Below are 144179 nucleotides of genomic sequence, written 5' to 3' on the forward strand. Positions count from 1 at the left end.
GACATTTCGTTAGCCAACAAACTGGCTCTTTTCTCTTAGGACTAGCCATACTTAAGCATGCTGTGGAAACCATGAAGACTGAAAGACATGCAATCGATAAGCTGTTAAGGCTTCATGGGTCATGCATGCTGAGAGCCTTAGTCGATGCAGAAACTATTCATTTACATGATTTCTTCTTTCACTTCAGCTTACTATTCATGCTACGAGCAGATATGCATATTCGATCACAATTGCTGATCGCTAGAGGAAATGCAGAATAGCTGCAACAGCTGGTGTACATTTTTTCTTTTACTGGGGAAAAAATCTGTTGGAGCTCAAACAGCTCTGTATAAAGCTTGGTTTTGTTATGTTTCAACTCTTGACTAGAGCCATGGACTTTGAACAGATGAATCCAGGGCCAGACTGGGTCATAAGTATAGGCCGGGAGTCGCACACTCATCCAGGCCACCCCATACACCCACGACAAATTTTCAACCCACTTACAACCCTATTTTTTCTTTCCAAAATTTCATCTATTATACACAGTATGGTCATCCCATAAAAACATAAACAAAAACCTAGAGGTAGTGAAGCAGTCCTACTTTATATCAGCTTACATGGGAAGCATTTAACAAACAGCAGAAGTGCAAAGCTGCCAGTAACTCTCTACATTTCACTCACAAAAGTGCATTAAATGCAGAAGAGAGGTAAACGCTTTCTTTTGACATTTTTCATGTACCTGTCACTTCTCGCTTTCAGGTCTAATGCTATAAACAGAACTGTCTCCACGTTGTCACCTCACTGTAATTTGTGAGCACAGAATCTAAATTTCTTTTAGTTAAAATTAAAGCATCACAGGTGTCATGTAATGGATACTGAGACGGATGCAAATGCAGTTAAAGCTTTATTAGAAGAGGGGCAGCCAGACAAATCCAATATGAAAGGCAAAAACGTGGTCGAAAAACAAGTGATGGGTCGGGTGATCGGCAAACAACATGACCTAGACTAAAAGAAGAATCGAGAAACGCGAGGCTAGAAACAGGAACAAAACCATGGAACAAAAACCAAGGATCTAAGGGTTGGTACGGTACAGAGACGCAATACTTCGCGTCTGAACAAAGACACACGAGGGGTTTAAATACTTAACTGGCCATGAGGGGAAATCCGTGACATTACGGCAATATTTTTTTGGTTGCGGTTGTTTTTTAGATTTAAAAATATTACAAATATCTTAACGTATATTTATTTTCTCTTAAATTACCTCTACCTGTCAACTCAGGTTGACCCTGAAGTGTGATCATTGCACAGAGCTAGTGCCAAGTTGACCTTACTGTGAAAAATGGGAGGAAAAAAATGTTTTTTTCCAACCTCACATATGGGCAGACATAATTTTCTAAATTGCCTAAATATCTGTTTAACTAACTACATCATGGCAATATCTATTTAGAAAAATCCTAATATTGAACATGATGTTGCCTTTTTAAAATACATTTAAAATAATAACTTTGGATATTTGTCTGCTAAATTACTTTGTATTAAAACTATACAGTAGATAATGCTTTCCTTTAGCATATTGTGAGTGATTATAGTAATAGTGCTAACGTTTGCTACTAGTGAAACTGTGGTTAATACTTGTTTAACTAAGTTAGCAAATACAAAGCTCCAGTATTTACAGATGACCTGCACTTGAAGGCCTGAACTGATTTCCTCTCCATCCTTGCTCTGTGCAGTGATGACTCTGTTCGAAACCGCTCGCCAGAGCTGAGGAAAATGGTAATATTGCAAGTCAAAACTAACAGGTTCATGATTTATTATCGATTTATTATGGAATGCCGAAGTCGGAAAGGATCACTTGAGGACATAGGACATGCACAAATATGTAATAAATAAATAAATAAATAAATAAATAAATAATAAAAACATCAGCACAGTGGGCTAAATCAGTTGTAAGGCCAGTGGCCAATCCGGGCCTGCCGTCATCTTTCTTCTTTTTTGAACAAACCATGTCATCATTTCCTTAATCAGAACAGCAAGGGTCGATAAAATGAAAAATCAATGAATGCCTGTGAAAACTCTCTTTAGCTCAGTAGCCTAGTATCTGGTCTGATTAGCTACCTTCAGATAAATCATATTATACTATATATGGCCACATTTGGTCCCCCCACTCCCATATGTTTATTGGCTCTAATACAGTATTCTTATTCTTTCATTTTTTGCTGGGTCCACAATTGGAGTCCACCACAGTCCACCAGAATAGTACGCCTTATTTAGGCCTTTCAGACACAAAATCAGTTTTATCACCCAAGTAAGTTCACTTACAAGGAATTTGACTTGGCATTTACATTATAACAAATACCTGCTAGATGGAGAACAGGACAGATAGCACTTTCCTTGGATCTTGGTTCTCACCTAGACTTAGCCTAGTCTCAACAAGACAGAACAAACATTTAAGATCTTTTGTACACTTTTCAGGCCATAAACTTTAGGATCTGCAATCTGAATAGTGCTCTCAAATGCACTAGTTTACAACAGAAAACCAACTTTCAAACACTGTACAACACAAAATGCGCTTTTTGATATAGTCGTTTGATCTCCAAGGTTTACAGAATCCCATCCTTAAAAGATGATGTTGTGTGTTTGCAGACTGCCTGTGGAAAAAGGTCTGTGGTTCACCATCTGCAACACAAAGACAGTAAGCAGTTCAATCCATTAATTTTCTGTACCACTTTTGGTACAGAATGGTCATGGGTAGTCTAGATTCTATCCCAGGGGACTTGGGGCATGAGGTGGGACACACCCTGGATGAGGTGCTAACCCATCACGGGCACAATCGTGCAAAAACTCACATTATGGTGGAAATGCCAATCCACCTATAATGCATGTCTTTGGACTGGGGTAGAGGACTGCATTGGGATTGGGGTCCCGTGAGACCCAACGCAAATCTCGTGTTTTATGTCTGTTATTCTGAATGTTTAGCATAGCCCTAACGTTTGTATAAAATTTTCACAATATCTCCAAGCTGTGACAGAATGTTTGCGGGTGTGGGCGGGAGTGGATAGAAACATTGCGGGAACGGGCAGTAATGGTCAGAAATTCAGCGGGAGCGGGCGGGAGTGGGATTAAGAAATCAGTCCCACGCAGGGCTCTAGACTGGGGGAGGAAACCGAAGTACCCGGAGGAAACCCCTGATGCACGAGGAGACCATGCAAACTCCACACACACAGGGTGGCATTGGGAATTAAACCTCCAACCCTGGAGGTGCGAGGCAAATGCACTAACCACTAAGCTACCGTGCAAGATTAGAAGTTTGGGAATTGGCAACAACAAACCAGATTATACATACGCATTGACAATATGGACATGCTATTTGCAATGCTAAGAAATAAAATAATTATCTACCTGGCCATTTGGATCCGTCATCCATTATTACAATTTGTAGTTCCTGCTTCGTTTTTATTGTTTCTTTCACTGGCAAGATGAACGTTTTCTCCCTACCATTTTTTTACACTGAACCTGCAGAATCTTTCACATTAGTCATCGAACTAGCATTTAACCAATTAATCAAAACTGCATTTAAGTGATATTAAATGGTATAAAATACTTTTATATCAAAAGCTGTCACTGAGTACTTTCTCTCTGTCTCGCCAGACTCCGCAGGCGGGGTCACATGGGGTCACAATCAAAGGCCACTCCTTTGAAAGAGAGGCCCCACTGTTGAACCGGATTAAGCCACGCCATGGTGTGTTTGGAAACACTGGCCGTAATTGTGTCCTGCAGGCATAGCAGGAGATCCTAGAGGTCATTTGGTCTTGGAATACTTTCTCTCTTTTGCCAGGTCAGGATTAGGGTTTGCCTACTTTAACCTAGTCACACAAGTGCTGTCTTTTTATCAAGGTTCTGTCCTTGTGATCACTTTAATTACTTTCTGTTTCATCTTGTTGTTGTTGTTGTTGTTGTTGTTGTACTACTGAAGCCTTATAAAAAAAGTCTTCTTATGAAGACTTTTCATTTAACTTCCTTTCTAATAAAATGGTTTTTATTTTTAGTGTCTATTCTTTTCTGACGGAGCTAGTAGAACTGGAGACTAACATTAACATTAACATTAAATACATATCGTAAACGTCTCTTTAGAGAAAACTTCACATGATATTTTTTGTATCTGTTTATTATTAATCCCTGAAGTACCTGGCCATTTATTATAGCAGCAATAGTGTAATAGAACAAGCTATAACAAAAGATCTCTTATTATTAAAGAAAACCGTGCCAAAACATTTTACCACCTTAAGATGGTACATATATCTGAATGTGTATGTATTTTGCGTTTGATTTATATTGTCTCAGTTTTTATATTTTTTATTGAAATGCTAACAACATGAATACACCCTAAACACAGTGTTCAATGTTGAGGTATTTTAACAACCAGCACAATATTGTCTCAATTATGCTCTTGTGTGTGATGTGCTACTGATTTAATCAATGCAAACAAACTATTTTGATTATTTCAACATAACCATTGAAGGTTTTTGGTATTATAAGGTATTATAGTCCCATGTATGCAGAACCAGAGGCATGTGACGAGTCGCCATCAGCCACGCTGCCACAGATAATGTAATAAGCATGCAGAAAGATGGATGTGTTTATAAATTAGGGCAAATGTAGTGAGCAGACACCTAGCGAGAGAGAGAGAGAGAGAGAGAGCATAAGTGGAAGGTGGAAGGGTTGAGGTGCTACATCAGACCCAGCTCTGATCTGATTAAGGTTTGATAATGTGGCAAAGCTTCACTCACTCACACTGTGCCCTAATGGCTTCCACAATTTTGTACACTGCTAACCCCATTACCTGAATTTGAACCCCTTATCTGCCAAAACGTATCACCAAACTCTACAACACGCGATTTTACTCGAAAAGGAAAGATCCTGTAGCTACATAATAAGATTTAGAATTTTGCCATTGGATAATTTTAAATAAGTGTCGTTTGCAGGATCTTTGTAAACTCATATTTATATTCAACAAAGTCCTAAAGCCTCCTTGAGTGTAACTGCATTATTCGGAATGAATGTATAATGTTTTTGAAATACAGCTACGAATAAGAGGAGCACTATTTCTTTTTGTTTTGTTTTGTTTTGTTTTTTGTTTGTTTTACAAAGCTTGCCAGAATGTTAGAATGTTTACATAGCTAAATATTTACGTGACTAAAAAGTCACGTGAGAGGGAGGTTTTTACTTACACGGTGGTGATTGGTTAGATATTGCCTTCATAATTGGTTGGATATTGCCTTCATAATTTTTCTATTTTGCGATCACAGAAACGAACGCAAAATCAAGCAAACGCCGCAATATTAAGAGGAACTTGCAATTTTTCAAAATTCATGCAGATTTACTGGAGATTTGGGCCAAGACGCGTCATGTGATGTCATCGCAACGTGCATTCATCCAAAGCCGTCTTAGATTTACATACATTGAACACGAGTACAGCTTAAAGGTCTCGTTTACCAGCAAACATCACTGTGAAAGATCGTGCACAACAATTGCAATTTCACCAATTCAAGTGAATTTTCTGCAGGGAAAAAAATGGGGGAAACGCTGCAAGCTGCATCGCAATTTTTTTAAAAAGCCGTAGCAAAATTAAGCATTTTTGGTCACAACAATCACAAAAAAAACCCTCCCAACAATTCAGTGATATCCTGTACGGACCGATTAGACATGAAGCTTGCAGGAAAAAGAAAGACCATCTTCATTAATGTTAACATGAAGATGCATTTACAGCTTTCATTAAATCATCCTTAGTAACTGAGTTTAAATTTAACTACTAGTTTGGTTATATTTTTGGGAACCATAACTAAATTAGTTAGAAAAAGTTGTGGGTAGGTAGAAACAAAAACAATAACTGTGTGAGCGGGATTTTAAAAAAAAACATGCACAATGCACATGCACAACATACTAACAAACAAAAAAACTCTACACCCCTTCCTCTTTAGGCCCCACCCACTTTAAATCTGAATACAGATACAGGTAGAGATAAAGTGGTGTTTCATTACACCCCTCCTTTTTTTTTTTTTTTTTGATAAATATACAAATAATTTCCAAGCTACATACAATTTACTTTCCTTGAAGAATAAAAACACAGCAAGAGTTGTAACCAATGTTGTCCGGCAAGTCCAAATTTAACCGCGCTGTTGGCAATAACGGGGTTGTTTTCCTCTAGTCTAGGCCCTACTAAGTGAAAGTGTCTCCATAATGGCGCTTAAAGGTGTGTGTAGATGGATCATAACACTCGTTTAGGGGAATTTAGCAGGCGTTTCAGCCCGTCTGGCCGTGGAAAGGCACCTCCGAGGGAAGTTAGGTAAACGTGTTAGTTTTGGCATCCATCATGGTGTTAGAAAGAAGTGCTGGTAGCCATTACGCGAGGCATCTTTATCTCTCTCTGTCTGGAGCCTGAGGCGTAATGCGTGAGGCTAATTTGCTTAGTGCATGCGGCATGTCCATTAGGGATGGAAAACTGTGACAAATCGCATGCCGGCTTCTTCTTCTGTCTCTCCATCAGGCGGCTGAGTGCTGAGAGCACGTGGAGAGAAAGTGAGAATGAGAGAGCGAGAGAGAGTGAGAGAGAGAGAGAGAGAGAGAGAGAGGGGAAGGAAGAGAACAGCAGGTTTCCTAGTCTGTCTACGTTCACTTCTAGAGTGAATAATAGGTGTAAATGAAGCCTGATGTGAGAGAGGTCAGCGTCCTGCTTCATTATTACATTACTGATGTTAGCTATACCTCTCCATTAACATACAGACACCATAATGACTGTCTAGGGAGGAAGCGAGGCCTCTTTGTTGTGTTTCCATCCTGAATGGACAAATGAAAGGAGATTTCTTCCTGGTCTAGTATCGAGTCTGATAATCATGGTCGAGTCCACTACCAAGATGATATGAATGAATAATGAATGAATGAAATGAAATTTCCTTGTTCACGAAGGTCTAGGTAGATGACTGGAACCATGGACTCTGAACATCTATGTTAACTTTTCTCTTTTTTTTTAAACATGCTGTGTTGCCAGCTCATTAGTCAGTAATCGAAATAATATAAAATAATGATAAAATGAAAAATATTAATAATGAACAATCACTGAAAGCCGGTGAAAACAGAAGCTTCTTTCAAAAACTTGATGAATGATGGTCAGGTGCCTTTCCTACATTTATCTGCTTTCTTACAATGGTTTCAAGTACTCGATTTGATCCCCTTTTGCTGGGTCCGCACTGGGTCAGACTTAAATCTGTTCAAATTCTTCATTCATGTGTACATGACATGTAATCAAAAATGTATGTAGGTGTTGAGAGTGGCACTTTTGTTGAAATGACTGTAACAAGAAATCTCAAGAATGTCAGTCTTGTCAGAGTGTAAGAACTAAATGTTTAATCATGTTAAATGATGACATTTGAAACAATGTTCTCCTTTGAAATGTTGTTTACATGCAACAGTACATCCCATCCACAATCTAACCTAGAGGTGTTTTCAAAAGAGTTTACATTTTTAATTGTAGCATGAGCCAAAGGAATGTGAATGGGAAAGTATGCAAAGTTGCGAATTGTAAAAGTAATAGGATTCAAAAGAGGACATGAAGTTTAAAATAACATATGTAACATGTTGAAATCTCAACTTCAAAAAAGTAATTCAATAATTAAAATAATAATTTAAAAAAATTCTTGTTTTGGGGTTTTTTTTTTAATGAGGCTATGGGTCAGACTATTTACAGATTATTGACAGATTAATAACTATCAATCAAGGAAAATTTATTATTTTTAATAAATACCAAAGCAAAAACGAATATTTGTAATAGATTCAGAGAATGTTTGTGCGACAATGTTGAATCATATCTTTACTGATCTACTCTCATTTGTTATCATGATTTATATCTGCCAGCACAGTCTATGAAAAACATTGTTGAGAGCCCTGAGACGTACCTCTCAAGTGACATTACAGACAGTGCACCCTAACCACCCAGGAAATTACAGCGCTTTCCTGAACTCAACCTCGTTTCGCTGCCGGCAACTCTGCTAGAGCTATTGAAATAAACAGACACAAGTGCAAATATCCTGCCTGTTGTTGCAGGAGATGAAGGTGCTTACGGCCGATATTAAAAGTGATACTAAACAGACGTGTGAAGATGTGAACACGCCCCTGAGGTGAATGGTTTCTCAGAATTGTCAACAGCTTCCTCGCTCTCACTATACTTTACCGAGAAACAGAGATGTGGCCAGTGATTTAAACTAGAGACACTAGTAGAAATGAGGTGTAAGGACATTCGGGTAAAGAGATTACGTCAAACTAAAGTACCTGAATGTAGAGCTTGTACAAACAGCGATATAACATTGTAGTTTCCTTTCTTTATGCCTATTGGAAAGGTTGGAATAGCTGTTTGGAGGAGGATCAAAATGTATATATATATATATATATATATATATATATATATATATATATACACACACACACACACATATATACACATATATATGTATACATACATATATATATATATATATGTGTGTGTGTGTGTATATATATATATATATATATATATATTATATATATATATATATATATATATATATATATATATACATACATACACACACACATATATATATGTATGTGTATATATATATAGAGAGAGAGAGAGAGAGAGAGAGAGACATTTTGATCCACCTCCAAACAACTATTCCAATCTCCTTTAATAGTCCTTAGGCAATACTGTATTATCATATTATGTTTCCCAAACAATACTTTTTTGGCACATTTTTGAAAGGAATAATCTAAGCTTATTTCACCACTTTTAAGTGGAAAAAAATAGGTTTTAAGTTGAATACTCTTTTCTATCTGACTTTTTTTTTCTTTTTTTCTTTTTTTTTTACATTTGAGGCCATTTTGTGAAATAGATAGATACCTGTAAAATAACAGCTTTAGGTTCCAGTGTACATTTTAAATCCAAATATAAATGTTAAATAGATTTTAGTTTTTTTTTTTTTTTTTGCTTTTCTTTTAATGGATTAAATTGTGAGGTAGTCCTTTTAACTGTGGGCATGTTTTCTTTTCAGAAGACCACACTGAATTAACAAAACCATTAGAATTATTGTATTAATTTGACATTTCAGAAAAGTGTGATAAAATAGATTATATACTGCACAGTGCTGTGCAAAAGTATTCAAGCCACTTTAAAGAAAAGGTCTTTAAAATATTCCTGCAAACCAATACGCTATGGAAGTACAGTTTTCATTATTTGTAAGCAGTGCTTTAAAAAAAAAAAAAAAAAAAAAATTAAAGGAATGAAAAATGCTGCCTGCATAAGTATTTGACCCCTTCAGGAAAGTACTTGGTAGAACCAGCTTTTGCTGCCACAACAGCTTTAACTCTATTGGGGTAAGTTCCTACCAACTCTGCATTGCACACTGTTTGGGAATTATTTTTGCCCATTTTTCCTGGCAGATTTGTTCCAGGTTCTCCAGGTTGTTTGGATGATGTTTGTTGACTGCAATTTCAAACAATGCCACAGATTCTCAATAAGATTCAGATCTAGATTTGGCCACTGTAAAACATTCACCTTTTTCTTTTTAGGTCACGCCTCCATTGCTTTGACCTAGTGTTTGGGACCACTTTTCTGCTGTAAGGTGAAGTTTCTCAGAAGCTTTAGTTTTTAAAGCAGCTTCTTTTGTGATATCCCCCTGTATTATCCTCCATTTGTTCTGCCTTCAATTTTGACAAGAAGCCCAGTCTTAGAACATGATGCTGCCACCACCATATTTCACTGTAGGGAGGGTGTTAATTGAAGTATGGCCTGCGTTACATTTGCGCACCACGTAGTGCTTTAAAACTTGCCCAAATACAAAATCTTGATCATGGTCTCATCACACACACACACAAAAACGACACAGGTGAATCCAATTATAAGTCAATTGTGTCCTCGTTTAGAAGATATCTTTCATCTGGAGCTTCCAGAACCTGGGAGTTTGAATATTTACACAAGTAGAATTTTTCACAAGTAGAATTTTTCGTTTTTGATTTTCTTTCAGTTTTTCTTTTACTTGCTGACTGATAAATAATTTTGACTTTGAAAACTCACTGGAAGCGACACACTGTGTGTGTATTAATCATTTGTAATTTAGACAGATCGATTTCAGGGGGAAGTCAATACTTTAGCAAGACACGGTATACAAATATATTATATCCTATCCTCCTTTTAGAATCGCTTCATTAATTGCGCACAATTAACCGTCAGTGTGCAATATCGAAGAAATCAAATGAAAAACATGAGGGTGTGCTGGATCAAGTGCTATTTTATAAGCTGCCAAATATTGAACATTAGCCATGTCGCATACATTTAATTGTTATTAATACATTTAAGTGCAGACTGTTTTTGGGGAAGTGAGTCACAAGTGCCTAAAGCTCAGTAAATGTAGTCTATCAGGATGAATCATGCAGGTCAAGGGGGCGAGAGGAGCCACAGTAGGCAAAGTGTATCAGGAACTGGCACAGGCACACAGAGAGAACAATGGTTTAAAAGGGTGAACATTGTTATCATGGTGCAGGCAGGTTGAGCTATTACTGAATGACTATAAGAGAGAGAGCCAGAGGCATTCTTATAGCAAAATTTGGAAAAATTTTGGATTTTATATATTACAGAACAAAAACAAAACAATAAAAACATCTAGTAAAGCTAACAAATGGATAGTGGGTTAAATTTTGCACCATGTACAGACATTACAATGTTTATCAACATAATATGACCTTGTTTCAAATTTTCATTTTAGATAAATAACCTTTTTAGTGCAATTTCGCAATTTAAATGCACATCACACACTCATGACAGTAATATTCACCTGAATTGAATTCAAATTCAACTAAACATTTAACTGAACGAGAGATAGAAGGAAACAGGAAGAGGAAAAAACATGGATCAGAGAAATGCAGAGTAAAAAAAAAACTGCACTGTGTCCTAAGTCCTTTTTTCCCCTGCAAATCTACTTCCTCGCTTTCACTTTCCTCTCAATCTGCCCTCACGTCACCTCCTCCTCCTCCTCCTTCCTTCTCCCGTCACCTCCTATCCATCATCCAGTCTCAAACACAGAGCCTCAATTTGCTAACTCCACCTCCCCTTTTCAAGCATTCTTAGCATACTAGTGCCGTCCAAAAGCACCACTCATTAGCGCCTTATAATATACATAATATCCTGCACTCACCAAAAAAGCCAAAATCCTTCTGAGCATCTCTTTTCTTTTTAAAGCCAGCATCAGGCTAGATGCCTGCCAAAATAGAGACATTAGCACATGAACGAGTGGCTCTAAAAAAAATAAAAAATTAAAAAAAAAGAGAAGGGGAAGCCTAAGCGTCTCTTTCAAAAGCATTGAGCAACATGGTGTTTATAAGATGTTAAACCGTAAAAGCTGAGTTCATAATACTTCTCAAACTATTTCTTTTATATACAGCATGGTGGAATACATTTGAAAGCGTGTCAGTGATCTTATCTGATGTTGCTCTCAATTGCGTCTTCAAGGGTGCATTGGGTTGCTTGTGTTTCTCGTGACTGCTGTGGCTTCACAGAAGAAGAATCTGTAGGATTTGGCCCTGTGTCAGAGCTGAGGAAACTGAGCTGACCTTTTTGTGGCTCTGAGGGGAAGAAAGAAGGTGACCAGGGTTCAGTTCCTTTTCAAAAAATGGAGAAAGGAGGGGTCAACCCTCCAGTTCTGATGGTCATGTGCTAACCATTTCCAAACAGAAGATATATGAGTAAAAAATGAGTACACGTCATGGAAATTTTTGGCTTTTTCACATATTTGGACCAGCAAACATTTGATCATCTTTGAAACAGTGCCTGCTAATGAAGTTGATATGTTTGAACAAAACCACAAGGAAAATTAGCTTTTTCAATCATTTATTCAACAGAAATAGCAATAGATGTGATATTCTTATGTGGAAAAAGTAAGTATACCCTTGGCCTCAGAAGCTAGTATTGCCCCCTTTATCAGAAGTAACTTCTTGTAGGTGTTTTGCATAATTGTCCACCAGGCTTGCTGGAATTTTTGACCACTGTTCCATGCAATATTCTTTCAATTGCAAGATGTTTGAGGGTTTTCTTGCATGTACTGCCCATTTCAAATCTCCTCACACTTCAATGGGATTCAAATCTGGGCTTTGACAAGGCCATTCCATAACCCCCCATTTCTTCTTTTTGAGCCATTCCTTGGTGGATTTGCTAGCATGCTTAGGATCATTATCCTGTTGAAATGTCCACTTTCGTTTCAACTTCAACTTTCCGACAGATAACCTCACATTATCTTCAAGCACTCTTTGATATGATGCAGAATTCATAGTTGAATCAATGAATGCAAGCTGTCCAGTCCCTGAGGCAGCAAAGCAACCCCAAACCATAACATTTCCACCACCGTGCTTCACAGTTGGTATGAGGTGCTTCTCCTGAAAAGCTTTCTTTGGCCAGCACCAAACATGTCTACTGTTACTGTGGCCAAACAACTCTTTGTCTGTCCAGAGCATATTATTCCAAAAGGCCTGGTCTTTGCCTATATGCACATTGGCAACCTGTAGTCTGAAGACTTTTTGCTGGCATGCTTCACATGCAGGTCAAATTTGTGCAATCTCTTTCTGATTGTAGACGTATGCACTTTGACACCAACAGTTGCAAGACTTACTAGCAGATCCTGTGATGAAATTTTGGGGTTCTTGGATACTTCTTTTTACATCAGATGGTCTGCTCTTGGGCTGAATTTGCTGGGACAGCCAGTCCTGGACAAATTGGCAGTCATTTGGAGATCTTTTTAAACCCCTTGCCAGACTGATAGGAATCCACAACCCTTTTTTTGAAGGCCTTAAAGAACTCTTTAAATATTGGCATGATGACACCACACACCGCAACAGCAAAGGGAACACAAGACACTAGATATGATACACCTGCACTCCCTAAGCAGGTTCTAATCACTGGCACCCAATCTTGAAAACCTGATTCTAATTTTATGGATTTGAAGGTGTGAAAAATGTAGGGGTGTACTTACTTTTTCCATATGACTGATCTGTTTTTTGCTCATTTAAATTTGATAGACTGTATCAACTTTACTAATAAACACTGTTTCAAAGAGGATCAAATGTTTGCTTGGCCAAATATGTCAAAAAAGCCAACAATTTCCATGGGGTGTACTTATTTTTTCACATGACTGTATATGTGTGTCTATTTATGAAATGTCAAGACCTGCACTAAGAGCAGCCATTACACGGAAACCCTACATTACCTCAAAGCAGCTCAATATCCTCCTCTAATGGCCATATACATAATTATCACAAAGACCATACTCAATGTTTAAGGTCCCTCCTTTTTAATGGTGATATCTAAGAATTCCTGCTTACATTACAAGTTTCTTGAGGCTGTTCCTTCCCCTTCCCTAAGGAAGAGCCAGTGGTGACCGAATTGGGTCAGTGGAATGTATCAGTGTGTTTACTCTTTACTGCATTAATGAGGAACAAATGATAAGAAATAAGAAATAGTAGGAGTGTAAAATATACAGTTTGGTTTGGTTGTTAATATATGAACATCATAAAATAATGCAATCTTTTTTTTGGTCACCCCCCCCCACTCAGTTTAGACTCAAATTAGGTCACCAGCATGTGTGCAGCTGGCAAAGTCTCTGAATCGCTGTATTAACTGGACACTTTAGCAAATCCCTGTGCCTCTTTGCTAAATAAGCTTATATATATGCTCAAGTGATTAATAGTGTGGAGGAAATAAAGATGTAAAGTGAAAGTTCATTGATGAACAAGGAAAAATTATGGTAATAATATATCTAAATCAGACTTACTGTCATGGATATGCTGGTATAGGCACTGGACTATGATTCCCATCAGCCACTGCACCTCACATCACATGGTCACATTATGTGATTGTTTGCACCTGATTCACATTTTGGTTTAAATAGCAACGGTATTTAAGTCATGTTTTGCAAAGCACTCATTGACTACATTTACATGGACAGCAATAATCTAATTATTGACTTTACTCTGAGTAAGACAATACTGTGATTAAGGTGTTTACATGAGTCGCTTTTAGAATACTCCTTTCGTGAACCTGTTTTACATGTTATAGAACATAGTTCGATTAACAGCACACGTCATTATTTCACCGTGCCACGCCGTCCGACGTTCCCTCCAGAATTTCACATATCAGCATACAATTCATTTTCATTATGGTACCGTATACAGTTTTGGGTGTTTTTATTTAAAATTTTTATGAACGCTTCAAGTGCGGTTAATTATTTGTCATGCTGTACGTGCAAACAGACGACTGCTTGAAACCATGGGCTGCGTCCCAAATCGCGTACTTACCTGCTATATACTAGCTGAGATACATGTATTCCATCTACTGCAGGCCTATAGTAGGCAAGTACGCGGTTTAGGACGCAGCCATGCTCTCTTGTTCGCTGTAAAATGTTGAGAACTGCCATGTGTGATCGTGTCCTGTCGCAAAATGCGGTGAAAACTCTCACACGACGTTAATAATGTGATTAAGGTGTTTACATGTCTGTAATATACATCAATAATGCAACTAAAACAGGAGTACTCCACATGTCTTAATTCGATTTGTGTTTACTTCGAGTATGAATTTAATTGGATTAAGGTAATTAAAAATGGCTGTTTACATGGTAATTTCTTAATCAGATTATTGTCTTAATCGGGTTAATATTGGATTATTATTGTCCATGTAAACACACTGACTGTCTCACAAATGTCTTGTTGTCGTTTCTATGTTTTGCCTTCCATAGTGATACCACACTTTGTTGAGGATAGTGTTCACTTAAAGTCTTGATAATGTCTTCTTTTGAGGATGGGAATCACAGTCCTGGCACTGGTCCATACTGGTAATATAAAAATATTCCAAATTTTGATATTGTTGTCCAGTGAAGATAAAAATCTCTTGAAATCCTGATGTTGTACTCTATTGAGGATGAGAATTTCTCTCACTCAGTACTGTACATTGCTGCAAGGATGCAACATTCAATCTGTAAAATCTTGCAAAAGTAGGCTATGAACTTTGTAAATGTCTGAAAGTAACTCTTATTTGTACCCCCAAGGAGGTAGCCCCCATGAGCGTTTAATAGCAGAACTGCCTACTTGTAGATTTGCGAATCCCATAGTACAGGTTTGCTGCAAGACAGCACACCCTCTGTCTGATTTGTCACTTAAATTAAAACAATTTAAATGTTATAATCACAAAGGAGATGATAAGTGGATGAGCAAACGTGCATAACCTAAATGCTGTACAAACAAACCAATGATTGCTCCCAGTTTGTTCACAAAGCCACTTGCTCCCAGTTCTCTTGCAACGAGTTGACCTGGCTGGTCAAGGTCCTTAACACACCTATTTTTAATTGTTTTTAGATGTACCTTTGTTCAACTGTGTTCAATACAACAGGTGCATTTCCCATCACACAGAAGAGCTAGTTCCAGCAACAATTCAAAACTAACTGCATCTTAAACACCACACAAAAACCCCTGAAACTAGCCCAAATAAGGTCACCGTCATGCACACGTATTTCTGAAGTATGGACATTATCCACTCCACAATCTTCCGTTCCTTTCCTAATCTTTTGCAATATATATATTACAATAGAAATGGTTTTGTACATCATAGACACATTTCTGCTCTTATACTTTGCCTTTGTTTGCAGAAATTTATTAAATTTTACAAATCTAATTAGATATTAGATTTCCTCCGGGTACACCAGTTTCCTCTCCCAGTCCAAAGACATGCTTTGTAGACTCACTGGAATTTCCAATGAGGTCCATGGTGTCCCCTACCTTGTGCCCCGAGTTCCCTGGGATAGGCTCCAGGCTCCCCTGCGACCCTATGTAAGATAAGTGGTATGGAAAAAGGATGGATGGATAGTACTTGTTGCAGTTCTGTTTGTGAACACTAGGTGCAACAATATCGCTATCATATTGCTGTATCATGGCTGACCCTGCACTCAAACCCCAGCTTCCTGACATGCTGTGGTACTGTATGTGAAGAAAAGAATTCCACTGTGCACATGTATATGTGATAAATATAGACTCATTATCATTACACTCGAAGTAAAGACAAATCAAATTAAGACATGTGGAGTATTCCAATTTTAGTCACATTATCGAAGTGCATTACAGACATGTACACACCTAATCACACTATTAAAGTCGAGGGGAAGTTTTCACCGCATTTTGCGACAGGACAAATATACACACGGCAGTGCTCAACCATTTGACGGCAAACAACCTGCATCCGAAACCACGTACTTACCTACTACATAGTAGGGGAAACACATGTAGGTAAGTACGCGGTTTCGGATGCAGCCCACGGCTTCAGGCAGTCATCTATTAGCACGTACAGCATGACAAATAATTAACTGCACTTGAAGCTTTCGTAAAATTAAAAATGAAACACCTGAAACTGTGTACGGTACCATAACGAAGACGAACTGTATGTCGATACATGAAATTCTGGAGGGAACGTCGGACAGCGTGGTGCGGGGAAGTAATGACGTGTGCCGTTAATCGATCTCTGTTCTATAACATGTAAAACAGGAACATGAAAGTAATATTCTAAAAGCGACTCATGTAAACACCTTAATCACAATATTGTCTTATTCAGAATAAGGTCAACAATTAGATTACTGCTGTCCATGTACATGTAGTCACTGTTCCCAGAATCCACCTCAACCCTGACCAGGATAAAACGATTTCAGGATAAAACAAATGAAATGCAAAAGTTGCACTTTTTTTTTTTTAACCCAGAAAATATGGTTAAACTTTTTTTTCCTCAGCTGTAAAATATATGCTGTAGTTTAAAAAAGAAACAAACAAACAAACAAAACTAATTCATATTTCCAGCTGTGTATAGCAATCGCGCGCCTTTTAGCCGCACGAGCGCGTCCGTATCTCCTATTGGTTTCCTTCCTGTTATCCTGGCAGCGCTCGGCTGATTGACACGCCCCCCCAGCCTGACTCCGCCCCCCGCTCCGCGCGCCTCTTCATTCCGCTCAGCAGCTGCAGCAGCCACAACTCGGACAGAAAGCGACCCAGAGCTTGCGCGCGCGTGTTTGTGCGTGCATGTGTGTGTGTGTGTGTGTGTGTGTGTGTGTATATATATATATATATACAGTATATGTGTGTGTGAGTGAAAGGAAGGGAAAATCAGGGATGCAGCGCGCTCCCTGAAGCGCGCAGCCTGAACATGGCACTTTCTCGGATTTACCCGTTCCTCATTTTCCTGCTGCTTTTCTTTTCCTGCTTGGGACCGGGCCGATGCGCGCGGAACTATCCTGATAATGAAGGTAAGGGACGCGCGCGCGTGTGAGGAGAGAGTTGGGAATAGTATGGAAATAGGGTTTCGTGCTTCCTAATTAACACGTGAGCGTGCAAATGTTTTTTTTAAGGGTCTTGCTAACATTTCCAAGAGTTTTCTTTGATTTATTTATTTAATTATTTGTTTATTTGGACTACAGGTTGTGTTGCAATGGAGGAAATGCGCATCTGGGGCAGATGTTCAAGTAGTTCTGATCTATTCTGCTATTGCAATGCCTTCTGTCCACACACACACACACACACACACACAGACTTAATGAAGTTCTTTTTTTAATGCAGTGTTATGATTTATGTTATGCATTATGACATTGCAAGCACATCAGGAGCACCATATAAAGAGTCAGAATGAATAATTATGATTGGTTAAAATGATGCCTGGATTAAACATGGAACTCTGATTTAAGACTCAGTTTTCAGTCTTGGAAAAATTCTGAGTGTTGCTACATGCTTCAATCATCTTAATCTATCAGCTAAATACTAAATGAGATTATTTTGTGGATGACAAAAAGAAAGAAAAAAAAACACGTCAAGAAGTTTTCCAGGTCCAAAATTCGGTCCTTTTGGAATTTTCTGGTTTTCAAGTACATTCGGATTTGCTTATCCAACCCGGTAATCTTGGGTCCACATGCTTCCTTCAATAACAACACCAAAACACACACACACACACACACACACACACACACACACACAGCTTTTTGTGGCTAGACAACGTCTGCAAACAATTTTACCCAAATGACGGGAGTTAAATGAGAGTAATGATGTAGATAAATGTTCCGAGTGTGTTCCTCAGCGCTTCCTGCCGGGCTCAGACAGCTCGGGGTTGACCTTTTCTCTTCAGATCGGTTCACTTTACTGGGAGAAGGCTGGCATTTGGGGACACAGAAACTTGACTCGCAGAACGACATGTGAAATTTACTGTATTTCTTTTCTTTCTTTCTTTCTTTCTTTGGATGGTTCTTTCTCAGAAGCTGAGAAGAGAGTGCTTGTTTTGTGACTTGTTAACTAAACGAAAAAATTTGCGACCATGTCTTATCCAAGGCAGTGTACGTGCAAACCATTTAAGTTCTACACAGCCGCTGTTTCTGTTACAAGCTTGTTCTGATATGTTTTTACTCAAAGATGTTAGCCTGTCAGGCATAACTATCATTTTTCTCTCTAATACCCTAGTACGAACCTTAGGAACAGCTCTTGTCGCCTTGTCTCTTTCATTCTGTTCCTCCAATCCTGTAAGGACTGAGGACGCCCTTCTGAACAGCAGAGGGCGCACACACAGCATCCGCTCCTTATCGTGTTCCACGATGAGATCTCTTTTTCAGCCTGGAACTCCCACCACACACTTTTCATATTCTGAATCCAATATTCATTTTTCTACCTCAGAAACATCTTACGTGCATAGCTCCACCCAAGCTCAGAGGTCCTGCGAAACCATTAGGTGAAGGACTACACACTGACTACTCACTCACATGGAAAAGAGAAAATGTTTCACCCCTTGGCTCTGTTGAGCGTCGAGTGAAGAAAACAGCCCTCAGCGTATCATGCCAGTCGTTTGTCTCGTGCAGCGTGGCAGCGGTTGGTTTTTACCTCCTGCTTTAAAGCAGATTAAGTTGAGCTTGATCCTGGTTGGTGGGTTTAATTCAGTTGAAAGGTTTTTGAACAGCAGGTTTTTTGTTTTTTTTGTTGTTGTTTTTTAAAGGTTTTAGGAGGACTTCTCCACACTAAATTTTTATGGAAAAAAAAAGAATAAAACAATATATCCGAATGTAAGTAATGAGTTAAATATACATCGCAGAGTAATACAATGAAAATGAGCATATGTTTGCACCTCAAGATTAAGATTGTTACCCATTAATCACAGAAAGATTAATATAAAGGTTGAAGTATAATAATTGTTTAAAATATGACATACATTTATGACATTAGTATTGGGGCAATATGACACAAATATGACATCACATCAAATGATATCACAATTATCACGATATTTGATGACATATAATCATGCTCTATTTAGTTTGTGAACGAAGTGCCATCAAAAAAAATAATTGAAATTAATTATATGAAATAAAAATATAGATTTCAGTGATATTTTTATTGAATTATTCCATTGTATTGAATTTAACATAAGTAGTTTTACTTGATAATAAATAAACGAATTGCAGAGAATTCACGCTCAGCATCTGGCTCTAGATATCAGTTTGACGCCCATTTTACTGATATAACTTCATTACTAAGAGTAATTGGATACAAAGGTTTACATGCCGATTGTTCTGTGCTTCCATTGGCCGGCCAGGTCTCACTAGCTCCAGTGTACGGGACTTAGCCGCGCTCAGAGCCACACAACTGGTCAGACACCATTGGTCGTCTTTTCTGGTAAGCACACACAACTCTGTTTGTCTGGCCTCCGTGTTTAAACCCTCCTCTGGAGAGAGACTGAAACCTTCTACATCTCGCACAAGTGGCAACGCATGCTATGGCATCACCAGTTCACTATCAATCCACGACTTTCACTTTATCAATGTCTGCTTCTAGGTCAAAGGTTAGTGTTTTGTTGGGTTTTTTTTTAAATACCTGCTCAAAATTCCTAAAAATCTGCAAGGTGGATGTCAGGGCGATGGAATGAGCCAGATTTTATTTTTTTTGCGTGTGACCTTAAACTTGGATTGTTTGCAGTCAGATCACCCCTGTTACTGGGATTACTTCTGGGATACGGCTTTCCAAATGATGTGGGATCATAAAAGTTGCGAATACCATTAACATACCCTTCTGGAGAAAAAAACCAAAGCAATAGAAACCATCATAATGGTTACCATCATAATGGTAAAAGAAACCATCATAATACCACCATAATGGTTTCTACTACAAATACCATTACAAACCATCAGTTAACCATTAAAACCATTACAGGTCCATAATGGTATCCACTACACAGAACATGCCACCAATAGAAGGTAACAAATAACCAGTAGAGACCCACAGGGACCATTACAGTTTCCATTAAAACTAATACAATTCCCATTATAACCATTAAAACTGTTACAAATTCTATGAGGATTTCTATTGTTTTTTTCTGGGTGGGGGGGTGGGGGGGGTATTGAAACTTATAGTAAATGTAAAAAAATAAAAATAAAATAAAATAATTAATTAATAAACAAAAAAAATTCCAGAGCAAAATAAAAAAATAAATACACAAACGTCCAATGCTAAGCTGTCGTTTAACCTCCCTGCTAGCATAACACAGCAATCACCTTGCGGTTAAACATATGAAGAGAAATGTGAGGACAGAAACAACAACACACAGCTGAAACATAATCATAAACTTTCACTTAGTCTGTATCAATGCTCTTACAGTAACTACCTAACTAGCTTGCTATATGCCACTATATTGTGCTAGCTACCTCGTTTATTTTAAGTTTCTAAGTAAGAAAAACCTGAGTCTGGGCAGCAGATTGTTAGCTAATGAATATTATAATGATTTCACTCTGAAGGGTGAAAGACATAATTTGAAGTGTCCATAAAGCAACACTTCCTTTAACCCACCGAAGGAAAAGTTTCCTCAAGTTAGCGAAAGTCTCTATCCTTGCTTCTAATGAGCAGCTAGCTCTCTGTTCCTCCTTATAACCCCCCTCTTCTTTTTTTCCCTGCTTTCTTTATGATTTTTTTTTTTTTTGCAAATAAGCACTTCTCCTATGCCGCTCAGCTAGAAAGATGCTCATTAGCAGGCTAGTCGACACAATAGCAGGCTAAAGATCTTAGCTCCACACGAGTGCCCCGCTCCCCTTTCTCTCTGTTAGGCCTCCAATCATGACCTTTTATTCGTCTTAATTGAATTCATCCGTCTGCTTGCCTGCCGTCCGTCGTCCTTCCTCATCTTCAGTTCCCGCTTCGAGTAAAGGCTTTGTGCTGTGTGCATTAGCGTGTTGGCACATTAGCGCAGCACAAAAAAAACAAACAGTAGGCTTGTTAACTGCAGCACTATGGATGAGCCCATTGGGCTAGGTCTTTCTTTCTGTCTGCCTTTTCAACTTTTTCTTTCTTTGATTCAATATCTAGTACGTACCATCTTCTTCATACTCCTGGCTTTCAGGGGTCAGGTGTATAGCATTAGCATGCAAGATATCCACTGAAATAAACAGATAATGTGTTCTAAATGGAGACAGATATGAATAGGAGGAGCACTATTTTTATTATTACTATTAATTTGTTAATTTTTGGAAGGCTACAGATATTTGGAGCACTAAACAGATAGTGTCATCGTGTTACACCCCTCCTATACACATATACATGACACGACGATCTGATATCGTGCGGTTTTCACTGAAAGCTCTTTTCCGAAATTTAACACACTGCAGTGGAAGAGGTGTATCGGAAGTATCCCCCAGCAAGTAATGCGCACTTCAACAGTAAAACCAGAGCTTGGGTCTATTTTACAACACTGTCGTTGGGTCAGTGGTCACTGATACTATAATGCACCGCAGGACACGTCATGGTTAGCACTTAAGCGGCATCAGAGCATGAGATTTTTTTTCCCATACCAACATATTATACGTCGAGAGAACGGAAAAGACAAAGAGACGGCGATCAGTCATTCTCAGATTCCGAGTCGTGTCATACCACCCGCTGTCACGGCTCGAGCTACGCTGTCAGCTGGTGACAGAATAGAGTGGCCTTGGGTGGGGAAGTGACAAGAGGAAAGTTGAAAAAGGCATGGTTGTGCATGCAGAAAGCCTCTAAAGTCAGTTTTGGAAGCTGACTGTGAACGGAACGTAAAAGTAAAGGCACACATTTATTCGTACTTGTAATGCTTCAATCCCAGGTGATACTATGTCACGTAAGCTGATTGTACGTTAACGTACAACGAGATGGATGTATTGTGGTTAGAAATATGTTTGCCTCGCAGCTTCGTCTTTTTGGGTTCGATTCCCACCTCCACCCTGTGTGCGCGGAGTTTGCATGTTCTCATCGGGGTTTCCTCTGGGTACTCTGGTTTCCTCCCCCAGTCCAAAGACATGTGGTGTTGGCCAATTGGAGTCTCCAAATTGTCCGTAGTGTGTGAACATATGTGCGAGTGTGTGTATGATTGTGCCCTGCAGTGGGTTAGCACCCTGTCCAGAGTGTCCCCTGGCTTGTGCCCTGAGTCCCCTGGGATAGGCTCCAGGCTCCCTGTGACCCTGTGTAGGATAAGTGGTACGGAAAATGGATGGATGGATGGATGATCAAAGCAAAGTGCGAAAACATCAGCATCTTCCTACCTGCTGAAACACCTCATGGTGTTTCTCTAAACAGTACCTTCCATCACAAGAGTGAGAATTGCTGACCGGAACGAAGGTATTCACGAGTGAAGCGAGCACTGAGCGGCGAGACACACTACGCTCTTCTTACGAGTTGAAGCGCAATTCAGAGCCCCCTTGCTCTCTCTATTAAAGATACCTTTGAAATGTTATCTTAAACCTTTTGAACTTGAACCCTGACCTCACCGATCGTTCGCCACATTGTCTTCTCTCTGGAATCGAACTAGACATCTCGATTTTCCTTCGTTCCCCTGTCGGTCTTCCTGGTGTCCAGGGACCTGAGAGTTCTATCAGTCACACGGTAAGTGTTACCATGGTACCAAGCTACTGTATGTCTGTTTTTCTCTTTGTTTGTTTGTTTTTTTTGGTGAAATATTTCATTACGCCTCTTCCTTCCTCTGCTCTTTTCTCACTCCAACCTCGTCTTTGTCCAAAACTCATGCCTCGCCATAGCAGTGAGTAATAAACGGAAGGAAACAAGGCAAAAATTGTTCTATTGAAGTAAAAGAAACATTTGTTGTTATTGACTAACGGCAGAAGCAGTCCCACTAACCGAATTAACTGGGTCAGTATCATGTGAGACGCAAACAGTTATTAGTGTCCGATACTGTAGGTAAGTGTTGTAATAGGAAAATAAATAAACAACGGAGTTGAATCATGGTATTGATATTTTCGTATTTTATTCCCACACTTTTTTCGCTCCTTTTTCCCCAAACTCAGCATAACAGCACACAGCTATATAATACGTAGCTAACGTTTTTTTGGTTGTTTGTTTTTTTGCTACATTAGCTTTCAGTAACGGTCTGAGCGTGTAACGGAGACATCGTCGGCCGTCTTTTCATGTGTTTCGATTCGTTGCCTGCTAATGCGCCATTGGCTGCTGTGTGACCCAGCATGGTCAGGGCTTGAATAGGCACAGTGGGTCCTGGCTCTGCTTAATGTATGTGTGGGAGTGCGATAGAGGGCACACACACACACACACATACACACACACACACACACACACGCACGCACACACACATACGCACACTACATGCTCTGCAGTTGCCAGGACAACGCTCTCACCCATGGCACTGTGTGGAGAGCAGAACAACAGCTCCGAGAAGCACTCACAGCTCTTATTCAGCTGTGTTAGTGTGTGTGTGTGTGTGTGTGTGTGTGTGTGTGTGTGAGAGAGAGAGAGAGAGAGAGAGTGAGAGAGAGAGTGAGAGAGAGAAAAAAGAGGGCGCACATGTTTCTGAGTGAGATTTTTAGGTAAAAGCTGCATGTGTCAAGCAGTGTGTGTGTATGTGTGTGTGTGTGTGTGTGTGTGTTTGCGTACAGGCGTTGCCTGTGTTTTAGTCAACATGTGTGTGCGAGCGCCAGAGTATGAGAGCGAGCTAGTGTGTTTTAGGCAAAAGAGAGAGAGACACACAAATAAAGAGAGAGAGTGAGAGAGAGAGAGAGAGTCTATTAGTAATGTAGCAAAAATGGCAAACAATATTTCACGTATTATTTACCTTAAATGTTATAAGGTTAGACCACACGGTCGAAACTGTCAGGTATGAAGATATAAACACACACACACACACACACACACACACACACAGCCGTCTGTCTAACCAGTACTGGTTTGACCACCAAAACCTAACGTGGGAGTTCTCTGTGGGAGTGTGGTTCTGATCAAGATAACACACAAACACACACACACACACACACACACAGAAATACACACACACACACACACACACACACACACACACAAGAACGCAACCGCCTTAATCCTGGCACTATTGATCCTCATCCCACACAAATGGAACACTATTATTAGAGAATGTTGTTCGAGAGACTGGCTGCTAAAAGTTTTGGCACCCTCTGCCTTTCAGCATCACACAACGGTCCCATTTGTGCAAGAGCCATTTCATTCAGTTTGTGAAACTTTTAGGAGTTATTTTCCTATCGAAATGAATTGAAACGCAATGATTTATGCCTCGCAGATCCATATTTCATCGAAAGGCGACTCACAGTTGAGCCAGGAATCCAAGCCAAGATGTGAGGGTCTTGCTCAAGTGTCGAACAGTGGTTACTCCCTACCTTACCATCAATATCCTGATGCAGTAACACACTGTGGAAGATTCAGATTTTGAATTTTTTATTATTATTCTTACAATACAATACAATACAACATACAATCTGAAGATTAAATCATAGACTAAAGTGCATGCTTACACAAATCCCTTTCAGATTATTAGTTCTGTTTATATTTTAAGTTTCTTCATGTCAAATACAAAAAGAGTTCAGGGTTGTCAGATTTACAGTTTACAATCCGGGCCTTGACATCAAGTTGACTAAAATTTCACAGTGTAAACAATTTCACACACACACACACACACACACACACACACACACACTCACAATCCACTCACCATCCATCTTTTATACCGCTTATCCTCTTCAGGGTCACGGGGGAACCTGGAGCCCAACCCAGGGAGCATGGGGCACAAGGCGGGGTACACCCTGGACAGGGTGCCAATCCATCGCAGGGCACAATCACATACACATTCACACACCCATTCATACACTACGGACACTTTGGAAATGCCAATCAGCCTACCATGCATGTCTTTGGACTGGGGGAGGAAACCGGAGTACCTGGAGGAAACCCCCGCAGCACGGGAAGAACATGCACACACACGCAGGGCCAGGGCGGGAATCGAACCCCCGACCCTGGAGGTGAACGTGCTAGCCACTAAGCCACCGTGCGCCCCACTTACATTGTTAATACATTAAAAAGAATAACGTATAAATATAAAAAGTTCCCAAAAGATATTTCAAAATTTCCATTTCCAGTTCCAAGCTTCGTTATAATCGTTATAATCAGAATCCGATCTCTGATATGTTTTCTCTGATATCCGATCCACCATTTTTTGCTGGTAAGTCTAATATCAATCTGTTCAAATGATATCTAAACTGACACAGGTTTATTTGTTTCCAAACCATTTTATTTTAAATAAATAAATAAATAAATAAATAAAAGTCAGATTTATTTTTCTTTTTACAAGTTTCACCCTTCCAAAAAAAAGACGAAGCAAACACAAAAGATGTGGAAATCTGTACAGCATTTCGCAGAATTTTTTTTTTTTGTGATTGTTGCTGCCAAAAATGCTCGATTTTGCTGCGTTATTTTTCAGAATTTGCGATGAGTTTTTGCAGGGTTTTTTTTTGGTGGAAAACTGGCGAAAATGTGCGACATTGCAGTCGCACGAAGTAGTTTCACACGGTCTTTCGCAGTGAGGTTTGTTGGTAAATGAGACCTTTTAGCTGTACTCACGGTCGGCGCACGTGAATGGAAGATAGCTTCGAATGAATGCACATTGTGATGATGTCATGTGACGCGTCTCGACCCGAATCTGCGGAAAATCTGCAGTAATTTTGAAAAATTTCCTTGATCTTGTGTTAATTTCTGCGACATGCTAGCTAACATTATTGAGCATGTTTAAGGATGGTTTATTAATTATGCTGTTTTATTCCACAGCGCTGTTGAATTATCAAATCTGATTGGTCAGAAGGTGTTGATTGATTAACATTATTCTTTTTCTTTTAGCTATATAACAGTAGCTTCTCCAGCAGTTCTATAGTAACAATGTAAGCAAGTTTTCCACCATGTGCAAGTCTTCAAAAATGGAAGACAAAGATCACATGGCTGGGGAAGGAATGGCTGTTTATAACTGTTCTAACATACTGTGTAAGCAATAACGAGAACTGTGTTGTTTCATGGAGGTTCCACAACATGAAATGTATAAAAATAAGTATGACATGTCGTTCTTGAATTAATTATCAAGTGTAATCAATTGTAAAGTGCTCTTATTGGAAAATAATCAGCAGATTGTCAACAGGTAGATTGCTATGAGTTTTTCATGGTGAGTTAGTATTTTTTTGGGGCACACTGTATTGGGTTTTCGGGCACAAAGTTAATCGAAGAATATTAGATAATTTAGTCCAATTTAAATTGCAGAGATGCACTACCTAAGTCCAGCTAAAAGTGTCTGAGATATCGATTTATCACCCCAATATGCTTGCTTTTCGTGTTGCTACGCTCTGTAGGGGTCTTATTCCAGTAAGACATCACACACACACACACTTACACACTTTCTTTTGCACTCCTTTGTCTTCATGTTCAGCTGTGCCTGCTGACTCTAATCGATATCTAAGCATGTTTGAAACCAGAGACCGGCAGGAAAAAAAACATCATGACTGTCTGAAAGCACGGCTGATCAACACGGCTACTCCAGACTCTCCGTACAGAAACACAGCAGCGTCTGTCAGTGCACTAACAGTTACAGTAATGAGTCTGCTGTAAAAACGGTCCTCCAGACAGACTGGAATGGAGACGGATCGTCTGCTGTGAAGGGTCAGGCCGCTCACGATCCGCTTTTCATTGGGCTTTGAGCTGCTGATGAGGGGTTCGGCAGGATTTTATTGAGTAATGGAGAAGAAGTGATCGGAGGACACGGAGATATGGAGCAGGTTAGAGTTACAAGGGCTGAGTGCTAGCCAGGGTCTTCTGGAGAAAGAGGAGAGGAGGGGGGGAAGGGATGATGAGAGAAAGAGACAAGGCCACAAGACGGAGAAGTGAGCGAGAGGGAGATAAAAGCTGAAATGGGAAGGCAGAGTGGGAGAGAGAGAGATGTGTAAGGGAAAAGGAAGCAGATTGAATGGCATATGGGGGAGAGAGAAAGAGAGAGAGAGATGGGGAAAGGGAAAGCTGGAATAAAACCGTAGTGGTTTTGAGAGATGAGTAAAGGGATGAAGAGAGAAAGATGAGAAAGCAAAGTAGAGAAAAGAAAGAAAGAGTGTGAGAAAGAGAGAGATGGGTGAAGTGCTCTCGAAAGAACGTGGAGGAAGTAAAGCAGAAAAGAAAGACAGACGGGAAATGGATGATGAGAGAAAGAGCAAGAGGCAAAGCGGAGAATAGAGAGAGACATAGAGAGAAAGCAAGAGAGAGTTTGGTAAAGGGATGATGAGAGAGTAAGAGAGACGAGGAATGAAGGCAGAGTGACGGGGACACAAAGCTGAAATGAAAAGGTAAAGTGGGAGAGAGAGTGAGAGATGTAAGAAAAAGGGAAACAGGTTGAAGGGAGAGAGAGAGGGGAAGGGATTGCTGGAATAAAACAGATGCGGCTGCAAGAGAGAGAGAGAATGGAAAGGGATGATGCAAGACAAGACGAGAAAGCAAAAGCAGAGATAGAGAGAAAGAGAGAGTGCAAAATAAAGAATGAAAAGAATGAAATGGGGAAGCTAGACAGAGTAAAAGAAAAAGATAGAAAGAGATGGAAAGTGGTATGTAGGTCAAAACAGATAAGCAGCATTGGAGAGAGACGTATAGAGAGACATTTACGGCAAATAGAAATCCATAGAGCGACAGGAAGGAGAGAAAGGGACTCTACAGTGAATTATAAAGAAAATGGGAAGAGAAAGAGAGAGTATTCCTTTCATCCCACCAGAATTTTCCCCACACATTTTCTTCATGCCAAAAAGAAAAGAGTGGATTTGCGATGAGAGGATAAAGAGTAAAAAAAGCCATTATAAAAAAAAGACAATCGGCAAGAATCAGGAAATGGATTTATTATTGATTCAACACATCTTTACACACACTGTCAGACAAAGTAAAAAACCCTGAAGTATTCATTCCTCGAAGATCTTTATTCCTTTCGCGATGGTGAATCTTCTTACTTGTTCTGCTCACTCAAACTGTGCATCGTATGGAAAATGGAGCTAAACTTTCCACCAGTATAACACATTAGAGTTGGTTTTGGTGCTTGGACCCCTAAATATAAAAAACATTGACAATAGATTGTGTTTTCCACCACTGTAACAAAATCTAAAAACTAAAAATCACAGACCCCCTGAATATGGTTCATGGACCACTGGGAGGTCCCTGGGAACATTTTAAGAATTGCTGGTTTAGACATGTGGCTAAGAAACACCCATGTGCAACATCCTGCTTCTTCCTTGTTTTTCTTTTAGAGATGACTCTACAGTCACGAACATAATCTTGAATCAGGCTTCTGGCTCTTTAGGAAAGTGGTACTCATCCATCCTCAGGAAAGGAGAGAGGACAGAATGAGTGGTGGTGGCTGAGATTGGTAGGACACCGAAACCCACTATAAAGAAAGGATCATCACTCTGGGAAACAGGATGGGGGCTGTCCAAGGGGGATGTTGACTAGCATTGCGCGTCGTTTATCAAACTGGATACGAACGGATTTGTTCGTAAAACCATTTAACCATTTTTATACAAGAAATGCAGTGTTCATTTACAGTAAATCAGTTTGTTTGGAAAATCGAGTCCTCCCGAGTTTGTGTATAGAGAAGTTGTTAAAGATAAAAATGGACTATCTGAAACCCCTTTACACCAAGGTAACACTTTTACCTATGGCTATGCAGTTTTCCACCAATTGGTTTGTTGATTATGCACATCTAAATGTATATGTATGTACGTGGTGCAATACCAAGGAAACAGCTTGTGAAACAATGCACCAAACCACGCTGATGCGCGGCAAAATATATGTTGTCATGACGAGATTGATATAATCATCTCTGTTTAAGCTGTTTCTGAGTTTCAATATCAAACTCTCACCATCTTCACCTTGTTGTTTACCTTGTTGTGAAAAATCAGAATAATGTCCTGTGGTAGCGACTCACATTTGAAATGAGGTGAAATGAGCCCCCACCCCCACCATCATCGTTGCGCTCTGAGAACAAGAGCTGGGATTTTCTTAACCTGAAAGTTCTGTACTGTTTCAAAATCATGCATTTGTTTACCTTCCGGGAGTCCAATCAATAGATCAGTGGTCTCGTTCCTGGAAGTCAGTGTTAACATAATGGAAGTGCATTAGGCCAAACTGCTGGGTAATTCTTCCGCTGCCATTAATACACAAACAAGTGGACGTGTTAAAAGTCTGGAAAGAAAAGCGCACTAATGAATCTGAGGCATATATTTATGACAGTTGTTCGAAAGACTTGGACACTGTAGGAAAAACAGCCATATTATTATTTTCACATGTCCGGACTTGATTCATCCTGATGCTCTACTTTTGCACCTGTGACTCGTGTAATGCTGTTGTAAAAGATTGACATTTTATGACCAAGTCTCACCGTTGCTTCAGTGAATAATCTCACCTTGATACTAGGTAGATGTGGACCTATGAACTGCTGCTGTAATCCTTTGCTCATTCCAGGACTCTCATTCAAAATCTGCTCATTCTTAGTACCGCTTGACAATTTTAAAAGAGTGATGATATAAAATCCCACTATCCTGGTATCACCCAGAGGAAGCGGGGGGTCCAGTTTGAGTCTCAAGCTTTCTTCCTCATGAGGTCTCGGGGTTTTTTTCCTTGCCACTGTCTCCTCTGGCTTATTCACTGTGGAGCTACATCTACATCTGGATTTCTGTAAAGCTGCTTTGGGACAATGTCTGTTGTTAACAGCGCTCTACAAAATTAAATGAAAATGAACTGAATTGAGTATTTCAGTACTGACTTTCAGACCTGGTGCGCCACTAATTCAAGGATTGTTGAAATTTACTTCCATTGTGAAATGTTTGGAGGAAAAATGGCCAGTTGGTCCTGGTCTTTTTATATATGAAAAACCGCAACAGCAATCTGGATGTATTTCAGGATTAATGGTGGCAATCAAAGCAAAATGCAGGAATATCAAGAGATGGTCTTCCTACTATACAAATAATTATGAATGACAGATCTTACTCAGTACAATGTTCTTGCCGATTGGCCACTATAGGGTCACTGAACTGCAATGAAAACAAACAAAAAAACATACTTACATACTTTTTCTGACATTGCCACCCTCTTTGATCCAAACTAGCTAATCTACGTCATTTCAAATCAACTAGCTAACATTGTAAAGAATGAGTCGCTTGAGTGTGTAAACAGAGAAGTATGCGTTTTTTCAAGGCCACTAGGTAAACACAAACATTGCTAAATAAAATGTTTCGTATGTTTCACCAATTGATTAATACATAGTAAGTTATTCATTTCAGTATTGGTAGTGACGAGTAGCAAGAAACATACTCGTACTCGGTATTAAAACATGGTACTGTGGTAGTATCCGTGAATCCGACTGTCTACTGTCTGATGTTTCTATGAGCATATATCCTGTCTGTAACTTATCACATTAGTGAAGCCCCAAAAGGGTTAACATAGATTAAGACAGATTCTACACTACACACACGTACACACATACTCATTCAGGAAGCATACTCTATCTCCAGCTGCTTCCAGCGCTTTTCATCACGCTCGACACAGAGGCAGCATGAACGCGTGTCTCGCCGGGTGAAGAATTGCAGGCGGTGCGGAGGAAACTATTTATGAAACATGAATCACCGTTCATTAATCTTTTACAAACACGCCGCTGTCGTTATAAATCAAACCGGGGCACCACACACACATGCACACGCTCTTTTGTGCGGCGGCATGTCGTAAATCAACATCTCAACTTGTTCTCTTTGTTTCCTCCGCTCTCAGGTTTTTTGTTTTTTTTTTGGTTCTAGTCTTTCCTCTGTTACTGTATGTTTATCTAAATGATGAGACACTCATTTCTTGTCTTCTGGATTAACCTCTTCAGACTTTCCTGAAAAACACATCGTCAGTTAAGTAGGCAAAGTAAGTGATATGGCTGATTAAAATATAGCTAGGGAAGTAAAAGTAACCTTATGCAGCAATGGTAAATGGTCTGCACTTATATAGTGCTTTTTTAATCTTAGCAGATCCAAAGCACTTTACACTGGTAGGCATTCACACACCAATGGTAGCAGAGCTGCTATGCAAGGTGATACCTTGGCACCGGGAGCAACTTGGGGTTCAGTGTCTTGCCCAAGGACACTTCAGCATGTGGAGTCGCGTGGGCCGGGAATTGAACCGCCAACCTTACAATTAGTGGACAATCCGCGCTACCACCTGAGCCACAGCTGCCCAGCATAAGCTCAAAATTCAACTGGAAATGAATTGGACCACACATCCATTCGTCTTTTATGTTAACTAATGTATGTATATTAATGCGGAGCTCGATTTCTAACCTGTTGATGTTTGTGGCTCACGAGCGTAGATTTTGTCAGGGCAGGACTACCTTACGTTTGATCCTTCGAGGAGAGCCTTACGTTTGCCCATTTTTCCTGCTTCCAACCCATCAACTTCGAGAACTGACTGTCCACTTGCTGCCTAATACTGTATATCCCACACCTTGACAGGTGCCATTGTAACAACATAATCAATGTTATTCACGTCACCTGTAAGTAGTTTTAATGTCATGGCTGTTAATGTGATTGTGACTTGTTCAGCAAGGAACCAAAGAACAGCAAAAATGTTGAAAATAATATCACATTATACTGTGATACATTCTGTTACTGTGATGTGATTAAAATGTAAACATCCAGATAGAAAACTCTACATCTACGTATACAGTGTATATCTACAAATCCACTCCGAAATCCTCCAAAAGTTAGCTTGACTCCTGCTAGCATGTCATACTCATTCACCCGAGTATGCTTTTGTCTGTTCTGGCATCTTAAGTGTGTGTTTGCGCGCACGTGAGCATGACTCGGCTGTGTTTTGAGCCCGATCTCGCTGCACCCGTCGACTCTGCTCAGGTCCTGAGTGTGGAAGGCAACATCTGCAGATGGGAGCTGATGAAAAATTGATGCCGCACAGTGCCAAGACCTTAATTACCCTGGAATGCAGAACAGACTGGGAAAACATAGTTCAGTGCCTCGGGACAAGGAATAGGGGAGTGTGACTGTGTTGAAAGAGGAGCCTTTTAGAACACTCAGAGTCTCTAATACACATCCTTATATACATTTCCTTACATGACCTCCACAACTGCTTCAGGTTCCCTTAATGCTTCTGGTGCTGAAATCTAGAGTGCGAGCCAGGGTTTGTTTTCACACACACACACACACACACACACACACACACACACACACACATACACATTTAGACGCTTTCGCAAATGCAGGTCGGTCCTCACGTGGTTTGTTATTGAATGACTCCCAGAGCAGCATTTTTTTCTTGGTGATTTTTCCCCAGGGGGAGTTAAATTGTTTACCAGGGAGTAATTGAGCACAAGGAAAAAAAAAAAAAAAAAAAAAGTGCATAAAATAAAATTGCAAATGTTGCCAGTGACATCAAATTAAATTGAATTATTAAACTAAATTGTTTCCTGTTTCTCTCGCTCTGTAGTTACATTACTGGACTCGATGTCTGCTCTGGGGGACCTTGGATGGGAGGCGTATCCAGCAGAAGGGGTGAGTAGCCACCAAACATCAATAGCTCATTACACGTTAACACCTTTTCACATGCTTTCATCTTTATCGAGCTGCCAGTTACCTTTCACTCACACGTATTGGCCATTTGATCAGGCAAAACATATTGTCTAGGTCAGTTTGTAGGTGTACGATTACCGATTGTGGCCCCTCTGTTGCTACACAATGTCACCGTTTAGTGCCCGATACACTTCTCCAATCCACACACATACTCTACTGCAAGCTAGTTAAAAATTAGCATTCTTCATCCAAGGAAGGCTGGTCATTGGGTTATAAGATGTTGAGCTGTTGACAGACATGAGCTTCCATGCTGTGCAATCTCAGTTCCAGAATCAACGATTTCAGCTGATCATCCACACAAGTGCATGTTCTCCCTGTACATCGGGGGTTTCCTCCCGGTACTCCTGATGATTGACATTTCCAAATTGTCCGTAGTGTGTGAATGGGTGTGCGATTGTGCCCTGTGATGGGTTGGCACCCCATCCAGGGGGTCCCACCGCCTTATGCCCGAGTCCCCTGGGATAGGCGCCAGGATCCTCACGACCCTGTGTAGAATAAGCAGTACAGAAAATGGATGGATGAATGGATGGTCTACTGGTAAAAATGAATAGTTGTATGACACCTAACACACACTGAAACTCCACATAAGTCAATGGGAGACAGTTCAATTAGTGAAAACTTTCATCACAAAACTAGTGATGTTTTATGCATTTGCATGCTATTCATGAAACCAGAAGTATACTGGATTATGTCCAAATTTCTTCCTTCCAATCGAAAATGTTTTGAATTTTTTTGTCCATGACTCATGATCACAATGAAAATGCAATACATGAACAGAATGAAGTCGAGGAGCTCCACCTGCTCATGAATATTTATGAGCAAGTCAAAAGCACACTGTGTACAGTACAAACCGTGTTCTGAAGTTTTGTACATGCCCATTGCATATGTCTGTGCCAGTCAAGGTCATGTAGGATTTCCACAGAGAGCTAGGGTTTAAATAGCTAACTTATATTTTCATATAAAGATAGCGATGGTTAGGATTTGTGGATTGGCCTGACGCAATTCCCTTCTTATTTGGCGAAGACGCTAAGATTAAAATTTCCTAGATCACAACATAATCCTTGTGTGTAAAAGAGAGAAAGACATGTAAGTGGAAGACAGGAGAGCTGCTTCGTTCTCTCTTTATACGATGCACCTGGCACGGGCTAAAAATAATCAAGTTGGCGAAAGTCAAACTGGGCTTTAAAGGAAATCAATCTTCAGGATTTCACAGCCGCCTGTTTTAATGATTTAACGGAGCAGCCAGAAGCTGGATCGGATCTCCGTACTTGTTTCACAAACAGACAAATACACAGCAATTTATTTACACCCCCGCCAAGGTTGGCCAGTATTAAACCTGGTTTTTCTACAGCATCAGGACCAATTTTTGGGACCAAAACTGGGCTTACATAATGCTGACATAATGCTGTACATGTTATCTAACTGGCCATTGTTTAGATGCAAATTTGATTCAGCCATCCATGTCCAAAAGAGCTGAGAGCTACAGTGACATTTAGCACACAGCATGGTTGAGTCAGATGGCTGTGGAAAAAAAAATCGTCAACATACAATGAGAGCATGGTAGAAGAGTAAGGAAGGATTTGTGGGTTTTAGTGATTATCATACCACTAGAAAGCACCCTCCATTTACATTAAGCAGATTAGCAGGCATGATAGTCTGGTGGAAATGGTATGGGTAATTTACTGGTAATTCTTTTGCATCTCTAACAGTACCTTTTACCTTGATTTCCTCTGTCAAGACTTTCAAAATCTGTCCAATTTCAACATGTTACCTGACTGATTCAGTTTAAATCTCGCAGGTTCCCAACCCTGGTCATGGAGAAACTCCTGTCCTGTACATTTTTGTGTATAATCCCTGCCCTAAAACACCCAGTTCAACTCAGAAATGACTGTTAATTAGTTGATTAGTTGAAGCATCTGTGTTGGTAGAAGGGGAAAACACTGATATGTGCAGGATGTGGGGTAATTCAGGACTTGGGTAGGGAACCTGTGGTCTAAAGCAAGGACAAATGCGTCATACAGTTTCATCATCTTGCTCTGAAATGTTTTTAAGCCTACCGGGAACATTACTAAGCCTCGTCCCAAATGCGGCTTGCTTTCACAGCTACCGGAACTGGTAACGTGCCAGAACATTAATGGGTAAAGCTGCATGTTTGAAAGGAGCTATAGTAAAAGGGCATACTGAACAAAGAAGTTTTAAAATTAGAATATTAATTTCTAAGTTTGTTGAAATGGCATCATTATTTGCCAGTGGTCAGAAAGGACCATGAACCAATGAAATTATTACTTGTTGCAAATGTGCTCATGCTTCCTCCGAGACATATGAAGACAGACAACTGCTGTTCATGCTACCTCACAGGGCAACAGAACACATTGTCCTGAGATGTGCTAACTGGTTTCTTCCATATACTTGGGCTCCAAGAGGACCATGATTGGTTGATGTTGCTTTGATTGACAGAGGATTGCCATCCCTTGCAACCAGAGAGCCCGGACAGTTTTGATGTCTTGGACTCCTAGATCTCCCAGTGATAGAGTGAACGCTTTTGTGCCCCGCAGGAGCCCATAAATAACAAATGATGATGGACAAGGTTTTGGGTCCCAGAAGCATAAACATGTTGTTGTTGTGCTACCGAGTGTGCTTCTCCCCAAGTCTCCAGCTGGTATCAATGTTTAGCCAAGATTGTACCGCACAGTGGTACAGAGGGTAGAGTTGCTGATTCACAGCTCCAGGGTCCTCAGTTTGATTCTGATCTGGGGTTACCTTCCATATGGTCTTCCTCAGGGTTCCTCCCACCATGCTGGTAGGTGTACTGGGTACTCTAAATTATCTGAGGATATGTGTGTGTGTGTGTGTCCATGGTGATCTGGAATGGATTAGTAGGGACCTAGTTTTCCTGGGATATGTGGATCCACCGTGAACCTTAGTGTTTACTAAGGATAAATGAATCAGAGTAGTTTCCTCCCTGAAGGGACCACTTGAAGAAGACACCACTTGCTGAGCTTTGGGACTCTCACTGTTGTCTCTTGGCTGGCATACATGGCGATGCTGACCTTTGACCTTAATTTCCCATGGTTGTTTGCTTAGCTCCACTGAATGTTTTCCTTAGCAACTCAAATGTGCGACATGACCCGGGCAGGCCAGAACCAATTCCCTCAGCCCCAGGCCAGATGTGCAGGCTTGGCTTTGGTTTGATGCTTAAAGTTCATTTCAGATGTGTGCGTGTGAGTGTGTGTGTGTCTAAAACCCAACAGGGACAGTTCACATCGGGCCGCCAGGAAACAGGTAAACCCAATCACGTGCTTTTCAAAGGGAGCCCCTCCTTTAAAAAAAAAACAGATGTTCTTTTGTGGACTTTAAGACAGTAATGATCTTAAACTACCAGATAATTACTGTTACAAAATTCTGTTAAGCTAGAGAACTGACATGTTTGCCCTTCTTCAAAGTTGCCAGGCAATGCCGAAAAATGACTGATGAGTGGAGGCTTTTTTTTATTCTCAAAGCGCCAAGGGCTGCAGGGAACCAGACACCCACGTTATCTTCCTGACAGCAGTGCTGCTTGAAAGTACCTAACCTTTACCTCCTGTCTAAACAGAATGCTTTTAACCTTGTGCATGTGCCATTGTGTATGTGGGCAATTGCTAGCCATTTTATGGTAATTGCATGTCGTTTATATGGTGACTCAGCTCACCATATGGCATGGCAGTTATTACGTGTTGTGTTTGATGTGTGTGTATGTGCCCCAGACACCCTGCTAAAAAACTTCAACCACTTTGTAAAATACTTTCAGCAACTCCCAGCAATAGCTTCCCAATGGAAATATAAAAGTTGAGTGCAGACTAACTTTTGAAAATAAATAAACAGGAACTCATAAGCCTGTCTTTTTCGTTGGATGATTATTTCTCCAAATGTCACAATCATTGCACCCTGGGGAAAGTGGCCTACTTTTTTTTTTTCACCCATAAAGTTATTCTGTAGCAACTTTGATTTGATCTGCAATGTCTGCCTGTGGACTGAAAAGTAACACACACACATGTCTCCGTTTAAACACAGGCTGTACTTGTAATTGACCCTTGTGTCTCAGTTGATATATTTTAACCATACTCCATTCGTAATCATGTCGTTATAGCCTGTAACATCATGACAGGTTCGAGGAATTGCCTCGCAAATCTCCGGCCCAAATGAACAAAGCAAGCATGGAAAATAGTTTTGCTTCAAGTTTTCTTTGGAAAGTTTCTTTTGATACATCGTGGGTGCGTTCAAACGGTTTCCCGTGGTAGAGCTCGGCAAACGCAGTCAAACCGGACCATGGCTGTAGCCTCATGTTATGGTCTGATATTAGACAGGAGAGCTAAAATCGAATATGTATCAATAGACTTTGTATTGGCTTTGTGCCATGTTTACACCATCATTATTCAACAGCTTGAAGAATAGCACTTGATCCAGCGCATTCTATTATTTTGCGTTTTATTTTTTCTCATTGTGCTTAACTCGGAATGTGCAATACAATATTTTTTGCCTTCATATACCTTGCTTTATATTCATTTGCAACCAAAAAAAAAACTTAAGCACACTAAATAGCTAGCTATGTTATCTAAAAGGAAACAAAGCTAGAGTACATGCAAAATTAAAATCACAAAGTTAGGTGTCTAGTATTTGTTTAGACTTAATTTATAAAAGTTTTTGTCCCTTCAACATGCGAAATGCTACGTATTGAATGCTGTGGTTCTCCTTTGGCTAGCTTCAGACAGGATGGGAAAAGCTTTAAAGACATTTCTTTAACGATACGGACATTTGAGAACCCTGAGATTTTTATGTTTCGGCCCAAAGCGTGATGTCTAACCAGACATCAGTTCATTTAACAGTAACTCAAATCACTCAAGCTCTTAACTGAGACGGCGGTTTCCGAAAGTATCTCAGTGGCAAAATGAGATCCATAAACCCTGGTTTCTGGGTTTTATTTGGCAAAAACGAAATCTTTTGGGCGGGGGATCAGACATTTGAGCGATTGTTACTGCCTGGTTTATTTTCTTTCTCTTTAAGAAATTGAGATGTTTTCTTACTCATGTGAGAAGTGTCCTCGGGTACAGAACCTCACACAAGTGAAAGCAGATGTAGACGAAGTTGCATAGAATAACCCACATATACTAACAACTTACACACATGCACACACTAATACCTTATATGATGAGATTATAATATGAAAATGCATTGAAAACTCATTAACATTCATGGACTGTTTGCTGGTCCCCATTAAAAACAGCTTATTTTCACAAAATGCTGATTTATTTTGGGTACTGAGCTTTGAAAGTATTTAGCTAGACAGATATTTCTGACATTTTGAGGACATCATGCTGCTCCCCATGAGGGGGAAAAAATGCTTGTTTCCACATAATGCAACGGTCATTTGAAAAGCTAACAGAGGCAAAAGTTTTCTTTTCGGTTTCTGAGGTTAAGCGAAGGTTTTGGTTTTTCCACACTAGTATTTAGCATACCCTTATAGCACACAAACATCTGGCCAACATCAGCACGATGTGTCCCAGTTACAGTATATCTCAACAATGTAACATGCAAATCATTGGCTAATTGGGAATGCATCACCACAGTATTGTTTTTTGTTCACAGTTAATGCAAGTTCCTGGCTAAAGGATAACACAAAGTTATTTAAGGGCATGAGAATGTAGTAGGTTATAAAGCTAACCCGAGATCAATCTACTTTATTGTTTGTTTGTTTTTTTTTAAATTACCAGTATGGAATAACTGTAACCTTAGGAAAGGTTTCTCAAGGGTTCTTTGGATGGTAATCGGTAGTAACAAGGTGTTGTACATGGATAGTTCCACCCGAGGGTGCTAGCTAAAGAAACCCTTAGAGTTCCAGATTTTTTTTTCCTGGAAAGTAAAAGTTAGCATGAGACTGAATTGTTAATGCAAACTCTTATTCCAAACACTACAAAAAAAACATGTACCACTTAACATTTAACATGTTTCCTGCCTCCCCTGCAGTGGGAGGAGATCAGCGTGATGGACGAGCGCAACACCCCCATGCGCTCGTACCAAGTGTGCAACGTGATGGAGGCTAACCAGAACAACTGGCTCCGCACTCGCCACATCGCCCGCCACGGCGCTCAGCGCATCTACATTGAGATCAAGTTCACGCTGCGTGACTGCAACAGCCTTCCCGGAGTCCCTGGAACTTGCAAAGAGACGTTCAACATGTACTACCATGAGTCCAACAATGACAACCTGTGGTTCATCAAGGAGAGCCAGTATGTCAAGATCGACACAATCGCCGCCGATGAGAGCTTCACGCAGACCGACGTTGGCGACCGCGTCATGAAGCTGAACACTGAGGTTCGGGATATCAGCAACCTGAGCAAAAAGGGCTTCTACTTGGCCTTTCAGGATGTTGGTGCATGCATCGCTCTTGTCTCATTGCGGGTTTTCTATAAGAAGTGCCCGGCCGCCGTGCACAACCTGGCGCATTTCCCTGATACAGTGACGGGGGGCGACTCGGCACTTGTTGAGGTGCGTGGATCGTGCGTTAACGACTCGGAGGAGTTTGAGTCACCGAAGATGTATTGTAGTGCAGATGGCGGGTGGCTGGTACCGATCGGGCGCTGTATCTGCAAGCCGGGCTTTGAGGAGGGCAAGGACTACTGCCAACGTGAGTATCTTACCATATATACCGTATTACAAGAAAATGTAGGCCATATTATAGAGCTGTGTTGAATGTTTAATAGGGTCCGTGGTTTGAATCCATATAATTTGATTAGCCAAGGCTATTGAAATGTTCTAGAGAAATATGTTATCTCTGGAAGAAATATGTTATCGCATGCAACTCACGAGAGAGCATTCTTTAACATCAAAAAGTCAACACACATTCAGTAAAGTAATTTATACCAAAGGAGAGTTGAACTGGTTCTGACTGGTCAGAAGATGTTGATTAATTTTCTATAACGATTAAATTTCATTGAATTTTCTATTGTATATGTAAGTCTAATGATGAACAGATTACAAGAATGTATAATCATTGATATGGTCAAGAATGGGTGGCATGGTGGCTTAATGGTTAGCACATTTGCCTTGCACCTCCAGGGTTGGGGTTTGAATCATGCCTCTGCCCTGCGTATACAGAGTTTGCTTGTTTTCCCTGTGCTGTGGGGGTTTCCTCCAGGTACCCCGGTTTCCTCCCCCAGTTCAAAAACATGCACTGTAGGTTGATTGACATCTCTAAATTGTGTGTGGTGCATGAATGTGTTCGCAGTTGTGCCTTGCGATGGGTTGGCACCCCGTCCAGGGTGTTCCCCGAGTTCCCTGGGATAGGCTGCAGGCTCCCTCACAACCCTGTGTAGGATAAGCTGTATGGAAAATGGATGGATTATCTGTCCATTTTGGATGGTCAATATTTCTGTAAGGAGAAGTTTATTTAACAGAAATGGAAGGAGTCTCCAAGTCATCGCTTTGTCTCAGTAAGCTTCCTGCCACATGAAAAGTCTTCAGGACGTTCAAGTTTCTCGGTAACATGGCAAGCAGTGAAGAAACACTATTTTGACTGTTACGACGCACCGATACATGTCTTCTTACGGAAAACGTTACCATATCAACGAGTAAATTATGGCTGAAATTAACAATTATTTGATAATCGATTAATCTGTCGATTATTTCTTCGATTCATCGATTAGTTGGATTAAAAGGCCAATTTTTATTTCCTGTATTTAAAAAAAGCAAAAAAACATGCTATTTCATATTCTGACCCACATGTTGTCCTTCAAACATTGTGCAAATTGAAGGCTATGAAAAAGGTATTAAATGTATCGATGTGGGTTATGCTACATATTGTGCAAAGGATTTTTTAAAAAATATTAACATTATATTTTGAAAACAAAAAACAACTGATTGTCCTCAAGCTTTAAAGCAGAAGTTAACTCACTATATTAAAAATGCTAAAGAAGAAAAACAAAAGCAGAAACTATGTGTTAACTGGTAAGAGGTTGAATGTAGTAGCACACACATTCACTCATTTGAACACAGTAACATGTTCCTTTATTCTGTAAATGTATGACACTTCTTACATTTATATACATTTATAACCCCATTACAGTTACTGCTCTCATAAAAACACAATTACTTTTGTCCATAAATATCGCTAAATATAGCATCAAACTACATATTTGATCAAAATGAATATTTTAGTCAGAGTTATTGCGCTTCCTTTCTATCGCGCACTGTTTGATAACGCGCATGCGTGGACTTGCGCTCATTCAGTGAAGTGTAACGGAAACTCGGTCACTGTCAGCATGAGTCTTTATGTAAAATGGAAATACTGGCGTGAATTTCTAACATTTACAGATAAGGATATAAACGTAAAAATGTCATTTCTGCACTTTAGAAAACATGTCTGGAACACATTAAACAGCACATGCATCTGTCGCAGCATCTGACACAACGAGCCACATTAATACACACGAGTTTGTTTGAAGCGCTTAATATAAACCGTTCTCACGTTTTGGACAACCTGGATCATGCCCTTTTCCCGCAGCAGCTCACTCTGTAAGCTAGATTGTATGTTTTTTCTTTGTTAAATAGCAACACGTCCTCCATACAAGTTCTTGTAAATGAGCTTTTAGTCTATTCAAAAGAGCTGTGGCATAAATGATCTCCCTAGACACTACCTTTGCAATACTTTGTGCCTCAGTGCCAGTGTTTCATTTCGCTGCATTATTTTGAGTCCCTGTAAATTTTGAGACGATATACGGCACGGGTCGGTTCTGGGTGCCTGTTCAACAGAGCAGAAGATCTTTATAAAAGTGCTTGGAAAATTGTGGTCCGATGTGAAATTGTTACATAGTGGTTACTGTGAGTGTGTGTGAATAGCTTAAGGCATTGGTGAGTCACGCCTATTCATCCTAAGCCGCTATTCCCGCTGGTTCGAGAGGACGTTATTGAGATGTAACTTTCTTCAAAGCCATTGCTCAGGGTTTTTTTCCCCCCACCCTGCCTGCAGATTCAGACGTCTAGTGGGTACATCCATGTGTCTGACTTCCCAGTTTCATTTCAAATGCAAATGCTGAACTAAATCCATCTGTTCTTACTCTGCCTCACATTTAGTCACCATTATTACACTTCACTGTGATGGACTGGCACCCTGTCCAGGGTGTATCCTGCCTTGTGCCCAATGCTCCCTGGGATAGGCTCCAGGTTCCCTGTGACCCTGAGAAGGAGTAAGCGGTAGAAGATGGATGGATGGATATTACACTTCATAGGTCTTTGATAGTAGTTTGTAATGAGTACAGGATCGTCCGGTGTAATCATACCTCTTTGTCTGGTTTGACTCATTTAAACAGATTTTGCAATTTGGATATATTTTGAGTACTTTTAAATGCCGGTACTCCTCCACAACGTATAGCAATTTGTTCCTCTCGAACAGCGCTGTGGAGGGACGATGGAGATTCATTTTACAGAGCTAATATCGTCTTCTCTAATAGCTGCTGAGTGGGTTCATGTTGTTTGGTAATGGGAAAGGTGGGAACGCAGCATGAGTTTTCGCTGGCTTCGCTGGCGTTTTCTTCTTGAGGAAGAATCTGAGTATTGGTGTAATTCATTGTCTCAGTGTTTGTGCCAGAAATATGGTATCCTTAAGTAGGAATGGCTTAGTTTGGCAGTAGAAATCGTGCTAGTTTGTTGCTAGAGAGTCACTACTATGACTATGAGTTATGAAAAACTAGTCGATACAACGATGTACTGTATATTCTTAGAGGAAGGCAGCAATGATCGATCGATCTGATCGAGCAAAGAGTATCCATGCTGGAATAAACATGTAACAGGAGCCAACCTTGATCTTCTCTGCTATTGGATTGGATATCTCCCTAATGCTATTCATCAGTATAAGTTGCAATTAATTATATTAATTTCTCAATATAGCCCATCGCAGTTCAAGTGAGATACGTGTATGAATTATTAACTAATATTGGAAGATAGTTCTGATCGTAATGAATCTTCATTACAGGGGAAATGCAAGCAATAATATAAAATAAACATTGATTTCTGGAACGTTTTCTCAGTTAAAGTGCAAACATGGTGAAATATAAATTTCCACAGTTGACACCACTTTGTCTGCTAGGCATTACATGTACGATCCATTTCTTATCTTTCTTTCTTTCTTTTTAAAAAAAAATTCTTTAAAAGCAGCACCAGACCATGTACGCCCTGTGGCATATTTTGAAACTGTGTGGCAGTCCTTTAGCTGACATCTTTGTAGGTATTTGTGAAAGCTCTGTGAGGTTACCTGGAATGAGATGACAGCTGTGCTCGAGGCTTCATAGAGCTGGAGAAAGATTATTGGACTTCGATAAATCCCCAGGAATGAAATTGCTAATCCTCCTCATAGCAGAGGGTAAACGTGTTCAATAGCAATGCTGATGTTTTTTTTAGCCAGGACGCAGGGACAAATGTGATGGGAGGAAAAATGGTGAAGGACAATGGTTATACGCTGAATAAATGTTTTTTTTTATCAAGGAATTGGAGAAGTCTCACGTTGGTGTATGTTAGCTGTGAGCTAAATTTTGGCCAATTATGTTGTCTGCCTCTCGGTTTTTCAGTGCTACCTCGATGATAATTGTGTCCAGGTGTGTGGCTGAGGTGCTATTAATACTGATCCAACAGTCATTCGAATCTTTCTGAAGTAATCCATCCAGCGAGGCAGTGTGAGTGGAAACAAAAGTTCGATGATTCACCCGCTAGCACTGTTTTTTTCCTGTCAGCTCACTCGCTGGTTTTAGAGCTCAACAAACAAAAGGTCAGCCTGTTGAGAATGCATCGAAATGAGTCTCACTTTTTTTTTTCTTCCCCCAGCTAGCGTCCTTTAGACAGCGTAGCTGCTAATGGACTCATTAGCTAGGCTGAAACGGCCACCCAGTCTAATTGTTGACATTTTGCACAGCGCTGTTTTTGTAACCTTATGCCCTTGGTTAATTTTTTTTTCTTTTTTTTTCTTTTTTTCCCCCCCACTGGATTGCTTTCTTTTGGCTTTCAGTAATTGTCACCCCTCCTTGTCCAGCAGCTGTGAGCATCAGGGACTGCTCATTTGATGAGACAGTCTGGCTCTGCGTTAAATATTCATAAGGTCTCAGGAAGATGTGGCTTAAAAAAGGCTAAGTGCTTTCATTAAAAAAGACAAACAAATCATAAAAAATGATGAAATTCAATTAGACTTGCCTACTAGCAGCGTGTCCCCAGTGCTCATTTGGAAGTCAGCAAGGTCCAGGATTTGAATGCCGAGTAGTGTGCTTGTGTGTATGTGTGGATTTTAGCGAACACGCTGACGCATACACCGTCTTTCTGTGTATGAAATATTCATATCAGTGAAGCCACATATTTTGTAACCATACTTTCTTTACTTTCTTTGGGACTTGTGGGAGTGGCATTGAGTGGTGATTCAGGATGCTGCATTTAAAGGCTAAAACACTCTTGTAGAAGTTTTCTAATGATACTGATATTGATTTGGGTCAGAGCTAAGTTTATTGAGAAATGAAATTTTAATCATAATGTATAAAAAGTAGACTCCATGGCTAAAAACGTTCCTGGAATTGGCTTTGAACCTATTTACAGTAAGAAGATTACCCACACCAATACCTAGGCTATATGTGAATAATGGTCATTGCAAATTTCTCAAGGTTTTCCACACCCACGTAGAGCCTAAAGCCAGAAACCATCTCAGCTGTATTGCCCATATGGCTCAATATAGCTGGTGTGTTTTTGGAATGGTGTAGCTGATCGCCCGTTAAAAGCAGACCCGGCTCTTTTTAGTGCATTTTCCAGCTTGATGCAGCTTGCAAGTTGCCCGTGACTGCAGTTCCTTGTCCTCTATGGTCTTTGCCCTTCTTAGAATGTAATTACAGTCCCAGAAAGCTGATCTTAGGCCAGAACGTCAAACCAGACTAGAGTAGATTAGCATGCTCCAGCACACCAGCTGTCTCAGTGGAGAGCTCATTAAAGCAGGACCTCTTTTAGCATAGCAGCATGGCACCATCTGATAAGAACCCACAGGCCACTGGTCAGTGATTGAGCATAGAGCAATATCTTGTATCTCACTCTCTTTTGGCTAGTTTTGTCCAGAAAAGTTAGAGTAATTGGGCATGATGGGTTCTCTGTGCCATTGAGAATAGACGGTGGGATGGTGGAGGCTTCATTTTGGACTGTAAATTGCACTGCATTATAAAGAGCAATGTGTTTGACCTTTCACTGGGAGTACAAAGCCCAATGATGTCACAACCACCTGTACCAAGAGAGCATAATTACATTTACATTTACAGCATTTGGCAGACGCCCTGATCCAGAAGTGCTTACATCAAAAACACATCCTCGTGCTTGTACAAATAGGTCAGTGTCTAAGAATACTCTTAAGCTAAAATAGAGAGGAGTAAGTAGCAAGGGCCTTCGGTCTTTGTTTGAAGACAGTGAGTGACTCAGCTGTTTGGACATCTATGGGTGCTAGTACCAATAGCTTGATGCAGGTCTTTTCCTTGTTCTTTGAGGGATCAAGAACTTAGGGGGATTCAAAACAAGTTGTGCAGCTGCATCCCGGTTTAGTTGCAGGGGTCTGAGGGCACACAAGGAAAGACTTGGCAAAAGTGAGCTGCAATAGTCTAATCATAAGATGACAAGGGGTTGACCAAGCACGTGAGTGACCTCTGTAGAAAGATATGGCCAGATCCTGACAATCAGAGTGATACTAACCAATCATGAGTGCCTGATCTAGATCTAGATCTACGTCCTTAAAGGAGTGTCTGAAAGGGATCTAGGTCTATTTAGAACTTCACGGTATAGGCTTTCTCTGGCAGAGCTAATTCCAAGTAGAACCCCTTTAGGAAACTAAGGGTGTTCAAATACTTGATTCCGCACCCAGGAGCAATTATGGGCTTATTTGGGGGAGGCACTCATAATCACAGATTTACTTTCACATAGAAGATTTCCTTCCAAACCATGGATCGATTGAGTATTTGCATATGTCACTTTTACACAAACAGGTTTGCAGAATGGTAGGCACTAGATTTAGTTCGCGTTTGTTCTTTTCCTTTGGCTCTCAAGATGTGAAGAATAGCGCTTTTTGGATGCATGGCATGTCACTGTACAGGAATACCTGCAAACCAGGGGTTGTTCTCATGTAAGAAGATTTTTAGCCATATAGTTGATATCTTCCATGCCTGATGGAGACCACATTACAGTTCAGTGGAAGCACCGAAGACCACAGAAAAACCCCAAGATCACCATATTTAAGAAGACCAGGAATCAGTTCTCTGGATTGCTCCTGGGCTTGAAAACAGCTTTCACACTTCATTAAATGTACTGAAATCTTGGAACAAATGGCCCATGTACAAAACGAAAAAAAACAAAACAAACCTGAACAATCTAAAGAACCCTTGAGGAACCTAAGCATGTACCTGTCTTATGGTCGTAGCTGTCATGCACTGAGGGAGACTGAGCTACCTAAGGCTACCACTACATTTGGAGAACCTTAGATCAAAATCAAAGCTAACCATAATGCAAGCCCTGTTCTCAATGCCAGTTGGGTGGTATTTGGTAGTCTACCATTTGATGGTAGTGCAGATTGGCGTATGGATTCTTTACATTTCATTTAGGTATCATTTGAAGTACAATGGATATATTTTAGCAGTGCTGTCATCATTGCCTGCTTTGGCATTTAGAATGATTATAAATGTCGACCATAATCAGCTCATGTGTTGTGGGGAAATGAGCTCTCAGTAATCATCATTTGCAGCCTCTCAAATCAACTCTATTACCATTATAAAACAGCAAATTACGCAACAATACGCAGGTGTAACTTCTCGTAATCTGCTTCGCTGAGAGTACGAAGGCTTGGCATAATAATTCACTGCCATGACCCTGATTTTTCTGGATCGGGGGATTACGTAACCATTAAAGTGAGTTCTGCTGTCATAACACTTATCTTCTGGAGATCTCTCTGTCTCTCTGTATTTTCTTCTGTGTGGACTCTTCACTGTCTCAGGTGTCAGTTTCTCTCTCGCGCACACTTATTCTGCGTCTCAGTTTTCTGCCTCTTTTTTCTTCCTTGGGGGTGGGCTGAAACAGGTTGTTCAAGCTGTCTGTGTGTGCCACGACCAATTATGGCCCCAACATGGATACACTGAGACCTGGGAAGCCCAGACACCTGCCATCTCTCTCTCTCTCTCACTCACACACACACACACACACACACACACACACACAAACACACACATTGACTTTGCTCTCCCACTCTTCCTCACTCTCTTTCTCCTTCCACATCTTTCTCTCACTTTGACCCAACTGTCTCTCGGCATCTCACCGTCTTCCAGCTCCATTTTGTCTCCTCAAATGTAATACAGTAAATATAACAGATAACAGGAGGCAGTTCATTACAGGCAGAAAGATGAACAAACAGAGCAAGATTAAACGAAATGATGAGAGTTATTCTTTTGTTTATAGAAGGAAGAAATTGAATTCTGACCAGCATTAGCTTTCCTAGTGGCACGGTGGCTTAGTGGTTCCCGCCTCCACCCTGTGCGTGCAGAGTTTGCATGTTACATGCTTCGGTGGTTTCCTCCGGGTACTCCGGTTTCTTCCCCCAGTCAAAGACATTTCCAAATTGTCTGTAGTGTGTGAATATATGTGTGATTGTGCCCTGTGATGGGTTGGCAGCCTGTCCACGGTGTCCCCTGCCTTGTGCACCGAATTCCCTGGGATAAGCTCCAGGCTCCCCCCGACCCTGTGTAGGATAAGCGGTATGGAAAATGGATGGATGGATGGTTACATCTTGCATTGTTGTAGACTTATTAGAGCATCTTCCTCCATTATTATCCTTCAGATAGCTGCTGCGATTCTATATATGTGCTTATGTGCTTTATTGAAACGGCGCTAAACGCGACCCACACTAAAGGCCACTTATCAGATTAGAGCTTGAGCGAATCACTTCAACAGCGAACCTAATAGCTGCTGTAGCTGACGGCTGTCTGAATGTGTGTGTGTGTGTGTGTGTGTGTGTGTGTGTGTGTGTGTGTGTATGTGTAATACTGAATAGGAGTGTAATGGCCCTGTACTCTCCCGGCCTTCATACATAAGTGGGTGCCACTCTGTGTCTTGAACTACTTCAGTTCAACTTCCTCTTTCTGAGTGCTTTGAGAGTAATAACGGCAGTTTTTATAATTTTTCTAATTCTTTCCAGTTAGGCATACTCACCTCATAGACGTTTTACACACTGACTTTGGGCTTCAATACAGTTGTAGTAATTGAAGGTTGCGGTTTCTAAGTGGATAAGGATCGCGAGTGGGAGATAAAAACATCGAAATTTGTAAATTCAAGAAACCGTATCCGTTGAAAGTCAGGCATACTATATAAAATCAAATTCTCGCTACTCGCACAAAGTGTCTAAAATGAAGCCTTTTATATTCATTGTATTCAATCACAGTCATATTAAATCCTAGATATGAAGAATGGCCATCTAAAAAAAAAAAAAAAAGAAAAGAAAAAAAACAGGCAGGGAATGCATTCAAAATGCATATACACTTTGTATTTCTCATTCTGTCCAGTATTCTATCTCGAGGGATCTTTCTCTAAAAGCATGAATATACGAACGTATTGGAAGTTAAAAACAGATGTGAGGCAAGGTTAATTGTCCAACCTGTAAAAGACATTTTCCTCATTTGGAAAGCTCTTTTAACTTCCTTTTATGAAATTGGGGCTAGATCCAAAACTGGCAAGTCATACTTGAAGTGGAAGGCAGGAATTGTGTGTGCGGTGTGTGTTATGGACATAAGAAACAGCCGAGGAGGCATCAATTTTAAATATATTATTTTTGTATCTTTTTAAATGGAGGATTTTTGAAGGTCAGGCGCTCCTTGAGCTAGTGCATTATTCCAGAGCGACACGCTTTCCCTGCGTCTCTTTCCCTCTTGCAGAAGTCTGCAGGGTGGCTTTTCCAGCTCTGTCAAAGCAGCAGGGCGTTGTGGGCCAATAGCCAGATGTTTCCGTGGGGGGTCTCGGTGGTAAAAAAAGAAAAAAAAAGAAAAACCAACTCGCTTACTGAATATCAATCTATCGCTCTTACCGCCCAGCTGTTACTCATTTTCATCCAGGATATTGTTCCTCTCTTGTCTTTCACCTTTTTCCCTTCCCCTTTTCTCCGTCTCGGACGCAAAATGGATAAATTTTTACGCAGACTATTTCTAAATCACGAGGGAAAGAGGGGTGGGGAGGAAAAAAATGAAAACAAGGCCAAGGAACAAGCCTCCCAGTAAATGGATGTTCTTTTGAAACACCTCACGGCCAAATATAGGTCCCCGCGTTCCCCGCGGACGAAGAGAAGTGGGAGAGTAAAAGGTTTACTACATATTTTATTTTAATTGGATGCATCCAAACGTGGCCTTTTTTTGTGTGTTTTGCAGCGTTAAATAATGACGTTATTTATTGCAGAGTTGCCGAAGCGAAGAGGAAGGGACAGGAAAATAGGAGATGAAAACAGAGAGTGGAAAAGGCAGTGTAGTGGGTGATGTGGAAATTATATGGATTGCAGGATGAGCAAGAGATCAGCCATAGCATTAAAACCACCTGACTAATATTGTGTAGGTCCCCTTTGTGCCGCCAAAACAGCTCTGACCTGTCAAGACATTGACTTCTCAAGAACTCGGAAGGTGTTCCTCAAACCATTCCTGAATAAATTGTGCAGTGTGGCAGGGCTCATTATCCTGCTGAAAGAGGCCACAGCTATTAGGGAATACCCAAGGTTTCCCAGCAGAACATCACGCTTCCTCTGCTGGCTTGTCTTCTTCCCATAGTGCATCATGGTGCCATCTCTTTCCCAGGTAAGCAACGCACAAGCATCCGGCTGTCTACATGATGTAAAAGAAAACGTGATTCGTCAGACCGGGCCACCTTCTTGCATTGCTCCATGGTCCAGTTCTGATGCTGATCCAGATGTGTGGCATGTCCCTATTGACCTCTGTGCTGGAACAACAAAAGCAAACCAAAACAAAAAGGCACACCTACTGTTAATAATGCAAAACATTCCTCACCCAGACTGGCACCCTGTCCAGGGTGTACCCCGCCTTGTGCCCGATGCTCCCTGGGATTAGCTCCAGGTTCCCCCGGGACCCTGAAGAAGGAGTAAGCGGTAGAAGATGGATGGATGGATGGATGGATTCCTCACCCAAGGCACCGTCGTGTCTAAAGTCCTGACTCTTAAAACAGACCTGTGTTTTGTCGATGAACTGAAGCTAGTTTTTTAGTTTGGGTTTAAAAAAGTAATCTTAACAGAGCTAAAGGTTACGCCTCTGACCAGCTCTAATTGTTTTAAACCCCTCCTCAATTCACTTAAAAACTCTAAAAGCAACCAGCATTGTCGCAAACAGGTTTGGGGAGTAATGGAATACATGTAACGGCATTACGTAATCAGGATACAAAAAAAAAAAACCCTGGTAGCTGTGATCTGTTACAGTTATGCCAAAAAACTAAGTAATCAGATTACAGGTACATTTTGTAAAAAATGAGAATACTATCAGGATTACACAATTGTTTTTTATTATTTAAAACCAAAGAAATTAATATTTTGAAAGTACACAATATAGACAGCTGCTTGATTATAGTTCTGGTTCTCTCTTGCCAGCCATGGCTCACGTGAGCAACCTCCTAGTGCATGTGCAAATAAATTTTGCGCAAAGTTAATTTGGTAGAAATAAATTGTTCTCTGAAATGCTTTTGTTAGGGTGACTATATGTCTTCTTTTTCCCAGACATGTCCTCTTTTTCGGACCTTACAAAAGCGTCCGGCCGGGGTTTCTAAATTTGAGAAAATGTCCGGGATTCGGCTTTAGTTTCATTATGATGTATTTATGGTCTAATACTGCAGCATGTGTGCACATGTTTGCACTGCTTTAACCCCTCTCTGTAATTCCCACCTTCTCAAACACCAATCGGTCGATTATAACGGCTTGCAGCAACTATTGGCCAAATTCCTGCCTCTCAATCGTTATCCCACTCTCAGCGAACATGCGAGGGTGAAGCGCTGTTGTGTACAGCGTCAAACAGTTGCTTGACAACAGCAGCAAATGACGGCTGTCCTGATTCGAAACAACACCCATGGCCATGTAATGTAATTTTTAATTTCATGTTATCACAAATGGTTCATATTACATGGTCATTCAAATGTTTAAATGATGGCAGAAGGGGCAGAAGGTACACTTGTGGCTCTGAATAAAAGTATTTTAGATCATATTGCTTTCTCTTGACTTTATTTACATATGTGACCTTGAAGTAATTCAAAAATATTCAGATTACATTACTTTAGTAACCCTCCCAACTGTGGTCACTAGTCATCTGTGTGGCATCCATTTTGTTTAGAGGAATACTTTCAACAGAAGAATGATGAATGATAGAAAAAGTGTGGGGAAATATGCATAGATTACACATACAAAATGTATGCTAGCAAAGCCCTGACTAGCGCCTACATTTATGCCACCATTCACCATTGCTAGCTACTGTAAGTGAAAGCTTAGTAGCTTGAGATCTTACCTTGTCGCGAAACGTTCACAAAACAAGTTCATTCCTGTCCTCACTTTCCACAGAACTTTCAGGAACTACTTGTCTTAATGGCTTTCGCTTCATTAGCAGACACTGACTTTTGATAATGTCACCGGGTGGTTTTTAATCCCTCCTCAGACCTGGCTGTTTTTTAGATCGATGCCCGTCTCAGCCTGCAGGAGTTTGCACTCGCTGTTATTAGCACGTGGCATTTGAGAGGCAGCGAGCTAATCACCGCTAATCGTGACCCAGAAAGGTTTGTTCACCATTTGAAGCTAGCTTCGTCATTTTCCACCGATAAGCTAGGTGCTTCTGTGCTAATTACAGCGAGAGACCTTTAGCGCATGTTCGGATTTGGCTGGTCGTTCGGCGTGCTTCGTTGCGAGAGCTCAATTACTGTTTGTCGTGATATCGATATCTGACCAGGTAGAAGAGAATGGGCGGAAATTGATAGACGAAGGAAGAGGACGAGCGAGGCAGGCGAAGATACAGGATAGCAAGAGGAAGGAAGAAAAGTGACAGGAAAAGAACGAGAGTGACTCATGGTGCTTGTCCGTCTTGTTTTTTTTTTTCCTTTTTGAATAATTCATAGCCCTGGCTGCAGGAGCATACAACACCAGGGGGAAAAAAATTAATATCATGATAATGTGGTATAAATCCAGTATTGGAACAGCAATAATCGATTCTTTTTTAGATATATCTCAAATACCATAACTCGGAAGGTTCTCTTGGACCATTTCAGTCTTAGCTCAGAAGTTCCCCCACAACCATTAAGTCCTCTACAGACTCACATACTCCACAACACCACAGGACTCCTATTTATCCATAAAATCTGAAGAATTGCGGTAACACTCGAGCTCTCTACTCTGTCCAATCCCTCTGGCCGGCCTTAATTAAGACCGAGGCAAAGCCGCTGACTCGGCCTTTGAAGGCTGCACTGCTACAAACTACATTATGGTAAGCCAATTAGACGGAGTTAAGCGAGCGCACAGCGTGTTAGCGTAAAGCCGTTAATGTTTTAGAAGCTGTGAATCCCTGAATGACCTGCTTTCAAACGAGCGTGTGTGACACCGCCTCATAATAATAGTCTTTAGGAGGAGAAAGCCCAGGCTTCGGATGCTGATCTTGATTAATGAGCTCCGGGCTTAAAAGCAACTCTTAACAGTCCGTCAGCGTATTAAAATGAAGCTAGTTTTGCTCTCCGGATGAAGAACTAGAGTAAATGCGTGTCTACTTTAATGGCAAGATATATTTAAGCTTGACCTAAATACAGTAGTGAAGTGGTAATGATAAAATAGCTGCCATATCAGCTTCATGTTTGTGTCTAATATATACGTAGAGTCGCTAGCTACTTTATTAGGAACACCTGTACTCCTGCTTATTCGTGCAATTATCCAATCAGCCAAACAACAAGTAAGTCAGTCAAGAAAAGGAATCGATGAAGGCACAGGTTCACAAAAACAACACCTTTTTCCAATCTTCAGCTGTCCAGTTTGGGTGAGCCGGCGCCCAGCGTAGCTTCGATGTGGAACCCGATGTAGTCTCCCGCAGAGGTCGACCGATAGTGGATTTTACTCATAACGATACCTAAGTTGGGCGATACCTAACTGCTGATAACCTATTTATCAACCTAAAGTTTTTAAACTTGCTACTGAATGAAAACATAACACTCAAAGTGAAATATTACTGAATTTTTTTCCAGTACTGACTGCACCAGGAAAACGTACTGTAGTTTTTCAGATGAAATAAATATACAAATATTAATATATATTAACTATTAATAAATATCAAATTAAGTAAAAGATATACAGTCCAGACTGAACCAAAAAGTAACACTCCAGATAACACATAAAAATAGAGACCTCCAAAACGAATTTAAAAAACACCTCAAATAACACAACAAAATGTGTCAGTGATGATTTTTTATTTCACCTCTAGAGGCCGCTTTCGTACCAGATAATGACAGCGTGCCCTTCTCAGCTGTTCCCGAGACGGACGCAACCTGGGAAAACTATCTGTGTGGATTTTTTTTCCGATAACCAATAGTTCCAGCAATCGGTCAACATTGCTGATTAATCTGCAAAACCAATCAATCCATCGACCTCTAACCTCCTGCTATTGTAGCCCATCCACCAAAAGGTTTTGATGTGTTGTGCGTTCTGAGATGCTTTTCACCACGGTTGTACTGAGTGCTTATTCGAGTTAGCCTTTCTGACTGTTACACAGCGCTGGTACTGGAGATTCCTTCCAAAAATACTAAACAGAAAACATCATCATCGCAACAATTATGCTGGGTTATGTTTTTTTTTATGCTTTCGGGTCGTCCATCTGTCCATCCATCTGAGATGTCTCGAGAACGAGCAGAATTATTATCGTAACCAGCAGGTGAACGGATTTTGGAACTGCTCCAAACAGGGTCAAGGTCATGGCAAGGGCAAATGTCTAAAATACTCTTTCTTCAATAGCTTCCTTCTTGTCTGAAGTATATTTTAAGGGTATTTTTTTGATGGCATACAAATTAGTAACAAGAAGGACTAGACTTGTTGGAGGTGGAGGCAAAACTGTCAGCGCGATTGGTGTCAAGTTCTTCTTGCTTTGTCAAATAACATTAGGCTTATTATTATTATTATTATTATTATTATTATTATTATTATTATTATCCTTCGATTATGTAGAGCAGTGGTCACCAACCCTCTTCCTGGAGATCTTCCCTTCCTGCAAGTTTCTACTCCAACCAAAATCTAACACACCTCTTTTATTTGATCCAGAACTTCCTAAGGCAATGATTGGATGGTCAGGTGGCCATGATTATGGTCTTCAGGAAGGTAGATCTCCAGGAACAGACCTACCTTGGTGACCACTCATGTCGAGCATCTGTCTTACTAGTCCCTGTGAATAATTCTTCAGTAATACTAACACTTGTTCAAGTTCATAGTTTAGATGAGACAAATCCTAATACTGAAATACTCACTGAATGTCTTGTTTACACATGATTTTCTTCATTTTATATATTTGTAACACCATTTATTTTTTATGAACGTAAACACGTGTTGACCATTATTACCTCTTAATGAGCAACAGTTAATATTAACTAGTTATGTGTGTGCGATATGAATTGGGATTTTGACCTGACTCCAAAAACGAATTCTCATCTGTGGCCTGAGAAGTTTTCTGCTTCCGCAAGGTTGTGTGTGTGTGTGTGTGTATGTGTGTGTGTGTGTGTGAGGCATCTATCCCCGGGCAGCAGTCGAAACACTGCATCACCTGCTAGAGAAACGTGAGTCTCAGCCTACACCGTTAAATATTTATCAGCCTCTCACGTGACACCGCACGCGTACATCCTCCCATCTTGATCCCACTCGCTCATCCTTCGCTCTCCTCCCTTCCTTCATCCCTCATTTTCTACATCTCGTATTCTCAACAGAATCAAGCCTTTCTCCAGCGTTTCCTTGATCCAAAGTTCTTCAAACTTTCTCTCTCGGTCTCTCCTGCTTCTCACTCTCTCCGTCGGGACATCCGTCCGACTTTGTCTCAGGGCTGTCTTCGGAAGGAGTTAGCGAAGACTCATCATGTGTGTGATAATCACAGCGCTGTTGAGTTCTCGAATCCGATTGGGTTAGAAGGTGTTGATTTGGTTTACATTAATGCTCTCATTACACCGATTTACTGTTTCTGTAATAACAACTTACACAGGGAGTCGTAAAAAAAGATGTGTGGCATTGTTGATAGTTTTTTGTTCGGAAATGTTTATTTAACATTTTTTGGAAGGAGTCTCCAGTGTCAGTGCTTCATAACATTCAGAGGTAAAGCTGTAACTTTAAGCTTACAGCTTAAAAACTTTCATCACAAGTAAAAGCCTTAAAGTTTCGCTTCTTTCCATCATTCTCTTTGTTTTCACTCTCTCTCTCTCTCACTCACTTTCTTTATCATTTACTCTTCGTTCCATACAACCACCCAGCAACTGGATCCTATTCCTCTCTCGTCTCTCTTCTCTATGTAATTGAAAGAGAAAGTGGTGTGTGTGTACGCTTGTGTGTGTGTGTGTGTGTGTGTATATATATATATATATGAGTGGAAAAGGTACTTCTTAACATTCACTTCAGGTGCTGCTTCGCTGTGTGTGTGTGTGTGTATGTCTTTGTCTTCCGAGCCTCCCCTGCTGTGCCTGTCTGTCAGATTTTGACCCTGACCTTCTCCTTTACCCCTGCGCTAATATTTATTTAATTCCACACAGGCACGGAGCAGCATTGTGAATAGTAATCAAACCCCGACTTCTGAGCCTCGTCTCTCTTTCATCCGTTTCGTCTCAGTAATAAATAGAAAATGATGTGAACGTGGAGGACAGCATTCCCAACTGCTGTGACGTAGAGGCTGGGGCTGATTTCTTTCTAGCCCAGACAGTAGATCCGTTTGTGATAATGGACGTGAACGAGATGGATGACTTTCTCGACTTACTTGAGGTTTGTTTGTTTTTTAATGCCTTTGGAGATGAAACCAGAAGTAAGCAGATTAAACAAACATTGTACTGTTTCTTATACTAAGGGACAGACAACAGAGCTGTATGGTGTGATTACAGACTTGAAACATTTAAAAAATTACTGTATTTCAGTGAGTGTGCTCCTATGTATATGAGTAATAGTTTTATGCCTATGCTACAGTAAAAGGCTAGAAGATAATGGGTTTATAACAATGACACCCAGTTACTGTAGATAGTAAAATATTTAGCCCTCCAAATTAATATTGTGACCAGCTGTTACTGGATTTAGCTGAAATTTTATACCGTGGTGTGTAATACTACTGCTACAACTACTACTACTGCTACAATTCTACTACTACTGCTACTACTGCTACTACTACTACTGCTACTACTACCATTACTACTGCTACTACTACTACTGCTACTACTACTACTACTGCTACTACTACTACCACTACTACTGCTACTACTACTACTACTACTACCACTACTACTGCTACTACTACTACTACTACTGCTACTACTGCTACTACTACTACTACTCCCACTACTACTACTACTACTACTACTGCTACTACTACTACTACTACTAGTGCTACTACTGCTACTACTACTACCACTACTACTACTACTGCTACTACTACTACTACTACTAGTGCTACTACTACTACTGCTACTACTGCTACTACTACTACTACTCCCACTACTACTACTACTACTACTACTACTGCTACTACTACTACTACTACTACTAGTGCTACTACTGCTACTACTACTATTACTACTACTGCTACTACTACTACTACTACTACTACCACTACTACTACTACTGCTACTACTACTACTACTAGTGCTACTACTACTACTGCTACTACTACTGCTACTACTACTACTACTACTGCTACTACTACTGCCATTACTACTACTACTACCACCGCTACTACTACTACTACTACTACTACTGCTACTACTACTGCCATTACTACTACTACTACCACTGCTACTACTACTACTACTACTGCTACTACTACTACCACTGCTACTACTACTACTACTGCTACTGCTACTATTACTACTACTACTAATGCTACTACTACTACTGTTACTACTACTACTACTACTACTGTTACTACTACTGCCATTACTACTACTACTACCACTGCTACTACTACTACTACTACTGCCATTGCTACAACTACCCCTACTTCTACTGCTACTACTACTACTACTACTACTTCTGCTGCTACTACTACTAGTCTTTTATTTATTTATTTATTTATGTAATCCATTACACACAGAAATGTTGAATATTTCATTCGAGCAGTCATGTAAACTGAAACAAACCAGGCCAAAGACAGTTGCAAGAGAAATGGTATTTGAAAATCTCTACTGGTTGACATCGTCTCGTTTATCCTGCTACACCACTCACCACTGGCAACAATTCACAGTGTTTTGCTTGCCGACTTGGAAATTGGTTTAATTTGGCTTGCGCAGCCAATTTTCCTACCCAGCCATGTTAATTTTGTTAGACAGCTACGGCGCCAGAGAAAGCGTGACTTCTGAGGTCAGAGGTGATATTGCTGCTGAGACGATGACGACGTGCAGGCCTCATATCGGACAATTACATCTAGCTTAGGGACATAATCACAACGTCGAGGCGTCAGAGTCATTTAAGCAGGGGCAAGCAGACAGAGGGGGTAAAAAAAAAACTTTCTTCATTTGGCAGATGAAAGAGCGCGCATGAGGGAGGGAGAGAAAGAAAGAGATAATGACCCTCTACCCATTTACATCGCTTTCCCCCTAAAAACACCATCATTATTCTATCCAGCTATTGATTTCTTGCAATCATCGCACTTTGCTTCTCGGAGCGACGGCTCATTTTTCTTCTCTCGTGTTCTTTTTTTCTTTACCGGCAAGAGATGATTATTCGATGACCGCTCATTTATTTATTTATTTGATTAAAAAAAACAACAACAGTGGATGAAACCAACACATTTTATGCCTGAGGTTATTGGAGAGGACAAAAAAGCCCTCATAGCAAAAAAAAAAAGTGCTACAGTGTTTGACTAGCTTGCTAGGAATAAGAGCATCGGCTTATTTAGTATCTTTTTAAAATCTTTTTGTATTAATTTATTCTTATTTTCGCTGCCTAGTTATTTATGTTTAGCCCCTAGTTGAAATGCTACTGTATCTAACTCTTAGCTAGCTATTTATGTTTCTCAAAACTGCACTAGTGACAGCCCTGATTTTTAATAATGCTAACTATTTTTTTTTTCCCAGTAAGACTTTATTTTGTAGCAAAATTGTTAGCTAGATATTTATGTTTCGCTAAGATACGATTTCACATTTTTTTTTTCCACTTTTTTTCCGGTTTTCTGCTTTGCACTCCTGCCGCACGATTGGCTGATGAGATAACTGTAAAAATGAACAGGCGTTCCTATTAAATTGAAAAGTACACGTTTATAGTCTTATCTAGGAAAAGAGTGACTGTGTAAAAAGGTACAAATTCAGGCGTGATCTTGTTTTTCTTAACCAGCAAGAGATGATTATTCGGCGGCTGTTCAGTTCTTTATTTAATTGATTATAGATTTGCCTTTAAAAGAATTTTCTTGTAGTAATTCCGTCGTGACTGTAGCCCGCCTGAGGCTATTAGAGAGCACAAAAAAAGAAGCAGAAAACAAACCACTTAGGTCGGCTGAACAGGCAAATTGTGTTTATTTTCGATAAGAAAGAGCGAGACACGGGGAGAGAGAACGAAATGGAGGATGATTTCAGAAAGTCCACCCACCATGCACGCGCACAACAGGAAATCGATGGCTCGCAGTGGACCGGCTCATCTCACTGCCACTAGGGATGAAATAGTAAGGGGATGGTTAGGAAGGGAGAGAGAAAAAGAGACAGACAGGAAGAGAGGTTAGGCAGGATAGTCAGCGGGTTTCATTCAGGTTGTGTTGTCTAATCAGCCGACAGCCCTTTTAGAATTTTGCTACAGATGTGCGAGTCTTTCTTTCTGTTTATCCCATAAACACTCGAGCGTCACTTATAGCGCTGTATTGAATTCACACATCAACACTACAACGCTTTGGCTTGTTCGCACAGTTGCTCTAATCATCTTTTTTTGCTTCACCATCCAGTCCTGAGAACATGAAGTGAAGTGTGCGTGTGTGTGTGTGTATTACAGCATGGCCTTTTCATCTGAGAGTCCATGAGCCATGTCCTCTATATATCGAGAGCACCTCTCTCGCTCTCTCTCTCTCTCTCTGTCTCTCACCCTCTCCTTATCCATCCCTCGCTCTTTCTCGACTGAGGGGATTTGCTGTGCTCCAGTGCTTATTAAGATTTAGCCCCTGATTTGGGCTGTCGCCATGAAAAAAGGCCCCCGGGCTGGATGGGGGTTTCTAATGTCCTCTATTCATCCACCTACACTCCTGTTTAAACTGAGAGCTTGCCGTTGGTTCCTGTATACTGTCTCAGAAGGTTCCAGAAGGTATGCACTGACTGATACACTTATACTCGGGGAAACATCCACTACCATATCCGGTGTCAGTGTTGTACTTGGAAATAGTCCACCTCAGAGAGAGAGAGAGAGAGAGAGAGAGAGAGAGAGAGAGAGAGTATATTTGGCAAAGTATAAAACGGCAACTAGGATGATTATTCTGTGATTACCTCAGAACCTGCCTGAAACAAATGGCACTTAAATTTAAATCATGTTCCTAACATCGACACTAGGATTCGTTAATAAATGAGAAATAGTTCAATACGTACTTATTGAACATATAGAAAATGTATGTAATACATGCACAGACCAAATATTTTTAATAAGGACGACTTCAAAAATTTTTTACACTGCCAAGATTCTGTGTGGAGTTAGATGGACCCTCGTCTATACAGGAATCCTCAGCCATAATCTTTAAGGGGACAGTGATAAAGTTTTAATAATCACACATCTTTAAAAAAAAAAAGAAAAAGAAAGAAAGAAAGAAAAAGGTATGCTTTATATGTTATACCTCTGTGGGCCTCCCAGCATCTTCATTTTGTACCTCTGTCACAGCAGAGGTGGTCTCTTCATCTTCATCCTACGGTGCAAATTACTAATGAGGTTCGGTCTAGCAAACAGAAACAATACCTGAAGACAATAATCACTTACAACCGTGGCAGGAAGTGATGTCGCGGGAGGGTCAATTAATACAACGTGTCCATCAGCAACTTGTAAGAAAATTAAATCAGATCCTCAATGTACATTCTCAAACAAATACAACTAATATACAAAGACATAAGGAACATCTAGTATGGGGCACTAGAATTAAGACTCCAGTGCACGCCATATGCAGTAAAATAAAATAAGAATGCATAATACACAAGTGAAACATTGCCAATAAAGGGTTATTTTAAAATTCCTTTTTTAGACCGTGGCAGTGTGTATTGTCGTCTTGATCATTTAAGGATAAATCACTGAAAGCACTTGAAACTTTAAATAAATTTTAAAAAAGAATCCTAAGTACTAATATGCTACACATACTGTACATTTTACCAAGTCACTTATATGATAATGAGTCTTTATTTATCACACATATTTAGCACAGTAGCACAGTGAAACTCTTTTCTTTGCATACCCCAGCGCAGGGTCAGCCATGATACAGCCTCTGGAGCAGAGAGGGTTAAGGGCCTTGCTCAAGGGCCCAACAGTGGTAGTTTGGCTTGAACCCCCGACCTTCCGATAAGTAACCCTGAGTATTAACCGCCAAGCCACCACTGCCCCCTTCATGGGTGGTAGCTGACTCTGATGAACTGCCCCCTGGATTAAGGGACTGTGCCAGCTCCTCAGCCGGAGTGAGTGAAGGTGCTGGTGGTCCAGCACATATTTCTTTCCCCTTTCCTGACTAGTGTATCTCAGCAATGGATGCTAACCTGAGTTGAACCTGCACACTAACTTTGTTTTGAAGCCGTATGCTAGCTCTGTGTCGAACCTGTATGCTAAATTTGTTTTGAAGCAGTATGCTAACCCTGTGTTGAACCTGTACGCTAACCATGTGGAAAATTCTCCTTCAGTCAGCTTTTTTGCTCGGTAGGTAGTGTAACATTTTCTATTGAACCCCTATTCTGGCGCTTTGCTTTACAGTGTGGCGTAAAACATTTGCAAGACATTTATTAGCATTAGGAGTAAAACGTGTTTTCGCTCCTGCTCCTTTGTCTTACGACCTCTGCCTCGTCTCTCATGACGAACGGTTGCTGTCGCTGCCACAGGCCTTTTTAAGGGCGGCTTCTTAGGTCAATGTCCAACTGTAATACGTTCAGGGAACAACTTTATGAAATCATAACGAGCAAATGGACTAAAGGAACCTGACAAACGGCCTCCTGAAATACGAGACGTAAACTGCTGGAAACAAATCCCCCTGTCATCCAGCCGGCATTGTTATTCTTATTCGGATGTTGAATTGGATAAACAACCATTTTAAATCTAAGATTGCTTACTTTAGATAATATTAGCGTTTTTTTCACATTAGTATGGGTTTAGTTAATTAGCATGTAACATTGTTTGCAGTAAGAGTGTGTGAGGACTAAATGAATACAAAATAAATATCATATATACTGTGGCAACATGGCTTTTAGGTGGCTTTATTTTAAAAAAACGAAGTGCACGCTGATTAACTAAGAAGGTCTACGAAGGATTGTCTTTCACAAAATAACACTTTTTTTTTCACATTCGGCTTAATAAATATTCAGGTTGGTGTCAATGCAAACGTGATCGATTTGGCACCCGCAATGTAATTTACTCTGCTCGAAAGTCACTTCAGGAATAGCGTATGGTATTTGCAAATGAATACGTCTGAAGGGCAAGTATTAAATATGCATTCTCCTCAGAAATGAGCCTAGTCCCTGCACTCTTAGCTATATTTACTTCATGTGTCATTAGTTAGCATGTTAGAATGATATGATACTGCCTATTTTGCCCACTACTAATTCACAAAATAATTTTTTTCATCACTCACCTGCAGGACATCCACTACTTCCAATTGCCATTTTTTTTACTATGGATCTTAATAAATCGGGGCCTTGGTGTGTTATGAAGTGTGACAAAAATATTATACTAATACAGAGTATGTTAAATATGGAATAAGACTACGACAGGGTAGTGTGATGTGGTCCAATGCGAAGCACGAAGTTGATAATTTTCCAAAAATGGCACATACCAGTGTGTGTTCTTGCTCCTGCACCTCAGCCATATTCCATAGTAACCAGAGGAAAGGTTATCTGGGAGTGGATGCTGCAAATCGCCCTTTGGGACTTTCAGCTCCTTGCTTCTCTTTTTCTAGAACGTTCCCGCAAATGCCTGAGCACTCGTGGGCCTTGGAATGGAGAGGAAAGCACGCAGAGTTTATGGACACCCACAGACCTTTTACTAAAAGCATAAGTAAATGCATTAGTGAGAGTATTAATTAACGTGTTATTCGGTGTGTGTGTGTGTGTGTGTGTGTTTTAAAGAGAAAAAGCAAGAGATAGCTGGACAGAAAGACTCAAATCTCAGGCTTCCAATACATTTTTAGTCATCCCTCTGCTAGATGAGAGACATTCGTTTAAGTCAATATTGCACCAAAAAGTTTGTCGTCTCCGTCCATTTCTAAGATTTTTTTATTTAATTTTTTTGTACGTAAAGGATAGTGGAAAAACTTGAACACCACATTAATACCGGCGATGCTGGTGAATTCTTGAATCTGGTCAGAAGGTGTTACTTTTCTATAACAGGAGCTCTGAAAGTATTCCCATTAGCAAGGTTTATATCAATGCACTTGTTCTGATTCGAACACGTTATTGTTTCTATGGTAACAACTCATTCGTACATTGGATGCTACACGTAATCAGATTCTTATAATAAACAGATTTACAGCGTGTTGTTAAAATTGCTGTGGAAGGAGCTGTTTATTCAACATTTAGGGAAGGAGTCTCCAGTGTCAGCACTCTGGAAGAGTCAGTGAGTTTTTCCACCACAGAAAAGTCTTCAGTATCATGACAAGTTTCTGCGGGTTTTTGTGTTATTACCTCCAAGGTCCCGTTTTATTCCTTGTACGTCCATGTGCTCGTGTGAAACGTGTGTTAAGGGAACAAAGATGTGACAGTGGTCTTGCTTAGTATTATAATTAGACAACATATGGAGACAGAAGCGGTAATGTTATATGATGCAGCAGCCGCCCTTGTTTTGTGATGTGTGCATATGTGTGTGTGTGTGTGAGCAAAGGCTCCACAGGGCTTATCACACACAGTGCAGAAGGCAACCTGCCCCTGGTGATTATCTACCTCAGGGTGTGTTTGTGACAGTGGGTGTGAGGGAGACTGATTTTCTCAGAAATTATGTCATCCTCGAGGATGTAACTCACAGTAATCTGGTGTGTGATTCTTATTTTCCCTGCCTGAGAGAGCAGGAGGACACCAAGACCCCCCCCCCCCCCCCCGTCTCTCTCTCACTCTCTCTCTCTCTCTCTTACACCATCTTTCCTCGTCCTCTTTTCCCTCACTGTTATTTTGCCCGAGGATCAGGTGTTACACTCGTGATCACAATTCATGCACATTTCACACTTGTTAGCGCTAAACCTCCCCCTCAGGATCAGATTGACACACGATCCCTGGATGGTTAGCTGGACACAGTTAGCTGGACTCGTACACCTTTTTAATTTGAGGGTATTTACATCCAAATTGGGTGAACAGTATAGGAATTGTAGCACTTTTTATATGCAGTCCAAATGTACATGGAAAATTGGCTGCTCAGTTCTTCCATGGCCAGGTGTGTGTTATTCCCTCATTATATCACTCACAAGTAAGCAGACAAAAGGTCTTGAGTTGGTAGCATTTGCATTTGGAATCTGTTCCTCTTAACTCTCAACATGAAGTCCAAAGAGCTGTGACTGCCAGTGAAGCAAGCACTGATTAGGCTGAAAAATCAAAACAATCCCATCAGAGAGATAGCAAAAACTTTAGGTGTGGCCAAATCTACTATTTGGTACATTCTTTCAAAAGAAAGAACACACTGGTGTGTTCTTTCTTTCTCAGGAACCCACCCCAAAATGCCCAGAACTTTGGTGGATGTTAGAAGAATTATTTCCCTTGTGAAGAAAAACCCCTTTGCAACAGTTCCAGATGTTCCAGATCGAGAACACCCTCCAGGAGGAAGGTGTATCTGTGTTAAAGTCACCAATCAAGAAAAGACTTTACCAGAGTACGTACAGAGGGTTTACCACAAGATTGGATACCATTAGTAACAGATTAGAATTATCTAAAAATGCGTAAGCAAACATTACAAAGATCAGTTTTACAAAGATGAATGATGGGAAGAGAAGCATGTGGTGCTAGAGTCATGTCTCCTTGCAGTTCTCGTCTGGCTTCCCACTGAAACTAAGCAGGGTTGAGCTTGAGTAGTACCTGGATGGGAGACCTCCTGGGGAAAACTAAGGTTGCTGCTGAAAGTGATATTTGTGAGGCCAGCAGGGGGTGCTCACCATGTGGGTCCTAATACCCCAGTCTAGTGATGGGGACTCTATACTGTAAAAACAGCACCATCTTTTGGATGAGACGTTAAAGTGAGGTACTGACTCTCTGTGGTCATTAAAAATCCCAGGACACTTATCGTAAAAAAGAGTAGGGGTATAACCCTGGTGTCCTGGTGAAATTCCCCCATTGGCCCTTCTCTATCATGATCCCCTAATAATCTCCATCTCTGAATTGTCTACATCACTCTCTCCGCTCCGCTATTAGCTGGTGTGTGGTGGGAGCTCTGGTGCACTATGGCTGGTTCCCTTGTATTTAATAAGGATGTAAGTGTTGACGAAAGCGATTAGAAGAATTCTGTAGCGTATAGAGCTATATTATGTTCTCAGATTCAGCCGAATGCTTCAAAACTCCTCGGATAGCTCTTTTAACTACCCAGCGCCGCATGTAACGAAATATACATTTAAGTCAGAAATTTCCTTTATGTAAGGACTAAAACACAACGTGCCGACAGGCTGTTGTAGAGAAACAATCGACAATGCAATGGTGTGATGAAGCACAATTCAAAATGGAACTTTTTTTTTCTTTTTCATTTATCAAGGAACAACATATACGTGGTATCCATTTATGGTTACGTTTAATGTTGTAGAACGTCCGCAAAAAAGTTAGTTCCTGTTATGGCTTATGTTCTACAATAGTAGCAATAAACAGGTCACAAGTCATACCCTCACCAGCCTCTCTCTCTCTCTCTCTCTCTCTTTATTTACTCTTTCTTTAAATGAATAAAACAAAAAATACAGCTTGTTATGTTACTGAGAAAAGTTGTGGGAATGTGCTGATGCTGAAGACTAAATAAAAGTAGTTACTAAGTGGTTACTAGTGCATAAGCATGGAATGAAAGACATTCAGAGTTCACTGGGAATAGAAACCTAAACCAATCAAACTAATTACCTTTTTGAGAGACAGACTGCTTTCTATTTAACAAAGAGCTGAAGCTTGATAATCAGCGTATTAGCTTTACCTGAGGCGGACTGTGAAATCAGAGAACATGTTTACTCGTTAATTGTGGCAGATTATTGATGTCGGTGCGATGCTGACTATGGGAACGGCGTTTTTATTTATTTATTTGTTTGTTTTTGATGCACAGGTCATGTCTGTTTATTGGCGTTCCTTCTGACATGCTAATAATTTTCCTGTCACCTAAAGTCACTTGTTCTGAGGAACGAAAGGGTGGTGTAATTGACAGCAAAAGATTGACCGATTTAATAATGAGGTGCGGCGTCTCTCCTGCTTTCGTCTCGGCACGGCTAATTAATTCAGGTTTAAACGGTTCTGTGTTGTAAAGCAAGCAAATGCTCAACCAAAAAAAAAAAAAGAAGAAGAATTTATTAAATACGCGTAACATAATCAGGCAGAATGAAGCCGAGGATTAAATCCGGGATCGACTCACATGGCGAACAGCGCCGTGTTGTCAGTGGATCGTATTGATCCGAGCATGCTACACAGCTTCGTATCTAAAAGCTATCGATTGCCATAAACAAAACAAAAAAAACGGACCCAAATTCAGAGAGCGGTATGAATTTTTAATATCGCGGGCCTCCCGAAGCCATCGGAGATGGCGCTTTTCCATGATTCACTACCTGAGTAAGTGCTTATTCAGTCCCGAGGAGGGGGCGCAGATGCCTTCTTGAGAAAATGCTAATCGGCAGAAAGGAGCGAAACATGCACAATTCGTTCCCTGATGTTTTCTCCTAGAATGCACTTTACAGCAAAATATATAATGTAAAAATACAAAATAATAATAATTAGAGCCTCCTGGCTAAAAAAAAAATAAAAGAAAAGTTGCACTGCGTTTACTTTGCTTCAGAGGACAGGAAGGATTTGTTTTAGCTTTGCAGAAGATGTTCAGAGCTTGTTTCTCCAGGGGATGCTAATAGTCCCTGAGGCCATCCAACACACACACGCACACACACACACACACACACACACTTTTACATGGTGTACTGCCAAAATTGAGGTCCTCTCATGGGCCCGATTGAAAAATTTCATCCACAGCACTTCCCCGTGCCCATTTGAGGATACACAGACCCAAATTTCTCAGTCCTCCTTCGCCTCCATTTAGAATAAAAAATAGCCGTCGCTTTAAGGAAGTAGAATTAACCGTAAATTTATCTAGTTCGATCTAGTGATTTCTCGGTAGTCTAAACCATTTTCAGTCATTTATGCAGCTCGGGAGTGCGCAGCTGAAGTGTTTTGTTGCTTTGCACTCGAGGTCACTGGAGATTTAACAGTCTCAAGGATAGTCACTGTGTGTGTGTGTGTGTGTGTGTGTGTGTGTGTGTGTGGACATACCGTGGATCATTGCCAGGCAGGAAGAGCCAGGAAATCCCCAATCAGGGGCCAAACTTGGCTAGAAAAAAAGGGCACAGTGCCCACTCATCCCACGATCCAGCAGGAACAATGTCACCACTCTAAACTTCATTAAATACTCTGCAAATCTGCTAAAATCAGGATGCTCGTATACGATCCACGAGTTACCGCGGTAACAGTCCACAGTGATTAAAAAATATATTTTTTTAAAATTCCGGTTTAAATATAAAATAATAAATTCATTCATTCTATGCAAATCATAGCAAAGCACTAGCACAGCCTTAATAATACCACGTTAATTATAACTAGGAAGGATGAGATTTTTCTAGAAACAGGACTGTGGAAAGAGGGGGCGGGGCATCGTGTGTTGTCGAGGTGGACATATCATATTTAGCCAATACAAAAAACTCAGGCTATTGTGAGCAGTGAGAAATGTGCACGCCGTGCTGGAACAGGGTTCTCGACTCCACATGGGGCACTCACGAGTCAAGTTAAGTAAAATTAAAGATGAGGATGTTACCAACACAGGCCAACATTTTTTTTTACGTTGTGACAAATGAAAATGTGGAAATGTTGCTGGAAATGAGTACCTGCGTGATACATCTGGCTTGCATTAGCAAGTTGTCACGTTCTTTTGCCATTAGCTGACTTAGCATTATGACATACTTCGTCCGGTGCGTACTCCACAAGAATCCTGACTCTGTTTAATTAACTGGGGGTTTTTTTATTTAATTTTATTGTGTCGGTTCCTACACAATCCCAGCCCTTATTAGTTAATTAATTTCCTCTTGAGCGAACCCATGCGGTCGTAATTGAATTCTAAGATGACATTTTCTGTGTGCGTTGTTTGGAATAATGGGATGAGAACGTTAGATGTGTGAGTGTGGGAAGAAAAAGCAAGGAGTAGAAGAAAAAGAACAGTGGCATGTACTTGTGTGTATGTGTGTGTGTGTGTGTCTGTGTGTGTGTGTGTGTGTGTGTGTGTGTGTGTGTGTGTGTGTGAATTTATGAGTGTGGGCCTTGATTAAATCCATGACCTTCAGCGCCCGCACACGCAATCAAGACGAGGGCAGATTCATCATCCCATTGATCCATCAGTTGAATTGCGTTTTGCAGCTTGACCTCGCCAAGATAGTCTAATTTGCTCTCCTGGCGTGTTCATGCCTTAACTGCATCATGAATTTATGACCCTACCCCTGACACACTACCCATATCCTACACACGCACACCTACTCTGCCTCTGTACCAAGCAGCAAAGCAATCAAATAAATTTGCCCTCTCGGTTCATTAGCATTCAGTCTCACCACCTCCACCTGCCCCTTCCTGGAATTTGCATACATAAGAATATGTTTTGTTTTATGCCAGCTAGTGCCAGGCTAACACCATCTTCTGCGAAACTCCTCTTTTCATTCTGCTTCCAACGAGTTCCCGCTTGTGAGTGGTGTGGGAAAAAGAAGAGTGTAACTGAACAAGGTTCCTTAGAGGATTGGAGAAACTGGGCCATCCAAGAAGGCTCAGGGGTAAAGCAGTAAGAGAACAGAAGGAAAAGTGAAGGTTTTGCTGTTTTCTTGTTCGATTTTTGTACTTGTAGCCCTGAAATGAAGCTGTGTATAAACCGAGTTGCTAAAATGAAAAAAAATAATAATAATAAATGATGGAAAGCAAGCCAAGTACTCAGGGATATCTTGGTCCATGAGCTGAACTGAATCCAATCTGAACTCATCACTAACCTTTGGGCTGTTGTTCTGTTTCTTTCCTCTTCATTGCAGCTTGCAGACCAGGTACATACAAGGCCTCGGCCAAAGACGCCTACTGCACCAAGTGTCCTCCACACAGCTACTCGCAGCAGGAGAAGGCATCTGAGTGCACATGTGAGAAGGGCTACTACCGCGCTGACATGGACCCTCGATCCATGGCCTGCACTAGTAAGTTGATGGATGAACTTGTGCCTGGTGGTCTAGTAGAAAGTGTGTTTGTGGGGGAGACCCCAAATAAGCACCTACATTGACACAGATACACTATGTTGAAGATGAAGGGACCCTCAGAGGGATTTATAAGTTGAAGAAAAGGAAGAATGTTGGACGGTAGGCAAGTTGGATTTTGTCTAAGCAGAGTGAGCAAGATAAACATTTACTGCACATACGCAGACATTTGCCTGTTCTAGTTAGATGGATAACAGGTATGACTGATGTAAATAGGAAGGAATGATGGGAAGTGGAAGAGTGGGTTTTATTAAAGGTGGAAGCAAGATAAAGTATTAAGACTACATGCCTAGGTGACCATAAATCAAGATGGTTGGATGGATAGATGGATAGAAAAGATATAGACTGGATGATGGATGGATGGATGGATGGATGGATGGATGGATGAGTAGTAGTTGATTGAATGAACTGTGAGGTAGATGAGTGGATAACAGTTACAAATTGAAGTGTGAATATAACTACATCAATAAAGCCTTAGGGATATTTTAATAAGTGCTCTCCAGTCTTGGTCTGGTAGTGGGCTTTGGGAGAGGAGGTCTAAAGGATGTATATATAGATGGATAGATGAATGGATGGTCTGAAGGATGGGCGGAAGTATGAATGCATGGATGCATGAATGGACATATAGTAGTTGACTGGATGAACTGATGGATGCATGATGGATGGATGGAAGGAACAATAAATGGCCTAAAGGATTTAAATATGGATGGATGGTCTAAAGCAGTGGTCTTCAACCCTCTTCCTTAAGATCTACCTTCCTGTTGGTTTCATCTCCAAACCAAAATCTAACGCACCTGTTTTAACTGATCAAGAACTTCTTAAGGCAGTGAATAGATGGTCAAGTGGATACGATTATGGTTGGAGCTAAAGTCTTCAGGAAGGTAGATCTCCAGGAACAGTGTTTGTGACCACCCTGTCTAAAGGATGGGTGGAAGTATGAATGCATAGATGCATGGACATCTAGTAGCTGACTGGATGAACTGATGGATGGACATATGAATGGATGGATGGATGGATGGACATATGTTGGCTGGATGGATGGATGGTTAGATGGTCTAAAGGATGGCTGGAAGTATGAATGGACAGATGCAAGAATGGACATATAGTAGCTGCCTGGATTAACTGATGGATGGATGAATGGAATAAAAAATGTAGCTAAATGATGGATGGATGGATGGATGGATGGAATGGACTGTAAAATGGATGGATGGATGGATGGATGGAGAGTTAAAATTAAATTAAAAGGTAATAGAGGGACTGAAAATTGAGGGAAATATGGTAGTTGGTAGAATAGATAGACTAGAAGATGGATGGATGGATGGATGGATGGATGCATGGGCATATGGCAGCTGAATGGTAAACTGAGAGTGAACGTTTGGATGGATGGGTGGATGGATGGTCTAAAGGATGTATATATAGATGGATGGATGGAAGGATGGTCTAATGTATGGGTGGAAGTATGAATGCATAGATGCATGAAAGGACATACTGTATAGTAGCTGACTGGATGAACTGATGAATGGGATGGATGGATAGTCAAAAGGATGTATATATAGATAGATGGATGGACATATAGTAGCTGACTGGATGAACCAAAAGATAGTGGATGGATGGATGGATGGATGATGGGTGGGTGGAAGTATAAGTGGATAGATGCATGATTGGACATATTGTGGCTGGCTTTTATGAACTGATGGATGATTGGATGATTTGATGGCTGGATGGATGGATGGATTGATGTGGGGAAGTATGAATGGATAGACGTATGAATGGACATATAGTAGCTATATGGATGAACTGAATGATGGATGGATGAATGGGTGGACTGTAAAAGGGATGGATGGATGAAAAGGTTAAATGAAAATTAAACCGAAGGTGGATGGATGAACAGATGTGTGGCTGGTGGAGATGATGTGTTCTCTGAAGATGTGTTCAATGCATCAGAGAAGACGTGTTCTCTGAAGATGTGTTCAATGCATCAGAGAAGACGTGTTCTCTGAAGATGTGTTCAGTGCATCAGAGAAGACGTGTTCTCTGAAGATGTATTCAATGCATCAGAGAAGATGTTGTCTCTGATGCATTGAAAGGTTATCACTAAGTGACAATTATATCATTGCCTCATAATGCTTATTCAGGACATTCACAGGGGTCATGAGATCACTCTATTGACTGGCGGTGGGGGCAGTATGCGGTGGGGGGGGCAGTTGGGGATTAACGGGTGTCTGAGATTTACTTGTTAAATGAGCAAGACGGAGTGATACAAATACTTTAAATTCACTGTGTTTTTTTTATTTAATTCATCTCTAACCCTTCGCAGAAGTGGAACTCAATTAACAGATCCACTGCATTGATAATACGAGCCGTGCATACTGACGTGTGTATGCATGTTCATAATGACCTTCAGCTTTAACTGCACAGACACACACGTGCGAGCATACACTCGAGCGAGGGCGTTATCACTTGCTCAAGTTCTCTAATGTAATAATCCAATGAATTCAGCAGTGGGAGAGAAATGTGTGTGTATGTGTGTGTCTGTGTGTGTGTCTGTGTGTGTTTGCTGAGACATGTGCCAGGAAGCAACAATAATGTGCTAATCGAATCACTCTCATTTGTGACATGCACTAGACAAAAGGACGCTGATGCACACAGCATGCCTGCTGCTGAGCTGAGGACACACACACACACACACACACACACACACACGCGCACACGCACACACACACACACACACACAAACACAAGCAAGAGTTAAAATGAGAGTCAAAGGAAGGAAAATGAATCTTATGAATGAAAAAAAGAGTCAGAGAATTAATCAGGAGAGAATCAAACAAACAAACACACTTTTGAAAATCAAACAGAGTCATACGCATGCACACACACACACGCACACATATAATTTATAATATCAAATAATGAATCAGAAGGAGAGAATCAAACACACATTTGAGAATCAAAGAAAGAGTCAGGGGGAGGGAATGAACCAGAAAGAGAGAACTGCGCGCGCACACACACACACACACACACACATATGGTAAGGGGTGTGGCAATATAAGTGGTGTGCATGATTGGTAGGTCTTCAGGGAGCTCTGTTCATTTATCTTAGCCTGTGGATCTGATGAAATGTCATCACCATGGCCAGTTAAACCCTCCCTCCTTCTCCTCCTTCCTCCTCGGTTCTCTCTTCCTGTGCTCCATCATTTCCGTGTTTTTTCTCTCCTTTTAATATGTATCTAAAGGACAGATTTCTGTCTTCATGACCAGTAGTGAGATGTTTTGATTAGGCCAATGGGTCACACTCTGATATTATAACTTAGACTTTCCTTTTATTTTATTTATTCTCTCGCTCTCTCTCTCTCCATCTCTCTGTCTTTTTGTCATATGTATATTTATATTCACTCTGGAGTGCTCAGACACACACTCTGTCTATTCCCCAGGGCCTCCATCAGCTCCAGAGAATGGCATCTCCACCCTAAATGACACATCTGTTGCGCTGGAGTGGCGTCCTCCACGAGACAGCGGTGGCCGCAGTGACCTTGCTTACAACGTGCACTGCAGGAAGTGCGCACCGGAAGGCAGGAAGTGTGGCCCATGCGGAGGCGGAGTCCACTTCACACCTCGGCAGTTTGGCCTCGACGCGACAAAAGTGCTGGTGTCCGGCCTGCTTCCCAACACCGACTATGCTTTTAGTATCGAGGCGATCAACGGCGTCTCTGATCTGAGTCCAAGTCCGAAACAGCAGCTCACCGTCAATATCACCACCGGCCAGACAGGTACGACCTGGTTTTATTCCAGTATTTTTTTTTTTTTAAAGAATAATTATTATACAAGATTTTTTTTTTTAACTGAGGTGAAGCTATACATTTTTATGTTCATATTTAATGTACTTTAATAATATGTTTTCTTATTGGATTAGAACTCTGTTAGTAGTGAAGCACTTTGTGCTCATTCTGACATCCAAGGTTACGTTTTTATTCAACAGCAGAACAGGTGTGTGATAGGGTTATGTATGTCTGTTGGGCATTGTTCACCTCTCACTTTCCACTCGATCATGCTCAAGGGCCTTTTATTGTATCTTTATTGTTGTACTTAGAGCCTCTTTAAAGCCATGAACCACAGGCTTGAGGCTTAACCACAACCTCAGAGCATAAAGATCCCTTCCTCTTCATCACAATCAGATATTTATTATGTCTTATTTAGATTCAAGATAAGAAAGGCCACTTGTAGATTCTGTTACATCCTTGAGTACTGCTGCTATGAAATATCAAGTGTAAAACTCCCCTGATTACGTAGTCAATATGTATAGATAGATGGTCTAAAGGATGGATGGATGGATCGTCACAAGGATGGATGGCTATATAAACATATGGAAGCTGAATGGGTGAACTGAAAGGTGGATGAATGGGTGGATGGATGGATGGAAAACATGGCAGCTGAATGGGTGAACTGAAAGATGGATGGATGAATGGATGGATGGATGAATGGATGGATGGACAGATGCATGAATTATCTGATGGAAGCTTGGTCTGATGGATGGATGGATGGATAAATTATCTGTTGGAAGCTTGGTCTGATGGATGGATGGATGGATGGATGGATGGTGGCTAGGATGGATGGTTGGATAAACATGGCAGCTGAATGGGTGAACTGAAAGATGGATGGATGGATGGATGGATGAATTATCTGTTGGAAGCTTGGTCTAAAGGATGGATGGATGGATGGATGGATGGATAAACATGTGGCAGCTGAATGGGTGAACTGAAAGATGGATGGATGGATGGATGGATGGATAGATGGATGAATTATCTGTTGGAAGCTTGGTCTAAAGGATGGATGGATGGATGGATGGATGGATGGATAAACATGTGGCAGCTGAATGGGTGAACTGAAAGATGGATGGATGGATAGATGGATGAATTATCTGTTGGAAGCTTGGTCTAAAGGATGGATGGATGGATAGATGGTGGCAAGGATGGATGGTTGGATAAACATATGGCAGCTGAATGGGTGAACTGAAAGGTGGATGGGTGGATGAATAAGCATTTGGCAGCTGAATGGGTGAACTGAAAGGTGGATGGGTGGATGGATAAGCATTTGGCAGCTGAATGGGTGAACTGAAAGGTGGATGGGTGGATGGATAAGCATTTGGCAGCTGACTGGGTGAACTGAAAGGTGGATGGGTGGATGGATGGTCTAATGGATAGATAGATAGATGGATTATCTGTTGGATGGTTGGTCTAAAGGATGGATGGATGCATGGTCACAAGGATAGATGGCTATATAAACATATGGAAGCTGAATGGGTGAACTGAAAGGTGGTTGAATGGGTGGATGGATGGATGGATGGATGGATGAACATATGGCAGCTGACTAGGTGAACTGAAAGGTGGATGGATGGATGGATGGATGGATAAACATATGGCAGCTGACTAGGTGAACTGAAAGGTGGATGGATGGATGCATAAACATATGGCAGCTGACTAGGTGAACTGAAAGGTGGATGGATGGATGGATGGATGGATAGATAAACATATGACAGCTGACTGTGTGAATTAAAAAGTGGATGGATGGATGGATGGATGGATGGATGAATAAACATATGGCAGCTGACTGGGTGAACTTACTTGACATCTTACATGGTAACTTATACACTAGAAGCTAAGTGTGAGCTCCGTGTGCTGCCTCCTGCTGCTAATTGTGATTGACACTTCACACTTGGAGCCATGCCTAGTCTTTCCATCATAATTTGGATCGTCAGTCTTTTGTATCAGTAATGATAGAGATAAATGGGTGTGACGGACACCGGGGTCATAAATATTCACGACGTATCTGCGGAAGAGGAGGAAATAAACATGAGTCGTTCTGAATACTTATTGAAACATGGCCATCAGGTCTAACCTTTGAGAATAGAAGTTGTTGTGTACATTTTGATCATTTCAAGGGAGATTTTGAGGGAGAGAGAGAGAGAGAGAGAGAGAGGAAGAAAGAGAGAGAGAAATAGAGGTGTTATTGGACCGGAAAAGTCAGGTGCCAACGTAGGAGTGTAATTACATGCTGGAGTGTGGCCTCGCCTGCAGCACCTTCCTGCGGGTGTGTGTGTGTGTGTGTGTGTGTGTGTGTGTGTGTGTGTGTGTGTGAGCGAGCTTTTGAAGGAAACGTGTGACTAGAATGATAGCAGGGGATCTGTGATTGAAATTGGGGAAAAAACAATTTTTATTATTTAGAGGACATAATCTCTCTCTCCCACTCACACACACACACACACACACACACACACAGAAAGCTCATTTAAATGTTACTAGATATGCGAGAGTTTCAGAATGCATCAACACCTTCCTGCTGTGCTGTTTATCCTGCTGTAATTTCTCATTAAGAAAAGAAGAAATGATGGCAATCAATTTCAATTACAAAATCAATTTCTCTCTGTCTCTCTGTCTGTCTGTCTGTCTCTTTCTCTCTGTCTCTCAGTGAGTGTTATTCTGAAAGAGAGGAAGAGTAAAGACAGCATCACTCTGGCGTGGCAGGGACCGGACAGACCCAACGGAGTCATCGTCGAATATGAAGTCATCTATTACGAGAAGGTTCTCTTCTCTTCTCTTCTCTTCTCTTCTGTTTCCTTCTCTTCTCTTTCCTTTCCTTCTCTTCTCTTCTCTTCTCTCCTCTTCTCTTCTCTTCTCTTTCCTTTCCTTCTCTTCTCTCCTCTTCTCTTCTCTTTCCTTCTCTTCTCTTTCCTTTCCTTCTCTTCTCTTTCATTTTCTTCTCTTCTCTTTCCTTCTCTTCTCTTCTCTTCTCTTATCTTTTCTTTCCTTCTCTTCTCTTCTCTCATTTTCTCTTCTCTTTCCTTTTCTTCTATTCTCTTCTGTTCGTTGCTCTTCTCTAATTTTCTCTTTTCTTTCCTTCTCTTCTATTATCTTTTCTTCTCTTCTTTTCTCTCATTTTCTCTTCTCTTTCCTTTCCTTCTCTTACATTTTCTCTTCTCTTTCCTTTTCTTCTCTTCTCTTCCTTCATATTCTGTCATCTTTTCTTCTCCTCCCTGCTATTCTCTCCTCTTCTGTCGTCTTCTCTTCGCTCATTGTCTCCTCTCTTTTCATCTCTTTGCTTCTTATTTTTCTCTTTGCTTCTTGTCTTTTTCTTTTCTTGCCATCCATCCATCTATCCATCCATGCATTAAGCGTCTTGCTTGGACTTTTTCTCGTCTCCATCATCATCCTGTCTTTTCATTTTTTCCTTCTGCAGTATCTTCACTCTGCAAGTTTTTTTCCTTTTCTGCTCCTCCATCTTCCCTGTCCCTGTGCTCTAACACTCCTTTCCACACCCTAAACCATGCTTTTAGACCTGCACTGTAAGTGGAGAATGGCAGCAGGGTGTTGTGGAGTACGTGGGGTGGCGTGAAGACGTTCTCTCTTTAACCAGCACCGACAGTGACACAAAGGCCTCATGACATCAGAACCGAACCTGAGCTCAACACACAGCCCGCGTGCAACACTTCCCCAACATCTGAGGCCATGGAGCGCTTTTATTCGCTCAATTATTCAAAGCAGTAGCGATTGTTTTTAAAATTTATGAAAGCACTTTACATCACCCCTCACGAATCGTCAAAATGGTTTGTACCTAAGCAGTTATTCCTTTATTACCCAGTCCAAAGACATGCATGGTAGGCTAATTGGTAGGCATGTCCAAAGTGTCCGTAGTGTATGAATGGGTGTGTGAATGTGTATGTGATCATGCAATAGATTGGCACCCCGTCCAGAGTGTATCCTACAGGCTCCAGGTTCCCCGCGACCCTGTAGGCTAAACGGTATAGAAGATGGATGGATTGATGGATCATTGTGATTACTTTAAAAAGGCACAAAAAAACAAAAAAAGAAGAAAGACTAATAAGATTTCTACTACTACTACTACTGATAATAATAATAAGAAGTAGAAGAAGAAGAAGTTCATATGATCACACAACCATGAGCCAGTATTTCATAATTTCATTTAAAAAAAGAAAAGATTTCTCATAAAATGTGAAAATTGATGCCAAAAGTCTATATTTAGTTGAACTCAGTTGAACTGATCTGAATCTTATGATTATGATTATTTAATTTTTATTTATTTAAAAAAAAATTTTCAAATAAATCCTTTTTTTTTTTTTTTTTGGAAATGCTATAGGAAAATATATACGTGAAACAGAATCCTGAAGCCAACTCTAGCTTTTTTTTCTTTTTTTTTATTATTACACATTTTTAGCCACTAATACTGACATTACTAACATTTAACAATAACATTTAACAATACTAACATTTAATGTTGTGGAATGTCTGGGAACATGACAAGTTACTTCCTGTTATGTTCTAGCAGTTATAAATAATCATTCCTTGGCCAGTCTTTTTTTTCACTCTTGAACTTAACACGAGAGGAAAAAAAAAAAAAAACACAAACAAACAAACCGGCAAAAACCGCAGACCGACTGTTGACCGTTCCAAATTCCATCCAAGTTGCAAATTTACCTTATGCAAAAAAAAATCGCAGAAAACATTCGTGAATAAAAGCACCATTTCCCATTTGTTTAAGACAACAAAATCATCACTTCCGGGCAAACTGGCATCAAAGAATTTATTTGGTAAATGTGTTTCCATTTTTTTTTTTTTTATTGAATAAAAACAATGACCTGCCTCAATCCAGCAGATTCTGCGCATTTCAGAGATTTTACTTGCATCTGGTGTTTCCATCTAGCAATAACTGAAAAAATATACATGTACGGAAACATAGCTACCGACCCCGGGGGCTCCTTCCGAAAAGCGTAAATGCAATTTCTTTAAAGAATGCTCTTAACAATAACACGTTCATGGAACACATCTACCATCCAAGTATGCTGTTATTACTGTATGAAAATGCTAACAAATGAGAAAGCGCTACTATTATTATAGATGAATGTACGAACAACTTCTGACCATTCAGAACGGAGCCTGTTGAATGGAGACACTGTGATTAAACATCGCTAGTTCGGTTAGCGTACATCCTTCATGACTGGTTTGAGCGAGAGCGTGTGTCGAAGGAGCAGGACGGGCCCAGACGCCGGATTAAGTGTGATTATGGGTTATGAGTTTATATTGAATATGCAGATGGGTGTCTGGCACAGAGGAGTCTGTAGCAGATGGTGTGACACACAAACACACACACACACACACACTTGATGGTTCTGGGTTCATTAGGTGGCGGAATGCCCTGTTGGAGTAAATCGGATCGGCTGCACGTACAGATAGACTGAAGCTTGAGTGACAGCGGGTGCCATTTTGATTTCTCAGTGGACATTTGCTTGTATGCTCAGCGCTTAGTACACGTCGAACAAGCATGTTAAGCACACACACACACACACTGCATCACCTAGTGTGCCAGATGTTGACATTATCCCCACTCAGTACGAACACCTGACTCACTCATGACAGCAAACTGAAATCATATTTAATATTATTAAGATACAAAAAAAATATCCTACAGGAGCAGGAGTCTCCTCTTCTTAACACTCTTAGCGCTTTTTTTCTTTCACCGCTACAGCCATTTCCATTTATTAAACACGACCTACTCAATAATTCAGAGCAGGAATATTATCCAGAGACGCTTCTTTTATTAAATTCATTACAAGAGCTACTCTAGCTCTTTTTTTCACCCATTTTGTGTTATACTGAGCACCTCAGAGTCCCACATCCTCTATTTTTATTTGACATTTACTATCAAAATGCTAATGCTGCTAATAAGCAAAGGTGCGGCTAGCATTTTAGCATAGGTTTAGCATAGGACAGTTAGCATAATGAAAATGCGATCACGCCAGTCAGTCAGTGTTCTCTTGGTAATTAAATGGTAATATTGGTCATAATGAGCGGGAATCAATTCCAGTCTATCATTTTTTTTTTCTTCAAATGAGAACACACATAAAATAAAATCCATGCTAGCTTTTAGTCTTTTAGCAAAGGTAGTGTGGCAAATAAACATTATGAAGATTAGTTTATGCTACCTAAACCTCATTAGGCTACCTAATCCTCATAATAATATTACGTTCCTCATTCAAGTTTTTCATTGGCATTCTTAGCATAACATGCTAATATTACCAAATTTACATAAGGTAGTTTGGTAAACATTATGAAAATCAGTTTACACAAAGTAACCCTTAATCAGTGTTTATTCCTTGTTAGCATAAAGTGCTAAAAAAAAAAAAAAAAAAATTATAAATACCCTAGGCCAGTAAATATAAGAAAATGATGTGACATTAACTAATCCTCACTGTACAGTTTTTCATTGTCATTGTTAGCATAAAATGCTAATATTACCAAATTTAGGAAAGGTAGTTTGACAGGTAAACATTATGAAGATTAGTTTATGCTAACTAATCCTCATGCTAGAGGTTATTTGCTGGCATTGTTAGCCTAAAATTGTTAGCTAATGTTACTAAATTCACCAAAATACTTCAGCCAGTAAACATTACAAAAATATGAATTGTAGACCAACAATTACTTAAGGAGGATTAGTCTGCAAAACAATTTTTTTTCATAATGTTTAGTGGCCAAACTGCTTTTGGAAAATTTAGCAAAATTAGCGCTTATTCATTCATACTAATTTTAACAAAAGTAGTTTGGCCAGTAAACAATAACTGATTAGCATTTATTAATGCTAAATGTCAGTGCTAAAGTTTCTAAATTTACCAAAGGTAGCTTGGGCAGTAAACGTTCTAAAAATGAATTTACATGAGCTAAGCTTCATTAGAGTTTATTCGCTGTCATTGTCAGCCAAAATGCTAATGTCGCTAAACTTACAAAAGAATGTTTGGTAACAAAACTTCTCATTCCACAAAAATCCTCATTAGCATGTATTTGTTGTTAAAATTCATTGTTAAAAAGATAAAACGTTAATCCATTTAGCAAAGGTAACATGGCCAGAAATATTATACAACAAAGTAGTTTTTTGTTGACTAATTATCATCAATGTTTACCCTAAAATGCTGACATTACTTTATTTACCAAAAGTATTTTGGCCAATAAAAATTATGAAAATTAGTCTATGCTAAATTATCCTCAGCTTAGTGTTTATTGAGTGTCAAGGTTAGTTTACAGTGCTAATGCTTATAAATTTACCCAAAATAGTTTAGGCAGCCTGAATGCTAAAGTGTAATGCTAAATTTTACCACAGAATGTTTGGTAAGAAAACTTTTATTAATTTATGCTAACTAATCCTCATTAGCCTGTGTTCATTGTTAAAATGCAAACGTTAATCCATTTAGCAAAGACAGCTTGGCCAGTAAACAATATGAGCGTTAGTTTATGCTGACTAATCCCGATTAGCATGTGTTCATCGACATTTTTAGCCTAAAATGCTACTGTTATTTAATGTAACAAAGGAGAGTTTGGCCAGTAAACATTATAAAAATGAATCTATGCTAGCTAAACCTCACTAGCTTTTAGTATTTCGTGAGTTTTTCTCGTGACTGGTGTGTCCTCTGTGGCCTTTCAGAACCAGCGGGATCAGAACTACACGGTGCTGAAGACCAAATCTAACATGATGACCATCGAAGGCTTGAAACCTGGCACCACGTATGTATTCAGGGTTCGGGCTCGAACTGACGGAGGCTACGGCAGCTACAGCGGAGAGATCGAGTTGGAGACCAGCCAGGAAGGTAATTTCTCTTCATCTTTCCTCTTCTTCCTCTTTTTTCATGCCTTTTAAGCCGCTGCTGTTGCGATTTTACAGGAAAATCCGCATGGCGCATATCGTAAACACGGCTGAACATCGCAGAACAGTTGGCTGAGGGGGAAAAAATTGCTTCTAAAAAAATATCAAATCACTCTTGAGAAGCCTTCTTCCTTTTAATTTGGCTAACGTCAGTCAGTGATAATAGATTAGCAAGCAAAAGATTACCATTTCCATTCGCTTTTTTAACAATTAGGGCAAACTTGCAACTGGAAACATTCTTACCACAAGAAACAGTGATACTTTGGGGTTATGATATGTCAGTGGTAACCTTTTTTTAAATTATAATCTGTGAATAAAAGCTAGTGAGGTAAAGCTAGTTAGCATTATTTTCGCTGAAATTATGCTAACTGACTGCTGCTTAACTTTCGCCTAGCAATTCCTAGCAGCCTTAGCTTTTTCTGAGGGGAAAATTGACAACTTGAGCATTTTTTTCTTCTAGTATTTCTCGCTTTCTCTTCCTGTGTGCGTGCGTGTGTGTGTGTGTGTTGTTTATGTTTGTGTGTGTCTGATTGAGCAGCTGCTATGAGACTTAGTGCTTTGTTTTCATTTTAATACCGTGAAGTGGAGTGTGACTTACTTACCTCTTTGCCTTTGTTACCCAAGAGAGGGGAAAATGTGTGCACATTTTAATGCCTGAAAGGACAAGGAAAAGCTCTGTTATATGCAAACCTGTCCTGTCCTGTCCTGTCCTGTCCTGCTTGCAACAATCGACAAATCTTAAGATCGTTGTACTGAGCACCTGCAGGCGCGTGTTTGACTAATTGAAGCCCTGTTATGCCACAGCACGACTTGGTCCAAGGTCACTTTTTTAATACTGTGCATCCATCACGTTAATTACTCTTTTAATTAGACACGAGGTGCTTAAGCTCATGCCTCATTGCAATGTATTAATAAAAGGCATAAATCCCATTGTTCTTTGGTCTCAGAGGGAGGATGACATTCAGTAGCACGCATAGAGTGTGTTTTGTTCATATTGTCTGGCCGTCCTGCAGTGTAACATCTCACTACAGGATTTGTTTTCATTAAAGATGACTTAAGTCTTCACCTGATTTAATTCACTTGCTAACTGGACAAACTGTAAAAAAAAATAATATAATAATAATAAAAAACATAAAAACCCAAGTATAACAATGCTGAAAAAATAAACAAAGCAATAGAATCCATAACAGAAATTCTAATGGTTTCTAATACAAATACCATTACAAACCATCAGCTGTTAACCATTAAAACCATTATCAAATGGTTTCCATTATGCAGTAGGATATATTAAGGACGTGGTATCGACTAGACACAACTTACCACCAATACAAGGCAACAAATTACCAGTAGGGGCTATTCCGGTTTCCATTAAAACCAATACAATTCTCATTAAAACCATTACAAATTCTATGAGGGCTTCTATTATTTTTTTGTTTGTTTTCAGCAGGGAAATCATGAATAACTAACTACACATCTTGGTGTTTCAATAAATGGCACATTCCTGCCTAGTCCTCTTGTCCTGCGCCGTTTTAATATCTAGCACACAGCTCTCCGAGTGCTGAATGTTAGCGAATGTAATTTGAAATCAATTCATGTCGCTAAGGATATTCATTTCATTTTCCCCGAGAGGGGCACTTACTCATGCGCAGCCCGGCCTTGATAACTGATGGATATATTTTGAGTAATGGCTCCAAAAAAAAAATAAAAAATCCATACGGTGGTGGAGAAACATCCAGAAACAGGCCTGCAGCTTGGAGCGGAGGAGCCATTTTCTAATTTTTGAAATTTCTAAAAGTGTCTCGTAACACAGCGAGGAACATTGCAGTAATTTCTCTCTCTTTTTTCCCCAAGATATGCTGGCTATCGGAGATCCGAACCAGTCCACCATCATGGCGGTGTCCATAGCAGGAGGTGTGGTGCTGCTCGTCTTCCTCGTCGCCTGCTTCGTAGTGAGCGGAAGGTAGGATTTTTGGCTAAAGCTTGAAAACCAAAAAAAGTGGGAGAGGTTTCAAAATCATTGTGATTGTGATTCTCCAAGAACTTCTAGAATTAGGTTAAGTTCATGAGCTGTGCTATTAAATGAAAATAATCAGTGACACAGTAACGTTACGCTTCCTGACGCAAAGTGGAGTTACTGTTACCCCCCCTGGAGTAATTTATGTCACTAACATTTTTAAAAAATTTATCAAAGAACGATACGTCATACTTTTTATCTATTTATAGTTGCGTAATACTTGCCGATGTTATGGAATGTCCCTGAAACAAGTTCCTGAGATCACTTACGTTTTAGCAACTATAAACGACTGTTACATCATCACTAGCCTTTTCTTTTTCCCTGTTGAATATATAAGACAGGAGAAGAAAAAAATCCTGAAGATCGTGTCAGAAAACTTCAAGTTACAGCTTCTGACCAATTAATCGATTAATGGTAAATTAATTTTAATAATAACATTACTCTTCATAAGGTACAGAACAGAATTCAATTCGAATATGTATTTGATTTTGGTGCAATTGTTTCGGTGTAATAGTACCTTAAACACAACTAAGCTAAAAGGACTCACTGGACCCATGAGTAAGTTGTTTTGCTCAGGAATCTGCTGCGACTGAATTAAATCGGGATTCTCTGAATACCGAGCTCTTATTGAAGTCTCTAAAAATGTTAGCATTGATCGGAGGTGATTGCCTATCACACTGAGTGCTCTATTTAGGGATTGACTGGGGCCGGACCTAATCAGACCCAAAATGCACGCACACACACACGCACACACACAAGGACAGTTTAACTACCTGGCTTGGGCTTATTAACATATAAATAAAGAGAAACCTTTAAAACTACAAGCTGGGCTTTTTTTTTATTTTTTATTAAGATATATAACACACTTCTAGAAAGCACACACACACAGACACACACACTCACACACACACAGACACTTGCACTGCTTGGTCCATATTGTATGCCATGACGATGATGATGATGATTATTATTATTACTACTACTACTGTTAATAATAATAATAAGAAGAAGAATACATTTTTGCCATAGTGTAATTGTTATTATTTATTGATTGATATTATTGATTGATTAATTAGTTTATTGCTATAATATTTTCATATTTAAAACAAATTACTAATGGGGACCTGCCAAATGTCCCCATATCCATCATCTCTATGTCTATAATTCTGGGGACATTTGGTCCCCATTAAGACATGAAAACATGGCCACACACACACATACACACACAAATCAATCTGTCTTTCTTTGCATGCTTGTGCTTCACACCTGACGAGAGCTTCGAGACCACACTCTGTAGTGAAAAGAGATGGAGGAAAGCATGAAGAAACAGCATTTATTGGCCAGGTGCCAGCCAAACGAGGCGCTTCGCAGCTTTCACACATGCGTCGATACGCCGCCGTGAATCCCTCCTTCCTGCTCTTTTTTTTTCAACTTCAGGCAAATTGAAAGCCAGACAAGTAGAGCCGGGGGATGGAGGGAGATGGTGGTGGTGGTGATGGTGTCAAAGAGTCCTCAGCCAGTGAGGACAGAGTGTTTGTGTGTTCTCTGAGCAGATGAAAGTGAACACTTGAGAGACAGAAAAGGAGAAAGAGAAGGAGAGCCAACAGGCCAAGACACTCCGAGAGTCAGATGAGGCAGTGAATAAGCGAGAGAGAGAGAGAGAGAGAGAGAGAGAGAGAGAGAGAGAGAGGATACATTTGATTCACATTGCCATCACCTCTTTCATCCAACAAACTATTCAACATCCGTCATCATTCCATTGTTCCTTTCAACATTTATTTCTACTTTTCCTTCCTTTTCCTTTTACGGTTTGTCAATAACATGACATGGTCTATTTATTCATTTATTTGGCTTATTAAATTGAAGAAAAAAAAAGCCACTGGTGCAGGAACTAACTTGTATAACAGCACACCTCATCGTGTTTTATCCTGAAGTTTATCTGTAACTTACAATCTTTAACAACAAATCAGAGGGATCCCCAAGGGTGCTTCAGATATTTAAGTGTTCCTAGCTTTCAGACTGTGTTTGAAACTCTTTGTAAGGGAAACCCTCGGATATAGGTTTTTGCAGGGTTTCTCCAGAGGGACAATATGAAGTACTGTTACGGTGCTAGATGAAGCCATTTCTTGGCCAGAATCTTTTGCCTAAATGTGACCCCTAAATTTTCCAAAGCAAATATATTTCCAATTAGGTTTTGAAAAGTGGGTTCATAAAAGGATAGTTAATGCATGTAGCGTTATAAAGGGGTTCTACTTGAAACCTGTGGCAAAACGGAAACCTTCTGTGGTACGGGTTTTACATAAAACCTATAAGAGTTCGTCCAAAGGGGAAAAGCAAAGAATACTAGGCAGAAGGGGTCTAGATTTAACCTTTTGTTCTAAGAGTACAGTAGCTGCATTTACATGGACAACAATAATCCACTCTTAACCCGATTAAGACCATACTTTGATTAACAAACTACCATGTAAACAGCAATTTTTACTTACCTTAATCTAATTAAGATCATACTCGAATTAAGCTCTAATCGAATTAAGAAAGGTGGAGTACTCCTGTTTTAGTCGCATTATGGACGAGTATTAAAGACATGTAAACACCTTAATCACATTATGAACGTCGTGTGAGAGTTTTCACCGCATTTTGTGACAGGACACGATCACACACGACAGTTTTACAGCGAACAAGAGAGTTCGGCTGCGTCCCAAACCACTACTTGCCTGCTATAGGCCTGTAGTGGGGAAAAATGCATGTATCTCGGCTACTATATAGACAGTAAGTACGCGGTTTGGGACACAGCCCACGGCTTCAAGCAGTCATCTATTAGCACATATAGCATGACAAATAATTAACTGCACTTAAAGCATTCGTAAAAAAAAGTAAATAAAAACACCCAAAACTGTATACGGTACCATAACGAAGACGAACTGTATGTTGATACGTGAAATTCTGGAGGGAACTTCGGACAATGTTTCGCGGTGACATAATTACGTGTGCCATTAATCTAATTATGTTCTAGAACATGTAAAACGGGTACATGAAAGGAGTATTCTAAAAGCGACTCAAGTAAACACCTTAATCACATTATTATCTTACTCAGAGTAAGGTCAATAATTAGATTACTGCTGTCCATGTAAACGTAGTCCATGACTGTTCTTGTGATGTGCTGCTACATGTGAAAAGCCTATAAATTGGGGGAAAGAATTAAGAACTATCAGGAATAGCTACAAATATCGCAAAAAATTATACATGTTGGGGTTTTTCCAAGATGTCAGATAACCCAAAGAGATAATCATCTTTGCAATGAAGGCATTTGTTTTGCTAGCGTTCCCTCAGACACCAAGCAAAGGAAGCTTAGCTTGTTGGACCCTTTTTCAAAGAGTTTAATGGAGTTTTTAAAATACCCTGGGTGACAGAGAGCTGGGGTATGAAATATGACATGGATGGAAATTCTTTGACATCTTTTTTGCAAATCAAGTCTCTTCACAGAGATGGGAATCATTTGCAAACACAACTGTGAATCATCACAACAGATAGAATGAATGTAGCCTTAGTTTCCATCAATGAAAATATATGCAAAGACAATACAGTGCCTATAGAGATACATGTCATATTTCATACCCCAGCCGTCTGTCACCCAGGGTATTTTAAAAACTCCATCAAACTCTCTGAAAAAGGTTCCAACAAGCTAAGCTTCCTTTGCTTGGTCTCTGAGGGAACGCTTAGGGCTTGTATGACGAACCCTATAACAGAGAGTTTCTATTTCAAAACAGATACCAAATAGATCTGTTAAAATTCCAAGGAACTCTTAAGTAACCTTGTTTCTAATAGTGTATCAAGTAAAGACGACTCAAGAGAACTCACCACTGAGGAGCTTTGCCAGAAATGCCCTGCCAGTAGAAGTCTTAGAACTCTCTTTAGACAAACTCTTAAAGGAAAACTGCCTTCAAGCTTATAGCACTTCTGAGTCCACTTGCTTTGAATTACTACTGCTACAACCCCAGGTTCCTTTCTGGTAGATGGAATTATCAAATTATCTTTGTAGTCTTTGCAGTCTCAAAAGCATATCCTCCTGTACACAGGATCTATGCATACCATCAAGCTAAAACGCTTGCCACTATTCAGACAGTTAAGGGAAGTTCATTCCGTCATATTGGTGCCAGGTCTTGATGTGTGTTTTCCTTGCACCATGAGGGATGGGGGATTAAGTTGAATTCTGCTCTAGAGTCTAAGGGAATGTGGTACAGTGAAGGGTTTGATAAGTGCCTTTAGGTAGGTGTGGTTGGGGGGGGGGGCTGGGGGGTAGGCAAGTATTTAAACAAATGACTCAAATAAGTCCGGAAGCTAGTTGAGGGAATGCAGCAATGGGGTAACATTGGCCAACATAACTACTGAAAAACTTAGACTCTGTAGTGTTTATTTTTATGGTGGTGGGAATCGGCAGGTGTGCAGATTCTGGAGAAAGATTGGTGGTTGGGGGAGTCGACTGACTTTTGGGGTTGGATTGGTGATGGAGCTATTGAACTAATCTCCTGCACTACATATACAGAAACAGGGCTGAGATTCCCGGATGCCCAGACTAGTGGACTATGACTCTGCCAATCATCACTAACAAGCCCCTCTCCCAGCACAAACACCTCCCAGTGGAGAAGCATACTATGTTGTGAGAATTCACAGCTTTGATGTACTTGTCGAGCATGCAGGAAATTCATATTGGCATGCTGCACTGCATTCAAACCTTAAATTTTTTTTTTGCCAGTCTCTGAGTTACCAGATGGTGAGCACACATCAGACTGCTTATTTCCTTTCTTTCTCCAGTTCTGTTTCCCTGAGAAGCAATTAAAATCTGCCAGTTGAATGCTAACGATGTGGGAGAGTGTGTCTAACTCCCGCGAGCCTACCCAGTGGGCCTGGCAAAATGTTAGTGCTATTTCCATACTCCCTACTTCCCCATATTCAGGCTACCCCCCTTTGATTTTGACAAATTCGTATACTGTCTTATGTACTGCTGGAGATCTACAGCTTTGTAGTGTTTATTCTAAACTTCACCTTTTAAAATTGAAGTTCTTCTGAAAACTTTTGCTGACTCTGGTGTGTCATATTAGAGTCCGATCTATTCTCGATGGGGCACTGCATCTGAGGAAGCAGGGTTGAACTAGGACAGGGGTATTCAACTCAAATTTGTAAAAATCCAACATGAAATTCATTGCTTGTAACAGTCTGGATAACTTTCAGAACGAATGTATTTAGCTCCATAGCTAGTCGCTGGTCCGATGAGCTGCCTTCAGCTAAATAATTTTCGTAAATACATGTGATTAGATAAACCGTAACACCGGATTGCTAAAGAAGCCGAGTTAGATAATGTTTAGAAATCTAAAGTCTGATCTATAGCCAGTGGTTTTTTTTTTTCATATAAGTTTATCAGCTCAACTTCAGTAAGTACTCCATTTAGTCTGCTGAAATACTTGAAGTGTTGTGTCTGCCAGTTGACCAACACTTGGCTAAGACATTTAGGTTATGAGATTCAAAGAGTAATGTTAGCATACGACACCCAGAGTGTGGTTTGAAATGAGCTCTTTGGGCCATTGCAGACTGCATTATTTTCAGTGGTTTACTAGTAAAGGCTTCAGCATACTTCATCCAGAGATGATGTTTGGTTAGCTTCCCACAAACAATATGGGAATTAAGTAAATGCATAGCAAACTGATGGTGTGCAGAGGATTTACTTGCCATGCTATGCACATGACAGTTGGGCGATATCTGCAGACGAATTCCAATAATGTGAAAAGCCTTTAATTGGAGCATTTATATGCGACAACCAACACAAAACCATAGACAGTATGCAAGATTGTAAGCTAGGTTTGTCTTTGCGCAACCCTCGCAGATATCATATGCTGAGGCCTTAAGTCACTAAACCAATCTCAAATCTGACAATTTGTGACAAGCATAAGAATGGTATATCTCTTGGGAAGCCTGAAATAGATTAACATGTCTTTATAATCAAAAGCGAAGTCCTCCTGGAAGACCTTCAAGTCTCTCATCTCTAAAGGAATAAAATATTCTTTGCTAGTGCAGTGCTGTTAAAGTGGAGCATCTGGTCTATGCCTTGGGTTAGACCTGATATTTAATGATGATGAAGCTGTATGTAAAAGAGATGCACATTTGTATGCTAATTATCCCTAGAACCTGAGGAAAACAAAACATTAAAGTGTTAGATGGCTTTCATACCTCTAACATTATACATATTTGCCTCAATTAGACTGCCTCTACTCCAGGTTTCTTGGTAATAACCAATCTGGCTTTAGGAACTTAGAAGCTGGCATGCAAGTTCAGTGTCTGGGAAACTTTGAACAGCAGGGTGGCATTTCTCCTCAGCCAGAACTATGCTTGGGTAGCACTTTTGTTCATCTGTGTCGAAAGGAAAGGTGCCAGTGCTGGAAAGTGAGAAGCATTGCCTTTGCAGTACAATGGACAGAATGAGACTGCCAAATGGTTTCACAAATTGGAGTGAGAGGCATTGTTCTGCTGGTATGTCTGAAGACTTTCAAATCCTAGTCTACTGCCAACAGAAGACACAGAGACACACACACACTTAGCATGATCATGCTAATGGTTTAATGGATTCTTCATTCTCTTAATATGATGGAGTGGCCTATGACCCGAGTGAATGTTGAAACAGCCCTCGGGTATCGTAACTGTGTATCTTTACATGGCTAGGCTTTCACAGCCATGAGACCTGATGTACGAAGTGGAAGGTATGGCAGGTTGCCAACTACACACAAAAAGGCCTGTTCTTGCCTGTGAATAAATCCACCCTTAGCAACTTTCCTACAGAATTAACATGTTGGCCTTCAAGATTTATTTTGGAACAATATATTGAATTGACTTTTTAAATTTAAACTGTCTAAAAATTGTTTTAACAATTTCATACATTACTCACAATGCTGCTGATGCAGCGGCACTTTAGTCCTTTAGTCTGCTTTCCAAAGCCTTAACTTTCATGCTAATGCCACTGTCGATGCCATTGCCAAGCCTCTGCGATAATTAAACTCAGGATATATTTCGATAAAAACATACAGTATTTCATGTGTTTCCGGATGGAGCATTGTACATGGTGCAGAAAGTTTTTTTTATGGTGCTTTTTACAAAGTCTGATGTCGGAGTTATAGTTTTGTCCTAACCTCAGGGAAAGATTTTTTTTTTTGAAACACTTCCATCACTGTTTTGATCTTCCATTCTCATTACTCGTCAGCAGTTGGTCTAGGCTGAGTAACCAGAGAGCCCTGCTTTGATTTACACGGCCATTTGAAAAAGAACTCCTGCAGTTCTTTGTCGCTGTTCTGCGTAGCTCTTCCACAGGGCTTAGCAAATGCGATTTTTATTGCCAGCCTTGCATACATGAGCATCCCAGTCAGCCTGCTGCAGTCGAGTGTCCTTATTAATTGGCTGGTAGTGAATCAAACTAGTAAAAACCTGCCCTCATGCGCTGGCCTCCCTATCTCATTATCGCCTTCCGTGTCCACAATTACCCTAATGAATAGGCTCCAAATTGAATGTTTTCCCCTTGCACCCTTTGGAGACATGGCCACGCATTTGTCCGACATCTCCATTTAATCTCGCTTCCTTCTCTAATAATGACTTTGGAATGAATCTTCTTCTCTTTTTGCTTTAAGTAGTATGCACTGGATAGCGTCCAGGTCTACTTTACTATCGGGAGTGAGAGAAGCTAAGAGATGAAAGCTTATAAGTAAATGAAAAAGGAAGAAGACAAGGCACAGACTATAGATTTCACTTTCGCTCGAGCTGGTATTATATGATAAGCACGTAATACAGCTAAGCCCCTGTAGCCTTTTAATGCTAGTAGCGCCTTCTGATTGCTGTTAACATCGCGGGCCACTCAGGACGAATAAAGCCATTTGCTACGACCCGGCTCTGACACAGGCAAGTGTTCCAAATCAGCGAATCTGCCCTAAAGGCCTGTCATCGGTACAAATCATTGCCTCCGTCAGCCACCGTGACTAAAGCATTACAGCCTTCCGAAAATGTGGAACTGGAGATAGGCTCGCTCTTGCAATGTCATGTCCTCTGTCTTTCTCTCTGGACATCTCTCCCACACTGTATAACACTAATTGGCACACAGGCCCTATGTTCTCGCTATGCTAGGTTCTGTATTGTAGCAATTTGATTAGTGAGAGCTAGTAATATGATTAGAGATCATATGAAAGTCTAAGGAAAATACGCACCATATTCTTCAACATCTGCGTCTGCATAAAAAAAAGAGAATAATAAAAACTCAGCATATCAGCCGAGCTCCTGGAGGCTTTGGTTGCCCGAGCTGGCATTTATCGCAAGGTCACTGCTTTACTGGCGAAAGGGGAAGCGTCTCTTTTTAAAGCCGCACCAAACACCAGGTGATCAAATCGGACAATTAGGCATTATCAGTGGATGTGGTGTCCGTCATGCCCTTTCAAGGGTTCGTCTTTCATGCCTTTCAGCGGAGAGGACGTAAAACCAGGTTTTAACTCATTGAGGTGGAAGTGGACATCAGGTGGACAGGGTTACTGAGATCATAAGCTGGAATCTGTCATTTAAGTGGTGGTGATAATACATCAACGTAGAAGGGATGGGAGGTGCATTCTGAGAAATCTGTCCCTCAAAAAAGTTAACAGTGTCTTCATTGGTTTGAATCTGCATTGATTATGCTTAATAGTGACTATTCAAGATCTTGGTATTCTTGAAGGAAGTGTTCATTCAAGGTTTATGCAGTTCTAGCTACATTAAATACTTTTTACATGATCCATATTTGGGATATCACAATTTTGAATACCAAGATTGAATGCAAGTGAGACCATACACATCCATGGGCTCTTGCCCATGAGTATTGTTGGATCAGCACTAGCCAATCACAGATGGCATCCGGAAGACAATAGGTAGTACTCTCATCCAAGCATGTTCAGCAGCTTTTTACTTCGAAAAGAATTTTGAAAAGATGTACCAGATTGGTAGCCGTCATACGGCAGGAGAACTACATAATAAGGATTACTAAACTGGGGTGAAATTGGGTTTAAAAAAAAGAAAGAAAGCAAAACAATTTTAGATAGCAAAATTGCTTACACTATATTGGAAGCAATGGTTAAATTTTTTTTGTCTTCGCTCCTTATTATTTGGCAGAATATAAAATAGCACTTGATCCAGGAGATTCAATTATTTTACTTTTTTCATTTCATTTATATCATGCACTAACATTTAATCGTATGCACAATATAACAAAGCAATGAAATACTAAATTGAGGTCATGAAATCGCAATGTGTGTATGTGTGTGTGTAGGGGGGGGGGGGTATTTGATCACACTTTTAATTCACTTTTAATTTTTAGTTAAATTAATAAATAAAAAAGGCATTAATTTGATGCATTCTCCTGTAAAGAAAACATGCCCATGGCTTGAAGGATAAGCTGACCAAGCAACCATCTGCTTTAATTTAATTCATCATTTTATCAGAAAGAATTTAAATCTTTGAGACAAGCAGTGTCGATTTAGATGTTGCCTTTCTCAGATGTCTTCCATGCAAAAAAATAATAATAACTTTTCGGTTACTTTAAAGGGAATAGTATTGTCATATGTATGCACTTAATATTGACCTTGAGTGCTATTTTTTGAGTTTTTACGTAATTCATTTAATAAAATTGTTCAAAAGCTCACCATTTTTATCAAACATTCTTAGCAAGCCCTGGGATGTCAATGTCAAATATTATGATGTATTATATGTACTATTTCAAGGCCACTGTTTTGATTCCTCCAAGTACAAAATAATGCAAATAAAATGTAATATCTACCTTCTACAGTCATTTATTTAGCAAGTAGTTTTCACTGAGGATGGAAATTCTGGTTAAGGACTGACAAGTTTCCCAGGAGGCTTATTATCCCTCCATTTTCGACTGAGCCTTGTACATCACATCAAAGCATTTCTGATGATCCATTAATTCATGAGTGCAGTGGATTTTAGCTCGGTTTCCAGTCGTGACAGTTGTCCACTGTAAAATAAGATTGACTGTACTCTATATATGAAATGAGTTCCATTACAAGATGATCTTGGTGGAGTCCATGATCCGTAACAGGGCGGTGTGGAAAGGGCAGCGCTAGTCACGGGAATATCTGAAACCATTTTTTTGCCCTAATTGAGAGCCAGATCAAGACAGCTGGCAAGGACATCAGGCTGGGGAGCTTTTAATGGAGATGAATGCAGTGCCAGCAGGAGATACCCTGACCCTCCCTCATGTTTCTGCTGTCCAGTTTTATGTCTCCTCCGCAACACACTCTCCACCGTATCAGTTTCTGCTTCCATGGTCAGCATTCTTTTATTGACCCAATAAAACCCTGCTTGTCCGGTGAAGTATGTCAAAAGGCGACTTGTTCCATTGTGCCATTTTGTATCCATTGGCGCTGGTTTCTCAGAGTTCTGGTTTTTATCTTTGAATAGTCCTTCTTTCTTTGAAGATCCATTAGATCCATATTCAAGACGGCTCATTCAAACACCTTCAAAGGTCCACCCATCCATATTCATTGTGTTTCAAGAACATTTTTAAAAGGTGTTCTCTTTTCTCTGAAATTCTGGGATACTGCATTTGATCTCCATCTCTGTTCGTCAGTCCATTTCGCTTTTGACTCTACTGTAGATTTAAGGCTTTACTTTAAAGGGAAGGGTTTTTCTGATCAAGATCAGGGCCTCACTCAGCACTAGCATGGGAAAATAGATTGCATACTGTGGAATTCAACACCCGCAAAATGTAGACACTGTAAAGGCATGAAAATATTGTCGCTACCCCTGTAGCTCACTTGAGAGGTAGCTGCTCATATGCAAGGTTTGTGGTCCAGAGGTAAAGGTAGTTCAGCAGCAAATTTATTTCTGTAAAATTGCATGCTTCCTTCTCAGTAAATTCAATCTCGATATTGAGTGGCTTCACCCGAGGACCTATTTTCTCAAAGTTAACAAAGTTAATTACTGTTGCATTTAGTTTAATGATACTATATATGTACTGTACAAAATAGTCCACGGGAGTTGACCTAGGCCCCTAGAGGATCTGTGGAAATTCTGTATTGAGGAGTGGTCTCGGATTCCATGTTCTGTATTTTTCTCATATTTTCAAGGTAAATAGCACATTTTATTCGCAAAATCTTTTGCATTCAAGACTACAGGTAAAATTTCCATACACTACGAAAATTAATGGATAAAAACCTTTTAGTGTTTGGAGGACTATTAGATTTTGTTACACTATTAGAGCATTAAAGGATAATCTATAGCTAGCTATTAATTATAAGGATTCCCTTAGCAATATAATAACATTAGCAATGGGTAATAATTTACACCAAAGTAGATTAGTAATGAAATAGTAATTATGCATTCATTTACTATATGACATTGTAATCATGAAAAAACCATTGCTAAACAGTAGTAGTCATGGAGAAACCATAGTTAAACCATAGTAACCATTATAAAACCCTAGTTAAGCCATAGTAGCTGCTTCAAAATCAGGGTCAAACCATAGATACCATAGCAAAACCATAGATAAACCAAAGTAGCCATGGTAAAACCACAGTTAAACCAAAGTAGCCATGGTAAAACCACAGTTAAACCAAAGTAGCCATGGTAAAACCATAGTTAAACCAAAGTAGCCATGGTAAAACCATAGTAAACCTGTAGTACTCATGGTGAAATCATAGTAAACCTATAGTAGCCTTGGTAAAACCATATTTAAACCAAAGTACTCATGGTAAACACATATTTAAATGAAAGCAGCAATGGTAAAACCATAGTTAAACCATAGTCGCCCGATTCTGCTCTCTTTTTGGAACTTTTGTTCTCTCCTCTCACATGTAATGGCATTGATATTCTTCAGTGGGACATGAGAATAGCGGGATCTAACAAGTAGAGAAGTGGGAGGAGGTTAGAGTCAGAGATGAGGAAAGAAATGTTAAGGTGATATAGGAAGCGTGTGGGTTAGGGAAAAAAAAAACCTTACAGAAATATAGGGTAGCATGCTGAGGTAACAGTAGGGGTGAGTTCCCCAGGAGGAAAAGACAGAGCGGTTGCATGAAAAATGACTCTCGACTGACAGCATGTTGCAGGGAGAAAACTAAATTGATATGCAAATGGAGTTTGCGCGGCTCTGAGAGAAGGACAGTGTGAGAGAGATCTGAATTCTGCTGAAGCCTAGATCTGTTGGCAGGAATTGTGAGACAGAACATTCCAGAGCACACACACACACACACACACACACACACACACACACACACACACACACACACAAACAGGACCAGTGATTTATTAAAAGGGTGGGTTTTAGCAGTCAAAGCAGTTCCTTTAATTTATATACATTCCAAGAGGAACTCATTCTTGTTTTTGTATACATTTTAGTTCTGCAAATTGTGATCTGAGATTGCTTTATGTCTGTTTATTAAGATTTCGTTCATATTTCTTTTCAAGGACATTTTCCCAGCGTGGAATATCCCAGTCCGGATGTTAATTTGTGAATAATGAGACGGAGGAGAACTAGAGCTGTGCCATGGTTGAACGTTCCGGATACGGCTAGCTAGCTGGAGTGTCGCATCGATACAAACACACCCACAGTGCACTAGAGCTCAACTCAAGTTTGATACTGATTTCATTTGACTAACTCAAGCACCAGCTGGAAATCATGTAAACATGACTAATTGGCTGGACAGATGGATCCCCTTGAGTGTTTGTCTGCATGTGTGTGTGTGTGTGTGCGTGTGTGTACGTGTGTAGGACAAAATCGGTCTCAAGATGTGTAAACTAGAAAATGCACATTCGCGTGTTTTGAAAAAGTAAAATTCATGGCTTTTGATGGACACACACCCACACACACACACACACACACACACACACACACACCAACAGTTAAAATTTTCAAGTGAAAACCTGTAGATTAATTTGTGTTGCATTCATTTGTACGTGTTTATCACTGGGACTTGAATACATTTGCATAGTAATTATTCACGTTCAGGTTTCACGCGGTTAGTAAACAATGTCGTAATTAATTCCGTACCTGTCGAGGAAACGGTAATCTCTGCTCCAATCGTCTCCTGTTTTCCCCTTCCTTTTCTTGTTCTCCTTCACCCATGAGTGATTTATATGCTTTAAATCAGGACGAACATATGCTGAGAGGAACATGTTCAAGTCGAACAAACAGAATCACAGAAAAAAGCGATTTCAAAACCCAAGAGCCAAACGCTTAATGCAAACAAGGGCTGGGTTATAAAAACAAATAACTCTTTGGATATTTTCTTTTCGTTTCTAATTTCATGTTGCGTAAATAGAAATAAATAAATAAATAAATTCCTGAATGTCACGTACATAGTTAGACGGCATTTCAGCAACGCTAGTGCGTTTTCTCCGAAGAGGTGTTCTATTTGATCAGCTATTAAAAACAACTCCGTTCAAGGACGCATTATTTAAAACCAAGACAAATCATGCCAAAAATCCTCATATGTAATAAAATATCTAATTGTCCTGCTCCATATCTTTGGGTTGTATTCAGAGTTTGTGGGTTATTTTACGTCAATTTTATATGGGGAAAGTTCCTCGCATTCAGAATCGGGTTACGTAGGTATTTAAGTTGTTGTTGTTGTTGTTGTTGTTTTTATGCAGCTCATTCCAATGATTCAAACGGCCAGTGAATGCCTTTGAGGTTGCCAGATTTTTGTTGAGTAGAATTTAATGTAACAAAGTGGTTACAGTGCGTACTTCACATGAGACAATATTGTTGTGCTCAAGCCAGGGTTTTGTCTGTCGAACAAAACATCTAGCATGCACGCAGCCTTTGGTGAATCGTCTCGGAGGACATCGCATTGCTACTCATGCTGCTTTTATTTTTCACTCTTCCATGCAGTGTAGTCTGTAATAATGATCTTTTGCATGATAAAAATCGATACAATTAAATCGTACCATTTGCGTTACTCGACAACGTGAAGAAAAAATAATTGAGGAACCAAAACTGAGAACTGGAGAAAAACAATAAGCGGATATCTGCCATAGGCTATAATCAACAATGAGTTTAGGCATGACATAAATCTTTTTTTTATTATTTTTTTTTAATTATTGCCTGCTGGGAGCTTAAGCTATGAAGATTGCTAATGAAAATGGAATTCGATATTTTCTTTATTAATGGAGAGCATGCTTTTTAGCTGTTTTCTTTTCCAGCAGTCCTGCCAGCATGATCGAGAAGGAGACTTTTTTGTTTCCAGGTTATATCATGAGTGATTCTATACAGAGAACCTCCAGTTCCTCGCAAATGTGATGATGTTAATTGCTCATTTTCATATTTGTACTCACCAGCGTGATCATGAAAACAACTGCAGAGTGTGAACTGTCGTTTTTGCTCATTGTCATTGTTATGATCCTATATTATTTATAATAATAATAACGAATGAAAGTGCTTCGGAAGGCCAAATGTAGCCCGTCCACCTCAAGGTTTATGCATCTTGTGCATTTTGAGATGCCTTTCTGATTACCACCATTGGAAAGAGTGGTTGTTTAAAACTACCCTAGCCTTCAGGTCAAACCAGTCCATTCTTGACCTGTGTCTGCATGATTTTATGCATTGTACTGCCTTGATTATTCCATAATTGAACAGGAGTATACTGTAGGTGTGCGTTTAAGATGGCCGGTGAGTGTGTATGCGTTTGCAGATTTATAGCTCATTTCACTAGTTTTGAAATAATCCCATCTCTCTGGTGCTGTAAAATGTTTATTCGATCACTAAAATCTCTTTTTTTTAATATCATGTGTTGCAGACATTGCGGCTATATCAAAGCGAAACAAGATCCCGACGAGGAGAAGATGCAGTTTCAGCATGGAAGAGGTAAAACTCGTTCCCTTGATGGACTGCCAAAGGAATGGTCATATTAAGAGGCAGTGTTAAAAAATATATAGGTGTTCCACTGATTTTTGTGGAATTTTGTGGGGTTTACAGTTCCTTTTTAGGAAAACCATTTGCAATTACGACTCGGCTGTGTCTCGGCTTATAAAAGAAATGTAAACGTGTCATGTAAACGTCTGCAAGTAGTACGTCAAGGTGTAAAACCCTTCATCTAAGCACATGAAGGCCGAATGTATTAATCACAGAAATGACAGGAATTTCTCAGGAACTGTTGTTTAGACGTTTTAAAATGATCTCAATGACTCAAAACATTAATCCACACAGTGACCTGTAAATGGAAGATGACTAAGATGATAATTGTTTGCCATCATTGCAGTCAAGTTGCCAGGAAGTAGGACCTACATCCATCCACATACCTACGAGGACCCAAATCAAGCCATTCGCGATTTCGCTAAGGAAATTGACGCCTCCAGCATCCGCATAGAGAGGGTTATTGGTGCCGGTGAGTCATATAAACACTTATATGTGTACAATGTTTATATTTACATTTATTACCTCTGGCCATCACTGATAAGATGATGAGCTGAACATACAAATCAGCTAGAATTAGTAATTAAAATGTTCTGCAAGATCCTCAATTACTGTCTCCAAGTTTCCTCTCTAAGCATTACAGAAAAATACTCAGTACTGTTGTTGCAAAATATTACTTGTAAGGGTGTTGATAATGTTTAATAATATAAAATTGCACGTTTTAAAAAAAAAAAAAAAAAAAAAAAAAAAATCTTGTGTTAACAAAAAAAAACATGTTTAAGCAAAGTTATTAACAAATCACCTATCCCTTATTACTGGGTACCATTTTATATATTCATTTTTGCTCATTTTCATGAAAGGTACCAATAGTTTTGGAGGACACTGTATGTGCAGAATGTCTGGTTGGGAAACACTACTGTTTTTTAATTGCTATTTTATTTTCCATTAAATGTCCCCAAGGTGTTCTGGGAAGCCTTCTAAAGCTGAAAAAATAATTTTTACTGTGCTCAACATAGTGTCACTATATTTCAGAGATTCATAGAAAAACCTCTGCTTGGTATCAGTAATAATAATAAACAATATATTTTCTATTCTAATGTTTAATAATATTTTACAAGCTTAAGCTATGATACTCCCACCACCATGTTTCACAGAGAAGGTTGTGTGCTTTGTGCCTTTTTAATCCCAATATATCCCCTTCCAGGCTTGTTTGCACTTCCTTTGACTTGGTCCCAGGTGTCATACTGTCATTTGCAAACCAGTATTGACATTTCTTAATTTTTCATATTCAGAGTCAACAGGAACCAATATCTTGTTACAATATCAATAATGTTATATCTAGAATTGGCCCCTTTTTACATATCTTTTTCCTTCAATGCACACCACGAGAGGTTTTTCCACATATGCTACACAGAAGGCCTCATGGAACGTAGGATTGCCATTTACAGTCTCGATACTGTAAGCCAGTTAGACTAAAGATAATAATGTAGGTGGCAGGGAATAAAATGAACTGGAAGTCTGCAGTGATTCCAAACATTTCACTGTATGCTATTTAATATGCTATTTAAGCCCCATATAACAGCTAATACCAGTAACCATAAATGTTCTTGTAATAATGTTGTACATGCAAAAACATGTGCTATGCTGTCTGTCAGTGAAAGAGCTCATTTTACAGCTAAGCCATTCATTTCCAAGAAGCTACAACAGCATGACACTCCATGTCAGCATATTAACCTGCATGAGCCATTGTTAAAGATTTGCTTCTCTGGGACTTGCTTTCCAATCTAAAGTGCCTTGAAAGAAATTATTTTAAGACCCAAATGCAGTCATTATACTACTGTGCCAAAGACTGAGCTGTGTAATTACAGCATGTCCGTATCCTCCTATCCTCACACACAAAGTACTGCCAGTGCTTTGTGAAATACCAACCCCCGAGATTGCATACTGGTTCACAGTGTGAGGTTTGGAAAGCTCCTGTATAGCTCAGTTTAATAGAGTCGGATCATACTTACAGTGACATTACAGTAAGTAATACACTAATAATCTTACTTATATATGGTCCTTGAGTCGTCCGTCACCCCCCCCCCCCCCAAACAAATTCAGGAGGCTTTAAGGGGAAATGATTGGATACAATTTTTAGAAAGAAAAAAAATTGTCATAGTTAGGACTAACAAGTGGCATCATGAGATCACAAGTACATATCCTGACTCATATTCTGGATATAATCAGAGCAGCGCTAGCCTATCGTGGGAATTGGCAAGTGACCAAATTGGGGAGAAAATAGGGAACCCCCCCAAATAAAAAAATACTGTCATGTTCAATACTCTGTGCGTCCTAGTGAGGTTGTGGTCAAATTTGTCAGTCGATATGTCCAGTGAACAACCTTCTACTTTTGGACCTTAAAAACTCCATAGTTCCTTTAGTTGTATGTTTGAGGCCATAGTTCTGCCAAAACTATGCAGAAGCACCATTCATCAAGTTTAGCGTTTGGTTGGATCTCCAAAAAGAGACACCGCTGGGAACCAGTCCAAAATACATGAGGCCATAAACTTGGGAAAAGACCACAAAGGAATAAAATCTTGGCAAGGATACATAGACTCAGTACATCCAAATGTGACTAGAGACGTAGTAGTGCTTACTGAATATAGGGCACCGTGAGCATAGGTGGGTGTGGTCAGGTTGGCTGTACATCTGGGACAAGGGTTTTCAGTTCAGAAATTTTCCTGCCACTGCCACCATCATCAGTTACATTTTTTTATTAAAGACAAGTTGTTTGCCATACAAAGCCGAGCTATGATACTACCACCACCATGCTTCGGCATGCTTTGGATCTTGAAGAGTACCTTTTTCACAAGTCCAGACACAAGTCTGCACCTCGTTTGACTTGATCCCAGAAGTCGTACAGCCATTTAGCAAAACAAATTGCCATTTCATCAGTTCTCTTATTCGAAAGGCAACAGCAAATATCATATAGATGTAGCTATCCTCAAATAAAAGTCCTATGAATTAATCTTGTCGTCACGGTTTAATTTTAAACCAGTGTCACAGAGTGCGGACTTGAATCACTTATTAAATTTGAATCTACCCAGCAAATAGTCACCTGTACAGAAACTACTCTCTTTTTTTTTTTTCTGTCAAATCAGTACTAACGCTTTGCACTCTACTCCTAAGGGGAATTTGGTGAGGTGTGTAGTGGCCGTCTGAAGCTGCCAAGCAAGCGAGAGATCTATGTGGCCATCAAGAGTCTGAAAGCGGGTTACACAGAGAAGCAGAGGCGTGATTTTCTGAGCGAGGCAAGCATCATGGGCCAGTTCGATCACCCAAACATCATCCGGCTGGAGGGGGTTGTCACCAAATGTGAGTGATTTACACTTAATAGTCATTAACTATGTTGACTTAGTGTCATAGTGTCCCAATTAGTACCAGTCTAATGGTGCTAATTGGGGTTACACTTAAGTTGATGTGTTTGTTGTCATGGCGCTAATATGGCACATTTCTTTGCAAAGAAATGTACAGAAGTTTCAGGTCAAACAGACTAAATTAATGCATATGTAAAAGGTTCTGTGTGGAACCCTAAAATAAACTAGTTCTCTATGAGAGAGCATCTTTATCCAAAAAATGCTTGAGAAAGATTTTTTTTTATTTCCCAAGCGGGTTTGTGCTTCGTTTATTTCTTTTGTTAACTTTGAATTGAATAAATTTTCTTTAGAACCTATTTGTGCATGTCTTAATTGGGGAAAGTGCTTGATCTGTTTTTTTTTTTCTAGTGCCAAAACCCGGATATGAAGGCATGCATAAGGAATGAGTAGGCTTGTGTGGGAATGCTGCTATTTAATTTTTTTTTTTTCTGTATCCATTTCAACCTACAGAGCCCAACAAAAGATGCATGCATATGTATGACCGCATTAATGCGATTAATTAAATAGTTAATTGCGTGTGTTTTCGGTGTCATAAATATTCAGCGCCGAAGTCTCTCACCATCCTGCATTAATTTTTATTCCTTCACGCTCTCTCTCTGTCTTTCTTTCTCTCGCCCTACGCTCTAATGCCGAATGCAAATCCTGACCTTTTGTTAGCACGCGTTTATGCCGTTTGCAGAGCGATTAGCTACGTAAATCAGGTTTACTTTTCATTAGCAAAAGGCACATGTTAGGGAGAAAGTGCTGCTTTTAACGTCTAACAGAAAGAATTTGGAGTGTGTGCTAAGAAGTTTAGGCCGTATTAAACATTCACGAGGTTGGTTTTATTACACGTCTACAGAAGCATTTTTTTTTTTTCAGAATCCTTAGCACTTTACTGCATGGTGTTGCCATTCAGTTTTAACTTTGGGTTTTAACAGACCCAAAATATATATATATATATATGGCATGGCATGGTGAAGGTCATCATCGGGGAGCTCTCAAAATTTTTCAATATTTAGGCAAAACTACTTAAAGTAAAAAAAAAATTTAAACACTATTATGAGAAGTTAATATTTATTTTTTGTCATTTCAACAAGTTGATATATTTTGAGTATTTTGTTAAATGGTAAAATGTCATTGATGCCATATGGCAACAACATGCGATAACGGAACTGTGGTGTGTGCACTCATGAATTGAAACAGGCCTGCATAGCAAAAAAGACAAACGGCTTGTCTAATATTATGTTTGACATTGTTTCATGTTCAAAGTTAAAAAAAACAAACTGTTGTAATTTCAAACATATCGCAATTGCAGCTTATGTTCTAAATTTTATGTTTCAAGAGAAAGAATAAAGGGGGGGGGGGGGGGTTGGAAGGGGGCCACAAAATTGTTTTCAAGAAAATAAACAGACAGGGCATCATTTTGGTACTCTGTGTAGTTGACTGTGTTTCAAATAGAATGTGCATAAATGAAAAACCCCGCGTTCCCTCTCCCTCTGCATTTTCTTTTTGCTGAGGAGAGGCGGAGCTTAGCCCGCCTTTTATCTAGCTGTCAGTGCAGACCAGTGTTGCCAGCTTAACGACTTTATATATATATATATATATAATCAGCAGTATAGGATTGAAAGTAGCAGAAATGAATGCAAGCAAGATGAGCTAAATGTGGAAAACAATGTTAACCCAGTGCATTAAATATCGCACATGAAGTTGTATTTCGCTTGTTATATCCTAGCAGTTTCACATGAACACAATGAACACAATGCACACTGTGTTCACAATGATCCATGAACCAAACACAATGAACCATGCGTCTCCGCAGAACTTTGTTTCTTTTCTCTAATACCTAGTGTATTCACTAGCATTCCAACGTGTTAGATTCAATCCAGGATAAAGAAATCAGCACTGTGATTGGGATGTTCATAGCTACAGATATGACAACACCAGTGTTTTGTCTAGTGGGGAACGCAGGATTCAAAAACACGTCTAGGACTACAGAGAGCTGAGTGACCCTGACAGCACAACAAATAGCAATGGAATTTATACATTCAAAAAAAAACAAAAAAAAAAACAAACCTCTGCACTTCAGACATGGTGTAAATTGTTATTATTTTGTTTAAAAAATCTCTTTATTTTCATTTAGTACCACCCTTCAGAAGCTACATACAATATTTACATGTTTCCCAGAAGATGAAATAACAAAATAACAATTTACACCGATCATCCTGTTCAAAAGTTTATACCCCCTCCCCCACCAGCTCTAAATGTATCGTGTTGCCTTCTTGAGCATCAGTGAACGTTTGCACCTTTTGTAATAGTCACGTACGAGTACCTCAGTTGTCCTATATGTGAAAAGATGGATCTCAACATCATATAGCCGCTGTTGGAAAGGGGTCAAATATGCAGAAGATGCTGGAAAAGCAAAGAATGTGCAGGACCTGGAGGATTATTCTGAAGAACAGTGGGCAGTTTAACTGCTCAGGACAAACAAGAACAACTATCACATAGTGTAAAAACAGTAGTTGATCATCCAGGTAATGACACACAGTAATAATAATCATACATGTGTAAACTTTTGAAGTTTTTATGATCCCTCTTATAAAAAAACGATTAACATTTTGCAGATTTTGAAAGGGGTATATGAATGTATGAGCATGACTGTATAGGAATGTAAGCATGTACGGTAGGTGGACGTGTACATATCTGGAGAATGTGAATACACACGTGATGCACAGGAAAAGCAATTTCACACATCACATTTGGCCAGTGGCTGGATGGAAGAAGGACAGCATGAGCTCAACGTAAATACTCCATGAGGTAAAACAGTACTGTGAATATTTAAAATAATACTAATAATAATATTTTAAAAATTCTCTGTGGTCAGTGTTTGCTTAGAAACTCAAAAAAGAAAAAAAAATCACAATAATGAGTTCAGGGCTTTGTCTAGTGAGGAAAAATTATGCTAATATATGAGAATTTAAGGCATAACCACAGAAGCCCAAATTCCGTGTGTGTGTTTTTCCTCAGAGCTCTGCATATTGCGCATCACCACTCTTTCAGCAGAATAACGCTTTAAGCCAGCGCTCCTGCTCTGATTGCCCCCCATTCTTATGCAGATTGCCGCGACGTTAAAAGAAAAGCTCGAAGATGGCCCTTTCACTCTCACGTCAGGGAAAAAAGAAAGAAAGAAAGAAAACCGTCAAACCGCGCTTATCGCTTCCATCGCTTTTCTTTTATGCGCCCACAATCGACTAATCTGGAAACATTCCATTTGGAGGCGGCTATCATCAGGGACGTTAAAGACATCCGGGATTTAGGCTTCATCTCGATAGGGCTGTGCAAGAGAAATTTCCTCTCTCTCTCTCTCTCTCTCTCTCTCTCTCTCTCTCTATTTTTCAAGTAGCTGATTTGCTAGAATCAAGCTTAAACAGGCTTTTTGTCACCAAACAAACAAACAAAATAATAAGGACAGGCTAATAAACAGATTATGGTCAGAATCTATTTACTTTTCTGATAAGAAAATAAGAGCAGAATAAATAACTCGGAAAATAGAACAGCCTGTGTGTTCTAAACAACACACATACACACGTCTCTGGACAGGGTGCCAGTCCATCGCAGGGCACAATAACATACACATTCACACACGCATTCATACACAATGGACACTTTGGATCATTTGTAATATATGAATATATTTTGGGCACACGGTGGCTTAGCACGTTCGCCTCACACCTCCAGGGTTGGGGGTTGGGAGTTTGCATGTTTTCCCCGTGCTGCAGGGGTTTCCTCCGGGTACTCTGGTTTCCTCCCCAGTCCAAAGACATGCATGGTGGGCTGTTTGGCATGTCCAAAGTGTCCATAGTGTGTGAATGTGTATGTGATTGTGCCCTTCAATGGATTGGCACCCCGTCCAGGGTGTACCCTGCCTTGTGCCCCATGCTCCCTGGGATAGGCTCCAGGTTCATCACCACCCTGTAGGATAAGCAGTATAGAAGCTGGATGGCTGGATGAATATATTTTATTTCCAACAAATCATTATTACTTGTTTCAAAAATTTATATAAGTATTTATATATTGATTATAATATGTATATTTACTGTATATAATATCTTGAAATCATTTTTTACTATTTTTTTGCAACTCCTAACCTCTGACACCTACTAAATCACTAAATAGTAAAGCTTACAAACTGACTGAAAACAGATGATTATATTTTTTAAAATATTTTGTACTTAAATTGTAAAGTGTTCTAAAACAATGTTACAATGTTTTCAATGTTACATTTTTTTTTACATCAGATTTTTTTATAAATAAAAATTGTTTTCTATACAAATTTTAAGTTAATTTTTTTATATATAACATAAAAATGCAATTATTTGTATGGCAATCAAATAACATATCATGGATCTTTTTTATTTTAAACTACTGTATTGCTAGGGAACAAACCTATATATCAGGATACATATCATAGCGATATCTTTAAGATAGCTTCTTTGTTAAATAACATCACCATTTTTATACTTTTTTTTAAATATACATACTTATGTATACTTTTACAGGAGGAATATTCTTAATTTTAATATGCTCTTACCTACTTTACATTCTTGATCTTGATGTGTTAATCAAAAAATGTGGATCATTCAGCAAATTGTCTAAAGTTGATTGACAGACAAATGCATTGTCAATACATTGACCTAGGATTAAAATTTGGTGATTAAACCTCAGAATACAGATAGTTAGATTGCTTTATTATCAGTGAAGTCGATTAAGCTACTATACAGGTTCACGTTCGTTCTCCAAGATACAAATAGTGTGAGTGTATATATATATATATATATATATATATATATATATATATATACACACACACACACACACATATATATATATATATATATATATATATATATATATATATATATATATATATATATACACACACACACATATATATACTCAAAAGGTGAAAATTGCGATTATGCATGTTGATTTAAAAAAAAAGGTTTTCTAGGTAACATCTAGCCAAAACCAGAAAGTCAAAACAACATACTGAAATCCCAGCGTTTGTACTTAATCCTTTATTCGAGTGTATTTGTAGAGTATATCGAGTGTAAAATGGAAGTTTTGCATAGCGTCAACATCCTGGGCTTCTCTTTGTGAGGCAAATATCGAGCATGTAATCACTAAAATACAGTATATTGTCGCTCCATGAGAAATCAGTTCAGAGAATCAATAAGACATTGGAGTTAACTAATTGCTAATCCCTTTTTGTTGCTAGGTTCATTGACGAACCAGGAAGATAAAATAAGTCATTGGAAATGGAAATCATTTAGCCCGTTAACAGGGTGGTGAGTGCTGAAAGAGGAAATAGCATGGACAAGGTGGCAGTTTTCTGGACCGTGACTTTAACACCTGGAGTAAAATCAATAGTCCATCTGTGTGAGCACCCATCACGGCGAAGCGCTCATCACTCTACAGGATGAGAGAACATCCCCGTGCGCTTTTATCTCATTAACTATGCGGCACCTCTAAAGCTCACATACTCACGAACACGAAATCCTTGGGCTTCTGTTTGCAGCTATCCATTAACATATAATCACACTGTAGACAACAGGATGCGTTTATCAATCGGTTAGTAAAGTTGTGTGGAAATATTTACGTAGCTAAACCGAACTAAAATCATCAAACATTTTAAACATTTCATGTAATTGTAATTATATACATAAATATATGCAAAGGTTTTTCCGACCTAACTGGATTTCCATAAATAGCACATTTCTTGTGTAAATGCTCCCGCGAACAGTTTATGTATAAATTTGTACGTATACATTTGAGTGTTTTGTTGTTGTTGTTGTTGTTGTTAGAGTTCAGTCTTGCAAGTAACATTATAGTATGAGAATAGCTTTTCTGGTGATGTTTTTCTTTTTTTTGTTCACACTTACAACATAACAGATATCAAACAAAATCAAACATCTTAAAAATGGGCCCTGTAGAGGGAAGAAGTGCAACCCGTCCCGCAGCTAACTTGACCATTTCACAAGAATTCTACTATGCTCTATTATACAAGTAACTAATAATAAAATTGAAGGAAGAAATAATAATAAAAGGTATGCTTTATACTGTTCCAGAATAGAAGAAATATAGTATTATTGGAAATAGCCTGGCTTAGTGGTTAGTACGTTCGCCTCACACCTCCAGGGTTGAGGGTTCGATTCCTGCTGCTGCCCTGTGTGTGTGGAGATTGCATGTTCTCCCCGTACTGTGGGGGTTTCCTCTGGGTACTCCGGTTTCCTCCCCCAGTCCAAAGACATGCATGGTAGGCTGACTGGTCCATAGTGTATGAATGGGTGTGTGAATGTGTATGTGATCGTGCGATGGATTGGCACCCCATCCAGGGTGTACCCCGCCTTGTGCCCGATGCTCCCTGGGATACACTCCAGGTTCCCCGCAACCCTGTAGGATAAGCGGAATAGAAAATGGCTGGATGGATGGAAATAGCCTGGTAGTGGCAGCTGACCACCATGCCATTGCCTAGAACGCTGTGTGTGAGTGTTTGCACGTGTGGGTCGCAAACCTCATTCATCCACCAGACAGCTACATTACTCTACTGGCAAAAGGTAAAAGAGATTTTTTTTTCTTAAGGTGTCTGGAGAGACATTTATCACAGTGAGATAGTGATTTAATTTGGGCTGATGTACAACGAGGAGATGCTCCGGCAGAGCTTGCGACCTCCCCCACCACACACACACACACACACACACGTGCATACACATACGGCCAAACCTGACCTCTATTTGCGCCGCATTCCACTGTGGAGAGATTTATACCTTTTATCAGGTATAGCATGGATTTGTATTAAGCGAGAGACAGGGACAATCGCTCACATGTCTCACACACACATACACACACACATACACACGCATCCTCGTACACTGCAGTTCTGTAATGTGTTTGTGCAATAAATGTACAAATGATACATTTCATAGAGTAAAGATGTTTCCACGGCAGTCCATCTTTTATTTCTAATGCGCGTGGTAGTCTCGTAATCTCAGGACGATCGTGTGATGTGAATAAATGCCTGATGTAATAAACAGTCATGTGACTAGGCTACCTGTCAATCAAATGAGCTTTAAGCTACGAGATTTTTAGCAAGGAAATAGTATGTGAAATGTAGTCAGTTTCCCGACATGGGAATGCCTTCAATGTTGGAGGATTTCTTGGTAACATGACAAGCTGCGTTTTTTGTTTGTTTATTTGTTTGTTTGTTTGTTTGTGTCTTATTAACTTGTAAAAGACAGAGTTTGGTGAGGAGACCACCATTTATAGCTGATACGCTAATTACCGTCACAATAATTACATTATCGACTTATCGTACGATATATATGGACGTGACCTCGATCGTTTTTTGTTGACCTCGATATCGCCCGTTGTGTTTACAGTACATAAGAATGAACGTTGCTCGCCGTTCGCACTCCGTTTGTCAGCATGAGCTGAAGCTGAATGAACAGCTGTAAACTGAAGCGCTTTACTAGCGGGTTAATGAACTCAACAAAACGCATCCTTATACACATATGAGATTAATCAGACATCTACACAACCTAAACCTAATATGACACCTCTCTTCTGCACAAGTGAACTTGAACGTAAGTAAGGCGCTAGGTAGAGGTCACGTCCTGAGTACGCTTTTTCTGTAACAACTCACTAAAACACGGACAATGAAGAACTAAAGCATAAAGAATTCACAGTATTGTATTATAATATTGTACTCATTGTAATGTTATTATTTCAGCAGATCAGGTTTTCACAATAAGGCCAGTTTTCACACGGTTTTGTTGATACATGTTTAAGCTAATATATAAAAACGTGTGAATATTTGGTTCCAATTTTGCATTTTCTCGTCAACCAAAATGCCTTTGACTCCTATGCGATGTCGAGTAAAATGTCTGAATATTCTTAAGAATTAAACGTCAGTTGCTCGTTGAGAGGGTGTACTCGCATTATTATGCTATCAGTGGCATAAAATGGTCTTAAAATGACAATAATATCGTTTATCGCAATTATTTCCAGGACAATATATTGTCCGACAGAAGTAGTTATCGTGACAGGTCTCGTCCCACAACATTAAATGTAACTATGAGCGGATAATCATTGGGAAAATTCCCGTGGCGTAAAAGTAATAAAATAATTCAGGACGTATTTTGGAGTGGTAACAGTAGCTTCGTGTCAGGCCGCGTCACACCACCCTGTCACTGATTATTTTAATATAACAATCTTCTAAGAGTTTTATTCCTTATGTAATTGAGCCTCTGTGGCTCAGGTGGTAGAGTGGGTTGTCCACTAATCGTAGGGTTGGCGGTTTGATTCCCAGCCCATGTGACTCCACATACCGAAGTGTCCTCGGGTAAGACACTGAACCCCAAGTTGGCAAGTTAGTGCCTTGCATAGCAACTCTGCTACCACTGGTGTGTGTGATTGAGAACCAGTGTAAAGTGCTTTATAGAACCCACTAAGGTTAAAAAAGCACCATATAAGTGCAGACCATTTACATAATCACCATATTCTTATTATCACTTGATTAAATGAAACAAATGAAAAAAATAACTTATTAACTTAGTATTTATTTCATATGCAGTTTTTTCCCCCATATAAACTAATACAATTTATACAAAACAATCCATTTAAAATCATCTTTAAACTTTAGGTCATGGTACAAATAAGCGTGAAATAAAAGCAATGCGATTTTAATCGCATAAATGTATGCTATGGTGCGAAAGGCTTTTATGGGTCTGTTTCTAATTTTGAATGTTTCTATCACTATTAACTGACACGAAGATTTGGTGTTGGGCGTTTTCAAACATTTTTACGATTTGTACTGTTCTAAAAAAAAAAAAAAAAACATTTAAAAAAATGTGCCATCCATTACTAACTAGTGAACAGACCAAGAGCACCGTTAATCACTGTTGCTCGTGGTCAAGGTCTCTGACAGGGATCCTTCACAAAGAATAATAGAGTTTCCTAGGGGTGGAAGAAGTGTGGCTTGGGCTTTACACTCGTCTCTCTCTCTCTCTGTCTCTCTCTTTCTCCCTCCATCCGTCCTTTCTTTACTATCCCTCTGCTGTAGGATTAATGACGCCATTACAGTGATTTATATCTCTGTGGCTTGGCAGAGGAGTATCTTTTTTTCTCTCTCTAGTGGAGTATGTTGTAGTGGTCGATGTTTTTATTTCCTTCTCTTTTTATGTTCGCAGGCAAGCCGGTGATGATAATAACCGAGTTCATGGAAAACGGATCCTTGGATACTTTCTTAAAGGTTAGCCGCTTTTTTCAGTTTAAAATAAAAGATGTCTTACACGTTTAATGTTTATGTTGTGTGACATGGCTTAAAGTTGTACCAGGTAAAAACTCTGATACACATCTAAATATGTACTTATGTACCTTTTGTTTTTTCCTCTGGATGACAGGACACCCTTAATACACGCAAGACTCAAAATGGCCGCCATTTTGAACTGGACGTTGCATGAAGTTAATTTTTTTTTTTATCGTGAGGTTAAATAAGCTAGACGGGTGGGGGGGATTCACGAATTAATCCCACTTCAGTGAGAGAATGAAATACGAACACTACAGAATAAGGAAAGTCAGTAGATTTATAATAAGACCAAACAACTCCCTCCAGAAATCCGCTCGAACATCTCCTCCCTCAAATCGCCTCGGATTAATTGCCGCTTTTGTCACCTTGGAAGGATCGCATCGTAATTTTATTACGGATGTTTGTTGCTTTTTTTTTTGTTTGTTCTTTCATCTCCCACTTTGAAGCAGGCTCCCGCTTTAATTGCCCACACTTTGAGCAAATGAAAATGAAATTTGGGACTGGAAAAAAAAAGAGGCACGTTTGAAATTTTCGATCCTTCCGCAGGCTAATGAACGCCATAAATACCACTTGAGCTGGCATAAAAAAAAGCTAACATAATTATGGGTGGGTTTTTATGGCTAATAGCTCATAGCCTGTCTGCCCGAGCTACATGTGTTTAATTAGAGCGCAGATCAATTTAGCAAAAACAAGTGGTGCACTTTCTATCTCTCTTTCTCTCTCACACACACACAAACACACACATCCTGATGCAGCTGTTCTTACAGTAACCACTGCAGTGAGATTGAAAACAAAAAGCATGACGGCCGATGAGGCCAAGCAATCAATCAAACAAATGGCGTTTATAAGGCAAGGCATAATTAACTCGCCTCTTGTGAAATACAACACTGTGTTTGGGATTGATATTGCTCAGAGAGACAAAAGAGGCGTTTTAAGCAGATTGCTTCACAGGTCCAATATGCAAATGAAAACATCAGGCTAATTGCTCCAAGCTTAGATTGTTTTGGGGGCTAAAAACAGAGTTTCATTTTTCTCCCAAACGTGCAGAAAACAGATGTTTCTACACCTATAACCTTGTGTAAGAATTGCCATTACAGTGAAACAGGGACCGGCTGTAAAACGTAACCTCATTAAGAGTCCGTTATAAATGACTTTAGGGTCCAAAAATAAATAAATAAATAAATAAATAAATAAAAATCCACCAACACAAAGTAGGTTTATTGAACTTGAAAAAGCGCAAAATTCTACTAATCCGATTTTTTTATCCGACAGGACATTGTTGAAAATGAGAACATAATACTAATATGAATCTATTTTTCTCTCTCTTTCTTTCAGAAACATGATGGTCAGTTCACCATTATCCAGCTGGTAGGAATGTTGCGCGGAATCGCATCCGGGATGAAGTATTTATCGGACATGAATTACGTGCACCGTGACCTGGCTGCTCGGAACATTCTGGTCAACAGCAACCTGGTGTGTAAAGTGTCAGATTTCGGCTTGTCCCGAGTGTTAGAGGATGACCCCGAAGCTGCTTATACGACACGGGTAGGTCACCTGATCTGCTCCTCGACGTAGATGCCACTAGGATTTTTATCGTTCACGTTGATTTGAAATTAGTTGGACTTCCATTTCATCAGCTTGATGTTTTTATTTTGAATTTGGAACAAAAAAAACTTGAATGAATGTGTCAAAAAAACAAAAACAATTACTACAGTAATAAATGATTTCTTCATGGTTTATAAGCTCACAATTTAAAGACATCGGCATGTGAGAGTTTTAGAGGAGACAGGTACAATCCTGAGAAATGAACACAGCGAAGAAGATAAGTCAACTTTTTTTTAAAAAAAAAGAGACCAGTTTGGCCCAGGTAATTATAGAATTAAAGAAAAAAAAATTTAATCATCAACAGGATGGTGTGATAAAGCAGAGTTATTGTTACCAGCCCAAATTTGATAATTTTCCCCCAAAGTGCTTTATTCCTTTTATACCACAGTAATTTGCCCAAATAATATGACTATGAAATTTTCTATTAATTAATTAATATATGGACCTGTCATTCTTATTATCTACTAATAGTTGCATTCGATGTTGTGGAACGTCCAGGAAACAAGTTAATTCAAGTTGCATCACCAGTCTCTCCACAGAGTCTTGATACTCTACACACAGAAACCCAACAGTGTCCTGACTAATCTTATAATCTTATGACTTGTGGCGATGTTTCATTTGTTTATACTGATTGAAAATGTTCGATAAGTCGATTTCCCATTTCGCCGGCGGAATGAAACGCCAGTTTACTGCGAGAAAGGTTTAAAAGACATAAAAGCTTGATGGAGCAGCTTGTCATGTTACAGAGAAATCACAAAGTCTGTTTATTTAAAAAAAAAAAAGCTTCATTTTACAATTTTACTGACTCCTTCCTTAATGCTAAATAAACATGTCCAGACAGATAGTTAATACTACAGAAATTATCATATATGAAAACAGCACCTTCTGAACAATCAGAATCGGGAATTGTGGTATTTAACGTATTACACTTTCAAAAAAGTGGGTTGGATGTCCCCAGGGTCCTCAGCATTAAAGAGGGTTCTTGGCTTCCTAAAGGGGTTCTACTTGGTACCTTGTCTAATTGGGAAAAAATTTTGTTGTGTACTGTTCAATGCCGCTAAAAAAATGTCATTTCAAACTTAAAATTGTGCATTTAAATCGAAACATATCTGTTAAAACAGTTCCTGTCCCTTTTTTGGTGTTCACATTCATTCACAAATGCCACAAATTGAGTGAGGTGGAGACTAGAGAAAAGGAGTCTGTAGAAGGTATGCAGTGGCACTGGGTGTCAAAAGGAAAGAGATGAATTCGCCCGAAGGGAGTGTTGGAGGCTTGGAGAGTGTGAGTGTCTCAGGAGTCGCGTGTTAATTATATATTTGTGTGAGTAGAAGTTGGCCCTTCTATGCCCCTGATGTGGCTGACACGCTGTCCTCCAGTCCGCCTCCTCTCTCAACATGCTTAACTAGAGCTCCTGTCGGCCTGCGATAGAACAAAATACCAGAAACCCTTAGTACAAGATCTTACACTCGGCACCAAACCGGCACGTGAGCTAATTAGACTACAGCGTGTGGTGTATGTTTGTCTTTGCATGCATGTGTTAAGCGACTTCCACGTTCAGCTCCCCAGTTTCCCATCGCTTCAAGCTGAACCTTCCCGGAAACACAGAACCCAATGAATTTATGTGTCGTGCCTTTGATACTAGATATAATAAAATAAGTGGATATAAATAAATAAATGATTCGTTTTCAAAAGCCCATCCTTGGCTTTCCGCTCACGTTTGTCTATATAAAGTGGAGTCGGTTTGCCTTTTGTTTGACTTTGACGTGGAAATTAACTGTCAAGGACTGTTTTAATGTTCTAACAATCCCCTGCGCTACCTACACCTGCAGGTTTTTTTTTTTTAAATATCCTGAATACAAAGCACACAGTGCCAAAGCTAAGAGGGTTGCCTGAAGAGCACTGACATTTTATCGTACATGAGTCTGATTTGGTGTCTGGTTCACATTCCTTTTTTATTCTCGGTTTAGGGCGGAAAAATCCCCATTCGATGGACAGCACCGGAGGCCATCGCGTACAGGAAGTTCACTTCAGCGAGCGACGTGTGGAGCTACGGTATTGTCATGTGGGAGGTGATGTCATATGGCGAGCGGCCATATTGGGAGATGTCTAATCAAGATGTGAGTGTCCATCTACAAAGTCCTTCTGGAATTATTGAACACCAGGGGTGTTTTGATCACTAGAGTGATTTAAGGTTGAAAGTTGGGGAAAGCAGGGGAAAGTTCCTCATATTCAGAGTCGGGTTACGCACGTGCTTAAGTTAATGTGCGTGTAGTTCATGCCTACTCAGAGATTTTTAGGTTTTTCTCACGCAGGAAAAATCTCATTCTAAGTCCAACATCCAGAGTTTGAGGCTGCTTGAATTTCACAATAAATTATTAAACAGTTAACAAGTAGTGTCAAATTGAAAAGGTCAGCAGAACATCCATTGCTAAGTACTGAATTTCAACATATGTCCAACTAAAGACTCAAAGCCTGTATTCTCACTCACTCTCTTGCTCAGGTGATAAAAGCGATCGAAGAGGGATACCGTCTCCCCCCGCCAATGGATTGTCCAGTGTCTCTTCACCAGCTGATGCTGGACTGCTGGCAGAAAGAGCGAGCTGAGAGACCCAAGTTCAGCCAGATTGTCAACATGCTAGACAAGCTGATCCGAAATCCTGGTGCCCTGAAAGAGCTGGCCAACAGTTCCATCTGGTAAATTGCCATAGCTTTAATTCCCTGTCAAATCATTCTTAAATTATTAAGGGAAAATAACTGAAAATGAGAAATCTGACCTTTTGTGTCATGTTGTCTTGTACCTCATGTCATTCCCACCGTTCTTATAGTTTAAGCTGAAGATTTACACAGGATTATAAATGAGTGACATGCCTATAAGGATTTGGTGAAAATGGTACAACATTACATTCTTATTCTTATAAATACTGCTGTCATATGTGAAAATACAAGGTCGGTGCATTTGCACCCCCCAAGTTATAGCTATTTAAAGTTTGTTTAAGTAAAACAGGAGAGAATTACAGTGAACGATTTGATTTCACCGTTTTGATTTGGCCAGTAGCTAATTAAACAATGAGTCATTGATGTTGTGGGGATAGTTCTATGGCTTGTGCACTGTTAAACATCTTCACAATGTATCTGTACTGAAGAGAGAAGAAGAAGAAGCTTTTATTTGTTGCATATACATTACAGTACAGTGAAATTCTTTCTGTGCATATCCCAGCTTGTTAGGAAGCTGAGGTCAGAGATGATATAGCACCCATGGAGCAGATGGAGCAGAGTTATGGGTCTTGCTTAAGGGCCCAACAGTGGCAGCTGGGCAGTACTGGGGCTTGAACCCCTGACATATTGATCAGTAACCCAGACGGTTTAACCATTGCACCACCACTGCCCCTTAGTGGATGGGGTAGCATGGATTCCTGGTTCAGTATTGAGCTCAGGTTACTGTCTGTGTGGTGTTTCACGTTATCTCCCCATGTCCAGATGGATTTCTTCAAGGTTCTCTGGTTTCTTCTCATCTCCCAATTTAGAAACTTGTATGTGGATAGGCTATGCTAAATTATAGTTGCGTGTACATGGTGCCCTGTGATAGACTGGTGGAAACTCAGGATAGCCATGGCAACTCAGGATAACTCAGGATAGCCATGGCAAGATATTCTTCAGGCAGGTGACTTAATAGCCAAATCTTTCAAAGGTAACCACCTTTTCTAGGGATCATGCAAAGTAAAGAGTAACCATGTTAGGCCTCACATTTGGGATGGCCTTCAGCATCATCATACATTGGATTAGACTGGACATAGATTGGAACAAGCAGTTCTCTTCAAATAAAATGGTTCGGTATACCATGAATGTTGAAACTGTCATAGAGCGCCGGTCTGGTGAACAGAATTATGGGCTTGCCTAGACTGAGAGGGATGCATACAATGCTTCCTTTAATTTACCCAAAATAAGGGACCTCAGTGGGCAGGTGCTGTCCAGATGGGAAAGTCATTATGCTGCCCAAAAATGGTGCCTACCGTGTGAGCTGGCTTCCGATTCGAACTCACTGGATGATTAATAGGGAAATGACTTCATTATGCAGGGAAACCACTCTGCTTCTACTAGGGGGTTGATGTGTTCATGAAAACTCCCTTGATCAAGAAGGGCACTCTTAGAGATTGGAATTAATCTGTCATGCATTAAAAATAATTACATACTCCAAGCTAGACTTATCAGTATCAGAATCTATGACACTTGTTCAGATAATACTTTTATGAGATACCAGGTCTGCTTTTTTGGCTTTTGCTTCATTGTTTTAATATATCTGTTAAACCATTACCAAAGTTGGTATGTTGCTGTATGGCTTGTTCATGTCCTTTACAGGGAAGACCCGATCACCCCAGAGTTCAGCGTCAATAGTGTGGATGAGTGGCTGGATGCCATAAAGATGGGCCAGTACAAGGACAACTTCACATCTGCAGGCTACGTCACATTAGATTCAATAATCTACATCAGTGCAAGGTACAGAAAACCCATAAACCCTTGAGAGTAGGCTAAGACTCTGAATCCAAAAACATCTGTGCCCACCGTGTTGTGCCATCTCTAACTCTCTTTGTTTTTCTCTCCAACTTCTCTTTCAGTGAGTTGAGTAAGATGGGTGTGACCCTCATTGGGCACCAGAAGAAGATCCTCGCTAGTGTCCAGAGTCTGCATGCCCAAGGGAGCCATGTGCAAGTATAACAGCTCTGGACAAGCTGATAGACAGTTAGAGGAGGAAAAACAGAGACAGTGTGGAAGTGTGGAATCCAAAACAGTGCTTCACCATGCCAACCCCCAATCCCGGACGTTTGGCTGCAGCCCACGAGCTCACAATTTGTGCAGCAGAACCAGAGACTGGTTAACAGTGGAAAATTCAGACCAGACAGATGATGATCAAACACGAACTCTGATTTATGAACATTATTGTGAGCTGTGTACAGTCATTTGCATTGTTGTTTCTTGTCATTTGCTTCATTTTCCAAGGTTTGATATAGGTGAATAAAAGGTGCCTGGGTGGATTTGGACCTAAGGGTGGTGTGTTTGGAGCCACAGTATGAGCTTTGTCGTGTTGTGCTCTGAACATGATAGCAGACAGGAAGTGTGATTTGCAGCCCTGGCTCACAAGATGATGTTTATCCAGACTTGACATTTTTAATGGTCTACAGTAATAATTATATGAGGCATTCTTTCTGGTTGGATTCCCTAACTATCAGCAATAGGAGATTATGTTTCACCAGCGGAAGTAGGGCTAGCAGTGTTCTGGTCTTTGCGTTTCAGATTACTGCATTATGGTATGAGGAAACATTGCAATGAGTAGCTAATTTATGGTTAAGATAAGAGTTGTCCCATGCTGTAATATCCAGTAGAGAATGTCAGGGGTTTGTCTTTTTTTAGTCAGTACAGTATTAGTCATACTGTGGGCTAGTGTCTGATAGTTAATGCTAGTCATGGTTATTAAAAATAAGGATGGGTCTCCTTCAACGCAACGGTATTGTCTTTTAAAAAATGAGTGAGAATGTCTCTGTGTGTGGACCTATAAACTGACTTATTTTGGGTTGGTTCTCATTTCATGAATGCAGAAAAGCAGAACATGCCCGTTTGGGTATGTAGAACACCAAGGTACACATGCTATACACGGCTGAGAACTTTAAAGGAATTCTCTACATAAAAACATCAAAATAAAGGACAGCAGGTATAACAGAGCCAGCTGTCAAGTAATTAATGATAACAGTGGCTTTTTTGAGTCAAGTATTCCTTTAAAGTTTTAAAGCAAATTAGCCTACACCTTTAACTATGTAGCTAACTTGGGAAAATTAATAAAGCAATTAACAAAGTCCTGAGTATGGTAAGATGTTACACATAGCGCAACAATGCATGGGAGCATTATTTGTGTTTAGCATTATGAGGAACACATAATATATACACAGACTCTTCCCAGGTAGCAAACTGATGCTTACCCAATGTCTAGTTCAGGTGGCTAGATTGATCCTCCCTATACTACATTTTGTCAATGTTGGGCAAATGTTGGCAAGGGGGATTTAGACGTGGCTGAAAGTTGGCCCTAGTGGCCCAATGTTAGCCCAATGGACAAAATGATATTGGGCCAATGTTGGGAAGTTGAACATAAAGCCGGTCCTGATGGCCCAATCTTAGCCCAGTGGACAAAATTATACTGGGCCAACATTGGCAAGGTGGATGTAATGGTTGTTAAAATCTGTTTACTCTGTTCGCCAAATGCTAATCCAGTGTATTTTGAAACCCAACACTGGTGATGGCTGACAAAGTCAGTTTGCTACCTTGGTGAGCTCTGTGCATCAACATTAGACACCATGACTTTCACAGTATGTTTATTTACAGCAGAACATGTAACACAACTTACACTCTTGTAAAATAATGTATAAACGTGTACAGTGTCGAATTCAAAGAGTGAACGAAAAGCTGTAGAATGTTTGTAATGTACTTTATTTCGTTTTCTGAAGAAGTTAAAGAAGATGTGAGACGTATCGATTGGTGGAGCTCATCACCGTGGGATATAACAGAACTCTGGAATGTAGCATGGATGCTAAAGCTTCATCTTTTATAAGCAAGTGACAGTGACTGCGGTTCTTTTCTCACTCCAGTGGTGGCTGTAGCTGCTTGACGTTAGATGCCTTACTAACTGTGCTGTTTCTTTCTCTTCTTCCTGGTAGAGGCAGTATCATGATGAGATATAGTGAACATAGTATTTATCATAACAACGCCACTGAAAGCTATAGTGAATGTCGGCGCAACATGTCCGGCTTTGTGTTACTTCACCTTTCAGGGGTTGAACCTTCTTTTATTCACAGTATTCAAGCTTGTTTTGGTGCATGTAACTTTGGGGAAATAGCGATCACACCTATTCATGCTGATTTTGCTGCATTTACAACACTAATATTTTTGTACTCCTTCTGTAAAATATTCATTTCATTTACACAAACAAATGTCAAACGTAGGTTCTTAAGTTATTCTTAAGAGAAGTTTACTAGCAAACCCCTTGTCTTTTAATCCATATGCTTTCTCTTTAGTACTGTGGAACATGACTGATGACATCTCTAATTATTAAAAATAATGCTTGACCATGGTTTATTAACGTGGGAACGATGAGTGGGGTTGAAAGATGAGCAAGGTACAAGATAATTAAGTTGTGGCCCCAACTTAGTAACTTCAAGGGAATGAGATAATTAAGAACAAGATAATAAAGTCATCGGCTTGACTTAGTAATGAGGGAATGAGGTAATTAAGTTGTGGCCATGATGTAGTAACACAACTGAACAAGATAATTAAGTTATGGACATGACTTAGTAAAACGAGGGAACAAGATAATTACGTCATGGCCACAACTTGGGGAAAACGAGGGAACGAGATAAATAACTTGTGGAAACTTGAGGGAATGAGATAAATAAGTTGTGGAGTTAGGATTGTGACTTATTAATGCAAGGGAACAAGATAATTAAGTTGTGCCCATGATGTAGTAACAGAAGGGAACAAGATAATTAAGTCGTGAACATGATTTAGTAACACGAGATGATTAGGTAATGAACATGATTTAGTAACACAAGAAAATGAGATAATTAGGAAGTGAACATGATTTAGTAAGACAAAAGAACAAGATGATTAGGTAACGAACATGATTTAGTAACAAAAGAAAATGAGATAATTAGGTAGTGAACATGATTTAGTAACACAAGAGAATGAGATAATTGGGTTGTTAACATGATTTAATAACATGAGAATGAAATGATTAGGTAATGAACATGATTTAGTAACACAAGAAAACGAGATAATTAGGTAGTGAACAGGATTTGGTAACACAAGGGAATGATTTAATCAAACAAGTACGAGATAATTAAGTCATGGCCATGATTTAACTCAAAGGAATGAGATAAATAAGTCATAAACACAGTTTAGTAATGCGAGGGAATGAGATAATGAAGGTATGGCCATGGTTAGAGACTGGTCATGGTCACCACCAGGTGTTTTGGGGGGGGGAAAAACAATGTTCATTTTGCGTAAGTCTGTTCAATGAAAGCAGTCTATTTTTATGAAAATAGTGTATATAATATACAAAACAACGAACATCTCAATTCTATCATTTACTATAACTAGATCAAACAGATGATGGTATTAGCAGTGAGATTGCTATTGTTTTTTAATATGAAATCAGTTCATTCTGACAATTAGGCAACGAGAAATGAAGTCTTTAGTAACGATCTGTCTCCAAATTTGAGCTTCAATATGATTTCATATTTCAGCAAAACCATGCCTCATTAATATATAGCCACATTTAATTATCTCACTACCACAATTTAATGATCTTGTTCCCTTGAGTTAGTAAGTCATGGCCACGCATTATTTATTTTTTTCTTATTAAGTAAGAATGTCACCAGTGAGGCTCCTTCTAGTACAGATATTACCCCAGTGACATTTTCCATTTCTTGCTAATGGTGTAGTTATTCCTTATTTGGTGTATTGTAATTAAATATAAAACCATATTGCCCATACATAATTTAGGACAAAGCATAATCTGTATCGCACTGTGCAATTTGTTTGAAACAATTCCATGTTTGGGGAATTTCACATAAAACAGAATTCATGAACACTCCTTAAGGAAAATGAGTTTAAGTTGCTAATGTCCCCTGTTATTATTTATCTGAGGTACATTGACATTTTTTTATTATTATTATTCTTGATGTTGTTTAAGTCTTATTGTTTTGCTTTTTAACATTTTTTTTGCACCATTCACACATTAACACAAAGTGAAAGCAAATTAATCTGTCATCCATTCCAGCTCAAGCGGTCTTAACGACACTTATTAACTGACTGCAAGCGACACAGCAAGACGCAAACTGCAGTATTCGTTTGTAAAGCCATTTCTGGCATTCGTTTTTATGTTCGATTTAAATCTCTGCGGCAGAATTCAGCTGCTTTGGATTCTCTCTAATAAGTCTATTAGAGGAGACAGACAGTGTGGTGATTAAGATTAAGTGAATGTGGGATATATTTTGGGAGGCACCACGAGACAAAAAAAAAAAAAGATACTAATGGAAATGATGATAATGATATTCCAGCTTGTTTTTCTCTCCCATGACAATGCACTGGAAAAACGAAGTGACCATGTGATTTATTGATCCAAATGTAAGAATATAGTCACTCACGACGAGGCGAGTGTCCAAAGATGGACTGAACCTACGTTCACAGTAGCAACATGCGACCGTTCGTACGTTTAGGACGCAAAGTCTAGATTTCTGAGACAAAGCGAAGGCACAACAGCGTTTCAATTTAGATTTTCTCGATTCTATCCAAATTAATATACAAACAATTAACCTGAATGATACTTAGGACCAAATCCTATGGCATGTGTGGTTTCTTCCATTCCCCACTCACAACCTTCAAATAAATTGACAAAAAAACTTATACCTGTGGTTTTATCTTATAAACCTGCCATACACTCTCAATAAACGTTTATAGAAACATTACAAAGAAAAATGAAACTCGGAAGGAACTGGCGGAGACTGTTGATGCCACTGGTGATTGTATGTAGCTAGTACAGATTTCTTGCTTTGCTAATCTGTTAATAAGGCTAGTACGAAGCCTACAGCACGTAACATATAAATCAACCAATTTTCGTGCATTATTTTATTTTTGTTTAATTAGTTATCTGTGAGCTATACATTTTGGCTACTGCCGTAAAATAATAATAATTTTAAAAAAAAGCTGGACAGGCCACACCCACTATCAACAAAATATCAAAAAAGTTTTGTTTTGGGTTTTTTTCCTGAAATGTTTGTATATGATTTAGCTCGAAACATTTTTGAGGGGTGGCAGCCATGGCTTCTTAAAAAAATTTACATTTTATTTTGATTATATTTAGCAAGTTGTTTGTGTCCAAACATGTGAAGTGTGTGTTGGGGGGAGGGGGAGGGGGAGGGGTTGTCTTTAAACTGCAAAGTAGCTACAGTATAAACTAAAAGTGCGTGGAGCTATATGATCGGAAAAAAGCATGTTTGTGTGTCTTAAAGCAAGGAACGTGACTCAAAAAGACATGAGTCTACAGATTGTGATAGTCAAAATTGATAATAGTCAATGACTAACAAACAAAAAAAAGGGTCTAAAATGAATGTTTGTCTAAAGCATATTTGTTGCAAGATAATAATAATAATAATAATAATAATAATAATAATAATGGTCAATTGTGATGTAGCTAGGCTAATGATGTTTTTCTAAAAATTGTCCATGATGTGACTCTAATGCAGGATGTGTACATTTCTTTTGACTCCTTATTACTGGTTCCTTCTGACAGGTCATCTATTTAAGCCGTGCCCGATGTCTTTTAGTTGCTGCAGGTTTCTGTTCAGCCCACTGCAAGAGTGTACACTTTTCATGTTGCTGTAATAAACATGCGAATAATTTTTATTTCTCAATGGAAGTGTTGGGCTCTGATTGCAGCCTTCTGTGTTCTTTTGACAGTCACAATTTAAGGTGAAATTGTAACTTGTAAGACTTAATACCTGTTATGTGCATACCTGGTACATAATTCAACCATGAATAATCAACAAGTGCAGTGGTAATGCAGTGGTAGTGCTGTGGAATGGAAAAAAAAAATGTTGGTAAATGGAAACAATAAATATCGATTAAATAAAATCACTAACCATATATTATCAGCATTGCATAGGATCAGATAAAACTGGTTCACTTTAAGGTCTGAATGGTAACCAATTGTTGGAAAAACCACAAAATATGCACAAACGTTTCTAGAAATCTTCTGAAAACAGAGCCGCCTCTCCTTTCCCCGATCTTAACCAGACATGCCCTTTGACCCACAAGGAGTGTAATGGTATATTCCCCAGTGATAGCTGGGCTTCTCTCCAGGGAAAGAAGGAGAGGTCGTCGACCTGCATGCTCTTCCTCAGCCGCATAAAGCACTGCTGCCTCCGCTGTCACTCAATGTTAGATCCATTATGCCCAATCCCCACCCTGTATTTCTCTCCTCTGTCTTATCTCCCGGACTCACACACACATACACGCATGCACACGCGCTGTATGTGGTGCAGAGCCATTTTTCACCCATCGTTAGCTGGACAGGTTAGATGGATTTTTCTTCTCCCTAGTAGCCTCCGATAATAGAATCACAAGACAACAGAGGATAGAGATGCAGCGCAGGGACCAACTTCAATTAGATAATATCATGGAAGGGGAAATATAACAGAATATAACTAATAATGCCAAACAATAAAACCTCTTAGGCTGTTTTATTGTTATTATAAGAGAATATAGCGCTTCTTGTACTTTTAAAACTTTTAATTAAAATCCATTTACATGCCTTAAAACTTTGTTTTGTTTTTTGCATGGTCCCCCACTTTCTCCCCAATTTGGTCATCTAACAATTCCCAACCACTAGCCAGCTTTCAAGCGCTACCACACGACAGCTACCAACAGCTACTGCTTCTTCCAAGACACATGAAGCTAGCCAACAAATCTTTTCAACAAATGAAAAAGAAGGGGTGACCAATGCAAAAGTTCAAATGAATAGTTCAAATGTTGAACTTTTCCTTTGTGTGGTTTGTTCCCACTAAACAAATCGTTATGCTTCAAGCTTTGCATAGATCAGAGCTTCTGGGAGCTTGTTCAGCATTGAGAGCCACCGTTTTAGTGAAAGTCAACAGGTCAGGGGTCGAGTTCCTGGCCAGAGGCTCTGGAGGTCAGAAACGATCTATAGAAATTGGGCTCCTGTGTTACTTTAATGCCTCCTGCACTCACATTAAGAGACACCCAAACCACTGCCTGACAGCATGAGTGAATGGGGTAATTAGCCCACACACCCTCGAGACCCTGCAACCGCATGTGAGTGTGAGTACTTTCCAGCATCATACACATACACTTTTTCGCCCCATCAATCAAGCACAACCCTTTGGGTCTCAGCCACTGAACCACATAACCTTTCCCAATGATGTCAATATGCATTTTAAAAGCAATCAATGGCATATACAGTAGTGCACGGTCCACAATTGCCATGATCCGTAGCATGTGTCCAATTTGGCAGATGATAAAATGGCGCATTATCACGAGGTGATCCATCATGTCCTTCTAAGTGACAGCTGGCCATTTGGTTTGGTCTTACTCTCCTGTGTCCAGGGTGTCATATGATTGCTTATTAGGGACAACATGACAGAGGGGGAATGAAGAGGATTGAATTTGGGTCGGATGACTTGCCCTTTAGTCCTAAAAGACAACTGCCGTGGGTCCAATCTTTTGGTGTCTCGAAGGGATCACGTTCCTCCAAGGTTAGGAACATAGAAACATGAGAAGTTATTAGTTAAATGAAGATTTTTGCCCCAAATGTAGTGGCAGCTCTGACTTTGAGTTGAATTGGTGCCAAAGGCAGATTTTTTTACAGTGTGCCCTGAGGCATCAGTCAGCAAGGTTTGGTCATCTCTTTATCTTGCTGGTCAACTAGTCATCTTCAAGACACAATGACAAAATTCACTCCTAGGGGCATTTTACCATTGTCAATCCACCTAAAGGCATGTTTTTGGTAGGTGGGCTGGAATGGAAGTTCCAACAGCTCAGGGATGACCCAGGAACCCAAGAACTGTGAGACAGCAACACTACCCACTGTGTCAGCCTACCATGAATCATGACTGCCCAAATCCTATGCATAAATGTTACTTGAATGTTCAAAGACAATAAAGAGATGCACTTATTATTGAAGCAAAGTTTAAATCACAGATTTAAATGGGCCAGTATTATTCCAGTAAGTAAAGTATCTCAATGTAGACAAGCTCTGTAAATAGGAAAGCAAATATGAAGTGATTCAAATAAGTGACATTCTCATCCCATTCAGGGCCAGACAAAATGATATTGATGTGCAAACACAGCAAAAGGTCACACTCTGTTGGATATTTTAGATAAATTCAAAACCAAGCAACAGCACATAAGGCCATAGTGACTATTTAAAAATCAATTACATTTTCCCTGTACTGTTTTCTGATTATTGCAATTCTGATGATATCATTTGGGATAAAGATCTTTTTAGTATTATCTTCTCATAATTCCTGTGAGTTTTTGAACATTAGTCGGGTCGAGCAGATGTTCCCCTTCTACTTTATAAGGAACTACTGTACACCTGATATTCATGCAACTGTCCAATCGGACACTCAATCACGTGGCGACAGCAGATACAGGTCAACGGTTTCAGTTGAAAAATGTGATCTCAGTGCCTTTGACATGACACGTGGCGTAATTGTTGGAGCCAGATGGGCTGCTTTGAGTATTTCAGAAATTGGGATTTTCATGAATAACAGTCTCTACAGCTTACACTGAAATACATAAACAAAACACACCCAGTTTGCATCAGTTCTGCTAACTCAAATAGCCACTCATTTCAAACGTGGTGAGCAGAAAAGCATCTCAGAATGCAAAATACATCACAAACTGGTGGATGGGCTGAAGATCACACAAGGATCCACCCCTGTCAGCCAAGAACAGGAATCTGATGCTGCAGTGCACACAGAATTTAATAAATGTACATTATTAGGTAAAAATACAGTATGTTGCAAATTAACATACAGTGTCTATTTTTTGCCCATTCCTGTTTCACTTTTTTTTCAGCAGTAAGAAAGACTTATTGGCCTCAAGCACTGGGCAATAAGAGACCAAATGCATTTCTCTTCCTCAGTAATTCAGCTGTTTCTCTCTGCTGGATCCTGCATTTGTAATGAGTTCAGGACAAACTTAAGCCCACCACAGGCATTTTCACATTTCATTTGATTAGACCAGTGGTCGTTCTAATCCACTTCAGCTGAAACACATCTGCTGAAAGTTTCATTCCAGAACTACAGCATCTGGCTGCAGCATTGTGAGATATGCATGTATGACATGGGAACAACTTTTTATTAGTAGAATGCTCAAAATGATCTGCTAGCTTATTGTCTAGCAATAGATTAATTAACACTAAAAGACCACAAACTGTTTTAAACAAGAAAGCTAAATAGCAACACTTCGATCAATTGCCTAATACATATTAAATAATTATACTTGGACATTAAATTCACGTTTGTCTTAGAAACAAATTTGAACCAAAATGGCTTTAAGACAATCGAAAATACATAATTTAGTGCATGTAAACCATTGACTGGTAGTGTAAAAGGTGTACAGAGCACATATTGACAGTGGATTAAAGCCTACAGTTTAATTTTATGTCTCACTTCTTGATGTCGACTCAAGTTTATCAAATGTCTGCATTGATCAATCAGTATTCAGCACCATAAAACTTTCTGCCTTGCCTCTGACCAGCCTTAGTGTCAGTAGTGTTTTATATTCCCCCTGGGCCAACAGCCAAGTCTTGCCCTTTTTTCCCCCCAATCCTTTTCTTTCTTGTGCAAAAATTATTTGTCTATCAAAGCAATTTTCCTACCTTGAAATTCCCATATATCAAAGGTTCCTAGTTTGATCTGAGCAGTGAATTTTCAGTTATGTTACATTTTCGTTGATTACACTTTGGCTGATTCATAATACCAACCCATGCAAGGAAGAATGCACCATGTAGCCCTTTAAATGAATACAGTGACTTGCATAAATATTCACCCCCCTTGAACGTTTCCACATTTTGTAATGTTATAACCTGGAAATGAAATGGACTTAACTGTGATTTCATGTCACAAGTCTACACAAAAGTAGCCCATAATATCGGAGTTGGGGGAAAATCAATGTAGTTTGCAAAAATATTTACCATTAGAAATAACATAATTAGCTTGAATGTAATCAACCTGTTTGCGCATGTTCTCAATATAAATACAAATAAAAGTAGAGAGCATCATGATGACCAAGGAGAAAATCAAAGTCAAAACATGTCCGGGACAAATGTTTTGGAAAAGTATAAATATTATGTTGAATATTCTCGGGAGCACTATTAAATTCTTTAGAAGAAAATTCAAAGAATAGAGCAGAACCACGACACTCAGAGGCATTCACCAAAAGTTAGTGACCAGACGAAAGGGTATTTGGTCAGAGAAGCAACCAAGTGCTTAGGGTTAGGGTTAGCCCTAACTCTTAACATAGTGCTGCCACCACCATGCTTCACAATAAAGTCCATTTCATTACCAAACGGTAGCACTCAGTGGCAAAGCTACAGAGAGGCCTGACCTAAACAAAGCTTGTTAGCATTATTCACATAACTAAGTTATTGATTGGTGGGACCTGCCACCTTCAGGAGCTTCACTGAGTAATGTTGCTCAGAAACCAATGTAAACATTACCTGGTTTCCTTTGTATAAGTCAAAATCTAAGGCTTTTTCTATAGTTTGTAAGCTTCTCAAACATCTTGAGTGCCTTTCTGCAATCATTTAAGTTATTTTGCGTGACTGCTGGCATTTGACTTTTCTTTTCAAACCCTTGCCCACAATGTTAAAGGCCACCCACTGGCCTTGATAACAACTTTTGGCGTTGCCACTGGTAACACTACAGACTGTTGAAACATTTGAGGGGGATGACTATTTAAGCAAGGCATTATACAGAATGTTGAGAGAGACAGAAGTGGAGGTTCTACTTGTTGTTAGACCCATTTGTGATTTAAATGAAAATGTCAAAAAACAAAAATTAAGAGGTGATAAAAGCTGATAAAAACAGAACATATACTGTGTTACATTAACTTGACATGAAAATTGAAGAAGGCAGGTCTTTATGACGACTAATACCAGCTGGAACAAGCCTTTATAGATATTTAGGTACATTTGTGTCATTTGTTCCTACTCTACTATTCTACTGTTGATGGAAATATGGAAATATTCCATATCGAGTATTCCATATGCATGGAAATATGGTATATATGCAATTTGGATTTAAATTATTTGCATGAAGATGTACCTAGAAAGTGAGAAACATGGCATGTTCTTGCGGTTATTTTTAGATTTTGCTATACTGTGCATACAGAAAGCCACCACATGTGTTATATTACGCTCCATTGGCTTTGCCCCATTTTAAATAAATCTTTATTTTCTTTCTTTCTTTCTTTCTTTTTTTTCTTTTTTGATTGCTAGGGATGTCTTGCATTACCAAGAATGGGGAGAGAGAGATTTTTCTCTGGCTGGGGATTTTTGGAGGTCTAGATCTTCACTAAGCCTTAACAGATGTTTTCAGCAGCTGGCAAACGATCTTAAAAAGAGTCATCTTACGTTGTTGTGAAAGAGCATTGAGACAAATATTGAGAGATTCTGTCATTTAGAAATAAATAACAAATGTTTTTCCCCCTTTATATTGATATTAGTGAAGAGTGATCTTGACATAGAGACATAGAATTTGGCAGAATTGAATCACTGAATCATTCTGCATTTGAGAAATGATTGACTTCATTATGTGCTCTAGCGGGGTGGGACACACTTGGTGTCTCACAGCTTCAGGGTCCTCGGTTCGGTGCTGAGCTCGGGATTTTATCGCAAGTAGGGGTGTTCTTAAAAATGACGCAAAATCAACGTTAGTCTAAAACTAACTTACCCATGATAAAGTCTTTTATCTACTTAATTCGACTTGTTGCTTTTATAAAATGGTGGGGGGGAAATATAATGTAAAATTCAGTGTTTGATAAATAATTTTAATTATAATTAATAATATTCACATTAAACAATTCTTCTGCAGCACAATGAATTATGTTAACAAGAAGCAACATAACAGGCAAAGATTTGCGTATTCTATGGACATTGGTTTATGTAGAACAGTTTTATTGATATTTTATTGACAGAACTTAATTACTGTGATGCACATTAGAACCAAAACGATATGAATTATATAAAAAAAGATGGCAGCGCGTTCACATGCAGTAGCCCAGTGCTCGTCGTATTTGTCCACATACAGTAGTTAATGTACAGCAGATCAGAACTGCTCAGATTCGCAGGCTACACTGACCGTACTCTCCACGACTATATTCCACCGGAGATATGACACTCATCTAAATCTGGAAGCTTTGCAATCTTGCAGTAGATACGATACAAACCATGAAGGCACCAACGACGTAAGAGGGGAAAGAGAGCGGGGCTATGAGCGTGGCTAAAAGCTAACCCCTATAATCCTGCTATACCAAGCCTTTTTCTCTCCAAGTCCTGGTCATTAAACAACAAGATGGGTGAGATAAGACTGCGTATTACTTCACAAAGCTTAGACTACTGTGTGGTGGTAATAACAGAGATGCAAAAACACTCCAGACGCCACGATCGAGCTAGCAGGCCTCACTGTCTATAGAGCAGATCAGAGCAGGGGTGGAGGAGTTTGTATTTACATGAACAATATTTGGTGTACCAACTCCAGTGTCATTGACACACATTGTTCACTGAACGTTGAGTATTTGATGCTGGATTGTAGACCTTTTTATCTGCAGGGGGAGTTCACATCAGTCACCATTATCACTGTTTATGTTCTACTGCAAGTTAACGCTAGGACAGCAATAGAAGGGCTGAAGGACACAATCAGTTGTCATCTGTCTGCACATCTGGACAGTTTTGTTATAGCAGCAGGGGATTTTAATTATACTAATTTACGCTCAGTCATGCCTAAATTTTTTTCAAATGCAAACATCCCCACACATGAGAAGAATACACTCGATCAAGTGTACATCAATATCTCAGATGCTTACAAAGCTGCATTGTCACACTTTGGACTTTCTGATCATGTATACTTGCTTCTCATACCTGCATACAAACCTGCGGTTTGCAGGCAGAAACCAAAATTAAAAACAAGTCAAGTATGGACAGATGAAGCCACCACAGGACTGCTGGGATATATTGCAGAGGATGCGGATCTAGAGGCGTATACATCAGCAGTCCTCTCCTATACAAACTTCTGTGCTGCAAATATGACAACAACAAAGACAGTTAAAGTGTATCCCAAGCAGAAACCATGGCTAAATAAGGAGGTATATGGGCTTCTCAGGGAATGGGACTTGGCATTTAAATCCGGAGACTCGCAGACCTACAAGGAAGCACGAGGCAGATTGAAGAGGGGCATCACAGAATCTAAGCACCGGTACAAGCAGTGCATAGAAGAGTACTTTAACAACAACAACTCCTGGTGTATGTAGAAGGGAATAAAGACAATTACTGGCTATAAGGACAGCTATCCGGTTTTAAATTACAACGAAAGCACATTCCCAGACACACTAAAGCAGTTTTTCCCCACTTTGACTGCCAGAATAGTGAGAACATCCGTTCTGCATGTCCAGAGATGGTACCATCCATAAAGTTACATCAACATCAGGTCAGATCCACCCTGCATGCAGTTACCACTGGTAAAGCGGCTGGACCAGATGGGGTCTCTGGACGGGTGCTGAAGTCCTGTGCAGACCAGCTAGCAGAGGTATTCAATGACATTTTTAACCTCTCAGTAGAGCAAGCTGTGGTTCCCACCTGTCTTAAATCAGCCATAATTGTCCCAATTCCCAAGAAAACAGCAGTGTACAGTCTGAATGATTATCGTCTAGTTGCCCTAACCCCCATCAGAATGAAATGTTTTGAGAAGCTGATTCTCACTCATATTAAGGCTGTCATCCCTGCTGCTCTGGACCAACATCAGTTCGTATGTCGGACTAATAGATCAACGGACGATGCAGTCATAACAGCTCTTCACCCAGCCCTCACACATCTGGATCAGTCAAACACATATGTAAGGATGTTTTTTGTTGATTTTAGTTCAGCCTTTAATACCATCATTCCTCGCAAACTTGTCCAAAAATTGATGCACCTGGGTTTGGACAGATCACTGAGCTTATGGATACTGGACTTCTTAAGTAACAGACCCCAAAGTGTCAGGATGGGAGGCTGCACTTCGTCAACTTTGGTCCTGAATATGGGAGCACCACAGGGGTGTGTCCTCAGCCCTCTACTTTACACACTCTTCACATATGACTGCTGTCCCATTCACCCCTTCAACACCATCGTTAAATTTGCAGACGATACTACCATACTAAGACTGATAACTCATAACGACGAAGCCTTCAGGGAGGAGGTGGGTGAGTGGTGTACTTATAATAATCTGGACCTTAACATCACAAAAACTAAAGAGATGATAATAGACTTTAGAAGATCCAGACACACTGAGCATCTTGCTCTCAGTGTATTAGAAGAGGAGGTGGAGAGAGTTTCAAGTTCCTGGGAGTTTACATCTCAGCAGATTTTACATGGTCAGTTAACATCTTTTACCAGGTGAAGAGAGTCCAGCAAAGACTCTACTTCCTTAGGAAGTTAAAGCAGTCCCACCTCCCACAACAGCTGCTGATTAGTTTCTACCATGCCACCACTGAGAGCCTATTGACCTACTGTTGAACTGTGTTGTGTGGCAGCTGTATGACCCTCTCTATCACCCCCCCCCCCCCCCCCCATACATCAGCTGCTGAAAAAGAGATCGTCCAACATGCACTAGTCACTTTTGTATTTATTATTTTACTAGTAGGTTTTTTAGGGCTATTTTTTTAGTGTTTTTAGGATGTATTTATTATTGTATTAATTATTGTTCTTTTATTGAACATTGTTTGGGGAGCTGCTTAACTAATTTTCGTTGTTTTTTGACAATGGCAATGAAGATCAATCAATCAATCAATCAATCAATATTTTCCTATAATATTATATAATATCTCTACAACACTGCTAAATGAGAAATGTACAGCAGACTCCTTTTTCAATTTCTTTCCTTTCTAAACGGGTGAGCTTGCGGCTGAGTAAGGAGTCATACTGAACACAAGGTTTCCTTTAGAAGTTGTGGGAATAAACGAGTCGTTTGTGGCAAAGAAACAGAAAACGAGAAAGAGCAATAGATTCACTGCTCCTGCGGAAAACTTGATCCAGACTTGGAGTGCTGTCAGTTCAGTCGGTGAGCTTAGTTTCCAATCTGGCTGAGATGAAAGGAAAGCAGAGGAAAGATGAGGGCTATAAAAACGAATCTCACAGTGGGACAAGCACAGACAAGTTTCATTTATGAATAAGTGTGTGAACGAGCATGCTCCATTTAAAATTGAAAAACCAAAAAAGCACATTAGACCGAGCTAATTCACCCCAATAATGAGACAAATTAGTAATTTTCCAGCATTTACTTACACTTCATATAAGCCATACACCTGATATCGGACCCACTATAACTACACTTTACCTTGAAATATAATCCTTAAAATACGTCAAGCTTTTTAGTTTTTTTTTGTTACTGTGCAAACATAAAATAATTTTCCATGAGTCATCATTTATAAGTTAGAAAAATGTACATTTTAGTTCATTCACTCAACCTTGTTACCTGAACAGGGTCACCCCTGTGAAATATTTGCTATATTCCACAAGTCACATGTTCAACAGGAAGTTGCATCATCAAACTTTCCTGAAGATGATAAAAGTAAGTCCCCTTCTAATTTTTTTCTTTACATTTAATGATAGTGATATTGACTGACAACGCCACTTCCAACATACAACTCGTGGAAGAAACTTAATTGAAATAATAATAATTAGTGCTTAATTAATAATTAGAGCTTAGTGGTTAGCACGTTTGGCTTACACCTCCAGGGTTGAGGGTTCGATTCCCATCGCAGCACTGTGTGTGCATGTTTGTCTCCCTGTGCTTCGGGGGTTTCCTCCGGGTATTCCGGTTTCCTCCCCCAGTCCAAGGACATGCATTGTAGGCTGATTGGCAAAAAGTGTCCATAGTGTATGAATGTGTATGTAAATGTGTGTATGATGGTGTCCCCTGCCTTGTGCCCCATGCCCCCTGGGACAGGCTCCAGGTTCCCTGCGACCCAGTAAGGATAAGCGGTACAGAAAATGGATGGATGGATGTTTTTGTAGATTTTTATTCCTTGAATTAGTTCACATAATAAAAATATCTTTTTTTAGGGGGAGTAGTTGTTAAATTGTTGACGTATGGCAACAGTGTGCAATGGTAGACAGTATCAGATAGTCGAAAAAACACAAAATGTATGAGATTGTGTTTTTTTTAAGTCATGTCAAAGTTTAAGCCCCATTTTTCCTGATACTTAGGACAATAGTAATTTAATAGGACTATTTTAACTAGTTACTATTAGTAATAATAATAGTAGTTTTGCTTATTAAAAAAATTGGAGATAAATTAATTGTTGCCATATGGCAACACCATGCAGTAAAGTGTTATATATACGTTGTGCCAGAAGCATGGATGCTAAATAGTCACATTTTGTGCATTTGCAAATTCTATGCTAAAACACTCTACCGTGTTACTCATTTAACAGTAAAATGTAACTATTGTTAGCAAAGAAACCTTATAAAAAAATTTAGACTGTTTAAAATTGGTTAGCAGTTTTGAATCGTTAAATGCACATTTTAATAGCTCCTGAAGCATCCATTATTTCTTAGTAAAGTTTGGAAAAATTCGCAAACCTTTTCTTTAATGGGGAAAGTGAGGCTTGGTTCCACTGCAGTTTACATGAAGGTCATTTACATTTGCCTCCTGTGTACAGACATTGCTGCGCCAGCCGGTTATAATGCTCTAGGCAAATCTGTAAATGATTTTTATGTATTCAATACACTAAACAGATCCAAACTGTCTAAGATACTGAAGTTATAGACTCAAATGCTCTTAACTGCAGGCTGACCTTTGACTTTTTGAAGAGATAGTCTTCTGTTTTTTTGTCCCCCCCAGTTGTAATCAATTGGGTCAATTCCAGTTTCACGGTTACAGATTAGAGCTAGTCAGAAGATCAGCTTCTCAATCCAATCTCTGACCTGTCCACAAATTCCATCTTGTCAGACCAAGATGATAAGAACGGATGCCTGAAGGGCTGATCAATGTCTTTCAGTCACGCCTACTCTGGATTGAAGTGATCTCCAGCCAACTAGGTAATCGACCCTGGCAGTCAATCAACGAGCACAACCGATGCTAGTCAAGAATGAGGAAAGACAAATAAATAACAGGTTTGTGTTCTTCTTTTCTCAAATGTGCTGTAACCTTAGAGCACCACAGCCAACATAGCGGTAAAGAAACATCCATCAAGCATTTAAATGGTGTGTTTCATTTGTGTCAAGGCATCCAGTGCGCCATTCATCCAATCATGGAGGAGTCACTGTGGATAGAAAAGCTGCACAAAATCAGATTAAAGGGAAAAGGCTGGAGGTGGAAGGTCTGAGTTGTTCATTTGGAAATTTTCCACACTCTGCCTTTAATTATGTGATATTGGATGCCTCAGAGGAACTTCCACAAACATGCAAACACTACAAGCACAATTGGCAATGTTTAGGTAAAGGAAGATGTTTCAGTTTGCTTGATTTGATATTAAAGCAGTTGAACCTTAAACTACAGTCCACTATATGATTTATATATTTGAAATGTATTCAAATTTGATTTACATGTTAAGCTTCCGTGCCAGATTACCAAACCAAGCTCACTGTACTAGATGTGTACACTCATCAGAGCCACCAATAATCTCTGCTACTTCCTGCCAAGCTTAATTTTTTCTTGTTAATGTTTCTATACACATTTAACAAGACATTGCATATGATAGCATACGATGAAACCATGGTTGTTAGATGTTCTTCCATTTTTTGTGTGTCAAAATCAATGTAGAAACTAGTTAGGAGTGGGGAATTAAAGAATTATCGGACCTCATGCGCTATAGGATTGGTCCAAGGAATCATTCCAGCCAATCACTTTACAGCATCATAACTAATTTGCATAGAATTGAGAAAATCTCAGTTCAAATGTTGCTTGTCATGCAAATCATGAAATCTCTGTTCCATTTCATTGCCTGGTGCTTTGTTGCTTGGTAATGTGAATGTAGGGTAAAATACACATTCGAGTGCTGTGGTGAAAGGTTTTACCCCGAGTAAGCAATTTGATATACAAATGAAAACATTCACTTTAGCAAAACCATTTGTGGCACGGGTGGACAATTTGCTTCACCCTTTGATGTGCCTCCAATATTGTTCTAAAGCACTAATGTGTGGAGAAAAAAGAACTGTGGTTTACGAGGTGCAATGATCCAGCTGAAGTGCCTGGACCGCTTAAATGTTTTGACATGATGGATCACCACCATGTTTGAAATGTTTTACACTTGTGTGCCAATCAAGCTGTTTTTCTCCCCCAGATAGCCAGCTCTACTTTTCTTCTGAGAGTAAGTAAATTAACCGAGTTGTCAAATTTGTCCGCAGCCCAAGAGCTTTCTACAATGTTTATCCATGATTCATGACAATTCAGAGTCGGTTCTCAGAATAAAACATGCAACCCCCGACACAGATGTTGACAGATATAGTAAGAATGACATCATTGGTGTCAGGGCCTCCTGCTTTGTTAACACACATCAATGGACACCAAATCGTCCTACCATGTGGCTGTTATCCCAAAGAAACTCAGACACACACACACATGTACACACGGATATACATGAATGAAATGGAAGCCAACCTTTGAGAGCATACAACCTACAGAGCATCCAAGAAAGCTAAACATGTAGACCAATTATCTGAACAAGGTACGTTGGATTGGGTTAGAACTGAATTCTCCAGGAAAAATGGTTGATGATGACTGGTCTGGTTATTTTTATTGGCTTGGAGAACATGAGACGGGAAGTTCTTGTGATTATATGATAGATACAGATAGAGATCTGCCATGTGCTGTAGTTACCTATATAGACATTAATTCTTCTAAGGTTCTGTTTTATTATTTGGCCATTACAGTATCATTTTTTACAAACATACTAATTCACACACATTTTTATACTACCATATCATAAATATATGCCATGTCCACATTCACAGACTTATACACTAGAAGACTCTATTGTTGTTTTATATTACAACCAAGATTGGTAATCCATATACTGTGTGGTCCATCTATTATCCTCATACTTTCCCAACCACTCTTTCCAACCTTGCCCAGAGAAGTAAAAGCCCTTGCTTTGCTTAGCTCAATTCTGCCCTCCATCATTCTTACCTGCCAGAACCTCAGCTGTGCTATAGCCCATGCTGCCTCTACTCTCAGAAACTTCACCTAACTTCACCTGAGACTTCGTTCAACACATGAGATTTTCATAGATCTTCTATTAGAGAAGCCAAGAAGCCTGATGCACGAACTGCAAAGAGGTCAGAAGTCCAGTTCAGCCCTAACAACAATCTCTTACTGAAAGTATGTTCTCAATTACAACAAAGTAAGTTTAATAAATGTAAGTTGTAAGATACACTGGGTTGTAATCAAGGTCTATAATCTAACGTAATCTAAGATTTAGAATGCGTTTTCTTCTTTGGAACTTTTTCCAAACATGATGCTTTATTTGCATGAAAATGAACTGTCATAACTATAAGGTTTGAGCAAGCTCTCATTTCAGCCTTATTTTCTTCTAAAGGTGAATATCTAAAGAGTCACTTGTCTGTACAAATGAATGCTCACAGCTCTTTTCCTTTTTTATTCTTTAACAAAATTGGATATGACTCCCATTTTCTCCGAAGCCTATTTCAATCAATGATCAGTGAACTATTGTTGTAAAATTACAATCAATAACCAGTTCTATTCAATTCAAAATGGTGCATGAGCACAGCAGAAAAGTATGCCTTGTTGGCTTATTAAGGATTTAACAGAGCTAAAATAAAGGTTCCTGAAACAAACTGTACAAGCAAAATGGCCTTAATGGAAATGTCAGTGTGTGTATATTTTACAATCAAAATGCAATCACCTTTCGGCAATGTATGAATGCCGTTTGAATGCAAAAACTTGAACATATCAGGGGTGGACAAATCATAAATCCATTAGCTAGCCCTGTGGGTTAGAGAAAGCTCTAATCCACTGGCCAGTCCCATGTTTTGGTTGCCCAGAAACATAATTGACTAGGCCAAAAATGGTAGCCAACATGGTAGCCCATGAAACTTCACTGCCCAGTCTCATGTTGTGGCTAAAATGGTAGTTAATAAAATTAATACATTAATACAGACATAAAAACTAATGCTGTGTTATTATCCTTTTCTAAGAAGGTTACTAATGTAGTACATTGTGCTCAAGTACTGGACAAAGGCTTAACAAGTTGTTGGAGTTTAGCTTTAAGCTCTGGTTTGGTGTTCTGTCCTGCAAATATTATGTAAAAATATTATCCAAGACTAGCTAGTGTCTTTATATTCTCTTAACTACATGTTGTGCTAGCAGGAGGGACTTGTCAGTGTTCCCACATACCTGTGTTCCTGATTCTAAAAAATATTTTACAGGGGTGCTTGAAAGTTTGTGAATCCTTTTAGAATTTTCTATCTATCTGCATAAATATGACTTAAATGGATTTGTAACCCTTTCCGGCCTGATGAGCATCAACAACCCTTTTTCTGAGGTCCTCAAAATCTCCTTTGTTCCTGCCGTGATACATGAGTTGTGAAGATCAGACTGTGATCAATCCCTGATAGATGTTCTTAAAATAATTGAAAGCCACTGATTGAAAACACCTGACTCTAATTTCACCTTCAAACCAACTGCTAACCCTAGAGGTTCACATGCTTTGTGAACTGTCACTCACAGATATGTAATATCATTTTCGTCAATAAATGTATGAGCAAGTATAAATATTTTTGTCTCATTTGTTTCATTGGGTTCTCTTTATCTACTTTTAGGACTTGTGTGAAAACCTGATGATGTTTTCGGTCATATTTATGCAGATATATAGAAAATTCTAAAGGGTTCACAAACGTTCAAGCGCCACTATACATATGTCATACTGTATGTGCAAGTTAATTAACCTGACTAACAGGTGATGGGATTGCATGCTATAATTATAGTATCAAAGTGCGTTGTACCACTGCAAAGTGCATGCTGTTTTAATATACATACCAAAATAAAAATGTTTGTTTTGTTAAAGTTGATTGTGAGTAGGGCTTATTTTCTTTCTCTAGTTGTTGAACAATAGAAGAAAAAACACTCACAGAGCCTACTAATCCTGTGTATCCAATATAAAGGAGTAAAAAACGAATAGCGTTGGGTATGTAACCCTCTTGTCCCAGGCATCCAGGCTACCAATTTGCCCACGCCTGGCATTATAGGAAATGTTTGCAATTAAATCCTCTTCCTCCTTTTCCTAATCAGCCTTCACTGTTAATCACTATGCAGTTCTAAACATAAGCATTGGTGTGGGTGAGACAGAAACACAGATTGAATTTAGGCCCTAATTTTCAACCACAGTTGGCTGCACAACATTATTACCGCTGCTCTGTTACTCTTTATTAGCTGCATCTTCCTTGCAGGTACACTTAAATATAGCTGACCGTAGCCCATCTGTCACTACAATTTTTTAGCCCACCATTACCCCATCCATCAATGTATGGCAGCTGCATCAGTGCCAAAATCAAGCTTGATTATTGTAATTATCAGTTTAACTTTGAGCTAGCATTGCTTTTTTTAAATTATTTTTTATTTATTCTATTCTTAACAGCAATCAGGAATTCAAAGACTATTTGGAAAAAACTTGGCGGCCAAAATTCAGATCGGCCATATTTTGAGGACAATCCACCTCTACCCAAAACTTGAATACCATATTGCCTGATGTTTATTCCAGATTATGCCACAGCATGTGAGTTATTGAGTTTCCATCTTCGAAGGAGATGTTTATTTAGCATTTTTGGAAGGAGTCTCCAGTCTCAGCGCTTTGTAAAAGTCTGAGGTAAATCTGTTCCTTTTAGTTTTCCAGTAACATGACAAGTGGCATATTTATTTGTCTTATTAACTTCAAAGGAAAGAGAGAGAGAGAGTGTGTGTGTGTGTGGGGGGGGGGGTGACAGAACGACTGTTTATAGCTACTATGATCGTTCCATAACGTTAAATATAACTTTAAATGGCTATAAATGAAAAATTGTAATGATTGCAAAATTGCTGTGGTATGAGAGGAATAACATATAACATATCACACCACCCATTGATTATTTCCCTATAACACCACATCCCACCATGTTTTATTCCTTATGCATCTAAGAACTGATGATATTTCTACATGAAAACTTGCCCCCACAAGAACATGAATGAAATGTCTGCCCCCAATCTGTCAATGTGAGTGCCCTATCAGAAATGTGACAAGAGGGCTATTACACCTGCCACATGAAACATATTTTTTGATATATTGGCATGTCGCATGTTTCCTCCCCTGAGGCGTTTTTGTTTGGACTTCGGATATCGGAAGGATTTATCTGAACAATGAAGATGAAGGGAAAATGTCAGGGACAAAAAGTCACTATACTTGGCATTTAATAAAATCCTGGTATTGCTAATTGAAACCAATTAGATATTAAAATCAAAAGTAAATACGGGAAAAAAGGAAAAGCTATGATACAAGAACTAGCAGCTCTAATGGAAGCAGGAACATTTTCCCAACGTTTGACTCTGATTTAAATCTTAGAATTAATTATTCTATGATTTTTGGATTTGAACACCATTATGCTAGGAGTTAATAACGAATGATTGCTTTAAAGAAGGGATAACACACAATGGGGTGCACTGCTATAGGAAAACAATCAACAACGGCAACAGTACATTCTGAAATCCTGTTATTGCACAGCGATTTGCCAGTGATGATCATTTTTGATTTATTAATGAACACACACAGTCATGTTTCCAAGAAACCGGAAAATCGAATGACGTCCTGAAGACGTTCCTGTGATGGAAAACTTACTGACACTGGAGACTCCTTCCATAACTGAACTACTATCAGAGCTGATGTTCTAAATTAATCAACACCTTCAGACCAATCAGAATTGAGAATTCAACAGCACTGTGGTATAAACACACTTGGCTTTTGACCTCTTGGCATTCCTAAGCTTTCAGTGATCTATTCCATTGGATTTCTGACACACTCAAGTAATTGGACTTGGTCAGAAGCATGTAGATGAAGATCTGATGAGATTCCTCCAAAGAGGATCATGTAATGTCACGTGTTAATGTCATAGATACGTTCGCTTTGTGTGATAGAAACGAGATCACCATTCAAGTCAATTAGCTTTGCCTAGAGAAATCCAATATCCAATACTCTTAATGTCAAATTATGGGAATTAACTGATTTGATTTAATTTGCTTTCAATCCAAATGCCATTGTTCTCTGAATAAAACATATAATTTAATGCAGGACCTTAAAAAAACACACACATTTCCTTTTCTATTGTGAGGCCTTACTTTGGCAGAAAGGGAAATATTTAAAGGCTGAGTCCATATTTATTCAATTATTTGTGTCCATGTCCATTTTCACAACTAGCCCTAGAGGCCGGAAATCAATAGGGATATTCGAGAGATTGCGCGGGAAAAAAAAGAAAGAAAGAAAGAAAGAAAAAGAGAAGTGAAATTCGATCAGGTGGCTTTGAGCGCGTGCTTCTGATGCTTAGCCTTGAAATCGGCTTCGCCTATCCATCATGCTTTGCCCCGCATGAGACGTTATGGCATGACCAAGAGAGAATAAAGAAAGATAAAAGAGAGAATGTGTGTGTGTGTGTGTGTGTGTGAGAGAGAGAGAGAGAGAGAGGAAAAAACTCCATCAGCCTTTTTATAATCAATATCCATTTCCAGCGCCTGTCACGTTGTTATTTGGAGCCGCTCTCCAAAGTTGTACATTAGCAAATTGATAGTCTAATACCAAATAAAATATCACCTTGGACTCGCATGCCTGCATTAATCTTCATTAAGACGACTGCACACTGAACAGTGCGTTTTCTCCACCTTCACTCAGAGATAAATACATCATGCTATGTGTGTGTGCTTAATGGAGTTAGTGATGGGCATCTCAATATATAACAGACAAAAGACGTACATCCAGCACGAGCGGGACTGAAATGTATAATGCAAATTGACTTTTGAATTTTTCTCTCTTCCTTGCTGGTATGTGAGACACATACTCACACAAAAATCCATCCCGATCAACTTTGATCGTGTTGATCTATATAACGAACATGCAATCTTCAATGGTGGCCAAGATTTATTTTGGAACGAAATTCCGAGATTCGGGTCTATTTTCGCTTAACTCTTTCCTTCTATATCGACAGACCTCCTCTCTAGAGATGCACCAATGTATAAAGGTAATTTTTCATGCTGTTTAAAAACATCCGATGGTCAGGGCCAATTATATCCTGACAATCAAATCCTATCAGGGCGAGTGAATGTGGTGAGTGAATGTGAAGCCTAACAGGAGTTTTTTTTTTTTTTTTTTTTTTTTTTGTTTGTTTGTTTTTTTTTTTGTTGTTGTTTTTTTTTTTTTTTTTTACAATGCAGTCAATGTTAATATGAATTAATAACATTCAATAAGTTAAGAAATCTTACTTTAATCTTCAGAATTTAGTTCATGTGTTAATGTTAATTTGAGTAATGTGATTTCTGTTTATGAGACCAGTTACAACAATTGTTGAAATGGTGAGAATAAAGTTTTTATTTGCATTTCCTTCTGAATTGTGGAATTAATTATTATTAATTTAAAAGAAGGCATAAAAGGAAGAACCACCAAACTATCAGTATCGGCCGATTTCACTCTGAATAATCGGTTATTGGTATCGGCTGAGAAATTTAGTATCGATGCATCTCTACTCCTCTCTAATCAGACTCTCAATCTAATCTCCTCTCATTTCTGACTGTATAACTGCTGTGTCAATATTGAGTATATTATCCTGCCCCGTTTGTAAGCTTTTCGCCAATAACACTACTAAGCACTGTACACACCCCACACAATTTTCCCAATTTTGTTTCTAAGATTAGGCCACGTGTCTCGTTCAGTGATGTGAGCAAAGCAATGTGTATTCTTCTTAACGATTTCATCCGACTGTGACTCTATGGAGAGGCACGCTGTTAGCACGGACGTGATGAGGTTACTGGTCTTGCGTCTGAACGACTGGTGACTAAATTCATATTGTGCTCAGTGTGTTATCTAAGAATATGAGCTAAGAATATGCCTATTCGTATGGCCATCCTATAATATGCTATAATAGTGGCCATTACATAAGCCAAATAAAATATAAAAATAGGCCTGCACACTATGGTTTAAACAGGTCGGTGAGTATACAGTGGTGTATGTGTACGGCAGATGATGAGGGAGGTGTGATGGCCGCCTGCAGGTGCAGGAGAGATGATGGATGAAGGTAGACAGCGTGCAGCCACATGTGAGATGGGGTTTGAACTGGGATCATCGCGTTGTTAGCTGGCTGTCTGCTGTTCATTACACCCATCACACACACACACACACACACACACAAAAACATCTGTCGGCCACACACAACACCTCTCTCTTGCTTTTTCCGACAGCATATGTAGATAGTACAGTTTATGCCATTTATATGTACTATGCACAATAAATGTAAGGTTTTTAAAAACATTTGAATTATTTAATTCATTAAAACATTCATAAGTTTGTAAGTTTTAATTAACAGTATCATTTGAATGGTAATAATCACAATTGCAAATTGCAAGAGAAACAGAGACTGAATATCTATCGAATCTGATTAAACTGAGTAGCTTTATTTAATTAAGCTACATTGCTGGTATGTACGTTGTACTTCTGGTACTTCCTTTATAAAATAGACTTATTTCCCTGAAATTTCTGGTGCTTCCTGTGTGAGGAGGCACATATTTCACCCATAGCCCTTAAAGGGCTGAAGGCTCTTAATCTCTAAAAGTCTCAAATCAGGACACCATGTTTAATTTGTTTCGTAATGGCAAATGTATTCATTCACACCACAGGCTCTTTACTGCAGCAGTGTGGTAGAAATGGATTTATCTTTGCAAACAACGTACATGTTTTGAATTTTTTTTTTTTCGACATTTCAAAGTCCCCAAAATGCTTGTACCATGATACGTACAGATACTGTTATACATTCAGAGATCTTGTTCATTCAGGTTTATTTATAATAATTAAGTGCACTATCATGCTGTCATCCAGGTACTGGCCAGGCTCAACACTACTTAGCTTCAGTGGGAAACCAGGCGAGAACTGCAGGGAGATATGGCTTTGGCAAATGATGGTGTAGACTGTACATGTATGATGAAGTCAGCTGCTGTACATTAAAAGTGCATTTATGGTGGGATTTAAAACAGTTCCAGGGTGGGTATTAGCGTAGTATGGGGCAGTTCAATTTTTTTCCAAGTCCCTGCTGCTGAAAAACATCCCCACAGCATGATGCTACCACCACCATGCTTTACAGTAACAATGGAATTGGCCAGGTGATAAACAGTGGCTGGTTTCTCCCAGATATAATTCAGATCAGTGAGCTCATTTTCAGTTTTATCAGACCTTAAAATCTTGTTCCTCATGAATTAATAGTATGGTGGCAGAGAGACACATACTGTATAACAGCAAAAAAACAGTGGAAACGTTCTGTCATGCCAATTTGAGGGTCTCCCAACTCCACATAAGAGTTCTGTCAGAGTGAGTTTCATGTTCTTTGACACCTCGCAGGCTAAAGCCATTCTTCAGTGGAAATGGGGTGAACTTAATCTCAAAGGCAGGTGTCAGCAAATGATCTGTATACTTGAGTAAATTAAGGCAAGACAAGAAAAAAAAAATTATTATTTTTGTCACATCAATCATTTTCCAGAGTTTTGGATAAAGTGCATCTAAGATCTACTCTTCAGTGTATAAATAATGTGTACTCTATAGAACTATGCTAACTTTATTTCACTATTTTATTGTTTTAGACTATTTGCAACCATTGCGTTTTCTAAACCATAGCAAATTTTTAAGAAGGTTTTTAAGATGATGTGCCCACTTACGAATAATGTCATGTCCTACATCCCTGAAAAGCTTGTTTCCTGATACGATATTTGATATGTCAGTTTATGTCATTATAATATACATGTCAAATTTCCTTTATAAAGCTTATGATCCATTTACATTTACAATGTATTTTTACAATTTTTTCCTCAGAAACAAAAATTTCAGCTTCTAAATGACCTCCATTCATGATATTTTGCTTTCATTTCTAATTCGGTTTTAATTAGAATGGTATTATAAAGACATTTCTCAAAATGTTGACGTATATGTTAGATTATATTTTGTTTGTACTGGAAGATTGGAATAATATTAATTTACAGTGCATTTTCCTGGTTTAGCTGTTGTGTACAAGTATTTTTTCCCTGAGAGTGTCTTGATAGCGAGATAAACAACTATAATAAACTCTAACATCAACTTAAAATCCTTTTTTGTTTTGTTTTGTTTTATTAAGTATGCAAAAGTATGCAGATTTAATTAGATGAAGCCTTATTTGCGTAAATACACACATAAATATACACTTCTGCAATCAATTGAACTTTGTAAAAAAAAACAAAAAAAGC

The 144179-nt window shown here is 39.5% G+C and overlaps 1 protein-coding gene across 2 annotated transcripts; it reads left to right on the top strand.

The window, feature by feature from the left end:
- Positions 1-17110: 17110 nt before the first annotated feature.
- On the top strand, positions 17111-119023 carry epha4b (eph receptor A4b). 2 transcript variants are annotated; one of them, XM_053628309.1, is made up of 17 exons: positions 17111-17327; positions 32878-32942; positions 39021-39681; positions 68681-68836; positions 72328-72663; positions 75359-75471; positions 80378-80540; positions 82448-82556; positions 97418-97485; positions 97880-98005; positions 100705-100890; positions 110180-110241; positions 111634-111843; positions 113871-114020; positions 114404-114597; positions 116260-116397; positions 116517-119023. In XM_053628309.1, exons 1-17 carry the CDS (start codon positions 17228-17230, stop codon positions 116614-116616), a joined length of 2937 nt encoding a protein of 978 aa, XP_053484284.1. In that variant the 5' UTR covers positions 17111-17227; the 3' UTR covers positions 116617-119023. The 2 variants fall into 2 exon arrangements, with proteins under 2 accessions (XP_053484284.1, XP_053484285.1); XM_053628310.1 differs by lacking the exon at positions 17111-17327 and adding an exon at positions 19665-19728.
- Positions 119024-144179: the final 25156 nt, after the last annotated feature.

The sequence above is a fragment of the Ictalurus furcatus genome, chromosome 7 (genome assembly GCF_023375685.1).
Source record: "Ictalurus furcatus strain D&B chromosome 7, Billie_1.0, whole genome shotgun sequence".
Lineage (NCBI taxonomy): Eukaryota > Metazoa > Chordata > Actinopteri > Siluriformes > Ictaluridae > Ictalurus > Ictalurus furcatus.

Excerpts from the sequence above, each read along its gene's own strand:
- epha4b (XM_053628309.1), top strand. The coding sequence starts at position 17,228 with ATGGCACTTTCTCGGATTTACCCGTTCCTCATTTTCCTGCTGCTTTTC. Across the intron at positions 80,541-82,447 it reads GTTGGAGACCAGCCAGGAAG|ATATGCTGGCTATCGGAGAT; the intron begins GTAATTTCTCTT and ends TTTTTCCCCAAG. Across the intron at positions 116,398-116,516 it reads ATAATCTACATCAGTGCAAG|TGAGTTGAGTAAGATGGGTG; the intron begins GTACAGAAAACC and ends CTTCTCTTTCAG.